A 129,451-nucleotide genomic window follows, 5' to 3' on the forward strand; every position below is an offset into this window, starting at 1 on the left:
CACGGCTCCCCCTGGTGGAGGAGTATAGAACAACCATTGTGTGCAGCACGGCTCCCTCTGGTGGAGGAGGATAGAACAACCACTGTGTGCAGCACGGCTCCCCCTGGTGGAGGAGTATAGAACAACCATTGTGTGCAGCACGGCTCCCCCTGGTGGAGGAGCATAGAACAACCATTGTGTGCGGCACGGATCCCTCTGGTGGAGGAGTATAGAACAACCATTGTGTGCGGCACGGCTCCCTCTGGTGGAGGAGTATAGAACAACCATTGTGTGCAGCACGGCTCCCTCTGGTGGAGGAGTATAGAACAACCATTGTGTGCAGCACGGCTCCCTCTGGTGGAGGAGTATAGAACAACCATTGTGTGCAGCACGGCTCCCCCTGGTGGAGGAGTATAGAACAACCATTGTGTGCGGCACGGATCCCTCTGGTGGAGGAGTATAGAACAACCATTGTGTGCAGCACGGCTCCCCCTGGTGGAGGAGGATAGAACAACCACTGTGTGCAGCACGGCTCCCTCTGGTGGAGGAGTATAGAACAACCATTGTGTGCAGCACGGCTCCCCCTGGTGGAGGAGTATAGAACAACCAGTGTGTGCAGCACGGCTCCCCCTGGTGGAGGAGCATAGAACAACCATTGTGTGCAGCACGGCTCCCTCTGGTGGAGGAGTATAGAACAACCATTGTGTGCAGCACTGCTCCCCCTGGTGGAGGAATATAGAACAACCATTGTGTGCAGCACGGCTCCCCCTGGTGGAGGAGTATAGAACAACCACTGTGTGCAGCACGGCTCCCTCTGGTGGAGGAGTATAGAACAACCATTGTGTGCAGCACGGCTCCCTCTGGTGGAGGAGTAAAGAACAACCATTGTGTGCAGCACGGCTCCCTCTGGTGGAGGAGTATAGAACAACCATTGTGTGCAGCACGGCTCCCCCTGGTGGAGGAGTATAGAACAACCATTGTGTGCAGCACGGCTCCCCCTGGTGGAGGAGTATAGAACAACCATTGTGTGCAGCACGGCTCCCCCTGGTGGAGGAGTATAGAACAACCATTGTGTGCAGCACGGCTCCCCCTGGTGGAGGAGGATAGAACAACCCTTGTGTGCAGCACGGCTCCCTCTGGTGGAGGAGTAAAGAACAACCATTGTGTGCAGCACGGCTCCCTCTGGTGGAGGAGTATAGAACAACCATTGTGTGCAGCACGGCTCCCCCTGGTGGAGGAGTATAGAACAACCATTGTGTGCAGCACGGCTCCCCCTGGTGGAGGAGTATAGAACAACCATTGTGTGCAGCACGGCTCCCCCTGGTGGAGGAGGATAGAACAACCATTGTGTGCAGCACGGCTCCCTCTGGTGGAGGAGTATAGAACAACCAGTGTGTGCAGCACGGCTCCCCCTGGTGGAGGAGTATAGAACAACCATTGTGTGCAGCACGGCTCCCCCTGGTGGAGGAGTATAGAACAACCATTGTGTGCGGCACGGCTCCCCCTGGTGGAGGAGTATAGAACAACCATTGTGTGCGGCACGGCTCCCTCTGGTGGAGGAGTATGGAACAACCATTGTGTGCGGCACGGCTCCCCCTGGTGGAGGAGTATAGAACAACCATTGTGTGCAGCACGGCTCCCCCTGGTGGAGGAGTATAGAACAACCATTGTGTGCAGCACGGCTCCCCCTGGTGGAGGAGTATAGAACAACCATTGTGTGCAGCACGGCTCCCTCTGGTTTAGGAGTATAGAACAACCATTGTGTGCAGCACGGCTCCCTCTGGTGGAGGAGTATAGAACAACCATTGTGTGCAGCACGGGTCCCCCTGGTGGAGGAGTATAGAATAACCATGGTGTGCAGCACGGCTCCCCCTGGTGGAGGAGTATAGAACAACCATTGTGTGCGGCACGGCTCCCTCTGGTGGAGGAGTATAGAACAACCATTGTGTGCAGCACGGCTCCCTCTGGTGGAGGAGTATAGAACAACCATTGTTTGCAGCACGGCTCCCTCTGGTGGTGGAGTATAGAACAACCATTGTGTGCAGCACGGCTCCCTCTGGTGGAGGAGTATAGAACAGCCATTGTGTGCGGCACGGCTCCCTCTGGTGGAGGGGTATAGAACAACCATTGTGTGCAGCACGGCTCCCTCTGGTGGAGGAGTATAGAACAACCATTGTGTGCAGCACGGCTCCCCCTGGTGGAGGAGTATAGAACAACCATTGTCTGCAGCACGGCTCCCTCTGGTGGAGGAGTATAGAACAACCATTGTGTGCAGCACGGCTCCCCCTGGTGGAGGAGTATAGAACAACCATTGTGCGCGGCACGGCTCCCCCTGGTGGAGGAGTATAGAACAACCATTGTGCGCAGCACGGCTCCCCCTGGTGGAGGAGTATAGAACAACCATTGTGTGCGGCACGGCTCCCCCTGGTGGAGGAGTATAGAACAACCATTGTGTGCAGCACGGCTCCCTCTGGAGGAGGAGTATAGAACAACCATTGTGTGCAGCACGGCTCCCCCTGGTGGAGGAGTATAGAACAACCATTGTGTGCAGCACGGCTCCCCCTGGTGGAGGAGCATAGAACAACCATTGTGTGCAGCACGGCTCCCCCTGGTGGAGGAGCATAGAACAACCATTGTGTGCAGCACGGCTCCCCCTGGTGGAGGAGTATAGAACAACCATTGTGTGCAGCACGGCTCCCCCTGGTGGAGGAGTACAGAACAACCATTGTGTGCAGCACGGCTCCCCCTGGTGGAGGAGTACAGAACAACCATTGTGTGCAGCACGGCTCCCTCTGGTGGAGGAGGATAGAACAACCATTGTGTGCAGCACGGCTCCCCCTGGTGGAGGAGTATAGAACAACCATTGTGTGCAGCACGGCTCCCCCTGGTGGAGGAGGATAGAACAACCATTGTGTGCAGCACGGCTCCCCCTGGTGGAGGAGTATAGAACAACCATTGTGTGCAGCACGGCTCCCCCTGGTGGAGGAGTACAGAACAACCACTGTGTGCAGCACGGCTCCCCCTGGTGGAGGAGTATAGAACAACCATTGTGTGCGGCACGGCTCCCTCTGGTGGAGGAGTATAGAACAACCATTGTGTGCGGCACGGCTCCCTCTGGTGGAGGAGTATAGAACAACCATTCTGCGCAGCACGGCTCCACCTGGTGGAGGAGTATAGAACAACCATTGTGTGCAGCACGGCTCCCCCTGGTGGAGGAGTATAGAACAACCATTGTGTGCAGCACGGCTCCCCCTGGTGGAGGGGTATAGAACAACTATTGTGTGCAGCACGGCTCCCTCTGGTGGAAGAGTATAGAACAACCATTGTGTGCGGCACGGCTCCCCCTGGTGGAGGAGGATAGAACAACCATAGTGTGCAGCACGGCTCCCCCTGGTGGAGGAGTATAGAACAACCATTGTGTGCAGCGCGGCTCCCCCTGGTGGAGGAGTATAGAACAACCATTGTGTGCAGCACGGCTCCCCCTGGTGGAGGAGTATAGAACAACCATTGTGTGCAGCACGGCTCCCTCTGGTGGAGGAGTATAGAACAACCACTGTGTGCAGCACGGCTCCCCCTGGTGGAGGAGTATAGAACAACCATTGTGTGCAGCGCGGCTCCCCCTGGTGGAGGAGTATAGAACAACCACTGTGTGCAGCACGGCTCCCCCTGGTGGAGGAGTATAGAACAACCATTGTGTGCAGCACGGCTCCCTCTGGTGGAGGAGTATAGAACAACCATTGTGTGCGGCACGGCTCCCTCTGGTGGAGGAATATAGAACAACCATTGTGTGCAGCACGGCTCCCCCTGGTGGAGGAGTATAGAACAACCATTGTGTGCGGCACGGCTCCCTCTGGTGGAGGAATATAGAACAACCATTGTGTGCAGCACGGCTCCCCCTGGTGGAGGGGTATAGAACAACCATTGTGTGCAGCGCGGCTCCCCCTGGTGGAGGAGTATAGAACAACCATTGTGTGCAGCACGGCTCCCCCTGGTGGAGGAGTATAGAACAACCATTGTGTGCGGCACGGCTCCCTCTGGTGGAGGAGTATAGAACAACCATTGTGTGCAGCGCGGCTCCCCCTGGTGGAGGAGTATAGAACAACCATTGTGTGCGGCACGGCTCCCCCTGGTGGAGGAGTATAGAACAACCACTGTGTGCAGCACGGCTCCCCCTGGTGGAGGAGTATAGAACAACCATTGTGTGCGGCACGGCTCCCCCTGGTGGAGGAGTATAGAACAACCATTGTGTGCAGCGCGGCTCCCCCTGGTGGAGGAGTATAGAACAACCATTGTGTGCAGCGCGGCTCCCCCTGGTGGAGGAGTATAGAACAACCATTGTGTGCGGCACGGCTCCCCCTGGTGGAGGAGTATAGAACAACCATTGTGTGCGGCACGGCTCCCCCTGGTGGAGGAGTATAGAACAACCATTGTGTGCGGCACGGCTCCCTCTGGTGGAGGAGTATAGAACAACCATTGTGTGCAGCACGGCTCCCTCTGGTGGAGGAATATAGAACAACCACTGTGTGCAGCGCGGCTCCCCCTGGTGGAGGAGTATAGAACAACCATTGTGTGCGGCACGGCTCCCTCTGGTGGAGGAGTATAGAACAACCATTGTGTGCAGCGCGGCTCCCCCTGGTGGAGGAGTATAGAACAACCATTGTGTGCGGCACGGCTCCCCCTGGTGGAGGAGTATAGAACAACCATTGTGTGCGGCACGGCTCCCCCTGGTGGAGGAGTATAGAACAACCATTGTGTGCGGCACGGCTCCCTCTGGTGGAGGAGTATAGAACAACCATTGTGTGCAGCACGGCTCCCTCTGGTGGAGGAGTATAGAACAACCATTGTGTGCGGCACGGCTCCCCCTGGTGGAGGAGTATAGAACAACCATTGTGTGCGGCACGGCTCCCTCTGGTGGAGGAGTATAGAACAACCATTGTGTGCAGCACGGCTCCCTCTGGTGGAGGAATATAGAACAACCACTGTGTGCAGCACGGCTCCCTCTGGTGGAGGAATATAGAACAACCATTGTGTGCAGCACGGCTCCCCCTGGTGGAGGAGGATAGAACAACCATTGTGTGCAGCACGGCTCCCCCTGGTGGAGGAGTATAGAACAACCATTGTGTGCAGCACGGCTCCCTCTGGTGGAGGAATATAGAACAACCACTGTGTGCAGCGCGGCTCCCCCTGGTGGAGGAGTATAGAACAACCATTGTGTGCGGCACGGCTCCCTCTGGTGGAGGAGTATAGAACAACCATTGTGTGCAGCACGGCTCCCTCTGGTGGAGGAATATAGAACAACCACTGTGTGCAGCGCGGCTCCCCCTGGTGGAGGAGTATAGAACAACCATTGTGTGCGGCACGGCTCCCTCTGGTGGAGGAGTATAGAACAACCATTGTGTGCAGCGCGGCTCCCCCTGGTGGAGGAGTATAGAACAACCATTGTGTGCGGCACGGCTCCCCCTGGTGGAGGAGTATAGAACAACCATTGTGTGCGGCACGGCTCCCCCTGGTGGAGGAGTATAGAACAACCATTGTGTGCGGCACGGCTCCCTCTGGTGGAGGAGTATAGAACAACCATTGTGTGCGGCACGGCTCCCCCTGGTGGAGGAGTATAGAACAACCATTGTGTGCGGCACGGCTCCCTCTGGTGGAGGAGTATAGAACAACCATTGTGTGCAGCACGGCTCCCTCTGGTGGAGGAATATAGAACAACCACTGTGTGCAGCACGGCTCCCTCTGGTGGAGGAATATAGAACAACCATTGTGTGCAGCACGGCTCCCCCTGGTGGAGGAGGATAGAACAACCATTGTGTGCAGCACGGCTCCCCCTGGTGGAGGAGTATAGAACAACCATTGTGTGCAGCACGGCTCCCCCTGGTGGAGGAGTATAGAACAACCATTGTGTGCGGCACGGCTCCCTCTGGTGGAGGAGTATAGAACAACCATTGTGTGCAGCGCGGCTCCCCCTGGTGGAGGAGTATAGAACAACCATTGTGCGCAGCACGGCTCCCCCTGGTGGAGGAGTATAGAACAACCATTGTGTGCAGCACGGCTCCCTCTGGTGGTGGAGTATAGAACAACCATTGTGTGCAGCACGGCTCCCTCTGGTGGAGGAGTATAGAACAACCATTGTGTGCAGCGCGGCTCCCCCTGGTGGAGGAGTATAGAACAACCATTGTGTGCAGCACGGCTCCCCCTGGTGGAGGAGTATAGAACAACCATTGTGTGCAGCACGGCTCCCTCTGGTGGAGGAGTATAGAACAACCATTGTGTGCAGCACGGCTCCCCCTGGTGGAGGAGGATAGAACAACCACTGTGTGCAGCACGGCTCCCCCTGGTGGAGGAGTATAGAACAACCACTGTGTGCAGCACGGCTCCCTCTGGTGGAGGAGTATAGAACAACCATTGTGTGCAGCACGGCTCCCCCTGGTGGAGGAGTATAGAACAACCATTGTGTGCGGCACGGCTCCCTCTGGTGGAGGACTATAGAACAACCATTGTGTGCAGCACGGCTCCCTCTGGTGGAGGAGTATAGAACAACCATTGTGTGCAGCACGGCTCCCCCTGGTGGAGGAGTATAGAACAACCACTGTGTGCAGCACGGCTCCCCCTGGTGGAGGAGTATAGAACAACCATTGTGTGCAGCACGGCTCCCCCTGGTGGAGGGATATAGAACAACCATTGTGTGCAGCACGGCTCCCTCTGGTGGAGGAGTATAGAACAACCATTGTGTGCAGCACGGCTCCCCCTGGTGGAGGAGTATAGAACAACCATTGTGTGCAGCACGGCTCCCTCTGGTGGAGGACCATAGAACAACCATTGTGTGCAGCACGGCTCCCTCTGGTGGAGGGGTATAGAACAACCATTGTGTGCAGCACGGCTCCCCCTGGTGGTGGAGTATAGAACAACCATTGTGTGCAGCACGGCTCCCCCTGGTGGAGGAGTATAGAACAACCATTGTGTGCAGCACGGCTCCCTCTGGTGGAGGAGTATAGAACAGCCATTGTGTGCGGCACGGCTCCCTCTGGTGGAGGGGTATAGAACAACCATTGTGTGCAGCACGGCTCCCCCTGGTGGAGGAGTATAGAACAACCATTGTCTGCAGCACGGCTCCCTCTGGTGGAGGAGTATAGAACAACCATTGTGTGCAGCACGGCTCCCCCTGGTGGAGGAGTATAGAACAACCATTGTGCGCGGCACGGCTCCCCCTGGTGGAGGAGTATAGAACAACCATTGTGCGCAGCACGGCTCCCCCTGGTGGAGGAGTATAGAACAACCATTGTGTGCGGCACGGCTCCCCCTGGTGGAGGAGTATAGAACAACCATTGTGTGCAGCACGGCTCCCCCTGGTGGAGGAGTATAGAACAACCATTGTGTGCAGCACGGCTCCCCCTGGTGGAGGAGCATAGAACAACCATTGTGTGCAGCACGGCTCCCTCTGGTGGAGGAGTATAGAACAACCATTGTGTGCAGCACGGCTCCCCCTGGTGGAGGAGTATAGAACAACCATTGTGTGCAGCACGGCTCCCCCTGGTGGAGGAGCATAGAACAACCATTGTGTGCAGCACGGCTCCCCCTGGTGGAGGAGCATAGAACAACCATTGTGTGCAGCACGGCTCCCCCTGGTGGAGGAGTATAGAACAACCATTGTGTGCAGCACGGCTCCCCCTGGTGGAGGAGTACAGAACAACCATTGTGTGCAGCACGGCTCCCCCTGGTGGAGGAGTACAGAACAACCATTGTGTGCAGCACGGCTCCCTCTGGTGGAGGAGGATAGAACAACCATTGTGTGCAGCACGGCTCCCCCTGGTGGAGGAGTATAGAACAACCATTGTGTGCAGCACGGCTCCCCCTGGTGGAGGAGGATAGAACAACCATTGTGTGCAGCACGGCTCCCCCTGGTGGAGGAGTATAGAACAACCATTGTGTGCAGCACGGCTCCCCCTGGTGGAGGAGTACAGAACAACCACTGTGTGCAGCACGGCTCCCCCTGGTGGAGGAGTATAGAACAACCATTGTGTGCGGCACGGCTCCCTCTGGTGGAGGAGTATAGAACAACCATTGTGTGCGGCACGGCTCCCTCTGGTGGAGGAGTATAGAACAACCATTCTGCGCAGCACGGCTCCACCTGGTGGAGGAGTATAGAACAACCATTGTGTGCAGCACGGCTCCCCCTGGTGGAGGAGTATAGAACAACCATTGTGTGCAGCACGGCTCCCCCTGGTGGAGGGGTATAGAACAACTATTGTGTGCAGCACGGCTCCCTCTGGTGGAAGAGTATAGAACAACCATTGTGTGCGGCACGGCTCCCCCTGGTGGAGGAGGATAGAACAACCATAGTGTGCAGCACGGCTCCCCCTGGTGGAGGAGTATAGAACAACCATTGTGTGCAGCGCGGCTCCCCCTGGTGGAGGAGTATAGAACAACCATTGTGTGCAGCACGGCTCCCCCTGGTGGAGGAGTATAGAACAACCATTGTGTGCAGCACGGCTCCCTCTGGTGGAGGAGTATAGAACAACCACTGTGTGCAGCACGGCTCCCCCTGGTGGAGGAGTATAGAACAACCAATGTGTGCAGCGCGGCTCCCCCTGGTGGAGGAGTATAGAACAACCACTGTGTGCAGCACGGCTCCCCCTGGTGGAGGAGTATAGAACAACCATTGTGTGCAGCACGGCTCCCTCTGGTGGAGGAGTATAGAACAACCATTGTGTGCGGCACGGCTCCCTCTGGTGGAGGAATATAGAACAACCATTGTGTGCAGCACGGCTCCCCCTGGTGGAGGAGTATAGAACAACCATTGTGTGCGGCACGGCTCCCTCTGGTGGAGGAATATAGAACAACCATTGTGTGCAGCACGGCTCCCCCTGGTGGAGGGGTATAGAACAACCATTGTGTGCAGCGCGGCTCCCCCTGGTGGAGGAGTATAGAACAACCATTGTGTGCAGCACGGCTCCCCCTGGTGGAGGAGTATAGAACAACCATTGTGTGCGGCACGGCTCCCTCTGGTGGAGGAGTATAGAACAACCATTGTGTGCAGCGCGGCTCCCCCTGGTGGAGGAGTATAGAACAACCATTGTGTGCGGCACGGCTCCCCCTGGTGGAGGAGTATAGAACAACCACTGTGTGCAGCACGGCTCCCCCTGGTGGAGGAGTATAGAACAACCATTGTGTGCGGCACGGCTCCCCCTGGTGGAGGAGTATAGAACAACCATTGTGTGCAGCGCGGCTCCCCCTGGTGGAGGAGTATAGAACAACCATTGTGTGCAGCGCGGCTCCCCCTGGTGGAGGAGTATAGAACAACCATTGTGTGCGGCACGGCTCCCCCTGGTGGAGGAGTATAGAACAACCATTGTGTGCGGCACGGCTCCCCCTGGTGGAGGAGTATAGAACAACCATTGTGTGCGGCACGGCTCCCTCTGGTGGAGGAGTATAGAACAACCATTGTGTGCAGCACGGCTCCCTCTGGTGGAGGAATATAGAACAACCACTGTGTGCAGCGCGGCTCCCCCTGGTGGAGGAGTATAGAACAACCATTGTGTGCGGCACGGCTCCCTCTGGTGGAGGAGTATAGAACAACCATTGTGTGCAGCGCGGCTCCCCCTGGTGGAGGAGTATAGAACAACCATTGTGTGCGACACGGCTCCCCCTGGTGGAGGAGTATAGAACAACCATTGTGTGCGGCACGGCTCCCCCTGGTGGAGGAGTATAGAACAACCATTGTGTGCGGCACGGCTCCCTCTGGTGGAGGAGTATAGAACAACCATTGTGTGCAGCGCGGCTCCCCCTGGTGGAGGAGTATAGAACAACCATTGTGTGCGGCACGGCTCCCCCTGGTGGAGGAGTATAGAACAACCATTGTGTGCGGCACGGCTCCCTCTGGTGGAGGAGTATAGAACAACCATTGTGTGCAGCACGGCTCCCTCTGGTGGAGGAATATAGAACAACCACTGTGTGCAGCACGGCTCCCTCTGGTGGAGGAATATAGAACAACCATTGTGTGCAGCACGGCTCCCCCTGGTGGAGGAGGATAGAACAACCATTGTGTGCAGCACGGCTCCCCCTGGTGGAGGAGTATAGAACAACCATTGTGTGCAGCACGGCTCCCTCTGGTGGAGGAATATAGAACAACCACTGTGTGCAGCGCGGCTCCCTCTGGTGGAGGAGTATAGAACAACCATTGTGTGCAGCACGGCTCCCCCTGGTGGAGGAGTATAGAACAACCATTGTGTGCAGCACGGCTCCCTCTGGTGGAGGAATATAGAACAACCACTGTGTGCAGCGCGGCTCCCCCTGGTGGAGGAGTATAGAACAACCATTGTGTGCGGCACGGCTCCCTCTGGTGGAGGAGTATAGAACAACCATTGTGTGCAGCGCGGCTCCCCCTGGTGGAGGAGTATAGAACAACCATTGTGTGCGGCACGGCTCCCCCTGGTGGAGGAGTATAGAACAACCATTGTGTGCGGCACGGCTCCCCCTGGTGGAGGAGTATAGAACAACCATTGTGTGCGGCACGGCTCCCTCTGGTGGAGGAGTATAGAACAACCATTGTGTGCAGCGCGGCTCCCCCTGGTGGAGGAGTATAGAACAACCATTGTGTGCGGCACGGCTCCCCCTGGTGGAGGAGTATAGAACAACCATTGTGTGCGGCACGGCTCCCTCTGGTGGAGGAGTATAGAACAACCATTGTGTGCAGCACGGCTCCCTCTGGTGGAGGAATATAGAACAACCACTGTGTGCAGCACGGCTCCCTCTGGTGGAGGAATATAGAACAACCATTGTGTGCAGCACGGCTCCCCCTGGTGGAGGAGGATAGAACAACCATTGTGTGCAGCACGGCTCCCCCTGGTGGAGGAGTATAGAACAACCATTGTGTGCGGCACGGCTCCCTCTGGTGGAGGAGTATAGAACAACCATTGTGTGCAGCGCGGCTCCCCCTGGTGGAGGAGTATAGAACAACCATTGTGCGCAGCACGGCTCCCCCTGGTGGAGGAGTATAGAACAACCATTGTGTGCAGCTCGGCTCCCTCTGGTGGTGGAGTATAGAACAACCATTGTGTGCAGCACGGCTCCCTCTGGTGGAGGAGTATAGAACAACCATTGTGTGCAGCGCGGCTCCCCCTGGTGGAGGAGTATAGAACAACCATTGTGTGCAGCACGGCTCCCCCTGGTGGAGGAGTATAGAACAACCATTGTGTGCAGCACGGCTCCCTCTGGTGGAGGAGTATAGAACAACCATTGTGTGCAGCACGGCTCCCCCTGGTGGAGGACTATAGAACAACCATTGTGTGCAGCACGGCTTCCCCTGGTGGAGGAGTATAGAACAACTATTGTGTGCAGCACGGCTCCCTCTGGTGGAGGAGTATAGAACAACCATTGTGTGCAGCACGGCTCCCCCTGGTGGAGGAGGATAGAACAACCACTGTGTGCAGCACGGCTCCCCCTGGTGGAGGAGTATAGAACAACCACTGTGTGCAGCACGGCTCCCTCTGGTGGAGGAGTATAGAACAACCATTGTGTGCAGCACGGCTCCCCCTGGTGGAGGAGTATAGAACAACCATTGTGTGCGGCACGGCTCCCTCTGGTGGAGGACTATAGAACAACCATTGTGTGCAGCACGGCTCCCTCTGGTGGAGGAGTATAGAACAACCATTGTGTGCAGCACGGCTCCCCCTGGTGGAGGAGTATAGAACAACCACTGTGTGCAGCACGGCTCCCCCTGGTGGAGGAGTATAGAACAACCATTGTGTGCAGCACGGCTCCCCCTGGTGGAGGGATATAGAACAACCATTGTGTGCAGCACGGCTCCCTCTGGTGGAGGAGTATAGAACAACCATTGTGTGCAGCACGGCTCCCCCTGGTGGAGGAGTATAGAACAACCATTGTGTGCAGCACGGCTCCCTCTGGTGGAGGACCATAGAACAACCATTGTGTGCAGCACGGCTCCCTCTGGTGGAGGGGTATAGAACAACCATTGTGTGCAGCACGGCTCCCCCTGGTGGTGGAGTATAGAACAACCATTGTGTGCAGCACGGCTCCCCCTGGTGGAGGAGTATAGAACAACCATTGTGTGCAGCACGGCTCCCCCTGGTGGAGGAGTATAGAACAACCATTCTGCGCAGCACGGCTCCCCCTGGTGGAGGAGTATAGAACAACCATTGTGTGCAGCACGGCTCCCTCTGGTGGAGGAGTATAGAACAACCATTGTGTGCAGCACGGCTCCCCCTGGTGGAGGAGTATAGAACAACCATTGTGTGCAGCACGGCTCCCCCTGGTGGAGGAGTATAGAACAACCATTCTGCGCAGCACGGCTCCCCCTGGTGGAGGAGGATAGAACAACCATTGTGTGCAGCACGGCTCCCTCTGGTGGAGGAGTATAGAACAACCATTGTGTGCAGCACTGCTCCCCCTGGTGGAGGAGCATAGAACAACCATTGTGTGCAGCACGGCTCCCCCTGGTGGTGGAGTATAGAACAACCATTGTGTGCAGCACGGCTCCCCCTGGTGGAGGAGTATAGAACAACCATTGTGTGCAGCACGGCTCCCCCTGGTGGAGGAGCATAGAACAACCATTGTGTGCAGCACGGCTCCCCCTGGTGGAGGAGTATAGAACAACCATTCTGCGCAGCACGGCTCCCCCTGGTGGAGGAGTATAGAACAACCATTGTGTGCAGCACGGCTCCCTCTGGTGGAGGAGTATAGAACAACCATTGTGTGCAGCGCGGCTCCCCCTGGTGGAGGAGTATAGAACAACCATTCTGCGCAGCACGGCTCCCCCTGGTGGAGGAGGATAGAACAACCATTGTGTGCAGCACGGCTCCCTCTGGTGGAGGAGTATAGAACAACCATTGTGTGCAGCACTGCTCCCCCTGGTGGAGGAGCATAGAACAACCAGTGTGTGCAGCACGGCTCCCCCTGGTGGAGGAGTATAGAACAACCATTGTGTGCAGCACGGCTCCCCCTGGTGGAGGAGTATAGAACAACCATTGTGTGCAGCACGGCTCCCCCTGGTGGAGGAGTATAGAACAACCATTGTGTGCAGCGCGGCTCCCCCTGGTGGAGGAGTATAGAACAACCATTGTGTGCAGCGCGGCTCCGTCTGGTGGAGGAGGATAGAACAACCATTGTGTGCAGCACGGCTCCCCCTGGTGGAGGAGTATAGAACAACTATTGTGTGCAGCACGGCTCCCCCTGGTGGAGGAGTATAGAACAACCATTGTGTGCAGCACGGCTCCCCCTGCTGGAGGAGTATAGAACAACCATTGTGTGCAGCACGGCTCCCCCTGGTGGAGGAGTATAGAACAACCATTGTGTGCAGCACGGCTCCCCCTGGTGGAGGAGTATAGAACAACCATTGTGTGCAGCACGGCTCCCCCTGGTGGAGGAGTATAGAACAACCATTGTGTGCGGCACGGCTCCCCCTGGTGGAGGAGTATAGAACAACCATTGTGTGCGGCACGGCTCCCCCTGGTGGAGGAGTATAGAACAACCATTGTGTGCAGCGCGGCTCCCCCTGGTGGAGGAGTATAGAACAACCATTCTGCGCAGCACGGCTCCCCCTGGTGGAGGAGGATAGAACAACCATTGTGTGCAGCACTGCTCCCCCTGGTGGAGGAGCATAGAACAACCAGTGTGTGCAGCACGGCTCCCCCTGGTGGAGGAGTATAGAACAACCATTGTGTGCAGCACTGCTCCCCCTGGTGGAGGAGCATAGAACAACCAGTGTGTGCAGCACGGCTCCCCCTGGTGGAGGAGTATAGAACAACCATTGTGTGCAGCACGGCTCCCCCTGGTGGAGGAGTATAGAACAACCATTGTGTGCAGCACGGCTCCCCCTGGTGGAGGAGTATAGAACAACCATTGTGTGCAGCGCGGCTCCCCCTGGTGGAGGAGTATAGAACAACCATTGTGTGCAGCGCGGCTCCGTCTGGTGGAGGAGGATAGAACAACCATTGTGTGCAGCACGGCTCCCCCTGGTGGAGGAGTATAGAACAACTATTGTGTGCAGCACGGCTCCCCCTGGTGGAGGAGTATAGAACAACCATTGTGTGCAGCACGGCTCCCCCTGGTGGAGGAGTATAGAACAACCATTGTGTGCAGCACGGCTCCCCCTGGTGGAGGAGTATAGAACAACCATTGTGTGCAGCACGGCTCCCCCTGGTGGAGGAGTATAGAACAACCATTGTGTGCAGCACGGCTCCCCCTGGTGGAGGAGTATAGAACAACCATTGTGTGCAGCACGGCTCCCCCTGGTGGAGGAGTATAGAAAAACCATTGTGTGCGGCACGGCTCCCCCTGGTGGAGGAGTATAGAACAACCATTGTGTGCGGCACGGCTCCCCCTGGTGGAGGAGTATAGAACAACCATTGTGTGCAGCACGGCTCCCCCTGGTGGAGGAATATAGAACAACCATTGTGCGCAGCACGGCTCCCTCTGGTGGAGGAGTATAGAACAACCATTGTGTGCATCGCGGCTCCCCCTGGTGGAGGAGTATAGAACAACCATTGTGTGCAGCACGACTCCCTCTGGTGGAGGAGTATAGAACAACCATTGTGTGCAGCACGGCTCCCTCTGGTGGAGGAGTATAGAACAACCATTGTGTGCAGCACGGCTCCCCCTGGTGGAGGAGTATAGAACAACCATTGTGTGCAGCACGGCTCCCTCTGGTGGAGGAGTATAGAACAACCATTGTGTGCAGCACGGCTCCCCCTGGTGGAGGAGTATAGAACAACCATTGTGTGCAGCACGGCTCCCCCTGGTGGAGGAGTATAGAACAACCATTGTGTGCAGCACGGCTCCCTCTGGTGGAGGAGTATAGAACAACCATTGTGTGAGGCACGGCTCCCCCTGGTGGAGGAGTATAGAACAACCATTGTGTGCAGCACGGCTCCCCCTGGTGGAGGAGTATAGAACAACTATTGTGTGCAGCACGGCTCCCCCTGGTGGAGGAGTATAGAACAACCATTGTGTGCAGCACGGCTCCCCCTGGTGGAGGAGTATAGAACAACCATTGTGTGCAGCGCGGCTCCCCCTGGTGGAGGAGTATAGAACAACCATTGTGTGCGGCACGGCTCCCCCTGGTGGAGGAGTATAGAACAACCATTGTGTGCAGCACGGCTCCCTCTGGTGGAGGAGTATAGAACAACCATTGTGTGCAGCACGGCTCCCCCTGGTGGAGGAGTATAGAACAACCATTGTGTGCAGCACGGCTCCCCCTGGTGGAGGAGGATAGAACAACCATTGTGTGCAGCACGGCTCCCTCTGGTGGAGGAGTATAGAACAACCATTGTGTGCAGCGCGGCTCCCCCTGGTGGAGGAGTATAGAACAACCATTGTGTGCAGCACGGCTCCCTCTGGTGGAGGGATATAGAACAACCATTGTGTGCAGCACGGCTCCCCCTGGTGGAGGAGCATAGAACAACCATTGTGTGCAGCACGGCTCCCCCTGGTGGAGGAGTATAGAACAACCACTGTGTGCAGCGCGGCTCCCCCTGGTGGAGGAGTATAGAACAACCATTGTGTGCAGCACGGCTCCCCCTGGTGGAGGAGTATAGAACAACCATTGTGTGCAGCACGGCTCCCCCTGGTGGAGGAGTATAGAACAACCATTGTGTGCAGCACGGCTCCCTCTGGTGGAGGAGTATAGAACAACCATTGTGTGCAGCACGGCTCCCCCTGGTGGAGGAGTATAGAACAACCATTGTGTGCAGCACGGCTCCCCCTGGTGGAGGAGTACAGAACAACCATTGTGTGCAGCACGGCTCCCCCTGGTGGAGGAGTATAGAACAACCATTGTGTGCAGCACGGCTCCCCCTGGTGGAGGAGTATAGAACAACCATTGTGTGCAGCACGGCTCCCCCTGGTGGAGGAGTATAGAACAACCATTGTGTGCAGCACGGCTCCCTCTGGTGGAGGAGTATAGAACAACCATTGTGTGCAGCACGGCTCCCCCTGGTGGAGGAGTATAGAACAACCATTGTGTGCAGCACGGCTCCCTCTGGTGGAGGAGTATAGAACAACCATTGTGTGCAGCACGGCTCCCCCTGGTGGAGGAGCATAGAACAACCATTGTGTGCAGCACGGCTCCCCCTGGTGGAGGAGCATAGAACAACCACTGTGTGCAGCACGGCTCCCCCTGGTGGAGGAGTATAGAACAACCATTGTGTGCAGCACGGCTCCCTCTGGTGGAGGAGTACAGAACAACCATTGTGTGCAGCACGGCTCCCTCTGGTGGAGGAGTATAGAACAACCATTGTGCAGCACGGCTCCCCCTGGTGGAGGAGTATAGAACAACCATTGTGTGCAGCACGGCTCCCTCTGGTGGAGGAGTATAGAACAACCATTGTGTGCAGCACGGCTCCCCCTGGTGGAGGAGCATAGAACAACCATTGTGTGCAGCACGGCTCCCCCTGGTGGAGGAGTATAGAACAACCATTGTGTGCAGCGCGGCTCCCTCTGGTGGAGGAGTATAGAACAACCACTGTGTGCAGCACGGCTCCCTCTGGTGGAGGAGCATAGAACAACCACTGTGTGCAGCACGGCTCCCCCTGGTTTAGGAGTATAGAACAACCATTGTGTGCAGCACGGCTCCCTCTGGTGGAGGAGTATAGAACAACCACTGTGTGCAGCACGGCTCCCTCTGGTGGAGGAGTATAGAACAACCATTGTGTGCAGCACGGCTCCCCCTGGTGGAGGAGTATAGAACAACCATTGTGTGCAGCACGGCTCCCCCTGGTGGAGGAGTATAGAACAACCATTGTGTGCAGCACGGCTCCCCCTGGTGGAGGAGTATAGAACAACCATTGTGTGCAGCACGGCTCCCCCTGGTGGAGGAGTATAGAACAACCATTGTGTGCAGCACGGCTCCCCCTGGTGGAGGAGTATAGAACAACCATTGTGTGCAGCACGGCTCCCTCTGGTGGAGGAGTATAGAACAACCATTGTGTGCAGCACGGCTCCCTCTGGTGGAGGAGTATAGAACAACCATTGTGTGCAGCACGGCTCCCCCTGGTGGAGGAGCATAGAACAACCATTGTGTGCAGCATGGCTCCCCCTGGTGGAGGAGTATAGAACAACCATTGTGTGCAGCGCGGCTCCCTCTGGTGGAGGAGTATAGAACAACCATTGTGTGCAGCACTGCTCCCCCTGGTGGAGGAGCATAGAACAACCATTGTGTGCGGCACGGCTCCCCCTGGTGGAGGAGTATAGAACAACCATTGTGTGCAGCACGGCTCCCCCTGGTGGAGGAGTATAGAACAACCACTGTGTGCAGCACGGCTCCCTCTGGTGGAGGACCATAGAACAACCATTGTGTGCAGCACGGCTCCCCCTGGTGGAGGAGTATAGAACAACCATTGTGTGCAGCACGGCTCCCCCTGGTGGAGGAGTATAGAACAACCATTGTGTGCAGCACGGCTCCCCCTGGTGGAGGAGTATAGAACAACCATTGTGTGCAGCACGGCTCCCCCTGGTGGAGGAGTATAGAACAACCACTGTGTGCAGCACTGCTCCCCCTGGTGGAGGAGTATAGAACAACCATTGTGTGCAGCACGGCTCCCCCTGGTGGAGGAGTATAGAACAACCACTGTGTGCAGCACGGCTCCCTCTGGTGGAGGAGTATAGAACAACCACTGTGTGCAGCACGGCTCCCCCTGGTGGAGGAGCATAGAACAACCATTGTGTGCAGCACGGCTCCCTCTGGTGGAGGAGCATAGAACAACCATTGTGTGCAGCACGGCTCCCCCTGGTGGAGGAGTATAGAACAACCATTGTGTGCAGCACGGCTCCCCCTGGTGGAGGAGTATAGAACAACCATTGTGTGCAGCACGGCTCCCCCTGGTGGAGGAGTATAGAACAACCACTGTGTGCAGCACTGCTCCCCCTGGTGGAGGAGTATAGAACAACCATTGTGTGCAGCACGGCTCCCCCTGGTGGAGGAGTATAGAACAACCATTGTGTGCAGCACGGCTCCCCCTGGTGGAGGGGTATAGAACAACTATTGTGTGCAGCACGGCTCCCCCTGGTGGAGGAGTATAGAACAACCATTGTGTGCAGCACGGCTCCCCCTGGTGGAGGAGTATAGAACAACCATTGTGTGCGGCACGGCTCCCCCTGGTGGAGGAGCATAGAACAACCATTGTGTGCAGCACGGCTCCCCCTGGTGGAGGAGTATAGAACAACCATTGTGTGCAGCACGGCTCCCCCCTGGTGGAGGAGTATAGAACAACCATTGTGTGCAGCACGGCTCCCCCTGGTGGAGGAGTATAGAACAACCATTGTGTGCAGCACGGCTCCCCCTGGTGGAGGAGTATAGAACAACTATTGTGTGCAGCACGGCTCCCTCTGGTGGAGGAGTATAGAACAACCATTGTGTGCGGCACGGCTCCCCCTGGTGGAGGAGTATAGAACAACCATTGTGTGCAGCACGGCTCCCTCTGGTGGAGGAGGATAGAACAACCATTGTGTGCAGCACGGCTCCCTCTGGTGGAGGAGTATAGAACAACCATTGTGTGCAGCACGGCTCCCCCTGGTGGAGGAGTATAGAACAACCATTGTGTGCAGCACGGCTCCCTCTGGTGGAGGAGTATAGAACAACCACTGTGTGCAGCACGGCTCCCTCTGGTGGAGGAGTATAGAGCAACCATTGTGTGCAGCACGGCTCCCTCTGGTGGAGGAGTATAGAACAACCATTGTGTGCAGCACGGCTCCCCCTGGTGGAGGAGTATAGAACAACCATTGTGTGCAGCACGGCTCCCTCTGGTGGAGGAGTAGAGAACAACCATTGTGTGCAGCACGGCTCCCTCTGGTGGAGGAGTATAGAACAACCATTGTGTGCGGCACGGCTCCCCCTGGTGGAGGAGTATAGAACAACCATTGTGCGCAGCGCGGCTCCCCCTGGTGGAGGAGTATAGAACAACCATTGTGTGCAGCACGGCTCCCCCTGGTGGAGGAGTATAGAACAACCACTGTGTGCAGCGCGGCTCCCCCTGGTGGAGGAGTATAGAACAACCATTGTGTGCAGCACGGCTCCCCCTGGTGGAGGAGTATAGAACAACCACTGTGTGCAGCGCGGCTCCCCCTGGTGGAGGAGCATAGAACAACCATTGTGTGCAGCACGGCTCCCTCTGGTGGAGGAGTATAGAACAACCATTGTGTGCAGCACGGCTCCCCCTGGTGGAGGAGTATAGAACAACCATTGTGTGCAGCACGGCTCCCCCTGGTGGAGGAGTATAGAACAACCATTGTGTGCGGCACGGCTCCCCCTGGTGGAGGAGTATAGAACAACCATTGTGTGCAGCACGGCTCCCCCTGGTGGAGGAGTATAGAACAACCATTGTGTGCAGCACGGCTCCCCCTGGTTTAGGAGTATAGAGCAACCATTGTGTGCAGCACGGCTCCCCCTGGTGGAGGAGTATAGAACAACCATTGTGTGCAGCACGGCTCCCCCTGGTGGAGGAGTATAGAACAACCATTGTGTGCAGCGCGGCTCCCTCTGGTGGTGGAGTATAGAACAACCATTGTGTGCGGCACGGCTCCCTCTGGTGGAGGAGTATAGAGCAACCACTGTGTGCAGCACGGCTCCCCCTGGTGGAGGAGTATAGAACAACCATTGTGTGCAGCACGGCTCCCTCTGGTGGTGGAGTATAGAACAACCATTGTGTGCAGCACGGCTCCCTCTGGTGGTGGAGTATAGAACAACCATTGTGTGCAGCACGGCTCCCCCTGGTGTAGGAGTATAGAACAACCATTGTGTGCAGCACGGCTCCCTCTGGTGGAGGAGTATAGAACAACCATTGTGTGCAGCACGGCTCCCCCTGGTGGAGGAGCATAGAACAACCATTGTGTGCAGCACGGCTCCCCCTGGTGGAGGAGTATAGAACAACCATTGTGTGCAGCACGGCTCCCCCTGGTGGAGGAGTATAGAACAACCATTGTGTGCAGCACGGCTCCCTCTGGTGGAGGAGTATAGAACAACCATTGTGTGCAGCACGGCTCCCCCTGGTGGAGGAGCATAGAACAACCATTGTGTGCAGCACGGCTCCCCCTGGTGGAGGAGTATAGAACAACTATTGTGTGCAGCACGGCTCCCTCTGGTGGAGGAGTATAGAACAACCACTGTGTGCAGCACGGCTCCCCCTGGTGGAGGAGTATAGAACAACCACTGTGTGCAGCACGGCACCCCCTGGTGGAGGAGTATAGAACAACCATTGTGTGCAGCACGGCTCCCTCTGGTGGAGGAGTATAGAACAACCATTGTGTGCAGCACGGCTCCCTCTGGTGGAGGAGTATAGAACAACTATTGTGTGCAGCACGGCTCCCCCTGGTGGAGGAGTATAGAACAACCATTGTGTGCAGCACGGCTCCCCCTGGTGGAGGAGTATAGAACAACCACTGTGTGCAGCACGGCTCCCTCTGGTGGAGGAGTATAGAACAACCATTGTGTGCAGCACGGCTCCCTCTGGTGGAGGAGTATAGAACAACCATTGTGTGCAGCACGGCTCCCTCTGGTGGAGGAGTATAGAACAACCACTGTGTGCAGCACGGCTCCCCCTGGTGGAGGAGTATAGAACAACCATTGTGTGCGGCACGGCTCCCCCTGGTGGAGGAGTATAGAACAACCACTGTGTGCAGCACGGCACCCCCTGGTGGAGGAGCATAGAACAACCATTGTGTGCAGCACGGCTCCCTCTGGTGGAGGAGTATAGAACAACCATTGTGTGCAGCACGGCTCCCCCTGGTGAAGGGATATAAAATAACCTTTACATTTTCACAACATATCATGAACTCGCTGTCAGCAGATCGTGTGTTTATTCCTTAGGGAACATTTTTACAGGATTGTGAGAATAGATGATTAAAGCATTAACCCGATCCTGGCTGAATAGTAACAAAGCGAGGACTAATAAGAAATCAGGCCAAAACAAGAGATGCGATGCTCCGCGGGGGCCGGACTAGCTGTCATCAGCTGATGACCTCACTGGGTGGGCGGGGTCATATCCGATCATTGTTACTCAGAGCTGTGGTTGTAGGGTGTGGTAGCCCAGTTACTGATGGTGACATGCCGAGCTGGGGCCACCGTGGTGTGGGGAATAGTAGTCTCACGCAGATGAGAAGTGCTCAACACTATGATGAGAATGATCCCAGCAATGGCTACACAAGCGATGAAGACAACCATGCAGCGGCGATTCTGAAAGAGAAAGAACATCAGTGTCACACGGCAGAATCCAGGAGGAACATCGACACCACGTTCGGGGCCAGGTCGTCAATTCTGGCAAATGGCCAATTAATCACAACACCTGACAGTATCCGCATCCTCATGTCGACAATAAGGTAACAACTCGGCGTCCACTACTGTAAAGGAGCAGAGCGCCACTGACTCCTTGCTCCACCACTTACCCCAGCAGGACACAGGCTGCTGCAGAACTGCGGTCTGAAAGAGGTCGGCGCCATGCAGGGGACGATATAGCGGGATCACATTACTGCATCGCTGCGCTGCCACTGGCCCACTGTATATGTGAGCCAGAGGAGGAAACAGAGGCTGCAGTGGACAGGAACCGGTAATAGGCAACTATACGCTTTGGGGGATTTATGTTAATAGGCCATCATACTATTTGAGGGGACTGTGGGGTGCATCGTACTGTGTGTGGGGGGACTGTGGGGTGCATCATACTGTGTGATGGATTGTTGGGGATATCATTCTGTGTGCAGGGGATTGTGGGGTGTGTTATGATCCGGTGACCTTGGAGCCGCATTAAACTTTCTCTGGAGTAGGTGGAAACTGTACTGACCGCAGATCCTGAACTAACACCGCAACTAGAAGTAGCCGTGGGGTGTGCCTAACAAACCCTAGACACCTCGACACAGCCGGAGGACTAAATACCCCTATAGATGGAAATAGGAATACTACCTTGCCTCAGAGCAGACCCCCAAAGGATAGGCAGCCCCCCACGAATAATGACTGTGAGTAGGAGAAGAAAAGACACACGCAGGCAGAAAACAAGATTTAGCAAAAGAGGCCACTCTAGCTAAGTAGGAAAGGATAGGACAGAATACTAGGCGGTCAGTATTAAAACCCTTCAAAAAATATCCACAGCAGATAATACAAAAATTCCACAATCTAACTAAAGACGTGGAGTGAATATCTGCAACCCCAGAGAATCCAACAAGACTGAGAAAATACTGACACAATCTAAGCTGGACAAGAAAACACAAAAGAATAGCACTGAATCATGAAGCACATAGCATGTGTGCCACAGAAACAAAACCAGACACTTATCTTTGCTGATTTGGCAGAAAGGCAGGAGGAACCAGGCAGAGGTCCAACACCTCCCAACAACAATTGACAACTGGCAAGGACTAATGAATCCTGCACACCTAAATACCCCAGTCAGAACTGCAATCAGCAGAAACACCTGACCAGGACTGAAACCCAGGGACACCTGCATTACCACCTACCACCACCGGAGGGAACCAAAAAGCAGAATTCACAACAGGGGTGCATCATACTGTGTGGGGGACTATGGGGTGCATCATTCCGTGAGTGAGGGACTGGGGTGCATCGTAATGTGTGTGAGGGACTGTGGAGTGCATCATACTGTGTGTGGGGGATTGTTGGGGACATCATTCTGTGTGTGGGGGACTGTGGGGTGCATCATTCTGTGTGGGGAACTGTGGGGTACTTTATACTGTGTGTGGGGGACTGTGGGGTGCATCATTCTGTGTGGGGAACTGTGGGGTGCATTATACTGTGTGTGGGGGACTGTGGGGTGCATCATTCTGTGTGGGGGACTGTGGGGTGCATTATACTGTGTGTGGGGAACTGTGGGGTGCATCATACTATGTGTGGGGAACTGTAGGATGCATCATACTGTGTGTGGGAGATTGTTGGGGACATCATTCTGTGTGTGGGGGACTCTGGGGTGCATCATACTGTGTGAGAGACAGTGGGGTGCATCATACTGTGTGAGGGACTGTGGGGTGCATCAAACTGTGTGTGGGGGACTGTGGGGCACATCATAATGTGTGTGGGGAACTGTGGGGTGCATCATACTGTGTGTGGGGAACTGTGGGGTGCATCATACTGTATGTGGGGGATTGTTGGGGACATCATACTGTGTGGGGGACTGTGGGGTACATCATACTGTGTGTGTGGGGATTGCTGGGGACATCATACTGTGGGGGAATGTGGGGTGCTGTTATGGACCTGGGGGTTAGGAGCACCTGGAATGACCAGATAGTCAAACTGCAAAATAGGACAAGCTCTGGGAAGTGGGAGCTCTGCAGACCGCAACCCTAATCCTATTATCACACACACTAGAATTAGCCATGGATCGTGCCTAACTCTGCCTAGACGACTCTTCACAGCCTGAGAGGTAACTACCCCTAAAGAGAAATACAGCCTCACCTTGCCTCAGAGAAATTCCCCAAAGGAAAAAGGCAGCCCCCCACATATATTGACTGTGAGTTAAGAGGGAGGCACAAACACAGGAATGAAACATGTTTTAGCAAAGGAGGCCAGACTGACTAAATAGACAGAAGATAGATAAAGGGATCTTTGCGGTCAGCACAAAAAACTACAAAAAGCCACGCAGAGTGAGCAAAAAACTCCCGCACCGACTCACGGTGCGGTGGTGCCCCTCTGCAACCCAGAGCTTCCAGCTAGCGAGACAATATCATGATAACCAGCTGGACAGAAACTTAGCAGGTACTAAGAAATATATTCAGCACACAAATGAACAATAAAGAGCTTAGCAGGGACTTAGCTTCTGCTGAAGTAGACAGGTCATCAGGAGATCCAAGTGAGATCTAAACCAGTACTGATACATTGACAGCTGGCATCAGGTAACGATCTGAGCGGAGTTAAATAGAGGAACCAGCCCAGTCCTAAACGATGCAGCTGAGGAGGCCACTTCAAAACCAGCAGTTCCACTTTCAGCCACCAGAGGGAGCCCACGGACAGAACTCACAGAAATACCATTCCTGACCACAGGAGGGAGTTCGAGAACAGAGTTCACAACAGTACCCCCCCTTGAGGAGGGGTCACCAAACCCTCACCAGAACCCCCTGGCCGATCAGGACGAGCCAAATGAAAGGCACGAACTAAATCGGCAGCATGGACATCGGAGGCAAGAACCCAGGAATTATCCTCCTGACCAAAGCCCTTCCATTTGACCAGATACTGAAGTTTCCATCTCGAGATACGAGAATCTAGAATCTTCTCCACCACATACTCCAATTCTCCCTCAACCAACACCGGAGCAGGAGGTTCAACGGAAGGAACCATAGGCGCCACATATCTCTGCAACAACGACCTATGGAACACATTATGGATGGCAAAAGAAGCTGCAAGGTCCAAACGAAATGACACAGGATTGAGGATTTCAGAAATCTTATAAGGCCCAATAAAACGAGGCTTAAACTTAGGAGAAGAAACCTTCATAGGAACATAACGAAATGACAACCAAACCAGATCCCCAACACGAAGTCGAGGACCAACACGGCGACGGCGGTTAGCGAAACGTTGAGCCTTCTCCTGTGACAATGTCAAATTCTCCACTACATGAGTCCAAATTTGCTGCAACCTGTCCACCACAGAATCCACACCAGGACAGTCAGAAGGCTCCACCTGCCCTGAAGAAAAACAAGGATGGAAACCAGAATTACAATAAAAAGGTGAAACCAAAGTAGCCGAACTGGCCCGATTATTAAGGGCGAACTCAGCCAATGGCAAGAAGGTCACCCAATCATCCTGATCAGCAGAAACAAAGCATCTCAGATAGGTCTCCAAAGTCTGATTGGTTCGTTCAGTTTGGCCATTTGTCTGAGGATGGAAAGCCGAAGAAAAAGACAAATCAATGCCCATCTTAGCACAAAAGGACCGCCAAAACCTCGAAACAAACTGAGAACCTCTGTCCGACACAATGTTCTCCGGAATGCCATGCAAACGAACCACATGCTGGAAAAACAACGGAACCAAATCAGAGGATGAAGGCAACTTAGGCAAGGGTACCAAATGGACCATCTTAGAGAAGCGATCACAAACCACCCAGATGACCGACATCCTTTGAGAGACAGGGAGATCTGAAATAAAATCCATGGAAACATGCGTCCAGGGCCTCTTCGGGACCAGCAAGGGCAAAAGTAACCCACTGGCATGAGAACAGCAGGGTTTCGCCCGAGCACAAGTTCCACAGGACTGCACAAAAGAACGCACATCCCGCGACAAGGAAGGCCACCAAAAGGACCTAGCCACCAAATCTCTGGTACCAAAAATTCCAGGATGACCAGCCAACACCGAACAATGAATCTCCGAGATAACCCTACTAGTCCATCTATCAGGGACAAACAGTCTCTCTGCAGGACAGCAGTCAGGTCTATCCGCCTGAAACTCCTGTAGAACCCGCCGCAAATCAGGGGAGATGGCAGACAAAATTACCCCCTCTTTGAGAATACCAGCCGGCTCAGAAACTCCCGGAGAATCAGGCACAAAACTCCTTGAAAGGGCATCAGCCTTCACATTCTTAGAACCCGGAAGGTATGAAACCACGAAATCGAAACGAGAGAAAAACAGTGACCATCGAGCCTGTCTAGGGTTCAATCGCTTGGCAGACTCGAGATAAGTCAGATTCTTGTGATCCGTCAGGACCACCACGCGATGCTTGGTGCCCTCAAGCCAATGTCGCCACTCCTCAAATGCCCACTTCATAGCCAACAACTCCCGATTGCCAACATCATAATTACGCTCAGCAGGCGAAAACTTCCTAGAAAAGAAAGCACATGGCTTCATCACAGAGCCATCAGAACTTCTCTGAGACAAAACAGCCCCAGCTCCAATCTCAGAAGCATCAACCTCGACCTGAAAAGGGAGCGAAACATCTGGCTGACACAACACAGGGGCCAAAGAAAAACGACGTTTCAGCTCCTGAAACGCCTCAACGGCCGCAGAGGACCAATTAACCACATCCGCACCTTTCTTGGTCAAATCAGTCAGTGGTTTAACAACACTAGAAAAATTAGCGATAAAGCGACGATAAAAATTCGCAAAGCCCAGGAATTTCTGAAGGCTCTTTACAGATGTAGGCTGAGTCCAATCATAAATAGCCTGGACTTTAACTGGATCCATCTTGATAGTAGAAGGGGAAAAAATGAAGCCCAAAAAGGAAACCTTCTGAACTCCGAAGAGACACTTAGACCCCTTCACAAACAAGGAATTAGCACGAAGGACTTGGAACACCATTCTGACCTGCTTCACATGAGACTCCCAATCATCCGAAAAGACCAAAATATCATCCAAATATACTATCATGAATTTATCCAGATACTTTCGGAAGATGTCATGCATAAAGGACTGGAATACAGATGGCGCATTAGAAAGCCCGAATGGCATCACCAGATACTCAAAATGGCCCTCGGGCGTATTAAACGCGGTTTTCCATTCATCGCCCTGCTTAATACGCACAAGATTATACGCTCCTCGAAGATCTATCTTGGTAAACCAACTAGCCCCCTTAATCCGAGCAAACAAATCAGACAGTAGAGGCAAAGGGTACTGAAATTTGACCGTGATTTTATTAAGAAGGCGGTAATCTATACAAGGTCTCAGAGAACCATCCTTCTTGGCCCACAAAAAAGAACCCTGCTCCCAATGGTGATGACGACGGGCGAATATGCCCTTTCTCCAAGGACTCCTTTATATAGCTCCGCATAGCGGCGTGTTCTGGTACAGACAAATTGAAAAGTCGGCCCTTAGGAAATTTACTACCAGGAATCAAATTAATAGCACAATCACAACCCCTATGAGGAGGTAGGGCACTAGATTTGGGCTCATCAAATACATCCTGGTAATCCGACAAAAACTCAGGTACTTCAGAAGGAGTGGAAGAAGAAATTGACAACGCTGGAACATCACCATGGGCCCCTTGACAACCCCAACTGGACACAGACATTGATTTCCAGTCCAATACTGGATTATGGACCTGTAGCCATGGCAAACCCAACACGACCACATCATGCAAATTATGCAACACCAAAAAGCGAATATCTTCCCGATGTGCAGGAGCCATGCACATGGTCAACTGGGTCCAGTACTGAGGCTTATTCTTGGCCAAAGGCGTAGCATCAATTCCCCTTAATGGAATAGGATGCTACAAGGGCTCCAAGAAAAAACCACAGCGCCTGGCATACTCCAAGTCCATCAAATTCAGGGCTGCGCCAGAATCCACAAATGCCATAACAGAGTAGGACGACAATGAGCAAATCAAAGTAACGGACAAAAGAAATTTAGGCTGTATAGTACCAATGGTGACGGACCTAGCGAACCGCTTAGTGCGCTTAGGACAATCAGAGATAGCATGAGTGGAGTCAGCACAGTAAAAACACAGCTCATTCTGACGTCTGTGTTCTTGCCGTTCAGCTCTGGTCAAAGTCCTATCACATTGCATAGGCTCAGGCCTCTGCTCAGAGGACACCGCCATATGGTGCACAACTTTACGCTCCCGCAAACGCCGATCGATCTGAATAGCCAAGGACATTGATTCATTCAGACCAGCAGGCGTGGGGAACCCCACCATAACATCCTTAAGGCCCTCAGAAAGACCCTTTCTGAAAATTGCTGCCAGGGCACACTCATTCCATTGAGTAAGCACAGACCACTTTCTAAACTTCTGACAATACATTTCAGCATCATCCTGACCCTGACATAAAGCCAGCAAGATTTTCTCTGCCTGATCCACAGAATTTGGTTCGTCATAGAGCAATCCAAGCGCCGGAAAAAACGCATCTACATTACGCAATGCAGGATCTCCTGGCGCAAGGGAGAATGCCCAGTCTTGAGGGTCGCCCCGCAACAAGGAAATAATGATTTTTACTTGCTGACTAGGGTCACCGGAGGAGCGAGGTTTCAGAGCAAGAAACAGTTTACAATTATTCTTGAAATTCAGAAACTTAGATCTATCCCCAGAAAACAAATCAGGAATTGGAATTCTAGGCTCTAACATAGGATTCTGAACTACATAATCCTGAATGCTTTGTACTCTTGCAGTGAGTTGATCCATACAAGAGGACAGACCTTGAATGTCCATATCTACACCTGTGTCCTGAACCACCCAGAGATTAAGGGGAAAAGAAAGACAAAACACACTGCAGAAAAAAAAAATGGTCTCAGAACTTCTCTTATCCCTCTATTGAGATGCATTAACACTTTGTGGCCAGCTGTACTGTTATGGACCTGGTGGTTAGGAACACCTGGAATGACCAGATAGTCAAACTGCAAAATAGGACAAGCTCTGGGAAGTGGGAGCTCTGCTGACCGCAGCCCTAATCCTATTATCACACACACTAGAATTAGCCGTGGATCGTGCCTAACTCTGCCTAGACGACTCTTCACAGCCTGAGAGGTAACTACCCCTAAAGAGAAATATAGCCTCACCTTGCCTCAGAGAAATTCCCAAAGGAAAAGGGCAGCCCCCCACATATATTGACTGTGAGTTAAGAGGGAGGCACAAACACAGGAATGAAACAGGTTTTAGCAAAGGAGGCCATTCTTACTAAATAGACAGAAGATAAAGGGATCTTTGCGGTCAGCACAAAAAACTACAAAAAGCCACGCAGAGTGAGCAAAAAACTCCCGCACCGACTCACGGTGCGGTGGCGCCCCTCTGCAACCCAGAGCTTCCAGCTAGCGAGACAATATCATGATAACCAGCTGGACAGAAACTTAGCAGGTACTAAGAAATATATTCAGCACACAAATGAACAACAAATGAGCTTAGCAGGGACTTAGCTTCTGCTGAAGTAGACAGGTCATCAGGAGATCCAAGAGAGATCTGAACCAGTACTGATACATTGACAGCTGGCATCAAGTAACGATCTGAGCGGAGTTAAATAGAGGAACCAGCCCAGTCCTAAACGATGCAGCTGAGGAAGCCACTTCAAGACCAGCAGTTCCACTTTCAGCCACCAGAGGGAGCCCACGGACAGAACTCACAGAAATACCATTCCTGACCACAGGAGGGAGTTCGAGAACAGAGTTCACAACAGGGTGCACCATACTGTGTGGGGGATTGTTGGGCACATCATACTGTGTGTGGGGGACTGTGGCATGAATCATACTGTGTGGGGGATTGTTGGGGACATTATACTCTGTGTGGGGGACTGTGGGGTGCATCATATTATGTGTGGGGGGACTGTGTTGTGCATCATACTGTGTGAGGGATTGTTGGGGACATCATTCTGTCTGTGGGGGACTATGGGGTGCATCATACCGTGTGGGGGATTGTTGGGGACATCATAATGTGTGGAGGACTATGGGGTGCTTTATACTGTGTGGGGAACTGTGGGGTGAATAATACTGTGTGTGGGATTGTTGGGGACATCATTCTGTCTGTGGGGAACTGTGGGGTGCATCATACTGTGTGGGGGGATTGTTGGGGACATCATTGTGTCTGTGAAGGACTGTGGGGTGCATCATACCGTGTGAGGGATTGTTTGGGACATCATACTGTGTGGAGGACTGTGGGGTGCTTTATACTGTGTGTGGAGGACTGTGGGGGTGCATCATATACTGTGTGTGGGGGAATGTGGGGTGCATCTTACTGTGTGAGGGATTGTTGGGGTACATCATACTGTGTGTGGGGGGCATCATTCTGTGTGTGGTGGACTGTGGGAGCATCATACTGTGCGTGGGGGATTGTTGGGCACATCATACTGTGTGGGTGGACCATGGAGGTCTACTGGGGGCCATAATACGGTGTGTGGGGTATTTTTGGGGCCATCATGTTGTGTGGGAGGGACTAGGAGTGCACTGCTGATTTAGGAACAGATCATGCACAGTTGGATTTGAGTCTGAAACACACATTCAATCCGACTCCTTCCTCAGGACGCCACATGTGAAAGCTCTGTGGACACTGCTGCAGCTAACAACTCGCCTACGATTGTGGTTGCGTCACACAACACTCACAGGAGAGCAGCTTTCAATGACATCTCTGCCCATAATACCCAGATAAGACCCCATTGTGCTGTGTATCCTTTTACGGAGGGACTATGGGGGCAGCATACTGTGTGTGGGGGGTCATCAATACTGGATGGGGGATCATGGAGCTTTATAATGTTCCAAGGAGGATATGGCATCTCCCTCTTTCTGGCACATCGTCTGAGTAGCAATGTTTCGGCTCAGTATTGTGGCATCGGCAGGATGTGCAGGTCGGGCATAGATATGGACGGTGCTGGAGATGTGAGAAGTCAGATGTGTCTGTTGTTTTCTCTGCAGACGAGTCCTGGCCGGAGAAGTTGTCACGTTGGTCTGGGCCAGATGGAGAAGACGGTGAAAGTGAACGATTCCATCAGAGAACGTCAGCGGTAAGCCCTGGTCTACATCTTGGCCTTGGATACTGCTAACATTGGTCTTTGTATAGTTTAGTATGTAGGGTTCGTTAGTCCTGGTGACGGCACTGACACTGTGTGGGGCACAGCAGGACGGTGATATTACGGTGCAGGGCACGGAGGGGCACTATTACTGTCTGGGGCACTGGCTATAGTGCTGTGTGGTGGAGAATATGAGGAGGGGCTGGAGAAGCAGTAACGAGTTATGGATGGAAGAAGAGATCATAGCGGTCTGGGCCGAAAGGAAAAGAAAAGAGACAATGAACGACAACAATCAGCGAGACGTCACTGCTGTAGACCTGGTGTCACCACTATATGGTCACTGTGTGGCGGTGATATGTAAGGGTACTGATGAGTATTATCACTACTGTATATGCTGGGAATATGCGGGAATGGAGTGGCGGTATTATTTATCTATTGTACTGCAGTGTTGATGCTGATATTGGTCTGGGTACAATCATGTTTCTTATAGGGGCGGTCCGCGGTCTGCAGATCCTAACAGTGTGTAGTATAGAGTGAAATGTGCGCACCATTAGGATCCCGCTCCGCTTACCGGTCCCAGCAATCAGTATTTGCCTGCACGTGCACAAATCACAAACTTGCAGTCAGGTAATGATGTCGGACACTGGTAAGCGCCACCTGGCAGGATCCGGTCACTGGGAGGTCATGGCGTGGCGGTATTATAGGAAATCTAGGTCTTGTAGTAACTCTTGGCTTCCTTCAGGCAGGGTAATGTTAGTAATGCGGACCCCCGTCTGGAGAAGGATGGGGGCAACATGGGCCTGTTAAGTTTCACATTCCAGGGCCTGGATTCTGGGGTCACCCAGAAAGACCCTGAACATGTAGACCTGAATTTGTGTCCAGAACCCGGCATCTGCTGATATCTAACATGGAGGAGGAAAAAAGAGCGGAAATATCCAAGAAAACTTACCATGCGAGGGCCGGAGGCCGCGGAGATGTGTCCGTCTGTCCATCGCTCCCCGCCCTGAAACAATGGCACAATAAACACATGATCCAGGTACGCGGGCGGGCGGCGTATGTGAGTGGATGTACACTGAGCGCGACTGCTCTCAAGGGAAGGAGTTCTTCAAGATTTTGGAAGAGTTTGTGGGAAATGTTTCCCCTTCATCCAGAAGAGCATTTGTGAGGTCAGACCGGGATAAATTTCCATTATAGGATGGGGCTGAGGTCCGGGCCGCTCATGTCCTCCCCTTCATGTCTGTTTGGACCTTGTGGTCTGGGCACCGTCATGGGGGATAGCTAAGGGCCATCAGACACCGATAGAGAAGTGCGATTCGTCATTGCTCAGGACACGTCTCCTCCAGAGTCCGGTGTTGGCGGATTTACACGGGTCCATCTGACGCTGCCTTCCTGACTTCTATCCCCCGGCCCATCCTGGGGTCTTCTCCCACTTTTCCTACTCTCCAATCACGTTTCCGTACTGATTTGTCCTTCATTTCTCTGTTATCATGTATACGTATAGTTCCCTTCTTTCCTCTGTCCACTTTCCCTCTTCAGCCTGGGTTTCTCCTCTGTTAAATATTCCCCCTGGGGCTCCTGTCCCCCGGCCCATCCTGGGGTCTTCTCCCACCTTCCAATCATTGGTCATCTGTTATACTTTATCATTAATACGTTTGGTCCCATTTTTTCCCCTCCAAGTTTAATCAGTTTGTAACTTCCCGGTGAACTTCCCTCCCTTCCCAAGTTCCCTATTGGTTTCATTGTTCCTGTGGGTGTTCCCTGTGTACTGGCCTCCATTCTGGGCCTTTGATCTGTTGTGCTTTGAACATTTGTTATACTCACCTGATAAAGACACCGGTACGATGTAGAAACGCTTTGTGAATAAAAAGCCTTATCCTCGTCATCATTTCTGAAGAATTTATTTCCTCCAGCAGCGCAGCCACCAACGTGTTCATCCAGCTGGATCCAATGTCTCCTGAAGGATTTATCCATGGACCACGGGGCAGTAGCTGTTTATCTTCATACCTACATAGGAGTTGTGTCTGTCACAACACCACCAGGTGAGCGTCACCAGCACTCTCCTACTCTCTCTCCACCAGGTGAGCGTCACCAGCACTCTCCTACTCTCCCTTCACCAGGTGAGCGTCACCAGCACTCTCCTACTCTCTCTCCACCAGGTGAGTGTCACCAGCACTTTCCTACTCTCTCTCCACCAGGTGAGCATCACCAGCACTCTCCTACTCTCCCTCCACCAGGTGAGCGTCACCAGCACTCTCCTACTCTCCCTCCACAAGGTGAGTGTCACCAGCACTTTCCTACTCTCCCTCCGTCAGGTGAGCATCACCAGCACTCTCCTACTCTCCCTCCACCAGGTGAGCGTCACCAGCACTCTCCTACTCTCACCCCACCAGATGAGCATCACCGGCACTCTCCTACTCTCCCTCCACCAGGTGAGCATCACCAGCACTCTCCTACTCTCCCTCCACAAGGTGAGTGTCACCAGCACTTTCCTACTCTCCCTCCGTCAGGTGAGCATCACCAGCACTCTCCTACTCTCCCTCCACCAGGTGAGCATCACCAGCACTCTCCTACTCTCCCTTCACCAGGTGAGCGTCACCAGCACTCTCCTACTCTCTCTCCACCAGGTGAGTGTCACCAGCACTTTCCTACTCTCTCTCCACCAGGTGAGCATCACCAGCACTCTCCTACTCTCCCTCCACCAGGTGAGCGTCACCAGCACTCTCCTACTCTCCCTCCACAAGGTGAGTGTCACCAGCACTTTCCTACTCTCCCTCCGTCAGGTGAGCATCACCAGCACTCTCCTACTCTCCCTCCACCAGGTGAGCGTCACCAGCACTCTCCTACTCTCACCCCACCAGATGAGCATCACCGGCACTCTCCTACTCTCCCTCCGCCAGGTGAGAGTCACCAGCACTCTCCTACTCTCCCTTCACCAGGTGAGCGTCACCAGCACTCTCCTACTCTCTCTCCACCAGGTGAGTGTCACCAGCACTTTCCTACTCTCTCTCCACCAGGTGAGCATCACCAGCACTCTCCTACTCTCCCTCCACCAGGTGAGCGTCACCAGCACTCTCCTACTCTCCCTCCACAAGGTGAGTGTCACCAGCACTTTCCTACTCTCCCTCCGTCAGGTGAGCATCACCAGCACTCTCCTACTCTCCCTCCACCAGGTGAGCGTCACCAGCACTCTCCTACTCTCACCCCACCAGATGAGCATCACCGGCACTCTCCTACTCTCCCTCCGCCAGGTGAGAGTCACCAGCACTCTCCTACTCTCCCTTCACCAGGTGAGCGTCACCAGCACTCTCCTACTCTCTCTCCACCAGGTGAGTGTCACCAGCACTTTCCTACTCTCTCTCCACCAGGTGAGCATCACCAGCACTCTCCTACTCTCCCTCCACCAGGTGAGTGTCACCAGCACTCTCCTACTCTCCCTCCACAAGGTGAGTGTCACCAGCACTTTCCTACTCTCCCTCCGTCAGGTGAGCATCACCAGCACTCTCCTACTCTCCCTCCACCAGGTGAGCGTCACCAGCACTCTCCTACTCTCACCCCACCAGATGAGCATCACCGGCACTCTCCTACTCTCCCTCCACCAGGTGAGCATCACCAGCACTCTCCTACTCTCCCTCCACAAGGTGAGTGTCACCAGCACTTTCCTACTCTCCCTCCGTCAGGTGAGCATCACCAGCACTCTCCTACTCTCCCTCCACCAGGTGAGCATCACCAGCACTCTCCTACTCTCCCTTCACCAGGTGAGCGTCACCAGCACTCTCCTACTCTCTCTCCACCAGGTGAGTGTCACCAGCACTTTCCTACTCTCTCTCCACCAGGTGAGCATCACCAGCACTCTCCTACTCTCCCTCCACCAGGTGAGCGTCACCAGCACTCTCCTACTCTCCCTCCACAAGGTGAGTGTCACCAGCACTTTCCTACTCTCCCTCTGTCAGGTGAGCATCACCAGCACTCTCCTACTCTCCCTCCACCAGGTGAGCGTCACCAGCACTCTCCTACTCTCACCCCACCAGATGAGCATCACCGGCACTCTCCTACTCTCCCTCCGCCAGGTGAGAGTCACCAGCACTCTCCTACTCTCCCTCCACCAGGTGAGCATCACCAGCACTCTCCTGCTCTCCCTCCACAAGGTGAGTGTCACCAGCACTCTCCTACTCTCCCTCCGCCAGGTGAGCATCACCAGCACTCTCCTACTCTCCCTCCGCCAGGTGAGAGTCACCAGCACTCTCCTACTCTTCCTCCACCAGGTGAGCATCACCAGCACTCTCCTACGCTCCTCCACCAGGTGAGTGTCACCAGCACTCTCCTACTCTCCCTCCACCATTTGTGTCACTAGCACTCTCCCTCCACCAGGTGAGCGTCACCAGCAGTCTCATACTCTCCCTCCACCAGGTGAACGTCACCAGCAATCTCCTACTCTCCCTCCACCATTTGTGTCACTAGCACTCTCCCTTTACCACGTGAGCAACACCAGCACTCTCTTACTCTCTCTTCACAGCACTGTCCTTGTCTCCCTTCACCAGATGAGCATCATCAGCACACTCCTACTCACACCTCACTAGATGAGCATCACCAGCACTCTCCTACTCTCCCTCCACCAGGTGAGCATCACCAGCACTCTCCTACTCTCCCTCCACCAGGTGAGCATCACCAGCACTCTTCTACTCTCCCTCCTCCAGGTGAGCATCACCAGCACTCTCCTACTCTCCCTCCACCAGGTGAGCGTCACCAGCACTCTCCTACTCTCCCTCCACCAGGTGAGCATCACCAGCACTCTTCTACTCTCCCTCCTCCAGGTGAGCATCACCAGCACTCTCCTACTCTCCCTCCACCAGGTGAGCGTCACCAGCACTCTCCTACTCTCCCTCCGCCAGGTGAGCATCGCCAGCAGTCTCCTACTCTCCCTCCACCAGGTGAGTGTCACCAGCAGTCTCCTACTCTCCTTACCTGGTGAGTGTCACCAGCAGTCTCCTATTCCCCCTCCACTAGGTGAGCGCCATCAGCACTCTCCTACTCTCCCTACACCAGGTCAGCGTCACTACCACTCTCCCTCCATAGGGTGTCACCATATTGTGCACTCTGACTCCCACTTCTAGATTTACACATTGACATGATGGTCCCTATTCATGGAGATTACTGGTTTGTACTCTGGTCTTGATGAAGTGTCTGCTGGAGTAAGAAGCCCAAATTTTGCTAAAGCCGTTTATGCATTAGTGTAATGTGTGCAGTCTGTGGGTCGGCCCTTACCGGGATGCTTGCCCTGTTCTTGGCACCTGCAAAAAAAGAGTAACATCGTACAATTTTTTTAGTAGATTTGTAGCTTTGTCTTGCTGTCCTCAATACCCCCAGTTTAGGTCCCACGCCCCATGATTAGTTACTCTGCTCCCATGTTCAGTTTCTATTTCCCCAGGTTTAGTTTCCACCCCTTACGTTTAGTTTCTAGCCCCCTCAGGTTTAGTTTCCACCCCTCAGGTTTGGTTTCTAGCCCCCCCATATTTAGTTTCTAGTTCCCCCATGTTTAGTTTCCACCACTCATGTTTAGCTTCTAGCCCCTATATTTAGTTTCAACCCCCCGTGTTTATTTTCTAGCCCCCCATGCTTAGTTTCCACCCCTCGTTTACTTTCTAACCCCCCATGTTCAGTTTCTACCCCCCCATGTTTAGTTTCCACCACTCATGTTTAGTTTCTAGCCCCCATGTTTAGTTTCTAGCCCACCATGTATAGTTTCTAGCCCCCCATGTTCAGTTTCCACCACTAATGTTTACTTTCTAACCCATATGTTCACTTTCTATCCCCCCATGTTCATTTTCTATCCCCCCATGTTCAGTTTCTAGCCCCCATGTTTAGTTTCTAGCCCCCCATGTTCAGTTTGCTGCCCCCCCCCCCCCCAGGTTTATTTTCCAGCTACTCATGTTTATTTTCCAGCTACTCATGTTTAGTTTCTAGCCCCCCATGTTTAGTTTCTAGCCCCCCGTGTTTAGTTTCTAGCCCCCCGTGTTCAGTTTCTAGCCCCCCATGTTTACTTTCTAGCCCACCATGTTTAGTTTTCACCACTCATGTTTAGTTTCTAGCCCCTATATTTTAGTTTCCACCCCTAGGTTTAGTTTCTAGCCCCCCCATGTTCAGTTTTACCTTTTATTATCCTCTTCATCTCCTCCAGGGCTCGCAGGGCACTAGTTGAGGACTGGTACCCACTTCCATAAAGATTTGCTTTATCTGCGGAGCTGAAGAGGAACAGATCCAGGGCGAACTCCCCGATACTCGGCTGATGAGAGAGGATCCGGGACTTCTCCTCTTCGCTGCTGCTCTCCAAATCATCGATCACCACCAGGACATTATTTCTTCCTGCAAAGTCACCAATGGAAAAGAATGTGGGGGAATCGCCTGAAAGCTGTGTATACAGTCACCTGAGTATGGGGCTGTGATTAATCACTAGCATCTAAGGTGTCCTTGTGGAGAGAGACAAGCCAGGCCTGGCATGTCAGAGCGAGGAGACCTATAGGCCATGTATGCTCCCCTGGGAAAGTAAATATGCAAATTGCAGAAGCAATTTGCATAGTCACTGGCAGACAAGGTGTGTGGGAGGGCTCCTGCAGTGTCAGTGCCCAGGAACATGGGTGAAGTTCAGGCAGCGCTCGCTCTGAGCAGGCCAACAATGTAATCAGGATGTGAGATGGGCGGCGTCCATTGGACGCTGTGCTGGTGGGATTTTTATAGGGGTCAAGTCCGATAGGGAAATGTTTAGTTTGCATTTTGGGGATGACCAAGAAGAAAATCGTCTTCCTTTTATTTACTGATCGTCATGAATTCAGAATGTTCCGCTATGGATACGGGGATGCGATGTATTTCTGTTATTTCCAATATGTACAGATAAATGTCGCAGGTGAAGGTGCAAGTGGAGACAGAGGTGTAGGTAAAGGTGCAGGCAGAGGCGCAGGTGAAGGTGCAGGCAGAGGCGCAGGTGAAGGTGCAAGCGGAGGCAGAGGTGTAGGTAAAGGTGCAGGCAGAGGCGCAGGTGAAGGTGCAGGCAGAGGCACAGGTGAAGGTGCAAGCGGAGGCAGAGGTGTAGGTAAAGGTGCAGGCAGAGGCGCAGGTGAAGGTGCAGGCAGAGGCGCAGGTGAAGGTGCAAGCGGAGGCAGAGGTGTAGGTAAAGGTGCAGGCAGAGGCGCAGGTGAAGGTGCAGGCAGAGGCGCAGGTGAAGGTGCAAGCGGAGGCAGAGGTGTAGGTAAAGGTGCAGGCAGAGGCGCAGGTGAAGGTGCAGGCAGAGGCGCAGGTGAAGGTGCAAGCGGAGGCAGAGGTGTAGGTAAAGGTGCAGGCAGAGGCGCAGGTGAAGGTGCAGGCAGAGGCGCAGGTGAAGGTGCAAGCGGAGGCAGAGGTGTAGGTAAAGGTGCAGGCAGAGGCGCAGGTGAAGGTGCAGGCAGAGGCGCAGGTGAAGGTGCAAGCGGAGGCAGAGGTGTAGGTAAAGGTGCAGGCAGAGGCGCAGGTGAAGGTGCAGGCAGAGGCACAGGTGAAGGTGCAAGCGGAGGCAGAGGCGCAGGTGAAGGTGCAGGCAGAGGTGCAGGTGAAGGTGCAGGCAGAGGCGCAGGTGAAGGTGCAAGCGGAGGCAGAGGTGTAGGTAAAGGTGCAGGCAGAGGCGCAGGTGAAGGTGCAGGCAGAGGCGCAGGTGAAGGTGCAAGCGGAGGCAGAGGCGCAGGTGAAGGTGCAGGCAGAGGTGCAGGTGAAGGTGCAGGCAGAGGCGCAGGTGAAGGTGCAAGCGGAGGCAGAGGCGCAGGTGAAGGTGCAGGCAGAGGTGCAGGTGAAGGTGCAAGCAGAGGTGCAGGTGAAGGTGCAAGCAGAGACAGAGGTGTAGGTAAAGGTGCAGGCAGAGGCGCAGGTGAAGGTGCAAGCGGAGGCAGAGGCGAAGGTGAAGGTGCAAGCGGAGACAGAGGCGCAGGTAAAGGTGCAGGCAGAGGCGAAGGTGAAGGTGCAAGCGGAGGCAGAGGCGAAGGTGAAGGTGCAAGCAGAGACAGAGGTGCAGGTGAAGGTGCAGGCAGAGGCGCAGGTGAAGGTGCAAGCAGAGGTGCAGGTGAAGGTGCAGGCAAAGGCGCAGGTGCAGGCGGAGGCGCATCATTGCATCATGGCTGCTGCTGTTGCCAGTCTTTTCACCCATTTCGCCACCCCGTGCAGATGCCAGGCAGGGGGTGAAGATACGTGGTGACCATTGAGCTGCCTCTTTAGAAGTCAAATTACAAGGGTCATGCAGAATTACAAAAATAAATAGCTGCTGCCTTCAGGACACAGCGCCACCACTCTACGTGGCTCTGCCCGGTATTGCAAATCAGTCAATTTCAATTAAATGTGTGTGCGGAGCGATACCCCTCATAACCTAAGAACAGATGTGGCGCTGCTTTTCCAAAAAATACACAGGGACGTTTCTCTAAGCCTGGACCGCCCCTTTAAGTGAGTTAGACTATTGTTTAGGTAATCAGCATATGTAAGGGGGTGACAAGATGGTGAATCAGTGGGATCGCTGCAGCTTTGTAATCACGGAAGACCACCAAATAGCAAATATAGGGAGAGTAGAAACAAAGATGGACAAATCCCCGAATGTGTGATGGGGGGCCTGAGGCAGCACTGGGGGACGGAGGGGTCTGAGGCCGCACCCAAGGGACAGATTGGTCTGAGGCAGCACTGGGGGACAGATTGGTCTGAGGCCGCACCCAAGGGACAGATTGGTCTGAGGCAGCACTGGGGGACGGAGGGGTCTGAGGCCGCACCCAAGGGACAGATTGGTCTGAGGCAGCACTGGGGGACGGAGGGGTCTGAGGCCGCACCCAAGGGACAGATTGGTCTGAGGCAGCACTGGGGGACGGAGGGGTCTGAGGCCGCACCCAAGGGACAGATTGGTCTGAGGCAGCACTGGGGGACGGAGGGGTCTGAGGCCGCACCCAAGGGACAGATTGGTCTGAGGCCGCACCCAAGGGACAGATTGGTCTGAGGCCGCACCCAAGGGACAGATTGGTCTGAGGCCGCACCCAAGGGACGGAGACCCTCAAACTGATCAAGGCTTAACTGTTTGGGCCGACAGGGTCGGAGATGGTGGAGACGCTGTACCACCTCCTAGTAGAAGCGACAGGTACAGTGGGTACGGAACATATTCAGACCCCTTTGCATTTTTCACTCTTTGTTTCATTGCAGCCATTTGGTAAATTCAAAAAAGTTCTTTTTTTTCTCATTAATGTACTCTGCACCACATCGTGACTGAAAAAAACAAAAATGTAGAAATTTTTGCAAATTTATTAAAAAAGAAAAACTGAAATCTCCCATGGTCATAAGTCTTCAGACCCTTTGCTCAGTATTGAGTAGAAGCCCCTTTTGAGCTAGTACGGCCATGAGTCTTCTTGGTAATGATACAACAAGTTCTTCACCCCTGGATTTGGGGATCCTCGGCCATTCTTCCTTGCAGATCCTCTCCAGTTCCGTCAGGTTGGATGGTGAAGGTTGGTGGACGCCATTTTCAGGTCTCTCCAGAGATGCTCCATTGGGTTTAGGTCAGGGCTCTGGTTGGGCCGGTCAGGAATGGTCACAGAGTTGTTCTGAAGCCGCTCCTTTGTCATTTTAGCTGTGTGCTTAGGGTCATTGTCTTGTTGGAAGGTGAACCTTCGGCCAAGTCTGAGGTCCAGAGCCTCTGGAAGAGGTTTTCATCCAGGATATCTCTGTACTTGGCCGCATTCATGTTTCCTTCAATAACAACCAGTCGTCCTGTCCCTGCAGCTGACAAACACCCCCATAGCATGATACTGCCACCACCATGTTTCACTGTGGGGATTGTATTGGGCAGGTGATGAGCAGTGCCTGGTTTTCTCCACACATATCGCTTAGAATTATCACCAGTACGGTCTATCTTCGTCTCATCAGACCAGAGAATCTTATTTCTCATATTCTGGGAGTCCTTCATGTGTTTTATAGCAAACTCTATGCCGGCTTTCATATGTCTTGCACTGAGGAGAGGCTTCCGTTGGGCCACTCTGCCATAAAGGCCTGACTGGTGGAGGGCTGCAGTGATAGTTGACTTTGTGGAACTTTCTCCCATCTCCCTACTGCATCTCTTGAGCTCAGCCACAGTGATCTTAGGGTTCTTCTTTTCCTCTCACCAAGGCTCTTCTCCCACGATTGCTCAGTTTGGCTGGACGGCCAGGTCTAGGAAGACTTCTGGTGGTCCCAAACTTCTTCCATTTAAGGATTATGGAGGCCACTGTGCTCTTAGGAACCTTGAGTACTGCAGACATTCTGTTGTACCCTTGGCCAGATCTGTGCCTTGCCACAATTCTGTCTCTGAGCTCCTTGGCCAGTTCCCTTGGCCTCATGATCCTCCTTTGGTCTGACATGCACTGTGAGCTGTGAGGTCTTATATAGACAGGTGTGCGCCTTTCCAAATCAAGTCCTATCAGTGTAATTATACACAGCTGGACTCCAATGAAGGAGGAGAACCATCACAAGGAGGATCACAAGGAAATGGACAGCATGTGACTTAAATGGGTGTCTGAGTAAAGGGTCTGAAGACTTATGACCATGTGATAGTTCAGTTTTTCTTTTTTTAAAAATTTGCAAAAATTTCTACATTTCTGTTTTTGTCAGTGAAGATGGGGTGCAGAGTGTACAGTAATGAGAAAAAAATGAACTTTTGTGAATTTACCAAATGGCTGCAATGAAACAGAGTGAAAATGTAAAGGGGTGTGAATACTTTCCGTACCCACTGTAGATATATGGTAAGACACCTGACTCCGGCAGCACAGCACTATGTAAACGTAAATGATCCTCACCGTACACCCCGCAGAGTAACCGCAGCTCCTCATCGTACAGGGAGTCTACGACGTCGGTGACATTGACCCTTCCACGTTTCTTCGTGTGGTAGAGAATGCCGAAGTCGCACTTTTCCATCTCTTCCTGGAAGTTCTGGAATCTATTTGTGATGGCCACACATCGGACGTCGTTCACACTGCGGCTGCTCACAAGGACTTTCACCAACCAGTTATAAGTAGATTCATCCTCCCGAGAGAAGACACCGACCAGCACCATCGTGACCTGCGATCTACAGACAACGCTGGAACAGAACCACAAAAATAGAGGTTACCATCACCCCAACATGAGGACGGTGGACACCGAGCAGACCGAGACCACAGCTGATGATGTCACTGCACCAGCAAGTGATGTCTCCGGTGAGACACCAGAAAAAGAAGAGATCAGCACAGCTGACAACTCCAGAAGGAGAAAGCCGACAACCACATAGACAGTGCAAGTCACCCGCGGTAACTTCTATACTAATGGAGACCCCGAGGAATGGGCACCGTGGTGAGCGCCGCCATCGCTGGGGACACCCTGAGCATCACCTGTGGGGTCACCTCACACCAAATTATGGGTGATGTCAGAGGAGGGAAAGTTCCCCCATCATTGTCCTGTACTGGGGGCACAGGTAACTCCCGAGACGTACCGGTACGCAGAGGACGCACAAGTCACAGAAACGGCGAAACGTTCTGTCTGTGGAGAACAGGAATCAGACGAACTGATGGCAAATAATCGTATTATACTCAGACGTATCGCACGCCGTACATAGAGGGATCACACACTGTACATAGAGGGATCACACACCGTACATAGAGGGATCACACGCCATATAGAGGGATCACACACTGTACATAGAGGGATCACACGCCGTACATAGAGGGATCACACGCCGTATACAGAGGGATCACACGCCGTATACAGAGGGATCACACGCCGTACATAGAGGGATCACACGCCGTACATAGAGGGATCACACGCCGTACATAGAGGGATCACACGCCGTATACAGAGGGATCACACGCCGTATACAGAGGGATCACACGCCGTACATAGAGGGATCACACGCCGTACATAGAGGGATCACACGCCGTATACAGAGGGATCACACGCCATATACAGAAGCATCACACACCGTATACAGAGGGATCACACGCCGTACATAGAGGGATCACACACTGTACATAGAGGGATCACACACCGTATACAGAGGGATCACACACCATATACAGAGGGATCACACACCGTATACAGAGGGATCACACACCGTACATAGAGGGATCACACACCGTATACAGAGGGATCACACACCATATACAGAGGGATCACACACCGTATACAGAGGGATCACACACCGTATACAGAGGGATCACACACCGTACATAGAGGGATCACACACCGTATACAGAGGGATCACACACCGTATACAGAGGGATCACACACCGTACATAGAGGGATCACACATCGTATACAGAGGGATCACACACCATATACAGAGGGATCACACATCGTATACAGAGGGATCACACGCCATATACAGAGGGATCACACATCGTATACAGAGGGATCACACACCGTATACAGAGGGATCACACATCGTATACAGAGGGATCACACACCGTATACAGAGGGATCACACACCGTATACAGAGGGATCACACACCGTATACAGAGGGATCACACACCGTATACAGAGGGATCACACACCGTATACAGAGGGATCACACACCGTATACAGAGGGATCACACACCGTACATAGAGGGATCACACACCGTATACAGAGGGATCACACACCGTACACAGAGGGATCACACATCGTACACAGAGGGATCACACACCGTATACAGAGGGATCACACACCGTATACAGAGGGATCACACACCGTATACAGAGGGATCACACATCGTATACAGAGGGATCACACACCGTATACAGAGGGATCACACACCGTATACAGAGGGATCACACACCGTATACAGAGGGATCACACACCGTATACAGAGGGATCACACACCGTATACAGAGGGATCACACATCGTATACAGAGGGATCACACACCGTATACAGAGGGATCACACACCGTATACAGAGGGATCACACACCGTATACAGAGGGATCACACACCGTATACAGAGGGATCACACACCGTATACAGAGGGATCACACACCGTATACAGAGGGATCACACACCGTACATAGAGGGATCACACACCGTATACAGAGGGATCACACACCGTATACAGAGGGATCACACGCCATATACAGAGGGATCACACACCGTACATAGAGGGATCACACACCATACAGAGGGATCACACACCGTATACAGAGGGATCACACACCGTATACAGAGGGATCACACACCGTATACAGAGGGATCACACACCGTATACAGAGGGATCACACACCGTATACAGAGGGATCACACACCGTATACAGAGGGATCACACACCGTACATAGAGGGATCACACACCGTATACAGAGGGATCACACACCATATACAGAGGGATCACACACCGTACATAGAGGGATCACACACCATATACAGAGGGATCACACACCGTACATAGAGGGATCACACACCGTACATAGAGGGATCACACACCATATACAGAGGGATCACACACCGTACATAGAGGGATGACACACCATATACAGAGGGATCACACATCGTATACAGAGGGATCACACACCGTATACAGAGGGATCACACACCGTATACAGAGGGATCACACACCGTATACAGAGGGATCACACACCGTATACAGAGGGATCACACACCGTATACAGAGGGATCACACACCGTATACAGAGGGATCACACACCGTATACAGAGGGATCACACACCGTACATAGAGGGATCACACACCGTATACAGAGGGATCACACACCATATACAGAGGGATCACACACCGTACATAGAGGGATCACACACCGTACATAGAGGGATCACACGCCATATACAGAGGGATCACACACCGTACATAGAGGGATGACACACCGTCACAGACACCGTATACAGACCTCACACACCTCACCTCGCTGTGTTCCCCTCACTCCCGGGGTCCCGGTGTCTGTACTGCCGATCACACCCGGTGTCTGTACTGCCGATCACACCCGGTGTCTGTACTGCCGATCACACCCGGTGTCTGTACTGCCGATCACACACCGTATACAGAGGGGTCACACACCGTACATAGAGGGATCACACACCATATACAGAGGGATCACACACCGTACATAGAGGGATCACACACCGTATACAGAGGGGTCACACACCGTACATAGAGGGATGACACACCGTCACAGACACCGTATACAGACCTCACACCTCACCTCGCTGTGTTCCCCTCACTCCCGGGGTCCCGGGGTCTGTACTGCCGATCACACCCTGTGCCTCATATAGAAAGTGAAATTACGGCGCAGCAGACCCGGCCGCTCCTCCCAGGATGTCATTAACCATCGCTGTTCACTATCACTTTCCTTTCTTAATAAACAGGTGGAGAAACATGACAAGATGGGGACGGGGGACGTCACCTCGCTGCAGCCGTGTATCTCAGCAGATTAGATGGGATTAGATACACACTTCTATTGTAGATACAGCGCCCCCCTGAGCAGTGGTGGGGCCGGGTATTGCAGCCCTCCACTATTCCCTTCCGTAGAGCTGAGCTGTAATACCAGACCCCACCACTGCTCAGGGGGGCGCTGTATGGGAGACAATGTCTCTGGCCACAGATGTCCCCTGTGAGGTGATGGACGGCAATGAGCCGCTATACGGGGATATCACTGTCACCAGCTCTGTGCACCGGAGACATGGCCCCCAATGTCCCCCATCTCTGCTCCTACATGAGGGGCCCGGCCGATGTACAGGGGGCACCGAGGCTGGAGATGTGTGGATACAGACTATGTATACAGACTATGGCTCAGTATTCAAGGGAGAGACGCAGGATCCGAGGTACCAGACATGACCTGAGGGGCCACACTGACTGCAAAGGGCCCCGTGTCATAGAGGAACCAGAGAGTCAGCATGTCATACCCAGCAATCTCCAGAGATTCAGCATGTAATACCCAGCATGTAATACCCAGCATGTCATACCCAGCAATCTCCAGAGATTCAGCATGTAATACCCAGCATGTAATACCCAGCATGTCATACCCAGCAATCTCCAGAGATTCAGCATGTCATACCCAGCATGTAATGCCCAGCAATCTCCAGAGATTCAGCATGTAATACCCAGCAATCTCCAGAGATTCAGCATGTCATACCCAGCAATCTCCAGAGATTCAGCATGTAATACCCAGCATGTCATACCCAGCAATCTCCAGAGATTCAGCATGTCATACCCAGCAATCTCCAGAGATTCAGCATGTCATACCCAGCAATCTCCAGAGATTCAGCATGTCATACCCAGCATGTTATACCAATCATGTCATACCCAGCAATCTCCATAGATTCAGCATGTCATACCCAGCATGTAATGCCCAGCAATCTCCAGAGATTCAGCATGTAATACCCAGCAATCTCCAGAGATTCAGCATGTCATACCCAGCATGTTATACCAAGCATGTCATACCCAGCATGTAATACCCAGCAATCTCCAGAGATTCAGCATGTAATACCCAGCAATCTCCAGATTCAGCATGTAATACCCAGCATGTAATGCCCAGCAATCTCCAGAGATTCAGCATGTCATACCCAGCATGTAATGCCCAGCAATCTCCAGAGATTCAGCATGTCATACCCAGCATGTAATGCCCAGCAATCTCCAGAGATTCAGCATGTAATACCCAGCATGTAATACCCAGCAATCTCCAGAGTCAGCATGTAATACCCAGCAATCTCCAGAGATTCAGCATGTCATACCCAGCAATCTCCAGAGATTCAGCATGTAATACCCAGCATGTAATACCCAGCAATCTCCAGAGTCAGCATGTAATACCCAGCATGTCATACCCAGCAATCTCCAGAGTCAGCATGTAATACCCAGCAATCTCCAGAGATTCAGCATGTCATACTCAGCATGTCATACACAGCATGTCATACCCAGCAATCTCCAGAGATTCAGCATGTAATACCCAGCAATCTCCAGAGATTCAGCATGTAATACCCAGCATGTAACACCCAGCAATCTCCAGAGATTCAGCATGTCATACCCAGCAATCTCCAGAGATTCAGCGTGTAATACCCAGCAATCTCCAGAGATTCAGCATGTCATACCCAGCAATCTCCAGAGATTCAGCATGTAACACCCAGCAATCTCCAGAGATTCAGCATGTCATACCCAGCAATCTCCAGAGATTCAGCGTGTAATACCCAGCATGTAATACCCAGCAATCTCCAGAGATTCAGCATGTAATACCCAGCATGTCACACCCAGCAATCTCCAGAGATTCAGCATGTCATACCCAGCATGTAATACCCAGCAATCTCCAGAGATTCAGCATGTCATACCCAGCATGTAATGCCCAGCAATCTCCAGAGATTCAGCATGTCATACCCAGCATGTAATACTCAGCAATCTCGAGATTCAGCATGTAATACCCAGCATGTCATACCCAGCAATCTACAGAGATTCAGCATGTCATACCCAGCATGTAATACCCAGCAATCTCCAGAGATTCAGCATGTCATACCCAGCATGTAATGCCCAGCAATCTCCAGAGATTCAGCATGTCATACCCAGCATGTAATACTCAGCAATCTCCAGAGATTCAGCATGTAATGCCCAGCAATCTCCAGAGATTCAGCATGTAATACCCAGCATGTCACACCCAGCAATCTCCAGAGATTCAGCATGTCATACCCAGCATGTAATACCCAGCAATCTCCAGAGATTCAGCATGTCATACCCAGCATGTAATGCCCAGCAATCTCCAGAGATTCAGCATGTCATACCCAGCATGTAATGCCCAGCAATCTCCAGAGATTCAGCATGTAATACCCAGCATGTCATGCCCAGCAATCTCCAGAGATTCAGCATGTAATACCCAGCATGTCATACCCAGCAATCTCCAGAGTTTGCCCAGCGCTCCTATACTTTGCACTCTTCCTGGATACAGGTGATCCCTACATACATTTAGGCGGCTTGTACATAGCAGCACATAGGAGACTTCTTATCTGTGTAATAAGACCCCCGTGTCCTCCCGGAGGAGCCGCCCCGGGGGTTTTGGACTACTCTGCCGTTTCGCCTTATGACGAGAGTTACTTTGAGATCATTTATACTCTTTTCATTATTACACATTTTTAATTGATGGAATATTGCTTTATATATCTGGCAGTTTACGTAATAATCCAAAGTTATAGCAGCCGCGCCTCTGTGGGGTCCGATCCTCCCGGGTCTCCGTACTCCACAAATATCTTGAACAGACGACACATCGATGGGGTGAAAGTGAGACCCGTCCTTTATTCGCACCTCCCGGCCCCTCGATGGAGCCGCTCTGTAGCCATGTTACACAGTGAGATCCAGCGTATGTACTAACTCATCACACAGTACAATCATATTACTAAACGTTACTATTTTTTCTTCTTTTAGCTTTACTTTATTTCGTCGCTTTATTTTTTACAGTGCAAAGTTGAGTTAACTCTAGAATCTCCTGGTGATCAGATGAATTGCAATCATTTATTGCCCCGAAAATTGATAAAACCCCAATTTGTACTGAATTTCTACCCGATTACCTCAATCCAGTGAACTTCTCTTAGCTCAGGAGAAAGTGTTAACAAGGACAAGGCAGCTGACATCACTGAGTCATACTGATTGAATTGCTTAGGAAGCTGCTGCTTGAAATCATTGTCTTCCGTTAACCATAGTTACTTCCAAGGACACACGTGCAGCCATGATTGATCAAAAAGGGCTTTACAGGAGAGGACATTGCTGCTTGTAATATTGCCCCTAAATCAACAATTTATTGGATCATCAAGAGCTTCAAAAGACAACAGTTCAGTTCCTGTGAAGAAAGCTTCAGGGCACCCAAGAAGGTCCAGGAAGGCACGGGACGTGTCCTAAAGGAGATTAAGGTACGGGATTGGATCACAGCAGTGCAGAGCTTGCTCAGGAACGGCAGCAGGCAGGTGTCTATCTGCACACAGTGAGGTGAAGGCTTGTAGAGGATCCTGGGCATCAAGAATCAAGTGCAGACTGACATTGGGCAGGAAGAGAAGGGATTGGACGACAGAGGACGGGGGAATCGTTATGTTCCCTAATGAAGCCCCTTCAGGCTGTTTGGGAGAAGAGAATTTGCCTTTGCCACCATCGTGTGTCTGCCGGCAGTAAAGCCTCCTGAGACTACTCATGTGCGGGGGCTTCTCATCCATGGAGGGGGGTCACTCACAATGTGCGGGGGCTTCTCATCCATGGAGGGGATCACTCACAATGTGCGGGGGCTTCTCATCCATGGAGGGGGTCACTCACAATGTGCGGGGGCGTCTCATCCATGGAGGGGGTCACTCACAATGTGCGGGGGCTTCTCATCCATGGAGGGGGGTCACTCACAATGTGCGGGGGCTTCTCATCCATGGAGGGGATCACTCACAATGTGCGGGGGCTTCTCATCCATGGAGGGGGTCACTCACAATGTGCGGGGGCGTCTCATCCATGGAGGGGGGTCACTCACAATGTGCGGGGGCTTCTCATCCATGGAGGGGATCACTCACAATGTGCGGGGGCTTCTCATCCATGGAGGGGGTCACTCACAATGTGCGGGGGCGTCTCATCCATGGAGGGGATCACTCAAAACGTGTGGAGGCTTCTCATCCATGGAGGGGATCACTCAAAACGTGTGGAGGCTTCTCATCCATGGAGGGGATCACTCACAATGTGCAGGGGCTTCTCATCCATGGAGGGGGTCACTCACAATGTGTGGAGGCTTCTCATCCATGGAGGGATCACTCACAATGTGCGGGGGCTTCTCATCCATGGAGGGGGATCACTCACAATGTGCGGGGGCTTCTCATCCATGGAGGGGTCACTCACAATGTGTGGAGGCTTCTCATCCATGGAGGGGGTCACTCACAATGTGCGGGGGCTTCTCATCCATGGAGGAGATCACTCACAATGTGTGGGGGCTTCTCATCCATGGAGGGGGTCACTCACAATGTGCGGGGGCTTCTCATCCATGGAGGGGGTCACTCACAATGTGTGGAGGCTTCTCATCCATGGAGGGATCACTCACAATGTGCGGGGGCTTCTCATCCATGGAGGGGGATCACTCACAATGTGCGGGGGCTTCTCATCCATGGAGGGGATCACTCACAATGTGTGGAGGCTTCTCATCCATGGAGGGATCACTCACAATGTGCGGGGGCTTCTCATCCATGGAGGGGGATCACTCACAATGTGTGGAGGCTTCTCATCCATGGAGGAGATCACTCACAATGTGTGGGGGCTTCTCATCCATGTAGGGGATCACTCACAATGTGTGGGGGCTTCTCATCCATGGAGGAGGTCACTCACAATGTGTGGGGGCTTCTCATCCATGGAGGGGGTCACTCACAATGTGTGGGGGCTTCTCATCCATGGAGGAGGTCACTCACAATGTGTGGGGGCTTCTCATCCATGTAGGGGATCACTCACAATGTGCGGGGGCTTCTCCTCCATGGAGGAGGTCACTCACAATGTGTGGGGGCTTCTCATCCATGGAGGGGATCACTCACAATGTGTGGGGGCTTCTCATCCATGGAGGGGATCACTCACAATGTGTGGGGGCTTCTCATCCATGGAGGGGATCACTCACAATGTGTGGGGGCTTCTCATCCATGGAGGGGGTCACTCACAATGTGTGGGGTCTTCTCATCCATGGAGGGGGTCACTCACAATGTGTGGGGGCTTCTCATCCATGGAGGGGATCACTCACAATGTGTGGGGGCTTCTTATCCATGGAGGGGGTCACTCACAATGTGTGGAGGCTTCTCATCCATGGAGGGGGTCACTCACAATGTGTGGGGGCTTCTCATCCATGGAGGGGGTCACTCACAATGTGCGGGGGCTTCTCATCCATGTAGGGGATCACTCACAATGTGCGGGGGCTTCTCCTCCATGGAGGAGGTCACTCACAATGTGTGGGGGCTTCTCATCCATGGAGGGGATCACTCACAATGTGTGGGGGCTTCTCATCCATGGAGGGGATCACTCACAATGTGTGGGGGCTTCTCATCCATGGAGGGGGTCACTCACAATGTGTGGGGTCTTCTCATCCATGGAGGGGGTCACTCACAATGTGTGGGGGCTTCTCATCCATGGAGGGGATCACTCACAATGTGTGGGGGCTTCTTATCCATGGAGGGGGTCACTCACAATGTGTGGAGGCTTCTCATCCATGGAGGGGGTCACTCACAATGTGTGGGGGCTTCTCATCCATGGAGGGGGTCACTCACAATGTGCGGGGGCTTCTCATCCATGGAGGGGGTCACTGACAATGTGTGGGGGGCTTCTCATCCATGGAGGGGGTCACTCACAATGTGCGGGGGCTTCTCATCCATGGAGGGGATCACTCACAATGTGCGGGGGCTTCTCATCCATGGAGGGGGTCACTGACAATGTGTGGGGGGCTTCTCATCCATGGAGGGGGTCACTCACAATGTGCGGGGGCTTCTCATCCATGGAGGGGGTCACTCACAATGTGTGGGGGCTTCTCATCCATGGAGGGGATCACTCACAATGTGTGGAGGCTTCTCATCCATGGAGGGGGGTCACTGACAATGTGTGGGGGGCTTCTCATCCATGGAGGGGGTCACTCACAATGTGCGGGGGCTTCTCATCCATGGAGGGGGTCACTGACAATGTGTGGGGGCTTCTCATCCATGGAGGGGGTCACTGACAATGTGTGGAGGCTTCTCATCCATGGAGGGGGTCACTGACAATGTGTGGGGGGCTTCTCATCCATGGAGGGGGTCACTCACAATGTGCGGGGGCTTCTCATCATGGATTGTTGATTGCTCATTTTTCGGCTGTTTCAGTCGCTCAGTTTCGGGGTCTCCGGGGGACGCTCGGGGCTACAGACACCATTAATGCAGAGAGAAGCCTGTGGTCCTTGTGACTTCCAGCCAGGTCACAGCTGCTGCAGCACTGCATAAATTAAGCTCCTCCCATTCATCAGGTGAGTCATTAACACTTCCAGCACAGAGATGATGGACCAAGTGATTGGGAAGGATTCATTATGGGCAGAACTTTGGCTGCAGCTCTGGATGTGACTGGAGCGGGGCAGTATATACTCATTGCTATAAGAGGCGAAGCACAGGGCAGTGTGCACAGAGCTGAGACGGTGCGATACTCTGCAGAGGAGATGGGGGTCGTCATGTTCTGGGGGTCCTGGTGCAGATCACTAATGATGAACAAGCTCCACACAGAGAATTATGATCAGAACGATGAGAAGAATAGGAACCCCGACAATGAGCAAACAGCGGACCTGTGAGGGAAGAGAGCGGTGTAATAATCTGCAGGATATATCACTATGTATCTGTCAGGAGGTGGAGGAGCGATGCTCTGCAGAGAGGTCAGTGGTGTAATAATCTGCAGGATATATCACTATGTATCTGTCAGGAAGTGGAGGAGCGATGCTCTGCAGAGAGGTCAGTGGTGTAATAATCTGCAGGATATATCACTATGTATCTGTCAGGAGGTGGAGGAGCGATGCTCTGCAGAGAGGTCAGTGGTGTAATAATCTGCAGGATATATCACTATGTATCTGTCAGGAGGTGGAGGAGCGATGCTCTGCAGAGAGGTCAGTGGTGTAATAATCTGCAGGATATATCACTATGTATCTGTCAGGAGGTGGAGGAGCGATGCTCTGCAGAGAGGTCAGTGGTGTAATAATCTGCAGGATATATCACTATGTATCTGTCAGGAGGTGGAGGAGCGATGCTCTGCAGAGAGGTCAGTGGTGTAATAATCTGCAGGATATATCACTATGTATCTGTCAGGAGGTGGAGGAGCGATGCTCTGCAGAGAGGTCAGTGGTGTAATAATCTGCAGGATATATCACTATGTATCTGTCAGGAGGTGGAGGAGCGATGCTCTGCAGAGAGGTCAGTGGTGTAATAATCTGCAGGATATATCACTATGTATCTGTCAGGAGGTGGAGGAGCGATGCTCTGCAGAGAGGTCAGTGGTGTAATAATCTGCAGGATATATCACTATGTATATGTCAGTAGGTGGAGGAGCGATGCTCTGCAGAGAGGTCAGTGGTGTAATAATCTGCAGGATATATCACTATGTATCTGTCAGGAGGTGGAGGAGCAATGCTCTGCAGGGAGGTCAGTGGTGCAATAATCTGCAGGATATATCACTGTGTATCTGTCAGGAGGTGGAGGAGCGATGCTCTGCAGAGAGGTCAGTGGTGTAATAATCTGCAGGATATATCACTATGTATCTGTCAGGAGGAGCGATGCTCTGCAGAGAGGTCAGTGGTGTAATAATCTGCAGGATATATCACTATGTATATGTCAGTAGGAGGAGGAGCGATGCTCTGCAGAGAGGTCAGCGGTGTAATAATCTGCAGGATATATCACTGTGTATCTGTCAGGAGGAGGAGGAGCGATGCTCTGCAGAGAGGTCAGTGGTGTAATAATCTGCAGGATATATCACTATGTATATGTCAGTAGGAGGAGGAGCGATGCTCTGCAGAGAGGTCAGCGGTGTAATAATCTGCAGGATATATCACTATGTATCTGTCAGGAGGAGCGATGCTCTGCAGAGAGGTCAGTGGTGTAATAATCTGCAGGATATATCACTGTGTATCTGTCAGGAGGAGCGATGCTCTGCAGAGAGGTCAGTGGTGTAATAATCTGCAGGATATATCACTGTGTATCTGTCAGGAGGAGGAGGAGCGATGCTCTGCAGAGAGGTCAGTGGTGTAATAATCTGCAGGATATATCACTGTGTATCTGTCAGGAGGAGGAGCGATGCTCTGCAGAGAGGTCAGTGGTGTAACAATCTGCAGGATATATCACTGTGTATCTGTCAGGAGGTGGAGGAGCGATGCTCTGCAGGGAGGTCAGTGGTGTAACAATCTGCAGGATGTATCACTATGTATCTGTCAGGAGGTGGAGGAGCGATGCTCTGCAGAGAGGTCAGCGGTGTAATAATCTGCAGGATATATCACTGTGTATCTGTCAGGACGAGCGATGCTCTGCAGAGAGGTCAGTGGTGTAATAATCTGCAGGATATATCACTGTGTATCTGTCAGGAGGAGGAGGAGCGATGCTCTGCAGAGAGGTCAGTGGTGTAATAATCTGCAGGATATATCACTATGTATCTGTCAGGAGGAGGAGGAGCGATGCTCTGCAGAGAAGTCAGTGGTGTAATAATCTGCAGGATATATCACTATGTATCTGTCAGGAGGTGGAGGAGCGATGCTCTGTAGAGAGGTCAGTGGTGTAATAATCTGCAGGATATATCACTGTGTATCTGTCAGGAGGTGGAGGAGCGATGCTCTGCAGGGAGGTCAGTGGTGTAACAATCTGCAGGATGTATCACTATGTATCTGTCAGGAGGTGGAGGAGCGATGCTCTGTAGAGAGGTCAGTGGTGTAATAATCTGCAGGATATATCACTGTGTATCTGTCAGGAGGAGGAGGAGCGATGCTCTGCAGAGAGGTCAGTGGTGTAATAATCTGCAGGATATATCACTGTGTATCTGTCAGGAGGTGGAGGAGCGATGCTCTGCAGAGAGGTCAGTGGTGTAATAATCTGCAGGATATATCACTGTGTATCTGTCAGGAGGAGGAGGAGCGATGCTCTGCAGAGAGGTCAGTGGTGTAATAATCTGCAGGATATATCACTGTGTATCTGTCAGGAGGTGGAGGAGCGATGCTCTGCAGAGAGGTCAGTGGTGTAATAATCTGCAGGATATATCACTGTGTATCTGTCAGGAGGAGGAGGAGCGATGCTCTGCAGAGAGGTCTGTGGTGTAATAATCTGCAGGATATATCACTATGTATCTGTCAGGAGGCGGAGGAGCGATGCTCTGCAGAGAGGTCAGTGGTGTAATAATCTGCAGGATATATCACTGTGTATCTGTCAGGAGGTGGAGGAGCGATGCTCTGCAGAGTGGTCAGTGGTGTAATAATCTGCAGGATATATCACTATGTATCTGTCAGGAGGCGGAGGAGCGATGCTCTGCAGAGAGGTCAGTGGTGTAATAATCTGCAGGATATATCACTATGTATCTGTCAGGAGGAGGAGGAGCGATGCTCTGCAGACAGGTCAGCGGTGTAATAATCTGCAGGATATATCACTGTGTATCTGTCAGGAGGTGGAGGAGCGATGCTCTGCAGAGAGGTCAGTGGTGTAATAATCTGCAGTTGTCCGGTTCCTTGTACTCACCCAGCTGATTCTTTCACCTGTAACAGAAGAGCAGACTGTGACTTTGTGTTCTGTGTCACACATTATATGGGGAGGGGGCTGCACTGCGCCAGGTGTCGGAGGGTCTCTGGTAGTGAGTGGAAAGTGTCAGGGGGAAGATCCCAAGTGATGGGGGTCTCGGGTCGAAGGTGTCAATGGGTGGGGTTGCAGGTCCCGTCTGTCAGGTGGTCCCATATCCTGGATGTCAGATATCGGGGTCCCAGGTCTTGGCTGTCAGATGTTGGGGGTACCAGGTTGCGTCAGGGGTTCCTGGTGTAGCGAGGCCTGTTGCGGCTCATCCACGCCCTGACACCCCACTAAGGGTATGTGTCCATGGTCAGGATGGCCGGCGGTATCTCCGCAGCGGCGAAGCTGCTCGGCGCTAAGCCCCGCCCCCTTTCTGGGACGCGATCATGCCGGATGTGTTAACTCTTCACATCCGGGATGATCGCTCTCTCCCATAGGGCCCTGTGATATTACTTGCTGCGACGCTGCGTCCCCGCAAGGTGAACGGACATACTGCGATCTGAAAAGACGCGCAGCATGTCCGGAGTCGCAGGGAAGACGGATGCGGGTTTCCACGCATAGTGGAGACGGGATTTCCAAAAATCCCCTCCACTATGCTGGAACATCTGGACGCTGCGTGTTTGACGCTGCAGCTCTGCGCAGCGTCAAACACGCAGCGTTTACTGACCGTGGAAACTCACCCTTAGGGTATGTGTCCACGTTCAGGATTGCATCAGGATTGGGTCAGGATTTTTCAACAGTATTTGTAGCCAAAACCAGGAGTGGGTGATAAATGCAGAAGTGGAGCAGATGTTTCTGTTATACTTTTCCTCTAATTGTTCCACTCCTGGTTTTGGGTACAAATACTGATGGAAAATCCTGACCAAATCCTGATGCAATCCTGAACGTGGACACATACCCTTACAGTGTCTCTTCCCTCATTTACGCCGGAGGTCTCCGCTCTGTCCAGGTCCCTGATCGGCCGCACACATCAGGAGACACTCAGTTCACTTTTACTGGACCATTGTTGCTCTGGTCACACAGTACCTGGTGAGTCTCCGCAGCCTCTGGTTGTTGCTCTGGTCACACAGTACCTGGTGAGTCTCCGCAGCCTCCGGTTGTTGCTCTGGTCACACAGTACCTGGTGCGTCTCCGCAGACTCTGGTTGTTGCTCTGGTCACAGTACCTGGTGAGTCTCCGCAGCCTCTGGTTGTTGCTCTGGTCACACAGTACCTGGTGAGTCTCCGCAGACTCCGGTTGTTGCTCTGGTCACACAGTACCTGGTGAGTCTCCGCAGCCTCCGGTTCTTGCTCTGGTCACACAGTACCTGGTGAGTCTCCGCAGCCTCTGGTTGTTGCTCTGGTCACACAGTACCTGGTGAGTCTCCGCAGCCTCCGGTTGTTGCTCTGGTCACACAGTACCTGGTGCGTCTCCGCAGACTCTGGTTGTTGCTCTGGTCACAGTACCTGGTGAGTCTCCGCAGCCTCTGGTTGTTGCTCTGGTCACACAGTACCTGGTGAGTCTCCGCAGACTCCGGTTGTTGCTCTGGTCACACAGTACCTGGTGAGTCTCCGCAGCCTCCGGTTCTTGCTCTGGTCACACAGTACCTGGTGAGTCTCCGCAGCCTCCGGTTCTTGCTCTGGTCACACAGTACCTGGTGAGTCTCCGCAGCCTCCGGTTGATGCTCTGGTCACACAGTACCTGGTGAGTCTCCGCAGCCTCCGGTTCTTGCTCTGGTCACACAGTACCTGGTGAGTCTCCGCAGCCTCCGGTTGTTGCTCTGGTCACACAGTACCTGGTGAGTCTCCGCAGCCTTCATTCCTCCCGGACAGTCCTCATCTCATCAGGCTTTGTTGGTCCGAGGGACTCCCCGTCCGACAATACAACTTCTCTGAGACTCCCCATTGTTCCCTCTCGCTTTTCCCAGTCAGACCTCCTCTGCATCAGAGAGAATGGAGCCACAGACCTCACAAGGGTTTTCGCAAGATTCCTGATGTGTCCTCATGCTGCCAGGACGATACATTACTGCGGTGCCGGCTGCAGACTACACCCAAACTTCCACTGGGACCTCTCACTGTCTTAGACCCTCGCTCTCCCTCCAACTGCCTAATCCAGGGAATGACTTTTCTTTAAAACTGACCCAACACCTCCCATGCAGGGCTGGTCCCAAACATAATAATTGTATCCTGTACCTGCAGTAACTGTATCTCTAGTCTAAGCACTGCGCCCTATTCTGCCCACAACTGTATCTTTCCCTAAACATTACACATTACATGAATCCCATAACATTAGTGCCTATAAGGTCCTATGCACCTCTAGATTTCACATTCCTAGAAAAAAATACAATATAGTCACGTCCGAGCATTCTGTAATGTCTTTCAGGACTGTCCCGGTCACCCCCTTACACTGGTGTCGGGGGTGTTACATTTCCTAGGTGTCAGGTGGAGGGAGATTCCAGGTCCTGGGTGTAAGAGGGGGTCCCAGGTCCTGCGTTTCAGGTGTCAAGGGGGCAGGTCATGGGTGTCGTGGAGTCCCAGGTCTTGTGTGTTGGGGGAGTCCAGGTCCTGGGTGTCAGATGCGGGGGGTTCCAGATAAGTCCTGGTTGTCAGGTTTCAGGGGGACCCAGGTCCTGGTTGTCATCAGGTGTCTGGGGTTCCAGGCTCTCTGCCTCAGTCGGGGCATTTAGATACAGGGATGGGGCAGCGTACTGAATCTTTGCCTCGAGTGGACGCTGCTCTGCGCCCCTATTATATGACATGATCGCAGGGATGGCGGATGTTAATTTAACACATGTAATACTGAAGCTGAAGTGTGAGTGCAGCTCTGGAGGAGACAGCACAACAGGAGCTCAGGATCTCGCCCACCTTTGATGATCGCTGATCCTGAGCTCATTTGGCGTTTCATCTGTGCGATGTTCTTTTCGACCCTGGGAGCCGCGTCCCTCTGATAAGATTCTGCTGTGTTGTGCAGCGGCTTATCACTCTGACAGAACACGACCATCAGTCCTGCGAGCTCTGAGATTAATGGCTGCTCCGCCGTAATCCTGTGGTGAGCTCCATCATCATCATCCAAGTCATCAACCAGCACCAGAACCTTGTCCCGTCCTGAAAAGACACTGACATTATAAGTCTGTGCAGCGCCGCTCCTCCTGCCCAGCGTGTCTGCGCAGTACCGCTCCTCCTGCCTAGCGTGTCTGCGCAGTACCGTTTCTCCTCTCCCTCGATATCTGCACAGTACTGCTCGACTTTGTTTCTCCTGGACACTTATTACAAGTCAGTACGCTGAGTTGGCACTGTCTGAGGAAGCCTGGCATGTGAGTACAACAATCATACAGTTATCTAAGGGATTGATGGCTAAGGATTTAGAGACTCGTACTGCCTTGAATAGTCAGAATAGTGGAAAGAGTGGCCTGCCACCAAGAACAGTATACAGCTTACACTCCAGAAAAAGGAACATCTATAAATCTAATTGTGAGGACACAGCAGCTTCACAGAGTCTGCAGACACTGCCTGTGCTGCTTATAAACATTGTATGTGAGCTCCTCTGCAGCTAGGAGCAGAATAGCACCCACCCACCCTGGCATTCCTGTGTATAATGGCAAATACAGAAAGGATCTCTAATTCTGAGCCTGACTTACAACAGCAAGAAAAGGATCTCATGCAGCCTTCAGTGAAAGATCCAAATGCTTGACTAAACCTACTTGGAAGGTCACAGACAATCTAGAAATCGCCAAATATGAATTACTTTCCAGTGTAACCTCCCTATGGGAGTATGCTTCAGATGTTGTGCTTCTACCGAACATCTGGCTAAGGACTGTAAGGTTGCAATCAAGTGTATGGAGTGTGACAGCGAGGACCACGTACAAGCACTCGATCCATCCCAGCTTAACCCTATGCCTACGCCTTCTCCCACCACAAGCCATGGCGGGGAAGAGTACAGGCCAAGCAGCAAGTCATCTCAGTATCTTCTTCATGCACAGAAGTCTGCGAAGAAGGTCTTTGGGACAAGTTTTGGGCAAAGATTTGCCTGGGAAAAGTATATCCCACAGATCACCCAGAGAAGGCCGTGAAGGTGTATAGCATCCCGGACGATCAGAGCAAACAATCACTAGCAAGGTCAGAACTCTTTGATCTGATCGATTTTTAAGGGAAAGCGCCTACCCCTACACCTTAGGCACCTGCAGCGGTATCTCAGAAGTCTTCAGAAGAAGGGCCAGTGGTCTCATGGTAACATCTCTTGAAAATACCGTAGAAACATCTCTACCCACACTCGTCGAGGTTAGATGGCATCTGATTACAAAGGAAGAGATCCCAACACCGGAAGCCGCTCTTCATGACCCTCACCTGAAGACTATAGCCAGCAAGATTCCAGCTCTCGATCACAACGCAGAAATCCTGATTCTACTTGGGAGAGACCTCCTCCGTTTACACAAGGTACATCAGCAAATCAACGGTGCACATGAGGCACCATTTGCTCAGCACTTCAACCTAGCCTGGGTGATCATAGAGAATGTCCAAGACTTCACCCGTGCTTTCCCCCATACTCTGGAACTCTCTACCCCAACACATCAGACTCTCACCTAGCATAGAAACCTTCAAAAAGAACCTGAAGACCCACCTCTTCCTAAAATCCTACAGCCTGCTGTGATCCTCAACCTACTGAACCACCACACAACCAGCTCTGCCCTCTCCTAGTGAATCCTCACCCATCCCCTGCAGACTGTGAGCCTTCGCGGGCAGGGTCCTCCCTCCTTATGTACCTGTGTGTCTTGTTTGTTTTTTTTACTCATATTTATTGTACTTGTCTATATTTGCCCCCTATTCACATGTAAAGCGCCATGGAATAAATGCCGCTATATAAAGGTATAATAATAACGTCTGCATAGACAAAATGAAGAGACCTAACGCTATCTTCTCCCACAAGATGTACATCTTGCCAAATGGTCGCAGCACTGATTTTAAGCCATGCCCACATCATTACTGGGTGAAGGAGAAACTGAGCGACTCCCAAGTGGCGATGGCCATCACTTGACAGTGCAAACACGGACCGTCCCTGGTCAATGGTGTTCAATTCCACAAGCGAAGACAACAAGTTGGCACCCACAAGAGAAGATAAAGAATTTATAAGGGTTATGGACTAAGAATTCACTCAAGACAACTCCAACAGCTGGGTGGTTCCGTTACCCTTTCGTTCTCCAAGACCATGGTTGCCAAACAATCTGCAGCAAGCAACAGCAAGATTCACTTTAAAGCACACTTTAAAAGGAAGGCCAGAGATGGAAAGACATTTCATCGATTTCATGCAAAACATTTTTGACAGAGATCATGTAGAACCCGCACCACCACTGAAGGAAGGAGAAGAATGCTGGTACCTTCCGTCCTTCAGGGTCTACCACCCTCGGAAATCTAACCAGATCAGGGTGGTATTTTGACTCCAGTGCTCAGCGTGAAGGAGTCTCCCTCAACAACTTGCTTCTTACTGGACCCAACATGAACAACAGACTCATAGGAGTGTAGATTCGCTTCACGCAGGAACCCGTGGCGATAATGGCCGACATCCAGCATATGTTTCATTGCTTTATCTTGAGGGAAAACAGTAGAAACTATCACAGGTTCCTATGGCACAAGGGCAACAACATCCACAATGAGCTCGTGGGCTACCAGATGAATGTACACGTCTTCGGCAACAGCCCTTCACCTGCTGTAGCGATCTATGGACTGAGATGGGCAGCCCAGGAAGGTGAAAGTATGGACGTGATGCTTTGTCAGTTTGTAGAGAAGAACTTCTACGTGGACGACAGGCTCAAGTCTTTATCCTTGAGTGTTTAGATAAACTTGGCACACACACGTGATGAGATGCTTGTGAGAGTATTTAATTTTAAGGAGAGTACATACACTAGACGTTTCGGTCATAGACCTTCATCAATGTACTAGATAAAAGAAAATAATAAAAAATATAAACAAAGTATATACAGTGACTTGTACAGCTGTTCATGATACATGGGTTCCAACAGATCAGGGAATAGCGTCTGGCAGCAGAACAGACGGTATAGCAAATCATTGCTCAAACATTTAAACAAATACGTCCTAATATTATTGCACACGTTATACAATGGATGGCTAGTGATTGTGACCGTGGGGTGAGACATAGGTGGTTAGAGAGAAAGAAGGCAAAGGGGAGACCTACCCTCTCTTAGAGATAGGTTTGTTTACTGGATTTTAAGGAGATTTTAACCTGAAACAATATGTAAATTGTATGGGGTTATAGGTAACCCTGTGGGGTTTTAACATTATGGGTGATGGGTAATATATAAGAGATATAATATATAGAGAAGTAGAGCGCATCAGACGTTTTGCTACAAGTGGCATCACGTCCCCTATGATCTAAACCCAGCTGACCGAGGAACAAGACTCAGCTGCATCCAAGCTCGGACACCTCCAAGTGTCTTATACGAAGATACCGACGATAATAACGTCCACAACACATATGAGCTGGTGGATCCAGAATCTGACAAGGAAATTAACCCCTTCGTGCCATGCGCCGTACTAGTACGGCGCATCGATCACCGCGGTCTCGCACTGAGCGCCGCGGTGATCGGGTGCGGGTGTCAGCTGTATATGACAGCTGACACCCCGCAGCAATGCCCACGATCGGCGCTATCGCCAATCGCGGGCATTTAACCCCTCTGATGCCGCTGTCAATAGTGACAGCGGCATAGAGGGGGATCGCGCAGGGACGGGGGCTCCCTGCGCTCTCCCACCGGAGCAGCGCGATGAGATCGCGCTGCTCCGGTGACCTGGAAGGAGTCCCCGGATCCAAGATGGCCGCGGGACTCCTTCCGGGTCATGAGATGACCCTGCTTCCCGGCGCCTGCTGAGAATTCCTCATAGCAGGCGCCGGCAAGCCTCTGTACCGTGCCTCTAAGATCGGTGATCTGACAGAGTGCTGTGCACACTGTCAGATCACCGATCTGTAATGTCCCCCCCTGGGACAAAGTAAAGAAGTAAAAAAAAAAAATGTCCACATGTGTAAAAAAAAAAAAAAAAAAAAAAAAAAAAAAATTCCTAAATAAAGAAAAAAAAAATAAAAAATATTCCCATAAATACATTTATCTAAATAAAAAAAAAATCACACAATAAAAGTACACATATTTAGTATCGCCGCGTCCGTAACGACCCGACCTATAAAACTATATCACTAGTTAACCCCTTCAGTGAACATCGTAAAAAAAAAAAAAAAAAAGGCAAAAAACAACGCTTTATTCTCATACCGCCAAACAAAAAGTGGAATAACACGCGATCTAAAAGACAGATATAAATAACCATGGTACCGCTGAAAACGTCATCTTGTCCCGCAAAAAAAAAGCCGCCATACAGCATCATCAGCAGAAAAATAAAAAAGTTATAGCTCTCAGAATAAAGCGATGCAAAAACAATTATTTTTTTATATAAAATAGTTTTTATTGTGTAAAAGCGCCAAAACATAAAAAAATGATAGAAATAAGGTATCGCTGTAATCGTACTGACCTGAAGAATAAAACTGCTTTATCAATTTTACCACACGTGGAATGGTATAAACGCCCCCCCCCCTAAAAGAATTTCAGGAATTGCTGGTTTTTGTTCATTCCGCCTCCCAAAAATCGGAATAAAAAGCGATCAAAAAATGTCATGTGCCCGAAAATGGTACCAATAAAAACGTCAACTAGTTCCGCAAAAAACAAGATCTCACATGACTCTGTGGACCAAAATATGGAAAAATTATAGCTCTCAAAATGTGGTGATGCAAAAACTATTTTTTGCAATAAAAAGCGTCTTTTAGTGTGTGACGGCTGCCAATCATAAAAATCCGTTAAAAAACGCTATAAAAGTAAATCAAACCCCCTTCATCACCCCCTTAGTTAGGGAAAAATAATAAAATTTTAAAAAATATATTTCCATTTTCCCGTTAGGCTACTTTCACACTAGCGTCGGTACGGGGCCGTCGCGCTGCGTCGGCCCGACGCATGCTGTGCAAGCGCCACACAACGGGGGCAGCGGATGCTGTTTTTCCACGCATCCGCTGCCCCATTGTGAGGTGGGGGCGGAGTTCCAGCCGCGCATGCGCGGTCGGAAATGGTGGACCGTCGGCACAAAAAAAGTTACATGTAACGTTTTTTGCTGCCGGCGGTCCGCCACAACACGACGCAACCGTCGCACGATGGTTGCGATGTGTGTCAATACGTCGCAATGCGTCGCTAATGTTAGTCTATGGGGAAAAAATGCATCCTGCAGATGACTTTGCAGGATGCGTTTTTTCGCCAAAACGACGCATTGCGACGTATGCAAAAAAACGCTAGTGTGAAAGTAGCGCTAGGGTTAGGGCTAGGGTTGGGGTCAGGGCTAGGGTTAGGGCTGGGGTTAGGGTTGGGGTTAGGGTTTCAGTTAGAATTCGGGAGTTTTCACTGTTTCGGCACATCAGGGGCTCTCCAAACGTGACATGGCGTCCGATCTCCATTCCAGCCAATTCTGCTTTGAAAAACTAAAACAGTGCTCCTTCCCTTCGGAGTTCTCCTGTGCGCCCAAACAGTGGTTTCCCCCAACATATGGGGTATCAGCGTTCTCAGGACAAGTTGGACAACAACTTTTGCGGTCCAATTTGTCCTGTTACCCTTGGGAAAATAAAAACGTGGGGGTTAAAATATCAGTTTCGTGGAAAAAAAAATTTTTTTTATTTTCACAGCTCTGCGTGATAAACTGTAGTGAAACACTTGTTGGTTCAAAGTTCTCACAACACATCTAGATAAGTTCCTTGGGGGGTCTAGTTTCCAATATGGGGTCACTTGTGGGGGGTTTCTACTGTTTAGGTACATCAGGGGCTCTGCAAATGCAACGTGACACCTACAGACCAATCCATCTAAGTCTGCATTTCAAACGGCGCTCCTTCCCTTCCGACCTCTGCCGTGCGCCCAAACAGTGGTTCCCCCCAATGTATGGGGCATCAGCGTACTCAGGACAAATTGGACAATAACTTTTGGGGTCCAATTTCTCTTGTTACCCTTGGGGAAAAAAAAAATTGCGGGCTAAAACATCATTTTGTGGAAAGAAAAAATGATTTTTTAATTTTCACAGCGCTACATTCTAAACTTTAGTGAAACAATTGGGGGTTAAAAGTGCTCACTACACATCTAGATAAGTTCCTTAGGTGGTCTTCTTTCCAAAATGGTGTCACTTGTAGGGAGTTTCTGCTGTTTAGGCACATCAGGGGCTCTCCAAACGCAACATGGGTTCCGATCTCAATTTCAGCCAATTTTGCATTGAAAAGTCAAATGGCGCTCCTTCCCTTCCGAGCTCTGCTATGCGCCCAATCAATGGTTTACCCCAACATGTGGGGTATCGGCGTACTCAGGACAAATTGCACAACAACTTTTGGGGTCCAATTTATCCTGTTACCCTTGGGAAAATAAAAAATTTGGGGCAAAAAGATCATTTTTTGTGAAAATTAATATGAATTTTTTTTACGGCTCTACATTAAAAAACTTCTGTGAAGCACTTGGAGGTTCAATGTGCTCACCACACATCTAGATTAGTTACTTAGAGGGTTTACTTTCCAAAATGGTGTCACTTGTGGGGGTTTCCACTGTTTAGGCACATCAGGGGCTCTCCAATCGCGACATGGGTTCCGATCTCAATTCCAGCAAATCTTGCATTGAAAAGTCAAATGGCGCTCCTTCCCTTCCGAGCTCTGCCATGCGCCCAAACAGTGGTTTACCCCAACATGTGGGATATCGGCGTACTCAGGACAAATTGTACAACGACTTTTTTGGTCCAATTTCTCCTGTTACCCTTGGTAAAATAAAACAAATTGGATCTGAAGTAAAAATTTTGTGAAAAAAAAAAAGTTAAATGTTCAATTTTATTTTTTTAAACATTCCAAAAATTCCTGTGAAGCACCTGAAGGGTTAATAAACTTTTTGAATGTGGTTTTGAGTACCTTGAGGGGTGTAGTTTTTAGAATGGTGTCATTTTTGGACATTTTCTGTCATATAGACCCCTCAAAGTCACTTCAAGTGTGAGGTGGTCCGTAAAAAAAATGGTTTTGCAAATTTTGTTGCAAAAATGAGAAATCGCTGGTCAACTTTTAACCCTTATAACTCCCTAACAAAAAAAAATTATGTTTCCAAAATTGTGCTGATGTAAAGCAGACATGTGGGAAATGTTGTTTATTAACTATATTATGAGATATAACTCTCTAATTTAAGGGCATAAAAACTAAAAGTTTGAAAATTGCTAAATTTTCATAATTTTCGACAAATTTTTGTTTTTTTCACAAATAAATGCAAGTCATATCGAAGAAGTTTTACCACTATCATGAAGTACAATATGTCACGAGAAAACAATGTCAGAATCACCAGGATCCGTTGAAGCGTTTAAGAGTTATGACCTCATAAAGTGACAGTGGTCAGAATTGTAAAAATTGGCCCTGTCACTTAGGTGAAAACAGGCTTCGGGGTGAAGGGGTTAAGCCAACTCCTAACTTACAAGAAGGAGATCTTGTCCTTTTAAAAGACAAAGAGGCTCATAGTCACCGCTGGCCGATGGTTCTTATCACCGAGGTTGTGCCCAGCGATGACGGAAAGACTCGGAAGGTAGAAGTCAAGGTGACTGCATGGATACTTCTCTGTTTGGGAATACTGTTTCCACCTGCTGCATTGTACTTAATACAAGATTTCAGAGAATATCAACTCTGTTTCTCCTGGACTTAGTGCCAACTCAGCCACACTGACTTGTAATATCTGAGGACGCCTGGCATGTGAGTACAACAATCATACAGTTATCTATGGGATTGATGGCTAATGATTTAGAAACTCAAAACTGCCTTGAAGAGTCAGAATACTTCTCCTCCCCCTATATCTGCACAGTACGACTTCTCCTCCCCATTCATATATGCACAGTACCGCTCCTCCTCCCGTCTGCACAGTACCGCCTCTCCTCCTCCTCCTCCCGTGTCTGCACAGTACCGCCTCTCCTCCTCGTGTCTGCACAGTACCGCCTCTCCTCCTCCTCCTCCTCCTGTGTCTGCACAGTACCGCCTCTCCTCCTCGTGTCTGCACAGTACTGCCTCTCCTCCTCGTGTCTGCACAGGACCACTTCTCCCCCCGTGTGTCTGCACAGTACCGCCTCTCCTCGTGTCTGCACAGTACCGCCTCTCCTCCTCCTCCTCCTCCTCCTCCCGTGTCTGCACAGTACCGCCTCTCCTCCTCCTCCTCCTCCTCCCATGTCTTCACAATACCGCCTCTCCTCCTCGTGTCTGCACAGTACCACTTCTCCTCTCCCTCGTTATCTGCACAGTACCGCTCCTCATCTCCCCCGATATCTACACAGTACCGCTCCTCATCTCCTTCATTATCTGCACAGTACCGCTCCTCATCTCCCTCGTTATCTGCACAGTACCGCTCCTCATCTCCCTCGATATCTGCACAGTACCGCTCCTCATCTCCCTCGATATCTGCACAGTACCGCTCCTCATCTCCCTCGATATCTGCACAGTACCGCTTCTGCCTTACCCAGAATCATGGACAGGTCTCTGAGCTCCTGGTCGTACAGAGAGTCGGTCACGTTGGTGATATTCAGTCTTCCCCTTCTCTTTGAATGGTACAAGATGGAGAACGTGCACTTTTTGATTTCCTCCGCGAGTTTCCCAGAGCCGCCACAAGCGGCATTGGTGATGGCGACTGGACGGACGTCTTTTACCAATGTGTGGAATTCTGCCGACAGCAGGAGGTCAATCAGCCATTGGTAAGTGCTGCTGTCCTCCCGGGAGAAGACCCCGACCACAAACTTACTGACCAGCACCATCCCTACAAGACAGCAGCACAGAGGATGTCAGCAGAGCGGGCACTGATCTTATAGGGGGTCACAGGTCCTCAGCAGCACAGAGGATGTCAGCACAGGGGGCACTGATCTTATAGGGGGTCACAGGTCCTCAGCAGCACAGAGGATGTCAGCACAGGGGGCACTGATCTTATAGGGGGTCACAGGTCCTCAGCAGCACAGAGGATGTCAGCACAGGGGGCACTGATCTTATAGGGGGTGACAGGTCCTCAGCAGCACAGAGGATGTCAGCAGAGGGGGCACTGATCTTATAGGGGGTCACAGGTCCTCAGCAGCACAGAGGATGTCAGCACAGGGGGCACTGATCTTATAGGGGGTCACAGGTCCTCAGCAGCACAGAGGATGTCAGCACAGGGGGCACTGATCTTATAGGGGGTGACAGGTCCTCAGCAGCACAGAGGATGTCAGCAGAGGGGGCACTGATCTTATAGGGGGTCACAGGTCCTCAGCAGCACAGAGGATGTCAGCACAGGGGGCACTGATCTTATAGGGGGTCACAGGTCCTCAGCAGCACAGAGGATGTCAGCAGAGGGGGCACTGATCTTATTGGGGGTCACAGGTCCTCAGCAGCACAGAGGATGTCAGCAGAGGGGGCACTGATCTTATAGGGGGTCACAGACAGTTAAATAGTAGAAGGCACAGGTCCTCAGCAGCACAAAGTATTTCAGTAAAGGCGCCAGCAGTGGATCGATACCTTTTTTCATTCACCAGGAGATTAATGCATAAATTATATAAGTATTTGATTAAAGCCAGCGCTGTGTATCCACTGGAATCGTAACCCTATATATCACACCGCGACATTATTATGATAAAATATCAACTCTGTACTTGTTGCAAATCACAGCTGGGATAAAATCAGAGAAGAAAAATCCCCACAAGTAAAATGACGAGTGCAGGACGAGGGGTCAAATAACGTATTGTATAAATAATTATAGAATGTTTACAGCTTCTGCAAAAATAAAAGGACCCAAAGATTATTCTATAAATTAACAGCGACAAACAGATGTATAAAGCTATGTATAATCCCCCCCCAGACTCTGCCTCTACTCCGGTCACACAAGCCCCCCAGACTCTGCCACTACTCCGGTCACACAAGCCCCCCAGACTCTGCCTCTACTCCGGTCACACAAGCCCCCCAGACTGTGCCACTACTCCGGTCACACAAGCCCCCCAGACTCTGCCTCTACCCCGGTCACACAAGCCCCCCAGACTCTGCCTCTACTCCGGTCACACAAGCCCCCCAGACTCTGCCTCTACCCCGGTCACACAAGCCCCCCAGACTCTGCCTCTACCCCGGTCACACAAGCCCCCCAGACTCTGCCTCTACCCCGGTCACACAAGCCCCCCAGACTCTGCCACTACTCCGGTCACACAAGCCCCCCAGACTGTGCCTCTACTCCGGTCACACAAGCCCCCCAGACTGTGCCTCTACTCCGGTCACACAAGCCCCCCAGACTCTGCCACTACTCCGGTCACACAAGCCCCCCAGACTCTGCCTCTACTCCGGTCACACAAGCCCCCCCAGACTGTGCCTCTACCCCGGTCACACAAGCCCCCCAGACTCTGCCACTACTCCGGTCACACAAGCCCCCCAGACTCTGCCTCTACCCCGGTCACACAAGCCCCCCAGACTCTGCCTCTACCCCGGTCACACAAGCCCCCCAGACTGTGCCTCTACCCCGGTCACACAAGCCCCCCAGACTCTGCCTCTACTCCGGTCACACAAGTCCCCCAGACTCTGCCTCTACCCCGGTCACACAAGCCCCCCAGACTCTGCCTCTACTCCGGTCACACAAGCCCCCCCAGACTGTGCCTCTACTCCGGTCACACAAGCCCCCCAGACTCTGCCTCTACTCCGGTCACACAAGTCCCCCAGACTCTGCCTCTACCCCGGTCACACAAGCCCCCCAGACTGTGCCTCTACCCCGGTCACACAAGCCCCCCAGACTCTGCCTCTACCCCGATCACACAAGCCCCCCAGACTGTGCCACTACCCCGGTCACACAAGCCCCCCAGACTCTGCCACTACTCCGGTCACACAAGCCCCCCAGACTCTGCCTCTACCCCGGTCACACAAGCCCCCCAGACTGTGCCTCTACCCCGGTCACACAAGCCCCCCAGACTCTGCCTCTACCCCGATCACACAAGCCCCCCAGACTGTGCCACTACCCCGGTCACACAAGCCCCCCAGACTCTGCCTCTACCCCGGTCACACAAGCCCCCCAGACTGTGCCTCTACTCCGGTCACACAAGCCCCCCAGACTCTGCCTCTACCCCGGTCACACAAGCCCCCCAGACTCTGCCTCTACTCCGGTCACACAAGCCCCCCAGACTCTGCCTCTACCCCGGTCACACAAGCCCCCCAGACTCTGCCTCTACCCCGGTCACACAAGCCCCCCAGACTCTGCCTCTACCCCGGTCACACAAGCCCCCCAGACTGTGCCTCTACTCCGGTCACACAAGCCCCCCAGACTGTGCCGTTGCCCACTTTATGGGATCTAATGACTGCAGGGTCCGGAGATTATGGGGTTAACCTGGACCGAGGAGACAAGTTACTTTCACTTTCCCTTTCTCGCCCTCTCCCTGTGGGGGACCCCCAGCTCGAGCCCCCCACGGTCACCTTTCACACCCACCTCTCCTGTCCCCTTGTGCGGCCGCAGGCGATTCTCGGGGTCTTCAGGGATCTGATCCTCAGAGTCTGCAGAGACCTCTGCTCCTGACTGCTCTGCTGCTTAGATCCCGCCCAGGAACCGCTGCAGCCAATCACAGGGCCACAAGTCTCACACACTGCAAGGGACAAACAGCAGCACAGAGGATGTCAGGAGAGCACTGACTGTTACATAGTGTGAGGAGCAGAGTCCCAGCAGCACAGAGGATGTCAGGAGAGCGCTGAGCGTTATATAGTGTGAGGAGCAGAGTCCCAGCAGCACAGAGGATGTCAGGAGAGCACTGAGCGTTACACAGTGTGAGGAGCAGAGTTCCAGCAGCACAGAGGATGTCAGGAGAGGAGCACTGAGCGTTACATAGTGTGAGGAGCAGAGTCCCAGCAGCACAGAGGATGTCAGGAGAGCGCTGAGCGTTACATAGTGTGAGGAGCAGAGTCCCAGCAGCACAGAGGATGTCAGGAGAGCGCTGAGCGTTACATAGTGTGAGGAGCAGAGTCCCAGCAGCACAGAGGATGTCAGGAGAGCGCTGAGCGTTACACAGTGTGAGGAGCAGAGTCCCAGCAGCACAGAGGATGTCAGGAGAGCACTGAGCGTTACATAGTGTGAGGAGCAGAGTCCCAGCAGCACAGAGGATGTCAGGAGAGCACTGAGCGTTACATAGTGTGAGGAGCAGAGTCCCAGCAGCACAGAGGATGTCAGGAGAGCGCTGAGCGTTACATAGTGTGAGGAGCAGAGTCCCAGCAGCACAGAGGATGTCAGGAGAGCGTTACATAGTGTGAGGAGCAGAGTCCTCAGCAGCACAGAGGATGTCAGGAGAGCACTGAGCGTTACATAGTGTGAGGAGCAGAGTCCCAGCAGCACAGAGGATGTCAGGAGAGCGCTGAGCGTTACATAGTGTGAGGAGCAGAATCCCAGCAGCACAGAGGATGTCAGGAGAGGACTGAGCGTTACATAGTGTGAGGAGCAGAGTCCCAGCAGCACAGAGGATGTCAGGAGAGCACTGACTGTTACATAGTGTGAGGAGCAGAGTCCTCAGCAGCACAGAGGATGTCAGGAGAGGACTGAGCGTTACATAGTGTGAGGAGCAGAGTCCCAGCAGCACAGAGGATGTCAGGAGAGCACTGAGCGTTACATAGTGTGAGGAGCAGAGTCCCAGCAGCACAGAGGATGTCAGGAGAGCACTGAGTGTTACATAGTGTGAGGAGCAGAGTCCCAGCAGCACAGAGGATGTCAGGAGAGCACTGAGCGTTACATAGTGTGAGGAGCAGAGTCCCAGCAGCATGAGGAGCAGAGTCCCAGCAGCACAGAGGATGTCAGGAGAGCGCTGAGCGTTACATAGTGTGAGGAGCAGAGTCCCAGCAGCACAGAGGATGTCAGGAGAGCGCTGAGCGTTACATAGTGTGAGGAGCAGAGTCCCAGCAGCACAGAGGATGTCAGGAGAGCACTGAGCGTTACACAGTGTGAGGAGCAGAGTCCCAGCAGCACAGAGGATGTCAGGAGAGCACTGTTACATAGTGTGAGGAGCAGAGTCCCAGCAGCACAGAGGATGTCAGGAGAGCACTGAGCGTTACATAGTGTGAGGAGCAGAGTCCCAGCAGCACAGAGGATGTCAGGAGAGCACTGAGTGTTACATAGTGTGAGGAGCAGAGTCCCAGCAGCACAGAGGATGTCAGGAGAGCACTGTTACATAGTGTGAGGAGCAGAGTCCTGAGGTTACATAGTGTGAGGAGCAGAGTCCCAGCAGCACAGAGGATGTCAGGAGAGCACTGTTACATAGTGTGAGGAGCAGAGTCCCAGCAGCACAGAGGATGTCAGGAGAGCACTGAGCGTTACATAGTGTGAGGAGCAGAGTCCCAGCAGCACAGAGGATGTCAGGAGAGCACTGTTACATAGTGTGAGGAGCAGAGTCCCAGCAGCACAGAGGATGTCAGGAGAGCACTGAGCGTTACATAGTGTGAGGAGCAGAGTCCCAGCAGCACAGAGGATGTCAGGAGAGCACTGTTACATAGTGTGAGGAGCAGAGTCCTGAGGTTACATAGTGTGAGGAGCAGAGTCCCAGCAGCACAGAGGATGTCAGGACAGATGTCAGCTTACCTACTATGGGGTCATAATCTTAAGCTGCCATAAACAAGAAAAAAATCTTAGGAGACAAGAAAGGACAGAGGAGTATGGAGGCTGACAGTGGGGCGTGGAGGAGGCTGACAGTGGGGCGTGGAGGAGGCTGACAGTGGGGCGTGGAGGAGGCTGACAGTGGGGCGTGGAGGAGGCTGACAGTGGGGCGTGGAGGAGGCTGACAGTGGGGCGTGGAGGAGGCTGACAGTGGGGTGTGGAGGAGGCTGACAGTGGGGTGTGGAGGAGGCTGACAGTGGGGCGTGGAGGTGGAAGGGTTAATTACAGCTTGCTGTATTGTTGGAGATTTGTGGCTTAATATATTGTCTGGCCAGTAGGGGGCAGTGGAGAGGCCGGAGCTGCAGGGGGCGGGGTGAATGTAAGGGGATGGGCCGGCTGCCGTCTTCCCGCTGGAAACATTCATGCTATTGTGCTGTGCAATGTGAATAATGTTTTGTTCCTGTTATGTTTCCTTGTTATAACCATTGCAATTCCCCCGAGGGCTGCAGTAATCACTAACGGTCACAAGGTGTCACTGTCTAGAATGCAGGTGAAGTTCGCCTAGTAAGGCTACGTTCACATTTGCGGTCAGCGCCGCAGCGTCGGGCGCCGCAGCGGCGCCGCATGCGTCATGCGCCCCTATACTTAACATGGGGGCGCATGGACATGCGTTGTGCTGCGTTTTGCGCCGCATGGCCGCAAGCGTTGGACGCAAGAAACGCTTCAAGTTGCATTTTTTTTGCGTCCAACTTGCGGGCAAAAACGACGCATGCGGCGCAAAACGCAGCGTTTTAGCGTGCGTTTTGCCGCGTTTTTGTTTGCGTTGTGCGCTGCGGCGCCGACGCTGCGGCGCACAACGCAAATGTGAACGTAGCCTAACACCGCAGGCACAGAGTTAGTGGATGGTTACAGTCAGCCCTGGTGGGAGGGGGGACTGAGTGTTAGTGGCAAGTCCAGGACGTGACCAATGAGTGGCTGTGAGGGCAGGAGCACATGTGCAGCAGGGATAGTGGGCTGCTAAGGAACAAACGTGAGCTCAATATTTGGAATGCAAGATTGCTGTAAATACCTTCCGGGTGATTCCATCTAATGGCCAGGGGCAACCTCGAGATGGATGTTGGGGCCAGGGGCACACTCAGCTTGCAAAGCTGGATAGAAAGATGAACTCAGACTGCATGGGGCGGAAGGTAACGCAATCCAGAAATGCTAGAGGTGAGGAAGATCCCCAAGGGCCAGGAAAGCCAGGAAGGGGGACATGCTACCTATCCCGAGAACCAGGGCTGAAGTTGTATCCGGTACCTGTGGGAAAGATGATAACTAGTGATGAGCGAGTGTACTCGATGCTCGGGTGGTCTCTGAGTAGTTATGACCGCTCGGGTGGTCTCCGAGTATTTGACTGTTCGGTTAATCGCAGCCTCTGTATGACTTGCGACTGTTATACAGCTTGATTACATGTGGGGGTTCCTTAGCAACCAGGCAACCCCCACATGTACTCAGGCTGGCTAGTAGCCGTAAATCATGCAGCTGCGTCAACAAAAACGAAATCTCCGAGCAGTCACAAGTACTCGGAGACCACCCGAGCAACGAGTATACTCGCTCATCACTAATGATAACCCCTTGGGCCTTATTCTTTAAACCTGCTTGGTGTAAGGAGAAGACCTGGCCCACCTACTCCGTGACGGATCCGGAACTGTCGGGCTGTCACCCAGGTTTCACGGGGGAAAGCTTAAAGCCCCGGACCGACCTCTGCACCTAGGAGTAGGGGGCGTGGCTAAGATAAAAGGGCCACAGTGCGCGGCAAATCAGTTAGTTGCTGAGGGAACGTGCATCGTGCGTGAGGGCAGTGTCAGGGCTTCTGCGGGAGGCCAACTGCCAGAGCGGGCAAAAACCAGCAGAGGCTAAAAGCTGCTAACAGAGACTGCGACAACAACATACCTGGTCCCCGCTGACATCACTGACCGTGAGTGACAGGACGCCCAGTCAGGACATAAGCCTGCACGCACAGATGGGAGAATTGGGACCCCTGCTGTGGGGGTTTCCCTTTGTACCTGAATAGAGTTGCTCGTCCCTATACGCTCACGGGGGGGAAGACTGTGCTCTGTCCGGCTCATCGTTTCCTGACACACCGATCACTGACCGGACCACGAGGAATCACCGCCAGGAGCCAAGACGTCTTCTTTTTCAGGACTACACGGGATCATGAGGAATCACAGTCGCCACCAGGATCCAGGACGCCATCTTTCCAAGGACCATACTGGACCCCTTATGTGTCACTGCTTTGGCGCCAATGACCACATCCTGAACTAACCGCATTCTGAAGTCGTCAGACTGATAAGTTTGCTATCCTTGAACTTCCTACCCAATGCTTCACACCCGCTTCCCCTGAGTTACGTCCCCTGTGTTCCTTTATACTGTTTAATCTGTTTTCTCCCTGCGAGGAGTATATACCTGTTAAACCCCATGTTAACTCTTGCTCTGCCTCCTACCCGTTACTGCATCTTCCTAGCTGCTCGCAGTGCGATGGCTTTTGTGCTATTTTTGATTAAAACCAGTATCACTAAGAACTGTGTTATTTAAATGCACTTTTGCTTTTTACTTATTTAGTTAAAGCAGGGGTTTTGCTCATTTTTGTCTCTTGTAGGTTTTGCATGTTTTATGGCCAATGTGAACATGTGTTCATCATGCATTTAAGTGCTGCATGCATACCAACTCAAACCAAGATCAAATTGTATTTTTTCTTTGTATTTTTGCATTCTATGCAAGCCGGGGTGTGGCCTCCCTCTCCTGAGCTGGAAATTGTATTTAAAGGCAAATGAGGGTGAGGGGGAAGGGGACTGCAAGTAATGGTGAGGGGAGACTGCAAATTATGAAATGAGGGAGGGGGACTGCAACTGATGAAGTGGGGTGGAGGGGGACTGCAAATGGAGGAAGGGAGTGGGACTGCAAATGAAGTGAGGGGGAGTGGGACTGCTAATCATGGTCCGTGAAACGCTTCTTCTGATTTCAGACACCCTATAGATCATATAATTAGAGGGATCACAGTTGGGCCATGTCCCACAGATCGGACCCCCGGATCCTATTGTGAGTACGGATCAATGAAGCTCTGTGCCGACTGGTATAAAAAAGGGCAGTCAGCACCAGGATGTGTACAACAAGTGCCAGAATGCAGATTTAAAGGGGAGGCCTTGTTTACATTCACGATATGGTCCTTCAAAAATGGACATTGTTGGATAGAGCTTGTAAAAATGTTCAATTTTGCAATTTAAAGTTTCTTAAAATTTTCAGCCGTTCTTAAGATATTACCACTTTTGTTTTGTTTACAGCTTGTTGCTTAGGACACCGACCACCGCTGCATAGCATTTAGGCTGTGTGCACACGTTGCGGATTTTTCACGGTTTTTTCGCTATAAACCGCATACATTATGCATCCCATCATTTAGTATGCATTCCGCAATTTTTGTGCACATGATGCATTTTTTTTTCTGCAAAAAAATCGCATCACAGTAAAAAAGGCAGCATGTTAATTAATTTTGTGGAGTTTTTCCCGCTATTTAATGCACTGGGAAGTTCCGTAAAAAAAACACGTCAAAAAGGCACAAAAAACGCATGCGGATTTCCTGCAGAAAAAGTCCGGATTTGCTCAGGAAACTTCTGCAAGAAATCCTGAACGTGTGCACATAGCCTGACAGGCTCTTTAAGCTTGTAGGTGCTGCTCTGAAGCTAGCTGTGTTCACTGAACTACGCTTTTAGCTCCTCATACTGTCCGGCTGCCACGCTGTGCTTACAAGCTAAACAGCAGCGGTGGTCGGCCTCCTAGGCAACGAGCTGTACACAAAAGCAAAGTGTTAATATCTCAAGAATGGCTACATATGTAAATAAGCAGTAAATTGTACAAGTGCTTGTTTTTAGCAGCACCATCCGATAATATCCATCTATAATGATGGAATATCCCTCGAAGGATCACACGCAGCCTCCGGGGCTTTCTCTTGACATTGTAGTAAGGTTGGAATCTCCCAAAACCGTTCTCAAAGCGACTGAGACTCACAAATCAGTTAATATTATGGATAAAAGAGCAAAAATAACAGATCTTAGGACCAAACATCTCACCTGAAGTCAAAAACCTCCTGCGAGAGTCTTGGAAAGAATCGCTGATCCCCTATTTGGGCTGAGAACGTGCCTGCTGGTCTCGTTGGGAGAAAGTAGAGCGTTAGATTGGATGGTGTTCACATTTATGCGGTGCGTTCACACCTGATCTGCAGAAGACTGTGCTCCGATGTATGCGCAGGTGCAGACACTACAAGACTAAAATCGCCAAAAGGAGCTAAAAAATGTCCTTCTGGTCTCGTCTTGTCAGCTTCACACCATGTTGCGATGGACAGAAAAACGTAATTGATCCCATGTTTTTTTTGTTCCCCAAAAAATGAAAAAAAAATCAAAGACGTCGCAACATTTCCCCCATTAATAGGAGACTCACTGATTTGTAAAGTATTCGCTTCTAAGTCTAAAAATAGTATGTCAAAAATATTTATTTCTGTAATATAAAGAAAATTTTCAAAGTAAAAAAACGTTGAAATCATCTATGTTCCTCCAAATAGGAAAATGTAAAAACACCGAATATTTGGTATTGCTGTGAGCTGGATGTGTCCGCACTAATAAACTATAACAATCTGAAAACAGGAAAAAAGAAACTGATCAAAATCCCAGAGTTGCCCCCAAAATGCTACAAAATGCAGTCAGAATGTCCTATGTACCCCAACATGGTGCAGGTGCAGACCCCCCAAAACTGCTGCTCCATCAACAGAACAATGTAAAAAAATCTTATGGGTCTCAGAAGAAGACAACACAAACCAAATATGTTTTGCAACAAAATTCTAAAAAACATTTTCCCACTTAATTTTTTTATTATGTTAAAAGAAATGAGTTAGGTGTCACCATAATGTCCCCGACCTGAAGAATCGCGCGGTCCGGACATCTTCACTGCAGAATGAACACGGTGGAAACAAAATCCAAAGAATTATGGCGGAATAGTTACATTGTTCATAGTATGTAAGGTTGAAGGTGGACACGAGTCCATGGAGGCCTACAGCCCAAGAGTGGATCCAGGAGAAGACACAGGACTCCATGTGATACCAGTAACTCTGGAAAAATGTCTGTTAGCACGGGCCGATTGTCCATCCTTGGCCTCCAGGAGACTCTCGGCCCTAATCTGAGCTGAGTCCACTGTGTCCAGAAGGCGACGTCCTGCTTCTCTGACACATCTCATGGGTGAACGTTCTGTGGTCTCCACCTTCCATCGACGGTTGGTGTCCATGTCCCGTCCACTCTGCACTCTCCAAGTCTTCAGCGTAGTGGACACCACAGACATGTGACCCTTGGACCCTCTTCTTGTGGTCGTGTTCCAGGCCCTCAGTTTCGCCACCTCCGTCACTTTATAGGATGCTGATCAGACAGCTCTTCTTCTTTCTTATACTAATACATAAACTTCTAGCCAGGAACAGTACGGCCAAGAATATGGCAAGCGGCCACCCAGCGAGCAGGACGACGGACCGTGGAGACCACATCTCCCCAAGTCCCAGACGCAGAGCACTGGTGTCCTTCCTTGGACCTTCACTCTGGAGCCCTGGAGAAAAGAGAAGGTTCACAATGAGGCACAATGATTCCGGGGGTCCGTCAGGTCAATGCTCCTAATGTGATGTATTTCTACAGACACAACTTGGCGAGGAATCCTACAGGAGAAGCTGCCAATAATGCTTCTAACATTAATATATAGGCGCTGTGTTACCAGTATGGGATGGCACCATTATATGTGCTCTCTGTGGCACTTTTTACTTACTGTATGGCACTATTATATGTACTGTATGGCACTACTCTATAGACATTGTGTGGCACTATTATATATGTACGGTATGGCACTACTCTATAGGCATTGTATGGCACTACTGTATATGCACTGTATGGCACTATTATATATGTACGGTATGGCACTACTCTATAGACCTTGTATGGCGCTATTATATATGTACGGTATGGTAGTACTCTATAGACATTGTATGGCCGTATTATATATGCACTGTATGGCACTACTCTATAGACATTGTATGGCACTATTATATGCACTGTATGGCACTATTATATATGCACTGTATGGCACTACTCTATAGACATTGTATGGCACTAATATATGTACGGTATGGCACTACTCTATAGGCATTGTATGGCACTACTGTATATGCACTGTATGGCACTATTATATATGTACGGTATGGCACTACTCTATAGACATTGTATGGCGCTATTATATATGTACGGTATGGCACTACTCTATAGGCATTGTATGGCACTATTATATATGCACTGTATGGCACTACTCTATAGGCATTGTATGGCACTACTGTATATGCACTGTATGGCACTATTATATATGTACGGTATGGCACTACTCTATAGACCTTGTATGGCGCTATTATATATGTACGGTATGGTAGTACTCTATAGACATTGTATGGCCGTATTATATATGCACTGTATGGCACTACTCTATAGACATTGTATGGCACCATTATATATGCACTGTATAGCACTACTCTATAGGCATTGTATGTCACTATTATATATGTACTGTATGGCACTGTTATATATGTACGGTATGGCACTACTCTATAGACATTGTATGGCACTATTATATACTGTACGTACTGTATAGCACTACTCTATAGACATTGTATGACACTATTATATATGTACTGTATGGCACCATTATATATGTACTGTATGGCACTACTCTATTGACATTGTATGGCACTATTATATATGCACTGTATGGCACTACTGTATAGGCATTGTATGGCACTATTATATACGTACTGTATAGCACTACTCTATAGACATTGTATGGCACTATTATATACGTACTGTATAGCACTACTCTATAGACATTGTATGGCACTATTATATATGTATGGTATGGCAGTACTCTATAGACATTGTATGGCACTGTTATATATGTACTGTATGGCACTACTGTATATGTACTGTATGGCACCATTATATATGTACGGTATGGCACTACTCTATAGGCATTGTATGGCACCATTATATATGTACTGTATGGCACTACTGTATATGCATTGTTTGGCACTATTATATGTGTACAGTATGGCACTACTCTATAGGCATTGTTTGGCACTATTATATATGTACTGTATGGCACTACTCTATAGACATTGTATGGCACTATTATATATGTACTGTATGGCACTACTCTATAGACATTGTATGGCACTATTATATATGTACGGTATGGCACTACTCTATAGACATTGTATGGCCCTATTCTATATGCACTGTATGGCACTACTCTATAGACATTGTATGGCACTACTCTATAGACATTGTATGGCACTATTATATATGTACGGTATAGCACTACCCTATAGGCATTGTATGGCACCATTATATATGTACTGTATGGCACCATTATATATGTACTGTATGGCACTACTGTATATGCATTGTATGGCACTATTATATATGTACTGTATGGCACTACTCTATAGGCATTGTTTGGCACTATTATATATGTACTGTATGGCACTACTGTATATGCATTGTATGGCACTATTATATATGTACTGTATGGCACTACTCTATAGGCATTGTTTGGCACTATTATATATGTACTGTATGGCACTACTGTATATGCATTGTATGGCCCTATTATATATGCACTGTATGGCACTACTCTATAGACATTGTATGGCACTACTCTATATACATTGTATGGCACTATTATATATGTACGGTATAGCACTACCCTATAGGCATTGTATGGCACTGTTATATATACTCTATAGGCAATGTGTCCAATTCATCGAGACTGGAGTGGTTTTCATCCACCATCTGGTCCTGGCCTTATCCTGCTCACACAGCTGAGTTCTGTCATGATTCAATAATTTCAGGCCTATTTCCCAGTCCTGAGTCTGAGTGACCCCGCTCCGGGGCCGGTAATGTAGCCAGAATGGTTGTATCCATCTTATCTAGAAATGACCAAGCGTTGGGGGTTACCGAGGACCCGGAGGAGGACGTCTCTTCTGCGGTAGGTGTCCTTTAGGATGATCCAGCACTGATACGGTCCGGAATCCGATTCCTGCAGAGCAGAGATCTCTACATCAGCACTACCAAAGAATTTCCATGAGATATGGGTCCGTGGGGACTGTGGGGTCGGCCGGCAGTCCGGATCCCTCTTTCTCTGCACCACACAGTCCCAGAGTTTTTCAGTGAAGTTTTTGAACCAAAGGATATGAAGTCGGTCTTCCTTCTGGTTGGTGGGGATGGTGACAGAGCACGGTAATACGGCGCTGTGACCGACCACTCCTTCCACTGTATGGCCATCATGTACCGCAAACTGGCCGAAAACTGGAAAATAAAGACACCATGAGCGAGAAACACGGCCTCTGGTGGTGTGCACATAATCATACAGAGCGGAGGCGGCCACATGTCTGCACCTTCACCGACCTTCCAGCAGAGATCACAGGAGAAAACTCTGAGGCCGAGATGTCTTCATGCCTTAGAAAAGAATGGTTGCCCCGCATAATGTTACCTCCAGGTCTACCACTGCCATTCTGAGTCTTCCCCTCCTGCATATACTGTATTAGCTCCAGGTCTACCCCTGTGATACATCAGGGTCTATCCCTCCTGCACATATCAGATCCAGGTCTACCGCTGCGATTCTGGGTCTACCCCTCCTGCACATATCAGATCCAGGTCTACCCCTCCGATTCTGGGTCTACCCCTCCTGCACATTTCAGATCCAGGTCTACCCCTGCGATTCTGGGTCTACCCCTCCTGCACATTTCAGATCCAGGTCTACCCCTGCGATTCTGGGTCTAACCCTCCTGCACATATCAGATCCAGGTCTACCCCTCCGATTCTGGGTCTACCCCTCCTGCACATTTCAGATCCAGGTCTACCCCTCCGATTCTGGGTCTACCCCTCCTGCACATTTCAGATCCAGGTCTACCCCTGCGATTCTGGGTCTACCCCTCCTGCACATATCAGATCCAGGTCTACCCCTCCGATTCTGGGTCTACCCCTCCTGCACATTTCAGATCCAGGTCTACCCCTGCGATTCTGGGTCTACCCCTCCTGCACATTTCAGATCCAGGTCTACCCCTGCGATTCTGGGTCTAACCCTCCTGCACATATCAGATCCAGGTCTACCCCTCCGATTCTGGGTCTACCCCTCCTGCACATTTCAGATCCAGGTCTACCCCTGCGATTCTGGGTCTACCCCTCCTGCACATATCAGATCCAGGTCTACCCCTGCGATTCCGGGTCTACCCCTCCTGCACATTTCAGATCCAGGTCTACCCCTCCAATTCTGGGTCTACCCCTCCTGCACATATCAGATCCAGGTCTACCCCTGCGATTCTGGGTCTACCCCTCCTGCACATTTCAGATCCAGGTCTACCCCTGCGATTCTGGGTCTACCCCTCCTGCACATTTCAGATCCAGGTCTACCTCTGCGATTCTGGGTCTACCCCTCCTGCACATTTCAGATCCAGGTCTACCTCTGCGATTCTGGGTCTACCCCTCCTGCACATTTCAGATCCAGGTCTACCCCTCCGATTCTGGGTCTACCCCTCCTGCACATTTCAGATCCAGGTCTACCCCTCCGATTCTGGGTCTACCCCTCCTGCACATTTCAGATCCAGGTCTACCCCTGCGATTCTGGGTCTACCCCTCCTGCACATTTCAGATCCAGGTCTACCCCTGCGATTCTGGGTCTACCCCTCCTGCACATTTCAGATCCAGGTCTACCCCTGCGATTCTGGGTCTACCCCTCCTGCACATTTCAGATCCAGGTCTACCCCTCCGATTCTGGGTCTACCCCTCCTGCACATTTCAGATCCAGGTCTACCCCTGCGATTCTGGGTCTACCCCTCCTGCACATTTCAGATCCAGGTCTACCCCTGCGATTCTGGGTCTACCCCTCCTGCACATTTCAGATCCAGGTCTACCCCTGCGATTCTGGGTCTACCCCTCCTGCACATTTCAGATCCAGGTCTACCTCTGCGATTCTGGGTCTACCCCTCCTGCACATTTCAGATCCAGGTCTACCCCTGCGATTCTGGGTCTACCCCTCCTACACATGTCAACTCAGGATCTACCCCTGCGATTCTGGGTCTACCCCTCCTGCACATTTCAGATCCAGGTCTACCTCTGCGATTCTGGGTCTACCCCTCCTGCACATTTCAGATCCAGGTCTACCCCTGCGATTCTGGGTCTACCCCTCCTGCACATATCAGATCCAGGTCTACCTCTGCGATTCTGGGTCTACCCCTCCTGCACATTTCAGATCCAGGTCTACCTCTGCGATTCTGGGTCTACCCCTCCTGCACATTTCAGATCCAGGTCTACCCCTGCGATTCTGGGTCTACCCCTCCTGCACATATCAGATCCAGGTCTACCGCTGCGATTCTGGGTCTACCCCTCCTGCACATATCAGTTCCAGGCCTACCCCTGCGATTCCGGGTCTACCCCTCCTGCACATATCAGATCCAGGTCTACCTCTGCGATTCTGGGTCTACCCCTCCTGCACATATCAGATCCAGGTCTACCTCTGCGATTCTGGGTCCACACTCCTGCACATTTCAGATCCAGGTCTACCACTGCGATTCTGGGTCTACCCCTCCTGCACATATCAGTTCCAGGCCTACCTCTGCGATTCTGGGTCTACCCCTCCTGCACATATCACATCCAGGTCTACCCCTCCGATTCTGGGTCTACCCCTCCTGCACATTTCAGATCCAGGTCTACCCCTGCGATTCCGGGTCTACCCCTCCTGCACATATCAGATCCAGGTCTACCTCTGCGATTCTGGGTCTACCCCTCCTGCACATATCAGATCCAGGTCTACCTCTGCGATTCTGGGTCCACACTCCTGCACATTTCAGATCCAGGTCTACCCCTGCGATTCTGGGTCCACACTCCTGCACATATCAGATCCAGGTCTACCCCTGCGATTCTGGGTCTACCCCTCCTGCACATTTCAGATCCAGGTCTACCCCTGCGATTCTGGGTCTACCCCTCCTGCACATTTCAGATCCAGGTCTACCTCTGCGATTCTGGGTCTACCCCTCCTGCACATTTCAGATCCAGGTCTACCCCTGCGATTCTGGGTCTACCCCTCCTGCACATATCAGATCCAGGTCTACCCCTGCGATTCTGGGTCTACCCCTCCTGCACATTTCAGATCCAGGTCTACCCCTGCGATTCTGGGTCTACCCCTCCTGCACATATCAGATCCAGGTCTACCCCTGCGATTCTGGGTCTACCCCTCCTGCACATTTCAGATCCAGGTCTACCCCTGCGATTCTGGGTCTACCCCTCCTGCACATTTCAGATCCAGGTCTACCCCTGCGATTCTGGGTCTACCCCTCCTGCACATATCAGATCCAGGCCTACCCCTGCGATTCTGGGTCTACCCCTCCTGCACATTTCACATCCAGGTCTACCACTGCGATTCTGGGTCTACCCCTCCTGCACATTTCAGATCCAGGTCTACCCCTGCGATTCTGGGTCTACCCCTCCTGCACATATCAGATCCAGGCCTACCCCAGCGATTCTGGGTCTACCCCTCCTGCACATTTCAGATCCAGGTCTACCTCTGCGATTCTGGGTCTACCCCTCCTGCACATATCAGATCCAGGTCTACCCCTGCGATTCTGGGTCTACCCCTCCTGCACATATCAGATCCAGGCCTACCCCTGCGATTCTGGGTCTACCCCTCCTGCACATATCAGATCCAGGTCTACCCCTGCGATTCTGGGTCTACCCCTCCTGCACATATCAGATCCAGGACTACCCCTCCGATTCTGGGTCTACCCCTCCTGCACATTTCAGATCCAGGTCTACCCCTGCGATTCTGGGTCTACCCCTCCTGCACATATCAGATCCAGGCCTACCCCAGCGATTCTGGGTCTACCCCTCCTGCACATTTCAGATCCAGGTCTACCCCTGCGATTCTGGGTCTACCCCTCCTGCACATATCAGATCCAGGTCTACCTCTGCGATTCTGGGTCTACCCCTCCTGCACATTTCAGATCCAGGTCTACCACTGCGATTCTGTTTCTACCCCTCCTGCACATATCAGATCCAGGTCTACCCCTGCGATTCTGGGTCTACCCCTCCTGCACATTTCAGATCCAGGTCTACCCCTGCGATTCTGGGTCTACCCCTCCTGCACATTTCACATCCAGGTCTACCTCTGCGATTCTGGGTCTACCCCTCCTGCACATATCAGATCCAGGTCTACCCCTGCGATTCTGGGTCTACCCCTCCTGCACATTTCAGATCCAGGCCTACCCCTGCGATTCCGGGTCTACCCCTCCTGCACATATCAGATCCAGGTCTACCTCTGCGATTCTGGGTCTACCCCTCCTGCACATATCAGATCCAGGTCTACCCCTGCGATTCTGGGTCTACCCCTCCTACACATGTCAACTCAGGATCTACTCCTGCGATTCTGGGTCTACCCCTCCTGCACATTTCAGATCCAGGTCTACCCGCGATTCTGTTTCTACCCCTCCTGCACATTTCAGCACTTTTTTTGCACCTCCTACTGATTTTAAAGATCAAGTATGCAATTTCAGCCTGAGGACCACCACTGCTGCACATTTCAGCCCCAGGTCTTCTCCTTTATCCTTGGCTCTACTAGCCCATCGCATTTCTCCTGCACATCTCACCCTGGGTCTACCCCTCCTGAATATTTGAGCCCACAGTTTAGCCTTCGGTGTTCCATCCACTGTCTCCTATGAGAGAGATTACAAAAGAACAACCCAAATCCAAAATGATAGCTATATATAAAAATATCACAATCACTAATGTAATAAAATTAGCTCACCAGGGTGTCTTTTGAACAGAAGGAAAGTGACAACCACGTAAACCAAGAGCAAAAAACAATCACCAAACCAAAGGTTACACCAGGAAGACCAGACTGGATCAGATATATAACTTTATTAATTCATTATCCAGCAGTGATACAACATATAAAATCACTAATTACTGTTAAAATGATACAAATAATTATTCAAAAAAGTGTGCTGCACGGGACGGCATATAAAGATAAACAGTGCCAGTAAGAACAAAGTGCCAAGTGTTAAATTTAAAAAAATCCAGGGACTGTGCAGGGGCTGTGGGGAAGAAACCCTTTTATGTCTAAAAATTTAGTTCCCTCCCTTTAGTTTCCAGGGAAATTAATATACCCCGATGTCGGGGAATACTTACCTTGCACAGATACATAAGTGATTATTACAATTGTGCGTTTGGGTTTCCGTTTATTTATCTTTATACGCCGTCCCGTGCAGCACGCTTTGTTGAATAATTATTTGTATAATTTTAACAGTAATTAGTGATTTTATATATTGTACCGCTGCTGGATAATGAATTAATAAAGTTATATATTTGATCCAGTCTGGTCTTCCTGGTGTATCCTTTGGTTTGGTGATTGGTTTTTTACGGTCTCCTATGAGTAGATGCTTCCTTTGCTGTGATGGTTCCCCGGACTTTTCCTTTAAATGGGGCTCTGTGGCATCTCCTATGATATAGCACAGATGGACCCAGCAGGTGTAAACCCCGAGGCACTGTTAATACGGCCCAGACTCACCATTTTGGAGCAGCAGATACATGATGAGGGCCGGGGCTCGTCTCCTGCAGGCAGCCATGAATGGTTATCAGTCTCCTCTCATCTTCCTATTTCAATTCTCAGAGCTTCAGTCTGTAGTAAACTAAACCTGAAAATCCAGCCGAGGCTCACCGTGTGTAGTAGATAGCAAGGGCCCGCCCTGACAAACACATCGCAGCCTCCCTCTACTGCCAGCATTAGAGCCAACTCAGCAGATGGAAACTGTAACAGGCAAGGTGGTGGAACCAGTGTGCCGTATTCCTCAGAAAGCCTGGAAGGGGTGTATCTGGGAGGCCTACTAAATCTGACCTAAGATAAGTGGCAGCAGGCAAAAACCATGACCCAAGGACGTGGCACCAGGTGCTACTCCAGGTCTGACGTACAGAGGGTGGCAGCTGACCCCCTAGAGTGGGTAGGCTGGTACTGCCCAATGGAGGGATGAAGAATTCAGGCAGGCACTGTAGGGACACTGGAACCACGGGTGCAGATGGGACCAGCTAAGGAACAGAAAAGCACTGGCAGGTTCCGGGTAGACCGGGTGTTACACAGAAGGGCACTGGCAGGTGCGGACTGGACTGGCTGATGAACAGAAAAGCAGATGGGTACAGGGTAGACAAGCACACAGACGGACCTGGGGAACCAGACACCCAGCAAGCATGCAAGGGAAACTCACATTGCTCAGACACCTCCATATTGGAGGAGGAGCCTTAAATTGAAGGTGTTGTACAGCTATTGGCTGGGGGACACCTTGGGTTGATGCAGACGGACCCTTTAAGAGGGAGGGAGCACATGCCCTAAGCATAGTGCCTGGGCCTACAACTAAGCCTTGGGGAACACTGGCACATAGTGGGCAAGGTGAGGAGGTGGTTTGTGAGTGGGAGACACAAAATGTCTGGTTGGTTAGGTACGAGGAGATCCAACAAAGGGCCAAGTCTGTAATGCCAAGCGATGAGAGGGTCTGTAATAAGAGGGAATGGTCGTCTGTGTCAAAGACAGAGGACAGGTCCAGGAGGACGACAAACTCGCGTCGCTTTCATATATATAAGCAAAATAGCCAAAACCAAAAATGTTCCTCCCCCACTTAGGCTTAGATCAAACGCAGCGTTTTTGAAGCGTTTTTCAACTTTAACATTGCTTTCAACTACTACAAATGGGTTCACTGGGAAATGTCATTGTAATATGTAACACCCCTAGCTGGCCTTGTGGTGTGTGACACATAAGGAGACCCATCTTGTTTAATTTACGAAGGAGGGACTCTGAAAGTCACAAAGCCTATTCTTAAAGGGCCAGCAGTCATTCCTCAGGATTCTTAGAGCCATCAGCCGGCTATGCTTTGTTGTTCCCATTATTAAACAGTGGGTCTCCTGTACTGTTACTGCGTATGCAGTGAGTGGAAGGCTGCCCAAAATTTATACGCACCCCAATAACCCTTTGAACAGATGTACAGTATGGCCACCTGAAAGCATTGTTTCCATTATTAGTAATTTGGTCCTCACATACTATTTGCCTAAGTAATGAATTGCAGTGTTGAGCCTGAAGAACCTGCATTGGAGAAGTGCAGTATTGAGGATGAAGACCCGCAGTGGAGAATTTCAGTGTTGAGCCTGAAGAACCTGCATTGGAGAATGTCATTGTTCAGGCTGAAGACCCGGCAGTGGAGAATTGCAATGTTAAAGCTGACCAACCCCCTACAGTTCCCATTACTAGGAAGTGGTTCTCCCATACTGTTTGCCTATGCAATTAATGCAAGGCCTGCCCCAAATTTAGAAGCACCCCAATACCCCTTGGAAGAGACGTGGAGGAGGTCCTCCTAAAAATCTGTTCCCATTACAAAGGAGCTGATCTACCATATTTGTAATGCCCATGCAGTAAGTGTATGGGCTGACAAACATTTCCCCCTGGGGGGTACACATCAACATACCGTCTAAAAATTTTCTTTACGGGCATCATAAACACCCAATAATGTTGGTGTTGCATCACGTTCCACGGTCACCCTGGTGATTTAATGGTGGTGGATGATGAGGATAAAGAGGAGGACAACAGCAAATAGGCCAATTCAGGAAGCGTATACCCATGTGTGGGTGTGAAGAGGTGCATGAGAATACACCTCCCAAAAAAAACAATGTATTTGAGGTTGTTTCGCTGTTTTTACTTGGTGGTTTACAGAAGTCTTGCCCAATCCAGCCCTTGTTCATTTTTATAAGGGCTCCTTCTCACTTGCGTGAAATACGTTCAAGTCTCATATGGTAACACCCGGCTCTGCCGCCGGCACTTGGGAGCGGAGCGTGCAGATCCATGTATTGCTGTGTGGCCGCAAGCTCCGCTCTGGAGTGCCGGCAGCAGAGCCGGGTGTTACCAAGCGAGACTTGGCCGTATTTCACGCAAATGAGGAGCCCTTAAGAGTCAGCCTATCAGCATTTTCAGTTGACAGCCGGATGAACTTATCTGTTATAATTCCACCAGTGGCACTAAAAACCCGCTCTGACAGAACGTTAGCAGCAGGGCAGGCCAGGACCTCCAAGGCGCAGAGAGCCAGTTCATGCCACGTGTCCAGCTTGGATACCCAATAATTAAAAGGCACAGAGGAATAACGGAGGACGTTTGAACAATCTGCAAGGTACTCACTCAGCATCTTCCCAAACATTGCCCTTTTCTTGTGACAGCACCCCTTGCCTCTGTGCCGCCGCGATGAGAGGGTCTGAGAAAACTGTCCCAGAACTTTGCCATTGTTCCCCTGCTGGATTGGAGTTGTGTCCCTCTCGCCTGTACTCCTTGATTTTACAATGCACTGTGACCTCTGCTGCCAGCGTTTTCAAATGGGATTTTTTTTTTAATAATTTCACAAGGGCCCTCTGGTACTGCCCCATTTTAGTACACCTCTCTGCCTCTGAAATAAGATAGAAAGTTCTCCTTGTAGCGTGGGTCTAGAAGTGTCACCAACCAGTAATGAGTGTCACCAAAAATGTTGAGAACTCGAGGGTGACAGGAAAGGCAGCACAACATAAAGCCAGCCATGCGTGCCAAACTGCTAACAGGCAAGACTTCCGTGTTCTCACCAATAGGACTGACCATGCTGTCCTCCCTGTTCTCAGGCCGTCCCCGCTGAACAGACGGTATGACAGCTGTGCTTGTAGTACCGTCTATAGCACATGAAAGTGGCTCCTGTTCTTCCTCCTCCTCATTGCCTACCAATCCACATTGGGAAGACATGAGGCTGGGCTGAGTGTAATCCCAGTTTGGTTATTTGCTCCATGTCCTCGTGCTCCACCTGCAATGTGGAGCGGATTGTGAGCAGAGAGCATTTCAGAACACATAAGTGGGATGATGATGTTAATTATGGTGTCATCACTGTTTACCATCTTGGTTGAGTCATCATATTTTTGAGGTTGGTAAATATGTCTGACATCCGTGTCCACTCCTGAGTTCTTATGTGTGGAGTCTGAACTGAATACCGACGGCCTTGTTGATGTTGGTAGTCAACAACTGCCCTCTTCTGCTCACAAATCCTTTCCAATATATGCAGCGTAGAGTTCTAACGCTTGGGGACATCACACACCAGTCGGTGAGCCAGAAGCTGCAAACGCTGCTGAAGCACAGGAAGGGCGGCGGAAGCTGTAGCGGACTTTCTGAAATGGGCAGACGGTGTACTTTGTTTGACAAGCAGATCCGGCAGGTCTTGAGAAACAGTTGAACAATGAGATTAAGCACATGGGCCAGGCAAGGTACGTGTGTGAGCTCACCTTGCCTTAGAGCCGCCACCAGGTTCCAACAAAATTTTACAGTAGCCCAGAAATGGCAGAATTGTCTGCGCACTCAGATGTGATCGCTGGGACGGCCAGACCCATTTTTGAAATAGCTGAATTTTCACACTGTAATATGGAAAGGATCGGACTGTATTCTGCACTGCCAACAAGCAAATGGAGCATAAAAACGTGTGCTCTGGATTGCTTTTGAAGAAAATAATCAGGATTAAGATGCAAAAAAAATTATTGGCCATTGACATCTGGGGCCAAGTATATATGGTGAATATCTGTACTAGGCAGCAGACAGTAATGGAATGGACCCTCTTGCTGTATGCCACATACAATGCCTACCTAGCACTGATATCTATATATACCGTAATTAGTCCTCAGGACTGTATTCAATATATTGTATTGTGCATTCAATATGGTATACCTACACTAACTTATACACCACTAAATCTGACCCTATCTCAGCAGCATCTCTCCCTACACTCGCTAAGTCTGGAGCAGAATTCGGTGAGCAGGGCGGCACCAGGTCTCTTATAGACCAGCCAATCACTCGAATACCACAACAAAGATGGCTGCGGCATTACAGTGCATGGCACACAATCCATGCATGCTGGGCAGTGACCTGAACTCCCGCCAAGCAAAGGCAGAAATACTCGGCTCGCTCATCACTAAACATGTGCTCCAGTAGATGGCAAGCGCTGCATCAAGTGGCCTCTGCTCTTCTTCCTCCACCTTAACATCACACACAGTACAGTCCTCAGCGGTTGCACCCCAACTAACCTTTTTTCCCCTACATCACAACTCTCCGAGCGCCCAACTGACTGTAGGGAACCACAGAAGACTGAGTCTGAAGATCTCTTCACAGATTGTAGCCATGGGCATAGGAAGTGTACTCTAAGGCCATGTTCACACTTTGCGGGTTTTACCGCGGATCCGCAGCGTTTCTGCAGCTGCGGGTCCGCAGCAGTTTCCATTGCGTTTCCATTTACATGTAAACCCTATGGAAACCACAATCCGCTGTGCACCTGCTGCGGGAAAAAACGCGCAGAAACGCAGCGGTTTACAACCCGCAGCATGTCACTTCTTTGTGCAGAATCGCTGCGATTCTGCACACATAGGAATGTATTGATCCGCTAACTTCCCGCATGGGGGCTGTGCCCACGATGCGGGAAGTAAGCGGATCATGTGTGGATGGTACCCGGGGTGGAGGAGAGGAGACTCTCCTCCAGGCCCTGGGAACCATATTTGTGTAAAAAAAAAAAGAAATAAAATAAAAAAATAATGATATACTCACCTCTCAGCGCTGCATGCGGCCGTCCGGTCTCAGGGTTGCTGTGCGAGCAGGGCCTGCGATGACATCGCGGTCACATGACCGTGATGTCACGAAGGTCCTTCTCGCATAGTATCTTTGAAACCAGACCGCCGCGTGCAGCGCCGAGGAGATCGGGACGTCAGAGGGTGAGTATAAACCATTTTTTTAAATTGTTTTTAACATTACTATTGATGCTGCATATTGCTGCATCAATAGTATAGGAGTAAACCCGCAGCGAAAACCGCAAAACAAACCGCGATAAATCTGCAGGGATAACCGCAGCGGTTTTGCCCTGCAGATTTATCAAATCCGCTGCGGGAGAACCCGCAGAGGACCCAACCTACATGTGCACATAGCCTAAAGATTCAGAGTCGAGAGGAAATCATCTGCACCGATGGACACATTTTTTTCTCGCATTGATCCATTGCCAGATGAAGTTTGGTCTGAGTGTAACACCCCAGGTAACCAGTTGTTACAGTGGCATTGCTTTCCTCACGGGGAGAGTGATGCCATGCTTGGAAGGATCCCTTTAACAGGTATTCAGCACATACAACACCGCTCTGACTCCAGGCCAGCAGGGGGAGCTCTACACCCGACTTCAGTGGAGCTGCTCTCTTAGGTCAGGAGGAGGAGACAATTGCTAGGCAGTTGGGGAGAGTTAGTCAGTTGATGAGAGGAGAGCGAGGAGGAAGGAAAGCTGGGGCCGTGGAGATGAGTGATTCTGCGGCTCCTGGGAAGGAAAGAGAAAGCAGAGCAGTCTGTAAAGCGATTGATTGGGGAAGTGGAGCGCAGGAGAGTGAAGAGCTGGAGGGAGAAGCTACGATTGAGCTTCCTCCAAAGTGAGCACAGACACCGGAAGCCAGAAGACCGAGGTTGTGGGGGTAACTTCATGCCCCACGGCAGAAACTGGCAGACAGCTGATTGCAAGGTACCTATCCACCATTAACACCCGAGGACATTAACAGAGCCCGGGTCGTGATAGAGAACCTGTAAATAGGCTCGCGTTACCTTCCATGCGGGTAGTGTCCTACCTAAAGGGGGACAGAGAAAACGTGAGGACCTTGTGTGAGGCCTAAGGCAGCAAGAGACTACAACAACACAGCGCTAGAAGGAAGGATTCCAACCTCACCTGGTTAGAGGGATTCCCAATTCACTTCCAAGCTGGCCGGGCCATACCAGCATCCGTGATCCGGTACCCTGGACTGTGGCTACCTGAATCACACAGTAAAGAGGTAAAGAGACTGCAAACCTGTGTCCTCTGTTTCTTACTACACCACCGACCACCATCTCTTCTACTACACCGGAGCCCTGGGGACCCAGCTTCACCTGTGGGAAGCCATACCATCCCTGCTGCCATAACATCACCCCAGTGGACCACTTTAAGCAGCATCAGTCACCCCTGACCGAATACCACAGGTGGCGTCAAACTTTTATTATTCAACCTACCCCTTTAAAGACTGTCCCTTTAGCATGGGCATCCAGGCCCACGGACTGAGTCGCCGCCGCCGTGACATCCCTTTAAGTACCGGACAAGGTACCAAGTACCCCACGGCCCTGGCGGGCGTTCCACGAGCATAAACCAATAGGAGGGTGACTCTCAGGTCCACCGTCACCATGTTCCCCCACCTTGCGCGGTCCACTGTCGCCACGTCCCCCCTCTTGCGCTGTCCACCATCGCCATGTTCCCCTCTCCCTTGCGCGGTCCACCATCGCCACGCTCCCTCCCGGGCAGTTCACCGTCACCACATTCACCCCCCAGCGCGGTCCACTGTCACCACGATCCCAACCCCCACAGCGCGGTCCAGCGTCACCACATCCCCCCCAGTCCACCTTCGCCCCGCTCCTCTCAGCACACAGTACATGTTACTCTCATGTCTTTATTGATCATTACACAGTGTGTTATCTCGGGCACATGGCGTGGCGCCCACCGTCTACAGGCATGGTAACTCCGGTGATAAAAGACGCAGCATCTGACGCCAGGAAGGCAATTGTCCGGGAAACTTCCTCCACAGTGCCAGGCCGGCCCAGGGCGTGGGTGTGCTGGGTGCGCTCCAGGAACTGCAGAGAGGAGGGTTAGAAACAGAAAAACTGCAATAAAACCAAGGGAAGGAGCAGAAAGAGGCGTACCTGAGCGTACTGCTCCTCGTCCAGGCCCGCGCGCCGGTGCACCTCCGTAACAATGACCCCCGGACTGAGAGAGACAATGTGATCAGTAAGAAGAACACCAATAATGACATCTTATCCTCCAGAGCTGCGGTCACTATTCTGCTGTTACATCATGTCTTATCCTCCAGAGCTGCACTCACTATTCTGCTGTTATATTGTGTCTTATCCTCCAGAGCTGCGGTCACTATTCAGCTGTTATATTGTCTTATCCTCCAGTCACCTCCAGAGCTGCGGTCACTATTCTGCCCTTACACCATGTTGTGTCTGTGCAGAGGACGCTCTCTGTGGATCACTCTGGGGTGAGATATTGATCACCGACAGTGATTTCATTAACCCTTAGTGTCATCTGTGAGCTGATAGTGAACCTCATCACTGGCGCCATTAGATCCAGCTCCAATCACTACAGTTTAACCTGTTAAATTCTGAGTACACAAGAGAGCGCGGCAGTGAATAGCGATAAGATGGCAGCCATCATTATGTATCACCGCTGCACACAGACAATCCTTACAGGGGCCTGTCACCGACACTACCGTACGTAGTTCATACAAGATGCAGGTCAAAGGGCCCAGACCCCGAACAAAACGAACCATCCATGAAAAACCAGAAACAAGCGGATTTATCGGGCTCCGTATGAGCGACGTCTGGTGTGACCCGGGGGATTACAGGACGCCACAAACAACGGTGCGGCCACATCACTTTCTCACAATTTCTCTTCTCCCTTTTTCAGTGCGTTTTATGGTAAAGTTAATGGCGACTTTCCAAACTACAAATCGTCCTGCAAAAAAGCAGCCTGATCCAGGCAAACATCAAAAAATTAAGGTAAGAGCTGCTCTATATGTAACTGGCTGTAGGACAGAAAACACCAAAGTCACGAGGAAGAGGAGAACAACAACAGAAAAGGGCCGTCACGTCATATCTGCGGAGATCGCACCGCCATGATGATGTGGCGGATTGTGCACCGTTCGTACATCTACAGCTCTGGCCAAGATGAAGAGACCACTGCACAATGTTCAGTTTGTCTGATTGTTCTCTTTATATTTTTGAGTAAAATGTAAATTGTTCTTTTATTCTATAATCTTCTGACAACGTCTCCGAAGTTCCAAACAATAAATTTTACATTTATTTTCTGAAAATAAGAAATGGTCAAAATAACAAAAAATGCATTGCTTGCAGACCTCAAATAATGCAAAAAAAAACAAAAAAAAAACAAGTTCATAATCATTTAGAAACAACAATAATGTTTTACCTCAGGAAGAGTTCAGAAATCAATATTTTGTGTTATAACCAAGGATTTTAATCCCAGCATTCATGCGTCTTGGCAGCTTCCTCCAGTCTCTCTCACTGCTCCTGGGTGACCTGATGCCACTCCTGGTACAATAACGTCAGCCGTTCTTCTGTGTTCACCTGTAACTTACTTTCTGGCCCTTCTGAGCTGTAGCTTTTATTCTACCATCTTGGCCTCCAGACGACTTTATTTCATCATATTAAATACGGGACTCAATTATATTTTATTTCCTGTCTTCTGAGATCAGGGCGTCACTCTATACTATTTGATAGAATATATCTTGCCCTTTTATACATTTTCATTGCTTTTTACCTTTTCTTTAGATTTATACTGTATTATGCAATATGGGGAGAAGGATGAGAACTTTTATACATTTTGTTTTATAGTTATTTCTTTCTGTTCTTTGTTAGATCCCGCAATCACTTGTATAATACTGGATCTATGAAGTTCGGCCACCGCTGTGCACACAAGTAGTCGGGGGCGCCGGACACCTCTGGTTGTCATGGTAACCTCCATGTCTAACTGCTTGAATGCTGCAGTCACAACTGACAGCATCAGCTAAAGAGGCTGAATTTCTTCTATCGCAGCAGTTAGACCAGGCCTCCGCCATGCGCAGAGCACCGCCAGCCTCCAGAGCACCGTCACCATTTATTCTCAGTCAAAATTATTATTTTTAATGGTTCGATATGAAAACTATAAATGTGTGTCAGGGCCGAGGCTGGAGGTTGTAGTTACATGATACCATACAGTGCATTAAATACTATAATATATAAAAAAATATCTGTGCCCCCACTGCTGCACGTATGGAAAAATGTGTTACTCCAGATTGGCGGCTGCGGTTAGATGTACAAGGCTGGTGCCGCAGGGGTCTCAGGGCCACCATCTACAGAGCAGTGCTCTCTTGCTCACCCTCCTCCCTTGCAGTTATGTCAGCATGGTGGGGTCACCACCTCTCCGTCCAGCCCCAGGACCACCAGGGTCACCCACACACTCTCATGACCGCAGCTCGTGGTCAGTCCTTAGAGTCCGTTCACACTCACCTGACGGCGTTCACACGGACTTGTTTACTCGCCAACTCTGAGCAGAAAGAAAATGGAGAATCATGAGGCTGTAACACCCGCACTATACAGCTCTGTGTAATGTCACCCTAGGGCGGCGGGTGACACCAGGGGTAAGGGGTAACACTAACGGCACAGACAGATCTGCACCCTCATCAGATCTCCGACCATCACTCACCCAGCGCCGCACACCTGGTCAGCTGGTCCACCGCAGATTTGGACATACAGTAAGCGAGGACCCCAGGGAACTGCAAGGTAAGAACAGCTTATCATATCCAAGTCTTATCCTCCAGAGCTGCACTCACAATTCTGCTGTTACCTTATGTGTTATCCTCCAGTCACCTCCAGAGCTGCACTCACAATTCTGCTGTTACATTGTGTGTTATCCTCCAGTCACCTCCAGAGCTGCACTCACAATTCTGCTGTTACGTCGTGTCTTAACCTCCAGAGCTGCACTCACAATTCTGCTGTTACATTGTGTCTTATCCTCCAGTCACCTCCAGAGCTGCACTCACAATTCAGCTGCAATGTCGTGTTTTATCCTCCAGAGCTGCACTCACAATTCTGCTGTTACGTCATGTCTTATCCTCCAGAGCTGCAGTCACTATTCTGTTACATCCTGTCTTATCCTCCAGTCACCTCCAGAGCTGCAGTCACTATTCTGCCATTACCAGGGCTGTGGAGTCAGTATGCCAAACCTCCGACTCCTCAATTTCCACGACTCCCTCATACATGGCTCATGTTTAAGTTTAACCCCTTCTCGACATGCGCCGTACTAGTATGGTGCATGTCGTGTCTCCTCCTTTGATGTGGGCTCCGGCTTTGAGCCTGCATCAAAGCCGGGACATGTCAGCTGTTTTGTACAGCTGACATGTGTGTGCAATAGCGGCGGGTGGATCACTGACAGCAGCATTTAACTAGCGCTTCCGGCCATCGGTCCGGAAATGCGCGCATCGCTGACCCCGTCACATGATCGGGGGTCAGCGATGCGTCGGCATAGTAACCAGAGGTCTCCTTGAGACCTCTATGGTTGTTGATGCCGGATTGCTGTGAGCGCCACCCTGTGGTCGGCGCTCATAGCAATGCAGGAATTCAGCTACATAGGAGCAATCTCAGCTTCGCTCCTAGGTAGCTGAGCCGATTGAGTTGTTCCAGCTTCTAGCCTCCCATGGAGGCTATTGAAGCATGGCAAAAGTAAACAAAAGTTTTTAAAAAAATATGGAAAAAAAAAAAAGTTTAAATCAACCCCCTTCTCGCCCCATTCAAAATAAAACAATTACAAAAAAAATCAAAAAAATCAAACCTACACATTTGGTATCGCCGCGTTCAGAATCGCCCGATCAATTAAAAAAAAAAAAAATTAATAAATTAACCCGATCGCTAAACGGCGTAGTGAGGAAAAAAAAAAAAAAATCAAAACACCAGAATTAAGTTTTTTTGGTCGCCACATTGCATTAAAATACAATAACAGGTGATCAAAACATCATATCTGCACCAAAATGATATCAATAAAAATGTCAGCTCGATGCGTAAAAAATAAGCCCTCACCCGACCCCAGATCACGAACAATGGAGACGCTGCGGGTAACGGAAAACGGCGCAATTTTTTTTAAGCAAAGTTTGGAATTTTTTTTTCACCACTTAGGTTAAAAAGAACCTAGAAGTGTTTGGTGTCTATGAACTTGTAATAACCTGGAGAATCATACTGGCAGCTCAGTTTTAGCATTTAGTGAACCTAGCAAAAAAGCCAATCAAAAACAAGTGTGGGATTGCACTTTTTTTGCAATTTCACCACACTTGGAATTTTTACAAAAAGGCAAAAACGAGAAAGGGCAAGGTCGTGAAGGGGTTAAGTGATAAATTATTATTGTACATTTTTATAGTGCCATTTATTCCATGACGCTTTACATGTGAAAAGGGGCAAATATAGACAAATACAACTAACCATGAGCAAAAAACAAGGCACACAGGTAAATAAGGAGGGAGGACCCTGCCCGCGAGGGCTCACAGTCTGCAGTTTATTGTGGTAAAATGGTAACATCAGGCTTTTAGTCATCAGTATGATACAATAATCAAGCCATAGAGATATATTTTATGTTATATTTATTGGAAAACAACTTTACAACAAAAAAAAAAAAAACTTTGCATATTTACAATTATACACTATGCAGTAAGTGGAAAAAAAACAATTGTCAACAAAAACGTACTGAATAGCATTTGTGCAGTCTATGAATCTGTTCTGAGAAATAGTATCGCCTCTATCAGATTCTCCTCCATAGGTGACTTCACATCTGACCTAATTATTATAAGGCCAGAGAACGACCTCTCTACACTAACATGAGTTGGTGGTAAAGCAGTAACCACATGGGCAACATGTCTAACAATTTCAGGGTATAAAGGAATTGCCTCGTGCACAGTCAGTTGTGATGAACGATTGAACTCTTCTACTTCTTTGAAAAATGTTGCTGAAATCTGGTCAATCTGTTTTCTAGTGGAATCTTTTTCCCTGCAGCAACGCTTGTCCTGCTCCATTTCGTCCAAATACTTGTCGAAATGAAACTCCTCTTCTGATGAGGATGAAGGAACAGCAGCACTGACAGGACCCGAGTCCTCTTCCTCTTGGCCGTCCTGTAGCCACTCATCCTTACTGCTACCTCAGTCAGAGCTGCTTTTCCTTTAGTAGCTGTTGATCATCCAGCAATATACGATGACTCGGGTCCACATAAACAGCTGCCAGAATAATTTTATTTTCTAATATCCGTGTCTCTCTCCATTTCAGTGAAGCAGCAATGCCATCTGCGATTATACCTCCTCTTTGGGACAGGCAAAACAACAAGTTCTTCCACTCCTTTATAAAAATGCCAGGAGTTGAATCCTCAGCGTGTAACTTTTTAGTCACGGTAAATGGGTGATGAAGCAATTCCTTCAATTCAGCCACCTGTGTCCATAGACCTTCATGTAGTGTTGCCTGAGGGTTGGCAATATCTACAAGGAAGGGTTTCAGCTCAAGCAATCGCTCAGTCATTAAATATGTGCTGCCCCACCGAGTGGCTTGATCCACAATTGCCCTTTTTCCAGCAAGTCTCTTTAAGATAGAATCAGTTTTAGGGGTTCTGACAGCAATAGCCAATTTCCTCACTTTGCTAATCAGAGTTCCAGCATGTCCCTCTTGCAGACTCTCTTATTGCCAGCTGCAGCGTGTGCACAACACAGCGCATGTGATGAATAGGAAAGAGGTGTGAAGCAGCTTCAACAAGATCATCTAATTGTAAAGAATCATTTTGCTGTTCTTCTGTAGTAATATCTGTTTGTTCCTCCGGTATGGGAAAAGGACTGTAGCTCACATACAGCAGACTTCATAAGATGCTTCTTAGACATTTTGTAATTATGTAAATTCGCTCTCAAAATAATGTTGTCTTGTAAAAAAATATAAGGTATATTGTAATTCTTGCAAGAACAGGGAATCATGCACTGTATAATTTAGGATAGAAATGAAAATCTTTGCATAAATCAATAGGACAGATAAATATAAAGTTTGTAAAATGTTGGGTTGCTTTACTCTGAACTTTCAATGTCAGGCTTATCTCAGGGTACAGCTCACTAAATGCTTCACATCATATTTCTTCAGTCTATGAAGAGGGGAGGAGGGAGCATGTTTGTGCTGAATAACATTGCAGAACACACACACAAATATATATGTTCTCATCGATCCTGTTACTGTATTTCTGAATTTGAGATGTTAGAAAACAGTTTTTCCCCTTATATTCTATGTATAGTGTATATAAGTCATCAAAGCAGCTAATTTCTCCAAACCAAACATGAGTTAAGAGTAAAAACAAACTAAAACATCAAGCACACGGCAACAACATATACTGGACTATTGATTTATGCACAGTTTATTAAAAGTTTAGATATGCTCTAAGAAGTACTTACCTTGATCCTGCTTTCCTGTTCACTCCAGAACTTCTGAGATGAATGCAGGCATTCCTTCCCCGTGTGTTTGTTATTTTTTCCCCTTATCTGTAGAGGAGCCGCTTCACTACTTATTATGAACATAAACTGCAGCATAGATTCATCTCGGCTAAAAGTCGAGACCTTAGATCAGGAATAGGACATTTCATAACCTTCCCAAATTCTTATGGAAAAAAATATTCCCCATAAACTGCATTGAACTACTGTACCCAATTTATTATTTATTTTAGGAGTCGGTCCATTTTATACCGACTCCCCTAAAATGGGCTCCGACTCCGTCTCCACAGCCCAGGCTGTTACATCCTGTCTTATCCTCCAGTCACCTCCAGAGCTGCACTCACTATTCTGCCGTTACATCACGTCTTATCCTCCAGAAGAGCTGTAGTCACTTTTACACTTCATCTGCCTTCCTCAGTGGATAAGCCTCCTCAGAACATAAGGGCCCGATTCTTAGAACCCGCGGCAGGGGCCAGTGAGCACGCCCTATCACTCACCGATCTCTGCCCGTTCACGCTGGAGACATTGACGATGTTCCCTTTGGTCTTGCTGAGATGTGGCACGGCCAGCTGAGTCAGGTAGAACAGGGACCTGTGGGCACAGGGGGAGAATTAAAGGTTGCACTCACTTTCTGCTTCACCTGAAGTCATGAGACCTTCAGGAAACACCGGCCCCTTGACTCTAGGAGATTAGTAATAATATAGGGGGTCCCTTCCAGAACTAGTAGAAAACACATGGGGGCCGCATGCTCACGTATCAGCAATGGAGTGGGCATCAGGGATAGATGCAGCCCGCCATCGCCGTGTGTCACATGACGGCGCCCCTCCACTGGACTGTGTCATATGACGGCACCCCCTCACCGCGTGTTCACGTTCATCACACGGTCGTAGTCCTGCAGACTTGTGGTCTCTATCGTCCCCATGGCCAATATCCCTCCACTGTTCACCAGCACGTCCAGCTGCCCAAAGTGCGCCACCGTCTGCTCCACCATCCCCCGAAGCAGTGCCTCATCTGTCAGGTCTCCTGGAACCAGCAGAGGCTGCAGACAAGGAAGGGTTAATATCCTGCACAGACGCACCATGTAATACCCTCTACCACCACCAAGGAAAAATGTTTACCATAGAAATTAATGCAACAGTGCCCTCATTAATAAAATATCCGAAAAAAAAAAAAACATCAGATAATGGGACAAGGAAAATTTAAAAATGACAATATGAGTCCCCCATGTAATCGAACTGCAAGGTGTAACCACTTCTAATATGGAAAGGAACTGTCCCTTTAAACTTCCCCTGTGATCAGGATCTCGCTCAGTGACTACAGGCAGCGTGAGGTCAGCACCGTTATACTGATTAGGCCGATGTCACTCTTGCGTGTGCAATGCGAGTCTCTCGCATCAATACCCCGCACTGCCGCCGGCACCGGAGTGCTCAGCTGCATAGAAACACATGCAGCCGCACGCTCCGGTCCCGAGAGCCGCACACGCAAGTGTGACCCCGGCCTTACACTGATACCTGCTGATGGAATCCGTCTTGTGGTTGTTGTGGAATCTGGATTTGTAGTTTTCAGTTAATGATTTGCTCGTGCTCCGGGGCGGGGCTGTGGAGGCATGTGGGCGGAGCTTTGTGATGCTCTGCTGACATATACATCTGTATGGGCCTATGACCAGTCACTGATCCCTCACTGCTCCGCCCCTATTTTATATACTGAACATACTATTGTTTGATAATCACCATCATGTCGGCGCTGCGGCAGATCCGTGGGATAACGCGCCTGTTCTAGTTATTTAGTCATATAGTTTTGTTTGAAAAAAAAATTATTGTAATCAAAACGGCTCCGGCATCATTCAGAATGCGATGATTACTGTGCAGGCGCCATTTTGATGGAAACAGCAGATCGTCTCCTCCTGTCCGTGATGGAGACCGGAACTGATCTCCAAGATGGACAGACGGATGCTGGAGACAGTGCAGATCCCACTTCACAGCCTGGAGACCTCGTTATAGAGCGCAGCTCTGGATATCATCACCTTCTGGTCACAGAACTCCTCACAGCCCCGAGCCGTCTCCAGCAGCTTTTCTTCATTTCGTCCATTAAGAGCCAACCGGGCGCCTAGACGGGCAAAAAGCAACGCGGTGCCGGCACCGATCCCAGAGCTGGCCCCAGTCACCAGGCAAACCTTCCCCCGAAGAGACACCACCTGGAGGGCAGAGGAGCGGGGTCAGACGAGAGGACCTCACAGATATCTACCGCCTGATGTGCCAAACCGACCCCCGATGTCTGCATGTGTGCAAGTATGTCAGGGGTGCTCGACATGTGTCATCACAGTATAGAGCAGCCCCTCATACACCCTAATGTGTCCTCCGTACACCGCAGCCCCTCATACATCCCCCCCGTGTCCTCCATACACCGCAGCCCCTCATACATCATAATGTGTCCTCCGTACACCGCAGCCCCTCATACATCCTAATGTGTCCTCCATACACCGCAGCCCCTCATACATCCTAATGTGTCCTCCGTACACCGCAGCCCCTCATACATCCCCCAGTGTTCTCCGTACACCGCAGCCCCTCATACATCCCCCGTGTACTCCGTACACCGCAGCCCCTCATACATCCTAATGTGTCCTCCGTACACCACAGCCCCTCATACAAAATAATGTGTCCTCCTTACACCGCAGCCCCTCATACATCCGTGTCCTCCGTACACCACAGCCCCTCATACATCCTAATGTGTCCTCCATACACCGCAGCCCCTCATACATCCCCCCTGTGTCCTCCGTACACCACAGCCCCTCATACATCCCATGTCCTCCATAAACAGCAGCCCCTCATACATCCTAATGTGTCCTCCATACACCACAGCCCCTCATACATCCTAATGTGTCCTCCGTACACCGCAGCCCCTCATACATCCCCCCGTGTCCTCCATACACCGCAGCCCCTCATACATCATAATGTGTCCTCCATACACCACAGCCCCTCATACATCCCCCGTGTCCTCCATACACCGCAGCCCCTCATACATCCCCGTGTCCTCCATACACCGCAGCCCCTCATACACCCTAATGTGTCCTCCGTACACCGCAGCCCCTCATACATCCCCCCCGTGTCCTCCATACACCGCAGCCCCTCATACATCATAATGTGTCCTCCGTACACCGCAGCCCCTCATACATCCTAATGTGTCCTCCGTACACCGCAGCCCCTCATACATCCCCCAGTGTTCTCCGTACACCGCAGCCCCTCATACATCCCCCGTGTACTCCGTACACCGCAGCCCCTCATACATCCTAATGTGTCCTCCGTACACCACAGCCCCTCATACAAAATAATGTGTCCTCCTTACACCGCAGCCCCTCATACATCCGTGTCCTCCGTACACCACAGCCCCTCATACATCCTAATGTGTCCTCCATACACCGCAGCCCCTCATACATCCCCCGTGTCCTCCGTACACCACAGCCCCTCATACATCCCCCCATGTCCTCCATACACAGCAGCCCCTCATACATCCTAATGTGTCCTCCATACACCACAGCCCCTCATACATCCTAATGTGTCCTCCGTACACCGCAGCCCCTCATACATCCCCCCGTGTCCTCCATACACCGCAGCCCCTCATACATCATAATGTGTCCTCCATACACCGCAGCCCCTCATACATCCCCCGTGTCCTCCATACACCGCATCCCCTCATACATCATAATGTGTCCTCCATACACCGCAGCCCCTCATACATCCCCCGTGTCCTCCATACACCGCAGCCCCTCATACATCATAATGTGTCCTCCATACACCGCAGCCCCTCATACATCCCCCGTGTCCTCCATACACCGCAGCCCCTCATACATCCCCGTGTCCTCCGTACACCGCAGCCCCTCATACATCCCCCGTATCCTCCATACACCGCAGCCCCTCACACATCCCCGTGTCCTCCGTACACCGCAGCCCCTCATACACCGCAGCCCCTCACACATCCCCGTGTCCTCCATACACCACAGCCCCTCATACATCCCCCATGTCCTCCATACACCGCAGCCCCTCATACATCCCCGTGTCCCCTCATACACCGCAGCCCCTCATACATCCCCGTGTCCCCTCATACACCGCAGCCCCTCACACATCCCCCGTGTCCCCTCATACACCGCAGCCCCTCATACATCCCCCGTGTCCCCTCATACACCGCAGCCCCTCATACATCCCCCGTGTCCCCTCATACACCGCAGCCCCTCATACATCCCCCGTATCCTCCATACACCGCAGCCCCTCACACATCCCCGTGTCCTCCGTACACCGCAGCCCCTCATACACCGCAGCCCCTCACACATCCCCGTGTCCTCCATACACCACAGCCCCTCATACATCCCCCATGTCCTCCATACACCGCAGCCCCTCATACATCCCCGTGTCCCCTCATACACCGCAGCCCCTCATACATCCCCGTGTCCCCTCATACACCGCAGCCCCTCACACATCCCCCGTGTCCCCTCATACACCGCAGCCCCTCATACATCCCCCGTGTCCCCTCATACACCGCAGCCCCTCATACATCCCCCGTGTCCCCTCATACACCGCAGCCCCTCATACATCCCCCGTGTCCCCTCATACACCGCAGCCCCTCATACATCCCCCGTGTCCCCTCATACACCGCAGCCCCTCATACATCCCCCGTGTCCCCTCATACACCGCAGCCCCTCATACATCCCCCGTGTCCCCTCATACACCGCAGCCCCTCACACATCCCCCGTGTCCCCTCATACACCGCAGCCCCTCATACATCCCCCGTATCCTCCATACACCGCAGCCCCTCACACATCCCCGTGTCCTCCGTACACCGCAGCCCCTCACACATCCCCCGTGTCCCCTCATACACCGCAGCCCCTCACACATCCCCCGTGTCCCCTCATACACCGCAGCCCCTCATACAGCCTCCTGCACTTTCTCCCCTCACTTGCTCCGGATTTCCGTCCGCCATGCTTTCCTCGGCCTCCCCGCGCTGACAGCGGCTCCTCTGCGCCCCCTGCTGGACGTCCATGTGCGATCAGCTGCTGATTAACCCTTCACAGGACAGGCAGGTTATTACTCGGAGGGCTTTGTTTTTTTTCTCCTTTCCTTTTTGGGGGTCCCATTCTAGTTGAAATATTTAATATTATTCTGGGGTCCTTTACTATTCCCTGACCAGTCCGCTTTCACCAGAATGGAGCCCTGTCAGGTTTCACCTTCAGTATCTGCCAATGCTGCCAGTGCCATCACTGCAGTGTGGAGCTGAGAGGGTTAACTGGCAGCGATCAGAGGGCGGATGTGAGCAGTGCTGGCTGCTGGCCACAGGGGGATGTAAGGACTCGGCATTCCTCTGCAGGGTGAGGACAGGTCAGATATTTGTGAGTACTGTCCCTTTAAGAGTCAACACTGCTACATATGTCAGTCACCCCCCAGCAATGGCTGATAACAGGGAGTAATAGCTTGTAGTCTCCCCCCAGCAATGGCTGATAACAGGGAGTAATAGCTTGTAGTCTCCCCCCAGCAATGGCTGATAACAGGGAGTAATAGCTTGTAGTCTCCCCCCCAGCAATGGCTGATAACAGGGAGTAATAGCTTGTAGTCTCCCCCCAGCAATGGCTGATAACAGGGAGTAATAGCTTGTAGTCTCCCCCCAGCAATGGCTGATAACAGGGAGTAATAGCTTGTAGTCTCCCCCCAGCAATGGCTGATAACAGGGAGTAATAGCTTGTAGTCTCCCCCCAGCAATGGCTGATAACAGGGAGTAATAGCTTGTAGTCTCCCCCCAGCAATGGCTGATAACAGGGAGTAATAGCTTGTAGTCTCCCCCCAGCAATGGCTGATAACAGGGAGTAATAGCTTGTAGTCTCCCCCCAGCAATGGCTGATAACAGGGAGTAATAGCTTGTAGTCTCCCCCCAGCAATGGCTGATAACAGGGAGTAATAGCTTGTAGTCTCCCCCCAGCAATGGCTGATAACAGGGAGTAATAGCTTGTAGTCTCCCCCCAGCAATGGCTGATAACAGGGAGTAATAGCTTGTAGTCTCCCCCCAGCAATGGCTGATAACAGGGAGTAATAGCTTGTAGTCTCCCCCCAGCAATGGCTGATAACAGGGAGTAATAGCTTGTAGTCTCCCCCCAGCAATGGCTGATAACAGGGAGTAATAGCTTGTAGTCTCCCCCCAGCAATGGCTGATAACAGGGAGTAATAGCTTGTAGTCTCCCCCCAGCAATGGCTGATAACAGGGAGTAATAGCTTGTAGTCTCCCCCCAGCAATGGCTGATAACAGGGAGTAATAGCTTGTAGTCTCCCCCCAGCAATGGCTGATAACAGGGAGTAATAGCTTGTAGTCTCCCCCCAGCAATGGCTGATAACAGGGAGTAATAGCTTGTAGTCTCCCCCCAGCAATGGCTGATAACAGGGAGTAATAGCTTGTAGTCTCCCCCCAGCAATGGCTGATAACAGGGAGTAATAGCTTGTAGTCTCCCCCCAGCAATGGCTGATAACAGGGAGTAATAGCTTGTAGTCTCCCCCCAGCAATGGCTGATAACAGGGAGTAATAGCTTGTAGTCTCCCCCCAGCAATGGCTGATAACAGGGAGTAATAGCTTGTAGTCTCCCCCCAGCAATGGCTGATAACAGGGAGTAATAGCTTGTAGTCTCCCCCCAGCAATGGCTGATAACAGGGAGTAATAGCTTGTAGTCTCCCCCCAGCAATGGCTGATAACAGGGAGTAATAGCTTGTAGTCTCCCCCCAGCAATGGCTGATAACAGGGAGTAATAGCTTGTAGTCTCCCCCCAGCAATGGCTGATAACAGGGAGTAATAGCTTGTAGTCTCCCCCCAGCAATGGCTGATAACAGGGAGTAATAGCTTGTAGTCTCCCCCCAGCAATGGCTGATAACAGGGAGTAATAGCTTGTAGTCTCCCCCCAGCAATGGCTGATAACAGGGAGTAATAGCTTGTAGGTCTTTTATTGTCTAAAAATACTTCACGTGACACTAACTACGATACATTACAAATAAAACACAACAGAACTAAACATAAGAATAAAACTCCGGGCACCCAGTCCTCCGCACTCCAGAGCTGGGCCGCCCTCCGGGCACCCAGTCCTCCGCACTCCAGAGATGGGCCGCCCTCCGGGCACCCAGTCCCCCGCACTCCAGAGATGGGCCGCCCTCCGGGCACCCAGTCCCCCGCACTCCAGAGATGGGCCGCCCTCCGGGCACCCAGTCCCCCGCACTCCAGAGATGGGCCGCCCTCCGGGCACCCAGTCCCCCGCACTCCAGAGATGGGCCGCCCTCCGGGCCCCCAGTCCCCCGCACTCCAGAGATGGGCCGCCCTCCGGGCCCCCAGTCCTCCGCACTCCAGAGATGGGCCGCCCTCCGGGCACCCAGTCTTTCGCACTCCAGAGAACGCACCTTCACCAGGGCACCTAGGATGCTGCTACAAACTTCATCTACACGGAGGATTTTATGCTGCGTCGAAACTAAAACTCGTGCGTTCCACGTGAAGTACCTGACCACTGCGCTGACTAAGAATAAAGTGGCTCGGTCCCTTCTCCCGAGGTCTCTGAACGCTCCATAGGCCCACTCGGCATAGGACAGAGTGGCCAGCCGCGGCCAACCAATGGAAGCGCCCAGCCTGCTGTACACCTCTGTATTAAAAGGACAATGAAGCAGGAAGTGCTCCATGCTTTCCAGCATGGTAGCGCAAGCCTCACGGGGACAATTCCTGTCCACGGAGCTCCTGTGCTTCAAATTGTCCTTCACATACAACTTACCTTGGAAGCAGCGCCAAGTCAAGTCCCAATACTTCTTGGGGATCCTGCTAGAATTTAACAAACTTAACCCAACCTCTAGATCCCGACTTGGGCAGTCCCTGAGGAACAATGGTCTCTGAAAATGCGAAAGCAAGACCCGCATGTCGAGGAGTTTCCTCGGGAGGGACCTCACTTCCCACATTCCCAGACCCCACCGGCGCATCATTTTCAGAACCGGGGTAACATAAGCCGGGAGATGCCCGTGCGGTGTGCGGAGATCCTTCAATCTTCCCCCTGTCTCCCATTCCTGGAAGAAAGGCTGAAACCATCCTTTGCAGGAGAATACCCACGGAGGAGCCCTCTCTTTCCAGAGGTTTGCCACGTTAACTTTCAAAAAAGTGTTCACTAGGAACACCACGGGGTTCACCATATTCAACCCCCCTAGTCTCCTCGTGCGGTAAGTGACCTCCCGTTTGACTAGGTTCAGTCTATTCCCCCATAACATCTGGAAGAACAGACTGTAGACCCGTGTCCAGAGAGGCTCCGGCAAGACACAAACGCTGCCCAGGTAGACCAGCAAGGGGACCAGGAAAGCTTTGCACAGGTCAACCCTTTCCCTCAGGGTCAAAGACCAACCCTTCCATTGGTCCACTCTGGGCGACACCTTTGATTCTGCCTTCCCAGTTTTTCGTGGGGTAATCACCCTGGCCAAATTCGATGCCTAGGACTTTGGCATGTTCTTGGGGTTCAGGGAGGGTGTCTGGAAGATCAAACGTCGGATCCTCGCCTCCCAGCCAGGGACTCTCACACTTGTCCTGGTTGACCTTGGACCCGGATGCCTCCGAGTAGCTCTCCGCTTCTGACATCACCACCATCGCCTCCTCTTACGAAGAAACAAAGATGGTGACATCGTCCGCGTAGGCCACTACCCTCAGGATAGCCTCTGGCGCCACCTCGCCCATCCTCACCCCCGCCAACGGTCCACAATCGACTCTTCTGAGGAAGGGATCGATCGCAAACGCGTAAAGCAAAGGGCTAAGAGGGCAGCCCTGGCGGACACCGGATCCTACCCCGAAAGGTTGTCCAATCCACCCGTTTACCAGAGGGAAAGTCTCAGCCCCTGCGTACAAGGTCTTAAGCCAGTCCACAAACCCTCCAGGCAGACCATACCTCAAAAGAGTGGACCAGAGGTACTCGTGGTCGACCAGCTCAAAGGATTTTGCCTAATCCAGGGTCAGCAAAAACCCCTTCCAAAGGCCCGCCCTGCCCCGCTCCATGGCCTCTCGGACACCCAGAACAGCACTGAAAGTGCTACGGCCAGGAACGCAACAGTGCTGGGCCTCCGAAAGGAGCCGCGGTGCAAACTTCACCAGCCTATTGAAGAGTATCTTAGCCAAAACCTTCCTGTCCACATTGAGAAGTGATATGGGACGCCAATTCTCAATGCGTGACGGGTCCTTACCCTTTGACAAAATGATCAAAGCCGACCTCCTTAATGATCTCGGCAGAGTGCCTGAGGAGAGACACTCATTAAACACCTGAGTCAAGAGGGGGACCAAGGAGTCCCTGAAAGTCCTAAAGAACTCGGATGTTAAGCCATCCGGACCTGGCAATGTTTTGGGCCCATTGATCGCCAGTCTCACTTCCTCTTCTTTGATCGCTTCTGCCAAACCGCCCAGCGAGAGGTCAGCCCCTGGATCAGGTTATAAAGTATATCGTAGCACAGCTGCAGTGGTGCACAAGTAGGTCCCCAGGCCAATGTGAAGTAACACTTGGCACTCAGCTTAATGCAAGATTCCAGAAGTGATTTTAATGCAGTCTGTTCAAATGTGACACAACGTTTCGGTTCAACACGGACCTTCGTCAGTCCGACTGCTTCAGAGAAGGAAGTGTAGAGGTAAGGACGTAGTTTGCTTCTGCAGAACGCCTGTATATCTCGTAGGTGGGTGTGGGCCGAGATAGCCCTTCAAATGGTCACAGTAGATCTGTGAGCGAAGGAAGCAAGCTGCTGTCAGAGGTCCTTCTTACGCCAACGTGGTGTGGACACGGCCGCTGACCACATGGGAACGCAACTACTGGTCCCTTCACCGGCGAGATTAGTCCCAGCTTCTCCTGTCCCGCACTCGCCGCTTTCAGGACCGCACTGGTGAAGGAACGCGGACAGCGACTGAACGGGTGACCGAGGTCACCACACAAGTTACACCTGATCCTGCCACAGGTCGCAGCGAGATGGCCGAGGTCCCCACACAGTGCGCATTTCTGGGGGGTACACTGCGCACTGAAGTGTGTGGGGCTGCCGCACCTGTGACAGACCTTAGGCCATCCGGCCTCCAGGAAGCCTGCCCCTCCCTGGGGAGAAGAAGACTCTGGGCCTCCTCCTGGAAGAGGTGCTGGAGCTCCTAGGCAGGTGCTGCTCCTAGCAGGGGGTGACTGATTGTGGTCTCCTACAGTCTCCTCCCCCGGTAATGGCTGATAACAGGGAGTAATAGATTGTAGGCTCCTGTCCTACAGTCTCCTCCCCCGGTAATGGCTGATACCAGGGAGTAATAGATTGTAGGCTCCTGTCCTAAAGTCCCCTCCCCCCAGTAATGGCTGATACCAGAGAGTAATAGATTGTAGGCTCCTGTCCTAAAGTCCCCTCCCCCCGGTAATGGCTGATAACAGGGTGTGACTGATTGTGGGCTCCTGTCCTCCAGTCCCCTCCCCCAGTACTGGCTGATACCAGGGAGTAATAGATTGTGGTCTCCTGTCCTACAGTCCCCTCCCCCAGTACTGGCTGATAACAGGGAATAATAGATTGTAGGCTCCTGTCCTAAAGTCCCCTCCCCCAGTACTGGCTGATAACAGGGAATAATAGACTGCAGATTATACGACTGATCGGCTGCTCCTCCTCTGAATGATGGGAGTTACTATTCTGTGACGGGTGAGAATGGATGGGTGTGATCCTCCCCTCCCCCAGCCTTTTCTCTCCTTTCACTTTCACTATGACTCTTATATGAAGTCTGCAGAGCAAAAGGGGTTAAAGTACAAGAGTCACCAGAGACAGCTGGAGAGAAAACGAGGTAATGAGTGCGGACCCCAAATTAGATGAGACAGAGATGTAAGAACAGAACGAAAAGGGAGGAGAGAGACAGAGACAGCGGGAGATAGAAAGAGAGAGAAAGAAGAGGCAGAGAAGAGAAAGGAGAAAGAGATAAGAACAGAGGAAATAAGAGCAACTGAGAGACACGAAGAGAAGAACACAGAGAAAGAATGGCGCAGAGGGAGACCAGAGAGCAGGGACAGAGAGCAGGGACAGAGAGCAGGGACAGAACAGAGAGAGAAGAACACAGAGAAAGAATGGCGCAGAGGGAGAACAGAGGGAGAACAGAGAGACAGGGACAGAGAGCAGAGAGAGAAGAACACAGAGAAAGAATGGCGCAGAGGGAGACCAGAGAGCAGGGACAGAGAGCAGGGACAGAACAGAGAGAGAAGAACACAGAGAAAGAATGGCGCAGAGGGAGAACAGAGAGCAGGGACAGAGAGCAGGGACAGAACAGAGAGAGAAGAACACAGAGAAAGAATGGCGCAGAGGGAGAACAGAGGGAGAACAGAGAGACAGGGACAGAGAGCAGAGAGAGAAGAACACAGAGAAAGAATGGCGCAGAGGGAGACCAGAGAGCAGGGACAGAGAGCAGGGACAGAACAGAGAGAGAAGAACACAGAGAAAGAATGGCGCAGAGGGAGACCAGAGAGCAGGGACAGAGAGCAGGGACAGAACAGAGAGAGAAGAACACAGAGAAAGAATGGCGCAGAGGGAGACCAGAGAGCAGGGACAGAGAGCAGGGACAGAACAGAGAGAGAAGAACACAGAGAAAGAATGGCGCAGAGGGAGAACAGAGGGAGAACAGAGAGACAGGGACAGAACAGAGAGAGAAGAACACAGAGAAAGAATGGCGCAGAGGGAGACCAGAGAGCAGGGACAGAGAGCAGGGACAGAACAGAGAGAGAAGAACACAGAGAAAGAATGGCGCAGAGGGAGAACAGAGAGCAGGGACAGAGAGCAGGGACAGAACAGAGAGAGAAGAACACAGAGAAAGAATGGCGCAGAGGGAGAACAGAGGGAGAACAGAGAGACAGGGACAGAGAGCAGAGAGAGAAGAACACAGAGAAAGAATGGCGCAGAGGGAGACCAGAGAGCAGGGACAGAGAGCAGGGACAGAACAGAGAGAGAAGAACACAGAGAAAGAATGGCGCAGAGGGAAAACAGAGAGCAGGGACAGAGAGCAGGGACAGAACAGAGAGAGAAGAACACAGAGAAAGAATGGCGCAGAGGGAGAACAGAGAGCAGGGACAGAGAGCAGGGACAGAACAGAGAGAGAAGAACACAGAGAAAGAATGGCGCAGAGGGAGACCAGAGAGCAGGGACAGAACAGAGAGAGAAGAACACAGAGAAAGAATGGCGCAGAGGGAGAACAGAGAGCAGGGACAGAGAGCAGGGACAGAACAGAGAGAGAAGAACACAGAGAAAGAATGGCGCAGAGGGAGAACAGAGAGCAGGGACAGAGAGCAGGGACAGAACAGAGAGAGAAGAACACAGAGAAAGAATGGCGCAGAGGGAGAACAGAGAGCAGGGACAGAGAGCAGGGACAGAACAGAGAGAGAAGAACACAGAGAAAGAATGGCGCAGAGGGAGAACAGAGGGAGAACAGAGAGACAGGGACAGAGAGCAGAGGCAGACGTCCTGACTTCCCGCCCTCCTCTGTGTATGATCTCTGAGGACTGTGCCATATTGTGACTGCCCCATCCCATGAGGTGAAGGCATCGGATGCCCCTCAGCCCCCGCTGGGGGTCCTGCTGTCCAGACTACACCCCTCCGGATGTGGATGATACATTAGTTACAAATATTTGTAAACGTTGTATCAATGTAACAATTCGGATGTTCTGCAGCTGCTGAGCTCCGTCTCCTCCTATTTCCTGCTGCAGGAAGAGGAGAGAAGTTACAAAGGCCTCGTCACACCTCAGCCACCTCTGTCAGCCACCTCTGTCAGCCACCGCAGGGACAGCAGAGTACAAGCAACATACTGTAGCTTTTGTTACATTTCTAATCCTCCAGAGCTGCACTCACTATTCTGCTGTTACATTGTGTCTTATCCTCCAGTCACCTCCAGAGCTGCACTCACTATTCTGCTCTTACATTGGGTCTTATCCTCCAGTCACCTCCAGAGCTGCACTCACTATTCTGCTGTTACATTGTGTCTTATCCTCCAGTCACCTCCAGAGCTGCACTCACTATTCTGCTGTTACATTGTCTTATCCTCCAGTCACCTCCAGAGCTGCACTCACTATTCTGCTCTTACATTGGGTCTTCTGATGCAGTCATGTTGTTTGCTCGTCTTCCAGATCCCTCGCTGTAGCTCCGCACAGCAGCATGGACGCTCTTGCAGATCAGATCGGGAGAGGTAATAGTGGAGATCCGAGCAGCGGAGAAGCTGACGAGTCCTGGGGGGCTGGGGGGTAATGAGGAGGGATGAGGGCGGCCGCACTGCACCTGAAATCATTGCTCTCATTCTCTTTTGCAGTGAAATTCGGACCCGTCCCCCTGACGTTTGTAAGTGTCCGACGTTATTATTAATATGGGTGATGATAGGATTTGTCACATTTCTATTATGATGAGTGATGGCTCTGATAACACCAGGAGTAAGGGTATCATAGTGGGGGTCGTTTATATATTATTAGTGGTAGTATTATCAGTATTTCTAGTATTAGTATTAGTGGTAGTAGCATTTATATATTAGTAGTGGTGGTAGTAATGGCAGCAGTAGTATTTCTATAATTACTATTATTTTATTATTATTATTATTATTATTATTATCTTGTGTGTTTCCATTCTTTCGGTAGTGCGAACAATGTCCCTTTAGGCTTGTTCACTGTGTGCATGGCTCATGTGTTTCTGTTTTGCTATTATTTGTAGTATTATTAGAATCCTTATTATCAGCACTATCTTCCTATGTTGATCTCTCAGATCTTCTGTGTGGCGCTCGTTCCCCTGTGGACATCGTTCTCCAGCTATGACACCTCTTTGTTATTTTCGGTAAGTATTACTTTTGGAGTTTCGGGTAATGATGACATCATTGTGCACTCTCATTCAGACCCGCCCCTGAGGAGCAGAGGATGCTCCTGGCCCCATGTCTGACACTACTGAGCACACTACAGGGTGACTGATAATTTAGGGGGTCCTCGTCTGATCTCTGGGTTTTCCTGCAGATGTTGATTATTGATTATTTCCTTCTAGATGTTCGTCATCATCACAGTCATAGTGAAAGGTTCTGTGCTCTCGTGCTGGATCCTGATCAGGGCGGTGAGTGACTGGTCACAGCATTTGGAGCTCTGCTCATCCAGAGTCTCCTGGTGCATAACGCAGGAGGAGGATGTGACTCTGCTGAGGGAACTTACTGCTGAGACTCCACCCCCGCCATGTGTGGCCCGGTGTTGCTGCGTTACTCCAGGGCTGATATCTTCCTCATTTCTCGGTTGCAGACGTCATGGATCGTGCAGGTGACTTCGGTGTTGGGTGTGATGATCGCTCAGATGTTTCTCCTACAGTTCAGTCTTCACACTTCTCTGTTCTCCGTGGTGAGTATGAGACACAGATCTGACCAAGCCGTGTTACATATAATCTCCGGCTCTGTAATAATGGCCTACTCTCTCATGTTTGCTCCTGAAGGTCGTCCTCGTTCCTCCATCCACCTTCACCGGGATTTGTCTCTGTAAATTACATCTTTGTGGCCAGGGAGATGACAAGCATGAGGTGAGCTATGAGCTGATGAATGTGACAGTGAGGAGGTCGGACAAGTGTGACGGTGAGAATCATGGACAGGTGGATCGTTGAGGAGGGTGGATGAGTGTGATGTTGAGGGTGTCAACAACTGTGGCGGTGAGGTTGACCGATGACTGTGAAGGTAAGGGGGCTATAGACTGACAGGGGAGCGATGAGTGTGACCATAAGGGGGCCAATGACTGATGGATAAAGGGACCCATGACTGTCTGTTAGGGGAACCCAGGACTGTGTTGGTTAGGGGGATCGCTAAGTTCAACGGTTAGGAAAACCAATGATTGTGACTATGAGTAGAATGACGACTGTGGCAGTGAGGGGTTAGACCAGTGTGACAGTGAGAAGGTTGGACGTGTGTGACCGTGAAAAACATGGACAGGTATAACATTAAGGAGGGTGGATCAGTGTGACATTGAGGGGATCAACAACTGTGGTGGTGAGGGTGACCGATGACTGTGAAGGCAAGGGGAGCTATTGACTGACTGTGAGGGGACCGATGAGTGTGACAATAAGAGGGCAAATGACGGTGACAGTGAGGGGGACCCATGACTGTGTTGGCTAGGGGGAGCAAAAAGGCCAACTGTTAGGAGGACCAATGATTGTGATTATGAGTAGACCGATGACTGTGGCGGTGAGGGGGTTAGACCAGTGTGACAGTGAGAAGGTCAGGCGTCTGACAGTGAAGGAGACCGAGGACTGTGGCAGACACACTGTGAACAAGTGGCCATACTCATGAGATAGACAGCCAAACCCACCACTGGTTGTCCATTTTTGGGATTCCCTAACTGACCGCTGACCACGATCTAGTAAGTGCAGGCGCCTCAACCTCACATCATGCAGCAGCATTGCTGACCCCAAAATATATAAGCAAAAAAGTCCAATCTAAAGCCACTGAATCTTCTCTGGAGGGATCATCAAGCTCAAAAAACCATCATTAGATGTAGCGCTGGAAAGGTGCCCCGACTGGCAGACATCAGCGTCCGTCTCAGTGTAAAGTACCGGAGGGCGGTAGCTGCGGACAAGCTACTGCTCCATGAGCTCCTGGCACTTTACAGGAACCTCATGTCCCAGTCTCCATGTGCTGTCAGGTGTGAGGTGCATCAGACTCACTTGTAGGCCACAGGCCTCTGCCATTTCCAGGCCTCCATCTTCATGGGCTGCCGCACACAACTCAGGGAACACGCAGTTCACATAAACAAACAAAACAAAAGTTTGCTGAACAGTTCTAGTTCACCAGATTGTAGCACGCGGTGTTGGTTACAACACTTATTGCTACTTGTTCTATTAGTACAGTACGTTCTCAGCATTATGGTCCGTCCCTCCTGGACTGTCCCTACGTTTTCGATATCTGTCGGCCCCAGGGATTTCCCGTCCAGTTCCACAGTGTATCCAGGATCCATTACCTTCCTTTTACGCGGTTCCACGTCCATCATCGCCTATGTGCCAGAGGATAAGGGTTAGGGATCCGGACTTTGCAGGAATATCTGCAGGGATTCCAGTAAGGCCTCCCACTGCCTCGAACTATAAGTCCTTGCTACCGCGAGCAGCCCACTGCACTTGAATTTGACCTTCATTACTGTACTTCCCTATCTAAACCCTACCAGGATACAGTCCCCTTTTCACTGGGGCTTGTCCCTCCCACTATGGGCTAGTCCTAAACCTTAACTATGTACTATTTACACTATAGAGAATTCCTGTCACATACTATGAATATTGTACTAACGATACTTATCACACTCTATGCATAAAACATATTACACTTACAATGCTAAGCCTATAGTCACTAGAGGAAGCACAGGCCGGAAGTGGAACTGGTGGGACCCATAACTGAAGTCAACATCTTGAGACCATGGCCAGTAACAAACCTCAACTTGGATGGTGCTGACTTTGTGGTCACCACATTGACTTTACTCTGTTTCTGATCAGCCATCTCCCTGGATGTTTTCTGTACTCCCGCCCCCATCTATGTTTCTTTTTCACTATTTCTCCAGATCACATTGCTTCATCTTGAGTTTTCTCATTTCATTCCAGGATCCTGTTCCCGGCCTTCGGAGCAGAGCGGTAATTGGGATATTCTCCCGGAATTCGCAGGAAGAGTACTCCTGGCTGGCCTCCATGCTGAGCAGAGTGGGGAGAGTAGTACCTTTCGGTATCACAAACTCCAATGCTCATCAGTTCAACCAGCAGGTGCCGCAGTGCACGTTTGCCATATTGTATCACTCAAAGACGCGAGGACGTGTCAACATCTCCGACGTTACGGACTCTCTGTACGATGAAGAGCTGAGCTTCATGTCAAAGGTGCTCGGTAAGAGGAATACAAGTGCGATGCCAATCACAGCAGCCAACCAGGCCTTCTCTTCTGGTTATCCACATTTCCAACTAAATGTAGAGCTTTGTTAAGGTGGCATGGGCATCTCCACTGGGCATCTCCACTGGGCATCTCCACTGGGTATCTCCACTGGGCATCTTCTCTTGGCATCTCCACTGGATATCTCCACTGGGCATCTCCACTGGGCATCTCCACTGGGCATCTCCACTGGGCATCTCCTCTTGGCATCTCCACTGGGCATCTTCACTGAGCATGTCCCTTGTGCATCTTCTCTTGGCTTCTTCTATGGATATCTGCACTTTGCATGTCTAATGAACATCCCCATTAGACTTCACTTGGTATTTCCATAAGGCTTCGACACTGGTCATCTCCTGTGGGCATCACTTACAGGATTCACACACAATTAATTGGTTACTGGTTTCTCCTAGAACTTCACTGTTAGAACAACAGGTGAATACTGGGCTGTGTCTGGTCCTTTAAGGCAAGTGTAGATGGACTATCTACTCTGGAAGGCTGACATTTTTTTCCACATATTGTACTAGAGCAGTACCATGGAAAAACTTGCCCCCATGCACTTTTCTCCTATTACACCATGTTCCAAATTATTATGCAAATGACATTTTTCTCGGATTTTCCTAAATGGTTGGTGCAAATGACAGTCAGTCTAATAAAAGTAATCACCCGTTAGAGTATACATCGAATTTTATTGAAGAAACCTCCCAATGATAACAGTATAATCTCCACAATGAATAAAACCCCACAATGCACTGCTCCAAATTATTATGCACAATACAATTTCTAAACATTTGATATAAAGAACTGGAAATGCTCATTTGTGGAATTTGCAGCATTAGGAGGTCACATTCACTGAACAAAAATCTATTTACCTCCAGAACCTCCTAACAGGCCAAGTTACATGTAACTTCTTTGATGTCACCTTCACAATTCTTGCATCCATTGAACTTGTGAGTTTTTGGAGAGTTTCTGTATTTCTTCCCTCCCAGAGCTGCTGTTTTGATGTGAACGGCCTCCCACCCTCATAGATCTTTTGCTTGATGATCCTCCAAAGGTTCTCTATAGGGTTGAGGTCAGGGGAAGATGGTGGCCACATCATGAGTTTATCTCCTTTTATGCCCATATCAGCCAATGACTCAGAGGTATTCTTTGCAGCATGAGATGGGGCATTGTCAGCATGAAGATGATTTTGCTCCTGAAGGCACGTTTCTGCTTTTTATACCATGGAGGAAAGTTGTCAGTCAGAAACTCTATATACTTTGCAGAGGTCATTTTCACACCTTCAGGGACCTTAAAGGGCCCCACCAGCTGTTTCCCCATGATTCCGGCCCAAAACATGACTCCTCCATCTCCTTGCTGATGTCGCAGCCTTGTTGGGACATGGTGGCCATCCACCAACCATCCACTACTCCATCCATCTGGACCATCCAGGGTTGCTCGACACTCATCAGTAAACAAGACTGTTTGGAAATTAGTCTTCATGTATATGTGGGCCCACTGCAACCATTTCTGCTTGTGAACACTGTTTAGGGGTGGCCGAATAGTAGGTTTATGCACCACTGCAAGCCTTTGAAGGATCCTACACCTTGAGGTTCGAGGGACTCCAGAGGCACCAGCAGCTTCAAATATCTGTTTGCTGGTTTGTAATGGCTTTTTAGCAGCTGCTCTCAATCCAATGAACTCGTCTGGCAGAAACCTTCCTCATTATGCCTTTATCTGCATGAACTCTTTCTGATTTAGCCACAAATCTCTTCACAGTAAGACGATCACTCTTAAGTTTTCGTGAAATATCTAATGTTTTCATACCTTGTCCAATGCATTACACTATTTAACGCTTTTCATCAGCAGAGATATCCTTTTTCTTTCCCATGTTACTTGAAACCTGTGGCTGCTTAATAATGTGGAACATCATTTTTAAGTAGTTTTCCTTTAATTAGAATCACCTGGAAAACTAATGATCACATGTGTTTAAGATTGATTTCAGTGATCCATTGAGCCCTGAGACACAATACCATCCACGAGTTTATCTGAAAAACAAAACAATTAGATCTTTATGACACTTAAATCCAATTTGCATAATAACTTGGAACACGGTGTATATGCCAGTTTCACAGGATTCTTCATAGTTGACTCCACTCTTCTCATCTCTTGTAGTAGAGAATGGTGGACGCTTCTTCTGATTCTCCATTATTACACTCATTCTCTTTGATCATCAATGATTCCTTAGTCTTATCGGTCAAAGCTGAAGAGTTGAAGATCCAATGGCCTGTCTGAAAGATATTTATGATGCTAAAGATTAATTTCATTGGAGAAAGTAGATCTGTGACAGACTCATCACAACCAATGACCATTCTAATAGAAGGGGTTTCTTGGATTCGACAAACATATCCACTTTTTGCCCCAAACAGCACCCCCCCATCCCCGCTCCAAGGGTCTTGTCTGGCACTGAGCTGTTTTTGTAAGACATCCGACAACTTTTTCTTTCCAGGGATGGCCTCTTAAACCTGACATTAGACATTCTCTGTAATATTAGGTCCATTTTATCCAAGATCTAGCCACACTGGGCTGGACAATCCTTGGAGGCAGGACATTTGCTTTCTGTGTCATTTCGACTGTTTTCTGTCAATGTCTTTGGCAGCTGTGGTCGAGCAGGAATGTGGAGTCTTCTCTGTTCCTCATATTCCCCCTCTTCTCCATTTGTAATTTATCTCATTTGTCTCTATCGCCCTTATAGGTAAGAGTAACGTGATTGTCGTGGCTGACGACATGGATGACAGCAGCCCCAGGGCAGCACAGAACATCTTGACTAACCAGCCGTCCATTGCTCAGCTGACCAGCGGCGTCTATCTGTTTACCACAAAGGAGAAAATGGACAATCAGCTGATAAAAGACAAAGTTCAGCCAATATATGATAAATTCTCCAAAGGTATAAGTGAGGTCTAGGTGGTCTAGAGCAGAGGTCCCCAACGTTTCTGATCTTGAGAGCCACATCCAGCTCTGAGAGAGGGTCGCGAGCCACATCCAGACTTGAGAGAGGATCGCGAGCCACATTCAGACTTGAGAGAGGATCGCGAGCCACATTCAGCTCCCACCCCCCCTCACAATGTTGGTAACCAAAGCTTTTCCACAAAATTCAATCACCCTAAAGCAGTATACAAAGATACAGGGGTTCCTACAATACCCCCATTCAGTATTCTCCTATAAAGCACTCCCAAGACACTGTCACATCCAGCTTCAAACACCTCCTCTGACAGGTGGTGTCATCTTGTCTCCAGCGTACCATACTTAAATCATCTCAAAACCCCTAAGACCAATATATGTGCATCCAGATCTGCTCTTTTGTTCAGGGCTGCTCACAAAAATCACCATTTTCAGATGTGCTCTTCATAACTGTTTGCTACAACTGGAGTTAATGCACCAAGCATACAGACAGCCACGAGCCACAATTCATGGGACCGCGAGCCACATGTGGCTCACGAGCTACAGGTTGGGGACCCCTGGTCTAGAGAGAACAGGGTGTTGGTGGTGGTGGGAGATAGGGCAGCCACGGAAGTGAATTCATATCGTGTAACAGGCCGCTGTGCGGAACAGTAGAATGTCATTGTGGTCATGATCCAACCATGAACTTCACCATGTAAACCTTTGGGGTTCACTGCATTTCTTTACAAGATGCCCCTGCTTTATTTGCTTCACTGTAGCCAAGGATTCATAGCTGTAGTCAACCATGTAGATAAGATGCCAGAAGAAGGTGGAGAATTCCCCAGTGAATGTACAAATAGACAAGTCTCCACCACCGTACACGGTATCAGAATCTCTAAGATTAGTATCGATAAGAAGGACCAGAATGGTGGGATCACTTCTTTAATCATAGGAATCTTCTTCCCGAGATCCTTGTAGAGTCACCCATGATTGTCCATTGAATTGTTGTCCTTACTCTGACAAGATAATAATGCATCTCATGTGAATCTGTCCGCTCTTTATTAAACACACATTAAAGCGGATTTTTATCTGTGCTCATGGTTTGGGATTTTCTGGGGATGGCCAAACTCTTGACTCTGTCCCTTCTTAATGAAGCGTCTCCACACATGGCAAATCATCGAATGTCTTGTCTCCATGAATGTGCATGTCCTTAACAAACTGGACAATGTAAGGTGTTGATTGGGATGGTATTAATGAGGTTGGATGATAAATGTAGACTGGTGGTATTTCCACCATCTTCTACTCTACAAAACACAACCATTGATGACTATCTATATATTCATATCGTCTGTGGTACCAGTATGGTAGGATCCCTTCAACTGGGTGATTCTTTGTGTATTCTTTGCTCATTGACCCATAATGTGTAATTATTGGGATATTGGCGGCATCAGCTACAATGAATGGACTATGTGCACTGGGGTCAAGTGTGGAAATTCAGCAAGGAGGTAAGGCTGGATGCTTGGAGGAGTACTGATTGGCACTTCATCGAGTAGGTAAGGCTGGATGCTTGGTGGAGTTTCTTACTTCTTCAAGGTGTTAAGAATGGATGCTTGGTAGAGTATGGTACTTCGTTGAGGAGGTAAGGCTGGATTCTTGGTGGAGTTTCTAACTTTCTCGAGGAGCTAAGGCTGGATTCTTGGTGGAGTTACTTCTTTTTTAAAGAAGTAAGAATGGATGCTTGGCAGAATATAGTACTTTCTTGAGGAGGTAAGGTTGAATTCTTGGTGGAGTTTCTTACTTCTTCGAGGTGGTAAGGATGGATGCTTGGTGGAGTATCATCATTTCTTGAAGATCTTTTGATGAAATAAACTGTTTTCTTTTTCCCCTCAGGGTTGGCCAGTGAACTTGTAGCCGATCTAGTAAGTACATATTCATAGATCAGGAGCAGGTGCACAGTTGATGGTGACCTCTCGCTACGGCCTCAGTATTTTCTCACTGCTTGTTTCTTGTGCTCAGGTCTTGATCTTCTTGGTTGTTGCTCCCTGGTTGTACTTCTTCTGTTTCATCTATGATGTGAGTCAGGGGAATTGAGTGGATGACTGGAGGCATTTGTTGTGTTTAGGGCCGTTATTATCTAGAGGACGTGTATAAGCACAGATGCATTAATCCTTATATAATCATTCAATGTGGCCATCATGGTCCCAGAAATTCACGAGGAACCTGTCCTGATCACTGGGGTCACTGATCTTCTCTTCTTTTGTCTTCAGGTGTTTTTCCTAATAACAACAAACCTGAGCGGATCATTTCTCGTGTTTTACACCACTCATGCCTCCAATCATGTGAGTAATGAAGATAATTAAAAGGAATGATGGGTCCAGACTTCAACATAATGATACGTACAGATATACTGTAAATACATAATGTAACAATTTTATTGCCCTGGTCCTATCCCTACCCTAATCCTAATCATAAGCCTAACACTAAACCGATCCATAGCCATAAACCTAACCCTAAAAATGGTTAGAAAAAGTGTAAATCCATAAAAGACTGAAAAGTATTCATACTGTTGTCATCATTAGCTGCTCATCTGTCGTTGAGTTGCTTCTTTTGCAGAATTCAGCAGTCCAGAAGGGTTTATCAGCCGCTGCACTCTACATAAGCAGCGGCTGAGAACCAAAGCTCCTTCATTATACTGAGCTTTGTCCTTTTGTTTGCTACTGGGCATGAGCGGACCCCTGGACGTTCCGGTTCTGATACTTCACCAAAACTTTATTTCAGAGTTCATATCAGGTTCCAGAACAATACCCAAACTTTAACCAGAACCCGAACCCCGTTAAAAACAATGAGGGCCCAAACTTTAGAGCTGAAAAATTCTCAATCTTTCCCGCAATGGACTACTTGCCCCGGAATTCTGAACATTGCAACGGGTGACGGGCCGATACAAACACCAAACTTTAAACTTCGGGTTCGCTCATCTCTCGTTGCTACTTAAGCAGAGCGCAGCAGCCGATGGCAGTCTAATCTCGTCTACTGAGATCTTCATGAGCTCCACTGGACGGACACTCACTGCACAACTCCAACAAGAAGCCACTTTTGCAGGCGCCAATCATTTAACATAAGGGTAGGCATGGGAGATAAATCAGAGGGAAGTGTTGTGCCCCCTTAGATTCTGGCACCTGGGTCACCCCCACACGACACCACTGAGTATAAGGTCAGGTATGAATGATTATTGGGGGCTGCTCATGGCTAGCTCCACATGTCGGGGTCTATACTGGGGGACACATTTACTTTTCTTTTCGTTACCCTTGGTAATTTTGCCCCCCAGCGTGACTCTGTGCTTCCATCTACGTATCCCATCAAGCGGCAGAGAAACTCGCCCCATTCATGGGGCAAAAAGAAGGTAAGTTGAATTGTGAGGATGGAAATGGCGCTGGTCAATAATGAACGAGCAGTTCATGGAGGAAAACTGAGATACCACCAATTTGCAGAATAAAGAAATTCTCCGAATTCATCTCATCTCCTGAGATTTTTTTCCATGGGTGACACCCCTATGGATCACGCCTATCCTCCATGAGGGTCTTTTCTTTTGCAGGATGCCCGGACGGTGGGACTCGTTGCGGTTCTGGTACTGATGATGGTGGAACTGTTTTCCTTGTACTGGGTAGAATCAAGTATAAATACGGTGAGTGCGTCGGTGCCATCGGTGCCATCCACCAGTGCCGGCCACCGATGCCGTCCATTAGAACCGGCCACCAGTACCGTCCACCAGTACCGACCATCAGTGCCGGTCACAAGTGCCATCCATCAGTGCCGGTCACCACCGCCGGCCATCGGTGACCGTCTGCTCCGTACAAACACTGTTTCCTTCTCCACAGGTCTTCGTCATCGCGCAGTCACTTGCCACAGGAGTCTTCATCCAGATCTGCTAGGACTAAGGATCCACCAGACTCACAGAAATAAAGGTGCGGGGTCTTGTCTGAATCAGGGGATTCCGAACAACAAGGGATAATAATAAAAAAAGATATGAAACCTTAGAAGGCAATGGGTTAAAGAAATTACTGAAAAGGGCACAGTGACCAATCAGATTTCAGCTCTGGAATCTTCTCATTGGAAAGTAAACGCTGCGCTCTCATTGGCTGTGCTGGGAATTGATCCAATCTGAAAGTTATTCTTCTCTTCCAGCAACTTCTGTAGGAATCATCCAGAAATCAGAACAAACAGGAAATGTAGGAAGGACCATAAATGGCAATACGGGCATTCACAAGAGGAAACGATCATTCCGGATATTATCAATATCATGTTTACATGTCCTCATAATATATGTATAAAATGTACAACACCTGTGAGAATAAAATGTATATTATACAGCGGTATCAGTCATATTGTCATCTCTAGGTATTATAGTAGTTATATTCTTGTACATAGGGTCAGTATTATAGTAGTTATATTCTTGTACATAGGAGCAGTATTATAGTAGTTATATTCTTGTACATAGGAGCAGTATTATAGTAGTTATATTCTTGTACATAGGAGCAGTATTATAGTAGTTATATTCTTGTATATAGGGGCAGTATTATAGTAGTTATAATCTTGTACATAGGGGCAGTATTATAGTAGTTATATTCTTGTACATAGGGGCAGTATTATAGTAGTTATATTCTTGTACATAGGGGCAATATTATAGTAGTTATATTCTTGTACATAGGGGCAGTATTATAGTAGTTATATTCTTGTACATAGGGGCAGTATTATAGTAGTTATATTCTTGTACATAGGGGCAGTATTATAGTAGTTATATTCTTGTACATAGGGGCAGTATTATAGTAGTTATATTCTTGTACATAGGAGCAGTATTATAGTAGTTATATTCTTGTATATAGGGGCAGTATTATAGTAGTTATATTCTTGTACATAGGGGCAGTATTATAGTAGTTATATTCTTGTACATAGGAGCAGTATTATAGTAGTTATATTCTTGTACATAGGAGCAGTATTATAGTAGTTATATTCTTGTATATAGGGGCAGTATTATAGTAGTTATATTCCTGTACATAGGAGCAGTATTATAGTAGTTATATTCTTGTACATAGGGGGCAGTATTATAGTAGTTATATTCTTGTACATAGGGGCAGTATTATAGTAGGTATATTCTTGTACATAGGGGGCAGTATTATAGTAGTTATATTCTTGTACATAGGAGCAGTAATATAGTAGTTATATTCTTGTATATAGGGGCAATATTATAGTAGTTATATTCTTGTACATAGGAGCAGTATTATAGTAGTTATATTCTTGTACATAGGAGCAGTATTATAGTAGTTATATTCTTGTACATAGGAGCAGTATTATAGTAGTTATATTCTTGTACATAGGAGGCAGTATTATAGTAGTTATATTCTTGTACATAGGGGGCAGTATTATAGTAGTTATATTCTTGTACATAGGGGCAGTATTATAGTAGTTATATTCTTGTACATAGGGGCATTATTATAGTAGTTATATTATTGTACATAGGGGCAGTATTATAGTAGTTATATACTTGTACATATGGGCAGTATTATAGTAGTTATATTCTTGTACATAGGGGCAGTATTATAATAGTTATATTCTTGTACATAGGGGCAGTATTATAGTAGTTATATTCTTGTACATAGGGGGCAGTATTATAGTAGTTATATTCTTGTACATAGGAGCAGTATTATAGTAGTTATATTCTTGTACATGGGGCAGTATTATAGTAGTTATATTCTTGTATATAGGGGCAGTATTATAGTAGTTATATTCTTGTACATAGGAGCAGTATTATAGTAGTTATATTCTTGTACATAGGAGCAGTATTATAATAGTTATATTCTTGTATATAGGAGCAGTATTATAGTAGTTATATTCTTGTACATAGGGGGCAGTATTATAGTAGTTATATTCTTGTACATAGGGGCAGTATTATAGTAGTTATATTCTTGTATATAGGAGCAGTATTATAGTAATTATATTCTTGTACATAGGGGGCAGTATTATAGTAGTTATATTCTTGTACATAGGGAGCAGTATTATAGTAGTTATATTCTTGTACATAGGAGCAGTATTATATTAGTTATATTCTTGTATATAGAGGGCAGTATTATAGTAGTTATATTCTTGTACATAGGGGCAGTATTATAGTAGTTATATTCTTGTACATAGGGGCAGTATTATAGTAGTTATATTCTTGTACATAGGGGCAGTATTATAGTAGCTATATACTTGTACATATGGGCAGTATTATAGTAGTTATATTCTTGTACATAGGGGCAGTATTATAGTAGTTATATTCTTGTACATAGGGGCAGTATTATAGTAGTTATATTCTTGTACATATGGGCAGTATTATCGTAGTTATATTCTTGTACATAGGGGCAGTATTATAGTAGTTATATTCTTGTACATAGGGGCAGTATTATAGTAGTTATATTCTTGTACATAGGAGCAGTATTATAGTAGTTATATTCTTGTACATAGGAGCAGTATTATAGTAGTTATATTCTTGTACATAGGGGGCAGTATTATAGTAGTTATATTCTTGTACATAGGAGCAGTATTATAGTAGTTATATTCTTGTACATAGGGGCAGTATTATAGTAGTTATATTCTTGTACATAGGGGCAGTATTATAGTAGTTATATTCTTGTACATAGGAGCACTATTATAGTAGTTATATTCTTGTACATAGTGGCAGTATTATAGTAGTTATATTCTTGTACATAGGAGACAGTATTATAGTAGTTATATTCTTGTACATAGGGGCAGTATTATAGTAGTTATATTCTTGTACATAGGAGCAGTATTATAGTAGTTATATTCTTGTACATAGGAGCAGTATTATAGTAGTTATATTCTTGTATATAGGAGCAGTATTATAGTAGTTATATTCTTGTACATAGGAACAGTATTATAGTAATTATATTCTTGTACATAGGGGCAGTATTATAGTAGTTATATTCTTGTACATATAGGGCAGTATTATAGTAGTTATATTCTTGTACATAGGAGCAGTATTATAGTAGTTATATTCTTGTACATAGGAGCAGTATTATAGTAGTTATATTCTTGTACATAGGAGCAGTATTATATTAGTTATATTCTTGTACATAGGAGCAGTATTATAGTAGTTATATTCTTGTACATAGGGGGCAGTATTATAGTAGTTATATTCTTGTACATAGGAGCAGTATTATATTAGTTATATTCTTGTACATAAGAGCAGTATTATAGTAGTTATATTCTTGTACATAGGAGCAGTATTATATTAGTTATATTCTTGTACATAGGAGCAGTATTATAGTAGTTATATTCTTGTACATAGGAGCAGTATTATATTAGTTATATTCTTGTACATAGGGGGCAGTATTATAGTAGTTATATTCTTGTACATAGGGGGCAGTATTATAGTAGTTATATTCTTGTACATAGGAGCAGTATTATATTAGTTATATTCTTGTACATAGGAGCAGTATTATAGTAGTTATATTCTTGTACATTTACATATAGGGCAGTATTATAGTAGTTATATTCTTGTACATAGGGGCAGTATTATAGTAGTTATATTCTTGTACATAGGAGCAGTATTATAGTAGTTATATTCTTGTACATAGGAGCAGTATTATAGTAGTTATATTCTTGTACATATAGGGCAGTATTATAGTAGTTATATTCTTGTACATAGGAGCAGTATTATAGTAGTTATATTCTTGTACATAGGAGCAGTATTATAGTAGTTATATTCTTGCACATAGAGGCAGTATTATAGTAGTTATATTCTTGTACATAGAGGCAGTATTATAGTAGTTATATTCTTGTACATAGGAGCAGTATTATAGTAGTTATATTCTTGTACATAGAGGCAGTATTATAGTAGTTATATTCTTGTACATAGGAGCAGTATTATAGTAGTTATATTCTTGTACATAGAGGCAGTATTATAGTAGTTATATTCTTGTACATAGGAGCAGTATTATAGTAGTTATATTCTTGTACATAGGGGCAGTATTATAGTAGTTATATTCTTGTACATAGGAGCAGTGTTATAGTAGTTATATTCTTGTACATAGGAGCAGTGTTATAGTAGTTATATTCTTGTACATAGGGGCAGTGTTATAGTAGTTATATTGTACATAGGGGCAGTATTATAGTAGTTATAGTCTTGTACATAGGGGCAGTATTATAGCAGTTATATTCTTGTACATAGGAGCAGTATTATAGTAGTTATATTCTTGTACATAGGAGCAGTATTATAGTAGTTATATTCTTGTACATATGAGCAGTATTATAGTAGTTATATTCTTGTACATAGGAGCAGTATTATAGTAGTTATATTCTTGTACATAGGAGCAGTATTATAGTATTTATATTCTTGTACTTAGGGGGCAGTATTATAGTAGTTATATTCTTGTACATAGGGGGCAGTATTATAGTAGTTATATCCTTGTACATAGGGGCAGTATTATAGTAGTTATATTCTTGTACATAGGGGCAGTATTATAGTAGTTATATTCTTGTACATAGGAGCAGTATTATAGTAGTTATATTCTTCTACATAGTGGCAGTATTATAGTGGTTATATTCTTGTATATAGGGGCAGTATTATAGTAGTTATATTCTTGTACATAGGGGGCAGTATTATAGTAGTTATATCCTTGTACATAGGGGCAGTATTATAGTAGTTATATTCTTGTACATAGGAGCAGTATTATAGTAGTTATATTCTTCTACATAGTGGCAGTATTATAGTGGTTATATTCTTGTATATAGGGGCAGTATTATAGTAGTTATATTCTTGTACATAGGAGCAGTATTATAGTAGTTATATTCTTGTATATAGGAGCAGTATTATAGTAGTTATATTCTTGTACATAGGGGCAGTACTATAGCAGTTATATTCTTATACATAGGGGCAGTATTATAGTAGTTATATTCTTGTACATAGGGGCAGTATTATAGTAGTTATATTCTTGTACATAGGGGCAGTATTATAGCAGTTATATTCTTATACATAGGGGCAGTATTATAGTAGTTATATTCTTGTACATAGGGGCAGTATTATAGTAGTTATATTATAGTACATAGGGGCAGTATTATAGTAGTTATATTCTTGTACATAGGGGCAGTATTATAGTAGTTATATTCTTGTACATAGGAGCAGTATTATAGTAGTTATATTCTTGTACATAGGGGAAGTATTATAGTAGTTATATTCTTGTATATACGGGCAGTATTATAGCAGTTATATTCTTATACATAGGGGCAGTATTATAGTATTTATATTCTTGTACATAGGGGCAGTATTATAGTAGTTATATTATAGTACATAGGGGCAGTATTATAGTAGTTATATTCTTGTACATAGGGGCAGTATTATAGTATATTCTTGTACATAGGGAGCAGTATTATAGTAGTTATATTCTTGTACATAGGGGCAGTATTATAGTAGTTATATTCTTGTACATAGGGGCAGTATTATAGTAGTTATATTCTTGTACATAGGAGCAGTATTATAGTAGCTATATTCTTGTACATAGGAGCAGTATTATAGTAGTTATATTCTTGTACATAGGAGCAGTATTATAGTAGTTATATTCTTGTACATAGGAGCAGTATTATAGTAGTTATATTCTTGTACATAGGGCAGTATTATAGTAGTTATATTCTTCTACATAGGAGCAGTATTATAGTAGTTATAATCTTGTACATAGGATCAGTATTATAGTAGTTATATTCTTGTACATAGGGGCAGTATTATAGTAGTTATATTCTTGTATATAGGGGCAGTATTATAGTAGTTATATTCTTGTACATAGGGGCAGTATTATAGTAGTTATATTCTTGTATATAGGGGCAGTATTATAGTAGTTATATTCTTGTACATAGGGGCAGTATTATAGTAGTTATATTCTTGTACATAGGAGCAGAATTATAGTAGTTATATTCTTGTATATAGGAGCAGTATTATAGTAGTTATATTCTTGTACATAGGGGCAGTATTATAGTAGTTATATACTTGTACATAGGAGCAGTATTATAGTAGTTATATTCTTGTACATAGGATCAGTATTATAGTAGTTATATTCTTGTACATAGCAGCAGTATTATAGTAGTTATATTCTTGTATATAGGGGCAGTATTATAGTAGTTATATTCTTGTACATAGGGGCAGTATTATAGTAGTTATATTCTTGTATATAGGGGCAGTATTATAGTAGTTATATTCTTGTACATAGGGGCAGTATTATAGTAGTTATATTCTTGTATATAGGAGCAGTATTATAGTAGTTATATTCTTGTACATAGGGGCAGTATTATAGTAGTTATATACTTGTACATAGGGGCAGTATTATAGTAGTTATATTCTTGTACATAGGGGCAGTATTATAGTAGTTATATACTTGTACATAGGGGCAGTATTATAGAAGTTATATTCTTGTACATAGGAGCAGTATTATAGTAGTTATATTCTTATACATAGGGGCAGTATTATAGTAGTTATATTCTTGTACATAGGGGCAGTATTATAGTAGTTATATTCTTGTATATAGGAGCAGTATTATAGTAGTTATATTCTTGTACATAGGGGCAGTATTATAGTAGTTATATACTTGTACATAGGGGCAGTATTATAGTAGTTATATTCTTGTACATAGGGGCAGTATTATAGTAGTTATATTCTTGTACATAGGGGCAGTATTATAGTAGTTATATTCTTGTACATAGGGGCAGTATTATAGTAGTTATATTCTTGTACATAGGGGCAGTATTATAGTAGTTATATTCTTGTATATAGGAGCAGTATTATAGTAGTTATATTCTTGTACATAGGAGGCAGTATTATAGTAGTTATATTCTTGTACATAGGAGCAGTATTATAGTAGTTATATTCTTGTACATAGGGGCAGTATTATAGTAGTTATATTCTTGTACATAGGGGCAGTATTATAGTAGTTATATTCTTGTACATAGGGGCAGTATTATAGTAGTTATATTCTTGTACATAGGGGCAGTATTATAGTAGTTACATTCTGGTACATAGGGGCAATTTTTATTATAAAATCAAACATAAATACAATTATAATAAAAACAAAAATCACCCAATATTACAAAACACAAATCACTTAGGTTATATACACACCAAGTACTAAACAGTCAGATCATATTCATAAATAAATTAAAGTGTCCACACCTGGAGGGAGAAGAAAATTAAACAAAA

The 129,451-nt window shown here is 49.6% G+C and overlaps 5 protein-coding genes across 7 annotated transcripts; 1 reads left to right on the plus strand and 4 right to left on the minus strand.

The window, feature by feature from the left end:
• Positions 1 to 20,767: 20,767 nt before the first annotated feature.
• Positions 20,768 to 69,160, minus strand: LOC143785046 (uncharacterized). Its single transcript, XM_077273704.1, has 6 exons — positions 69,017 to 69,160; positions 41,151 to 41,431; positions 36,481 to 36,693; positions 35,596 to 35,621; positions 31,283 to 31,336; positions 20,768 to 21,160 (listed from the first exon to the last, which is right to left on the minus strand). Exons 2-6 carry the CDS (start codon positions 41,404 to 41,406, stop codon positions 20,981 to 20,983), a joined length of 729 nt encoding a protein of 242 aa, XP_077129819.1. The 5' UTR covers positions 41,407 to 41,431; positions 69,017 to 69,160; the 3' UTR covers positions 20,768 to 20,980.
• LOC143785047 (uncharacterized) lies at positions 47,556 to 72,904 on the minus strand. Of its 2 annotated transcripts, none has more exons than XM_077273706.1 (5): positions 72,831 to 72,904; positions 66,056 to 66,349; positions 57,378 to 57,617; positions 54,490 to 54,506; positions 47,556 to 51,572 (listed from the first exon to the last, which is right to left on the minus strand). In XM_077273706.1, the coding sequence occupies exons 2-5, from the start codon at positions 66,345 to 66,347 to the stop codon at positions 51,489 to 51,491; spliced, it is 633 nt and encodes a 210-aa protein (XP_077129821.1). In that variant the 5' UTR covers positions 66,348 to 66,349; positions 72,831 to 72,904; the 3' UTR covers positions 47,556 to 51,488. The 2 variants fall into 2 exon arrangements, with proteins under 2 accessions (XP_077129821.1, XP_077129820.1); XM_077273705.1 differs by lacking the exon at positions 72,831 to 72,904 and adding an exon at positions 72,228 to 72,478.
• Positions 72,905 to 75,667: 2,763 nt separating this feature from the next.
• On the minus strand, positions 75,668 to 86,638 carry LOC143785052 (uncharacterized). Of its 2 annotated transcripts, XM_077273713.1 has the most exons (4): positions 86,455 to 86,638; positions 84,824 to 86,383; positions 79,222 to 79,572; positions 75,668 to 76,777 (listed from the first exon to the last, which is right to left on the minus strand). In XM_077273713.1, exons 2-4 carry the CDS (start codon positions 84,879 to 84,881, stop codon positions 76,587 to 76,589), a joined length of 600 nt encoding a protein of 199 aa, XP_077129828.1. In that variant the 5' UTR covers positions 84,882 to 86,383; positions 86,455 to 86,638; the 3' UTR covers positions 75,668 to 76,586. The 2 variants fall into 2 exon arrangements, with proteins under 2 accessions (XP_077129828.1, XP_077129827.1); XM_077273712.1 differs by having other exon boundaries at positions 84,824 to 86,638.
• A 5,128-nt stretch (positions 86,639 to 91,766) lies between these two features.
• LOC143785050 (3-oxoacyl-[acyl-carrier-protein] reductase FabG-like) lies at positions 91,767 to 103,688 on the minus strand. The gene is made up of 8 exons (XM_077273709.1): positions 103,330 to 103,688; positions 100,406 to 100,576; positions 99,243 to 99,421; positions 98,880 to 98,973; positions 94,593 to 94,662; positions 94,397 to 94,433; positions 92,033 to 92,096; positions 91,767 to 91,963 (listed from the first exon to the last, which is right to left on the minus strand). The coding sequence occupies exons 1-8, from the start codon at positions 103,411 to 103,413 to the stop codon at positions 91,805 to 91,807; spliced, it is 858 nt and encodes a 285-aa protein (XP_077129824.1). The 5' UTR covers positions 103,414 to 103,688; the 3' UTR covers positions 91,767 to 91,804.
• Positions 103,689 to 111,089: 7,401 nt separating this feature from the next.
• LOC143785049 (uncharacterized) lies at positions 111,090 to 122,587 on the plus strand. Its single transcript, XM_077273708.1, has 16 exons — positions 111,090 to 111,187; positions 111,521 to 111,579; positions 111,700 to 111,728; positions 112,143 to 112,211; positions 112,413 to 112,478; positions 112,658 to 112,753; positions 112,845 to 112,928; positions 114,984 to 115,257; positions 118,031 to 118,222; positions 120,106 to 120,134; positions 120,232 to 120,288; positions 120,483 to 120,554; positions 121,541 to 121,615; positions 121,808 to 121,897; positions 122,091 to 122,177; positions 122,398 to 122,587. The coding sequence occupies exons 2-15, from the start codon at positions 111,549 to 111,551 to the stop codon at positions 122,142 to 122,144; spliced, it is 1,218 nt and encodes a 405-aa protein (XP_077129823.1). The 5' UTR covers positions 111,090 to 111,187; positions 111,521 to 111,548; the 3' UTR covers positions 122,145 to 122,177; positions 122,398 to 122,587.
• The last annotated feature ends 6,864 nt before the right edge of the window (positions 122,588 to 129,451 follow it).

This window comes from Ranitomeya variabilis, chromosome 7 (assembly GCF_051348905.1).
Source record: "Ranitomeya variabilis isolate aRanVar5 chromosome 7, aRanVar5.hap1, whole genome shotgun sequence".
Classification (NCBI taxonomy): Eukaryota; Metazoa; Chordata; class Amphibia; order Anura; family Dendrobatidae; genus Ranitomeya; species Ranitomeya variabilis.

Bases quoted from the DNA above. Each gene is read 5' to 3' on its own strand.
- LOC143785046 (XM_077273704.1), bottom strand. From the start codon at position 41,406: ATGGTGCTGGTCGGTGTCTTCTCTCGGGAGGATGAATCTACTTATAAC. The intron at 31,337-35,595 runs GTAAGGGCCGAC...CCATTGTTTCAG, and splicing joins AGAACAGGGCAAGCATCCCG to GGCGGGGAGCGATGGACAGA. The intron at 21,161-31,282 runs GTAAGTTTTCTT...TTTCTCTTTCAG, and splicing joins CGGCCTCCGGCCCTCGCATG to AATCGCCGCTGCATGGTTGT.
- LOC143785047 (XM_077273706.1), bottom strand. From the start codon at position 66,347: ATGGTGCTGGTCAGTAAGTTTGTGGTCGGGGTCTTCTCCCGGGAGGAC. The intron at 57,618-66,055 runs GTAAGGCAGAAG...GTGTCTTTTCAG, and splicing joins AGACCTGTCCATGATTCTGG to GACGGGACAAGGTTCTGGTG.
- LOC143785052 (XM_077273713.1), bottom strand. From the start codon at position 84,881: ATGGCTGCCTGCAGGAGACGAGCCCCGGCCCTCATCATGTATCTGCTG. The intron at 79,573-84,823 runs GTGAGTCTGGGC...TTTATTTTCCAG, and splicing joins GTATCTGCTGCTCCAAAATG to TTTTCGGCCAGTTTGCGGTA. The intron at 76,778-79,221 runs GTAACCCCCAAC...TCTTTTCTCCAG, and splicing joins CGTCCTCCTCCGGGTCCTCG to GGCTCCAGAGTGAAGGTCCA.
- LOC143785050 (XM_077273709.1), bottom strand. From the start codon at position 103,413: ATGGACGTCCAGCAGGGGGCGCAGAGGAGCCGCTGTCAGCGCGGGGAG. The intron at 100,577-103,329 runs GTGAGGGGAGAA...TCTGCCCTCCAG, and splicing joins CGGACGGAAATCCGGAGCAA to GTGGTGTCTCTTCGGGGGAA. The intron at 91,964-92,032 runs GTACGCCTCTTT...TCCTCTCTGCAG, and splicing joins ACGAGGAGCAGTACGCTCAG to TTCCTGGAGCGCACCCAGCA.
- LOC143785049 (XM_077273708.1), top strand. From the start codon at position 111,549: ATGGACGCTCTTGCAGATCAGATCGGGAGAG. The intron at 111,729-112,142 runs GTAAGTGTCCGA...TTGATCTCTCAG, and splicing joins GACCCGTCCCCCTGACGTTT to ATCTTCTGTGTGGCGCTCGT. The intron at 112,479-112,657 runs GTGAGTGACTGG...TCTCGGTTGCAG, and splicing joins GCTGGATCCTGATCAGGGCG to ACGTCATGGATCGTGCAGGT.